Source organism: Coturnix japonica, chromosome 17 (assembly GCF_054131305.1).
Source record: "Coturnix japonica strain WE chromosome 17, WE-NBRP24, whole genome shotgun sequence".
Classification (NCBI taxonomy): Eukaryota; Metazoa; Chordata; class Aves; order Galliformes; family Phasianidae; genus Coturnix; species Coturnix japonica.
In genome coordinates this window covers 15,257,661-15,397,041 of record NC_140679.1, presented here as the reverse complement: position 1 = coordinate 15,397,041, position 139,381 = coordinate 15,257,661, and the positions used below count along the sequence as shown (strand labels likewise).

General features: G+C 51.0%; 8 protein-coding genes and 1 long non-coding RNA gene across 18 annotated transcripts; 4 read left to right on the top strand and 5 right to left on the bottom strand.

Annotated features, from left to right (window-relative positions):
• Window positions 1-39,188: 39,188 nt before the first annotated feature.
• On the top strand, window positions 39,189-52,767 carry LOC146758137 (uncharacterized). The gene is made up of 3 exons (XR_014935158.1): window positions 39,189-39,507; window positions 49,123-49,247; window positions 52,595-52,767. It is a non-coding gene; the product is annotated as an uncharacterized LOC146758137 (long non-coding RNA).
• Window positions 52,768-69,243: 16,476 nt separating this feature from the next.
• On the top strand, window positions 69,244-72,024 carry LOC107323840 (gap junction beta-5 protein-like). Its single transcript, XM_015883270.3, has 2 exons — window positions 69,244-69,697; window positions 70,829-72,024. Exon 2 carries the CDS (start codon window positions 70,853-70,855, stop codon window positions 71,726-71,728), a length of 876 nt encoding a protein of 291 aa, XP_015738756.2. The 5' UTR covers window positions 69,244-69,697; window positions 70,829-70,852; the 3' UTR covers window positions 71,729-72,024.
• Window positions 72,025-76,172: 4,148 nt separating this feature from the next.
• GJB3 (gap junction protein beta 3) lies at window positions 76,173-79,516 on the top strand. The gene is made up of 4 exons (XM_015883271.3): window positions 76,173-76,209; window positions 76,543-76,702; window positions 77,601-78,393; window positions 78,891-79,516. The coding sequence occupies exons 3-4, from the start codon at window positions 77,636-77,638 to the stop codon at window positions 78,904-78,906; spliced, it is 774 nt and encodes a 257-aa protein (XP_015738757.1). The 5' UTR covers window positions 76,173-76,209; window positions 76,543-76,702; window positions 77,601-77,635; the 3' UTR covers window positions 78,907-79,516.
• Window positions 79,517-81,273: 1,757 nt separating this feature from the next.
• Window positions 81,274-84,180, top strand: GJA4 (gap junction protein alpha 4). Of its 3 annotated transcripts, none has more exons than XM_015883257.2 (2): window positions 81,274-81,413; window positions 82,123-84,180. In XM_015883257.2, the coding sequence occupies exon 2, from the start codon at window positions 82,143-82,145 to the stop codon at window positions 83,172-83,174; it is 1,032 nt and encodes a 343-aa protein (XP_015738743.2). In that variant the 5' UTR covers window positions 81,274-81,413; window positions 82,123-82,142; the 3' UTR covers window positions 83,175-84,180. The 3 variants fall into 3 exon arrangements, with proteins under 3 accessions (XP_015738743.2, XP_015738746.2, XP_015738744.2); XM_015883260.3 differs by lacking the exon at window positions 81,274-81,413 and adding an exon at window positions 81,469-81,719; XM_015883258.3 differs by lacking the exon at window positions 81,274-81,413 and adding an exon at window positions 81,469-81,730.
• A 4,997-nt stretch (window positions 84,181-89,177) lies between these two features.
• Window positions 89,178-90,337, bottom strand: SMIM12 (small integral membrane protein 12). The gene has a single exon (XM_015883281.2). It carries the CDS (start codon window positions 90,128-90,130, stop codon window positions 89,849-89,851), a length of 282 nt encoding a protein of 93 aa, XP_015738767.2. The 5' UTR covers window positions 90,131-90,337; the 3' UTR covers window positions 89,178-89,848.
• A 313-nt stretch (window positions 90,338-90,650) lies between these two features.
• DLGAP3 (DLG associated protein 3) lies at window positions 90,651-114,592 on the bottom strand. 3 transcript variants are annotated; one of them, XM_015883230.3, is made up of 12 exons: window positions 114,101-114,592; window positions 101,344-101,432; window positions 97,639-98,734; window positions 96,705-96,910; window positions 95,941-96,055; window positions 95,585-95,819; window positions 94,857-95,197; window positions 94,488-94,573; window positions 93,549-93,973; window positions 93,262-93,353; window positions 93,021-93,164; window positions 90,651-92,665 (listed from the first exon to the last, which is right to left on the bottom strand). In XM_015883230.3, the coding sequence occupies exons 3-12, from the start codon at window positions 98,674-98,676 to the stop codon at window positions 92,447-92,449; spliced, it is 2,901 nt and encodes a 966-aa protein (XP_015738716.2). In that variant the 5' UTR covers window positions 98,677-98,734; window positions 101,344-101,432; window positions 114,101-114,592; the 3' UTR covers window positions 90,651-92,446. The 3 variants fall into 3 exon arrangements, with proteins under 3 accessions (XP_015738716.2, XP_015738718.2, XP_015738717.2); XM_015883232.3 differs by having other exon boundaries at window positions 95,941-96,007; XM_015883231.3 differs by lacking the exon at window positions 114,101-114,592 and adding an exon at window positions 110,332-110,558.
• A 715-nt stretch (window positions 114,593-115,307) lies between these two features.
• LOC107323837 (platelet-activating factor receptor-like) lies at window positions 115,308-117,366 on the bottom strand. Its single transcript, XM_085518149.1, has 2 exons — window positions 117,335-117,366; window positions 115,308-116,631 (listed from the first exon to the last, which is right to left on the bottom strand). Exon 2 carries the CDS (start codon window positions 116,620-116,622, stop codon window positions 115,651-115,653), a length of 972 nt encoding a protein of 323 aa, XP_085374275.1. The 5' UTR covers window positions 116,623-116,631; window positions 117,335-117,366; the 3' UTR covers window positions 115,308-115,650.
• Window positions 117,367-118,166: 800 nt separating this feature from the next.
• On the bottom strand, window positions 118,167-119,009 carry TMEM35B (transmembrane protein 35B). 2 transcript variants are annotated; one of them, XM_015883278.3, is made up of 3 exons: window positions 118,877-119,009; window positions 118,609-118,789; window positions 118,167-118,536 (listed from the first exon to the last, which is right to left on the bottom strand). In XM_015883278.3, exons 1-3 carry the CDS (start codon window positions 118,982-118,984, stop codon window positions 118,406-118,408), a joined length of 420 nt encoding a protein of 139 aa, XP_015738764.2. In that variant the 5' UTR covers window positions 118,985-119,009; the 3' UTR covers window positions 118,167-118,405. The 2 variants fall into 2 exon arrangements, with proteins under 2 accessions (XP_015738764.2, XP_015738765.2); XM_015883279.3 differs by having other exon boundaries at window positions 118,609-118,786.
• A 1,450-nt stretch (window positions 119,010-120,459) lies between these two features.
• SFPQ (splicing factor proline and glutamine rich) lies at window positions 120,460-134,553 on the bottom strand. 5 transcript variants are annotated; one of them, XM_015883243.3, is made up of 12 exons: window positions 133,819-134,553; window positions 133,392-133,580; window positions 132,993-133,294; window positions 132,777-132,872; window positions 131,452-131,648; window positions 131,134-131,218; window positions 130,756-130,873; window positions 130,489-130,537; window positions 130,288-130,409; window positions 121,281-127,700; window positions 120,972-121,046; window positions 120,460-120,562 (listed from the first exon to the last, which is right to left on the bottom strand). In XM_015883243.3, exons 1-10 carry the CDS (start codon window positions 134,455-134,457, stop codon window positions 127,563-127,565), a joined length of 1,935 nt encoding a protein of 644 aa, XP_015738729.2. In that variant the 5' UTR covers window positions 134,458-134,553; the 3' UTR covers window positions 120,460-120,562; window positions 120,972-121,046; window positions 121,281-127,562. The 5 variants fall into 5 exon arrangements, with proteins under 5 accessions (XP_015738729.2, XP_015738730.2, XP_085374272.1 ...); XM_015883244.3 differs by having other exon boundaries at window positions 121,281-121,325; XM_085518146.1 differs by lacking the exon at window positions 132,777-132,872.
• Between the last annotated feature and the right edge of the window lie 4,828 nt (window positions 134,554-139,381).

The following is a 139,381-nucleotide window of genomic DNA, read 5'->3' as shown; positions in this document are numbered from 1 at the left end:
TCCAAGGGAAACAAGTTAAAAGCAAATAGGGAGATAATACCTCTTACTCTGCCTTACTTGCAGGCAGTATGGATCTGTTACCCTCTCAAGACGTCCACACAAACTAATATAATTTGAACAGATACATTCGGTGCCTCTGATGCTTTCACTGGGCTTAAATGCAGGTTTTGATGGTAAATCCATGTGACAATGCATATGTTAAAAACTATGAAGAAGTTAGTAAAGATTTACTGCCAGCCAGCACATGAAATGAAGAAGGAAAGGCATGGATGTAATTGTACCACGTGGCCTTGTAGAGTGACTGTGATTCATAGAAATGTTCATAGCTCTGTGCTGGAAAATGGCAGAGTTGGACCTCTTGGGTTTCCTCTCCCTTGTGGCCAAAATGGCCTCTTAGTACTAGAAGTATTCACTGAGCTGTGAGGATCCACTCAAAACCTGGAGGAGAAATGGATAAGTTCTGTTTGAGACCCCAGGTATTAAGAGGACAAGGCATCCTCAGCTCCTGGAAAGCAGAGCAGAAGGGCTGTGAGATGCAAATGTTCAGACCTGATTCGTTTTCATTTCTTTACTCAAGGTAACTTCTAGTCTGACCTTGGCAGCTGTAAATCTCAGAGCTGATTCTAAAGAGATGGGAACAATGAGGATAATTGCTCTGTAACTCCGAGAGCCTTGGTGGGGATGGAGGTATCAGCACGTGTGAGAGAGGAACAGCTCTCTTTATTGCACTGGGAAGCAGAAAGTCTATTTGCTATTAAGCTGAGTGACAGCCCTGTTTGAATCCTGACATAGCTTTGCCAAATAAGTGATCCTGCAATTAACAACCATTTGGAAGTATTAGCAAAGTGAGAAAATTCGGATGGTTCTGTTCTGGCAGAATGACCTTTATTTCTTACAGTTTGGCATTAAAATAGCCCTATTTTTTTCCTTTTGCTGAAGCATAACCCGGCTCAGGCCCACAGCACACAGCACAACAGCAGTGGGGCAGATGGGACAGACCACCTCGTTGTCAAGAAACCGATTCTTTCCTCATTATATAACAATGCAAATGTGGCAATTTCCTCTCTGCTCCAGTTGTTACTCAGTCTCCAATTAATTCAGAAATGGGCCAGCAGTAAATATGCAAGCGCTAGCACAGTTTAATATGAAGTCTGGTTTATTGTCAGGTTGCTATTTGAGATGTCTCTGATTATACACTGGCTTTCCCCTCAGCTGTTTAAACGTCACTGCTGGAATCACAGGGGTGAAAAGGATCTAATCTCTTTTCCCCAACCCTCAACCTCTGCATCACAGGAACTTTGAAATGTGCATTTCTCCCTATTGTTCATCAGCCTATTGTGGAAGTGCTGCAGTGACTAATTCTTGCATAAATCATTGCCATGACAACACCTGTAATATCTGCTGCCAAACAGCACCGAGGAGCTGAGGTTCCTCGGCTCAGCCAGAAGGATGAAGGGAGGCAGATGTGGCTGAAGCAGCCCCACCAGAGCATTGCTTGTAAGGATGTGAGCATCAAGCTTCTTCAAGCTGCCTTCTCTGCCAGTGCCCACTGCTTTCCTGCACCCCATGGGTGAGCAGGACTGTGCTCTGTGCCTGGATCTTGGTGCTATGTGGGCTGAATGATAACATATTGATTCTCATTGGTTGGGAAGCAGGTAAAGTCGAGTGTTGTGTTTAATTAGAGACCTTCCAAAATGAGCTTGTAAAGCAATCAGTAATTAATAGGGTGGTGTAATCTTATTTTGGGTTTGCTGCACACCATCAGCAGGGCCATCATTGTGTGGTGGTGAGATGTACACGGGGCAGCATCTCTTATGACAACCTGAAGCCAGCTCCAGTTTAATGGCAAAACACATCAACCCGTTTTTCTCCTGTTCTTGCTATCTCCTCTTTATTCATTCTAGAAAGAAGGAGCTCTGTGAAGGAGAAATGTAGCATGGAGGTTACTGATTGCTATCTCCAGTCTTGTTGCAAAGGAGAATTTACCATCACAGTGCAACAACTTGCATTAAATGAGTGTTGTCAGCAGTTGTTGCAGGGAGGGCTGGGTGAAAAACGAGGTGTGGCCTTTCCCACCGATGCAGAATCCATTTGTCTGTGTGCATCCATCCGCTGTTTTTCTTACAACTTATTCATCCCCGTTGTAGGTGAAATGTCCTGTGATGTGTGAAGATCTCAGTTACACCTCAGATCAAAGGCAAGGGAAGAGGGAATGCATAGAATAAGCGATCCCTGCAGTGACAGCACACCAGCTTTCTTTTGGAAGCTTCCTCCTATGGAGTGACCTTTCCTTTTCATCCACAGTCCTGGCTCCCGACCTGATTCTGTACTCCACGGTACCTCCTGTGGGCTCTGACATCTAAGCATGGCAAAGTGCTGCTGTTCCACTTTCTCTGCCTGTGTATAACAAACTGTGTGGGGAGCAATGGGGGATGCTCCACGTTGTACCTCAAAGCTTTGCTCCAGGGCCCCAATGGGAGCTGCCAAGCATTGCTGCCCCACTCCCAGCTCAGGGTGCTGCAAAGCAAAAAGCAACAGCAACAACACAGCCTTTATACAGTCAGAGTATTTCATTTTGTACTTCTCAAGCAAAGTAAGAATTAACATTTTCTTTTCAGTTCAGAATATCCCCCACTGCAAAGTACAGCTGAGCAATGACATTTGCCCACTGCAAATTGTCTTCTTATCAAAACCCATTGCGTTGCACAGGAAAATATCTGCACAACTGTGGGGCAGATGTGCACTCATTCACCTTCCCTTGGAGCAGGCTGGCAGGTGAGGGGTGCTCTGTCTGTACCGTTTGCTTGTTAATAAGAAAAAAAGCCAGCAGATGGTGCTCAAGAATTCACACCCTGTCTGCAGGAGGTGGTGTCTGCTGGAGCTCAGGTGTACACCTGAGTGGGGATGGAGCTCAGGATGTTTCCTAACCCAGGGGCTGAGGGCAGAAAACTTTCCTCTGTGGGGCTTGGTGCTGGCACTGCCCATCACACCAGGTCTGCTGTGCCCTGTATTGCTCTGAAGAATCACTCCAGGCTTGCGTGAGCAGCTCACAGCTCCCTCCTCCCTGTGCTGCAGCTCGGCAAGTCAGGCCAGCACCTGGTGGCATTTCCCATTCTGACAGCTCGTCTCCTTATGATCTGTTGCCAGGCTGAGAAGTCTCTTTCTCTCATTTCCAGCACAAGGAGGGAGACGTGAGCCTCCTCCATCCGCTCCCTTAACGTGTGAATTAAGCTCAGTGGGGAAGGAAAGCCATGCAAACATCTGTCCTGTTCCTTGTGCTGTAAGCTGCGCACGGATGCTGCAGCACTTTGAGCCCATGTGGGACACTGTGCCTGCACAGAAAGCTTCTCACATTGTGTTTAGGATGAAGCCGCTGCTCATGTGTGTTATCTTTTTCCCATGCTTGCTCACTTCTGGGACTGCCATTTCTGCAGGCTGAATGAAATCTCCCATTGCATGCCCTGTGCTGGTGCTGTGATGTGTTGTGGGACATTCAGTGCGTGCCATCAGCTCGTGCTGGTGCATGGGGTGAGCTGCTGTGTGCTGCTGGGCACGTGCAGGTGTAAATGCACTGCAGGGTCTGGGCACAAAGCTGTGCTCATTGAGGGTGTGAGGGATTGTGAGCCTTTGCATGGACGTGTGATGGTGTGTGCAAAAGAAATGGTGGTGTTAATGATCTCTGTGAGCTCTTACCTTGTAGAGGAAGGGGGAAGTCTCGTCCCTTCTGAGCCAGTGCCTCTTTAGTTATGCCATCTGTGTCTCCCTCCTCAAACAAAGAGCATGGTGTGGTCTCCCAACACGGATACAGCAACTTCCCATCAGTGAAGAGCCAGGGCTCCTCAGCTCAGCAAAGAGCAGGGCTGAGCTTGGCTAGGCTCCTGCCATACCCACTGAGTGCATTGGGGCACTCAGCCATGGAGCTCACAGCCCTCCAGTCTCTGCTGGTGCATTCTGCTGCAGCAAAGTCTCTTGTCATTACTTTTATGGGAAGCTTTCGGCGGCCTCATTTGCTATTCATATACATCTGTTCTAGTGGAGTCTGCCATTAATCTCCTGGTAGGTTTAAGGTTTCCCTTTTCTATTCACTGCCAGGCCGGTCATCAGATAACTAAATGAATACCAATAGAAAACAAAATAGTGGGTTCTAGGGTTGCCTGATAATTGTTTTCTCAATGAAATATAGATGATGCATCCTTCTCTCTGTTAAAAGAATAGTCCAACCATGTGGGCAGGTCATTGCAGCTGCAGTAGAGCACAGAATGTGCAGACGAGTGCATCTCTTCCAGTCTGACCAGTTAAGGCAGGAGAACCTGCTGCCCAGTTTAAAGCTGGGGGGTTGCCGACCTCCTGCCCCACCACTGGGCAGAGATAACTGAGCCAGAAGCAGAGCTGAGGAAGGGCTGAAACAAAGAAGGATGAGGTGGGCGATGCTTCTGGAAAACAGACTGGCTATGGTTTGCCCTGAGCAGCCCCAGCTCTTCCAGTTATTGTTTCATCTTGAAGTACTATACTCATCTTCTAGAAATGTGATGGCTATTAGCCAGGGCTGCAAGCAAAGCTGTAAATGTTCTGCTGGGACTGCAGCATATGGTTAGAAAGGGGCATTTTTAAGGCTCTTCCTGAAGTAAGATGGAAATTAAAACGATATTTTTGTCACAGGGCCAGACCCTGAGTAAGCTTAATTTGGCTCTGATGACTTCAGAGGAATTGTGCCAGTTTATACAGCTGAAGATCCATGGATGATATTACAAAAAAACAACATTTACTCTGTGTCCTTCTTATCATCACAAATCCAACCAGTAACAAAAACAAATCAGACCGGCGCTGCAGTTACAAACCCAGCACACATGTAGACATTTAAAATGAACAAAAGTGATCCTTTTGGCCATTTTTTTTCCCCCTCCAGCCTTGAGGAGCTGTATTCCCATCTTCCCTTTGTAAACACAAGGGTGAGAAAGCCTTCAAACTGCTTATTGGCCACAGTGCTCTGCTTGCTCATGTGCTTGCAGGTAAAGGTGGGCTCAGCCAGGCAGGCATCAGCCAAACATGGACAGAAAAAGCCATACACCCACACAGCAACCTCCTGCCCCTCTCTGCTCAGTTACATTTAATTTACAGCTCACCCCTAAACGGTGAATTTTAATACCATTTTCTTTCGAAAGTGTTACATATAAATTCATCATCCCCAGTGTAGAAGTGTCAGCCGGCACAGAAATCGTTATTGCTGGGCTGACGGCTGAAGACTGATACGTTTAAAGAGAAAATATATATTCACTCCAAAGTGGAAACTCATATTGTAAATTCAATTTGTCAATAAATATGGAAATGGTTTCCATTTCCCTCTCCTCCTACTCTACGCTGCTGAGATTGGTCATTGTGGTACCATGTCAGTAGTGCAGGAGGAATTACTGGAGCCCAGAGCAAAGAGAGATCTATTGTCACAGCCTCGGGTCAGAGAGTTAATTGTACATTCATCAGCGATAGCAACAATAGGAACAGGGTCTGGAAGAAGGTAATTAGATTTAAGAAGCTCAGAAAGGCTTTATGAATGACTTGTTTTCATAGAAATATGCAATGGGGTAAGTAAGCAACATGTGGAATATCAGGCTTTGGTTCACAAATGTGCTTACACCAATAGTGAGCTTCAGATGAAGGCATCAAGGAAGAACAGGAAGCCTATTTAAGTCCAAATGGTCTCTGATCTCCGCTCCTGTGCTTCTGTCCCAAGGTGGAGCGAATGTACATTAATGGTGTTGCAAAGCTGCAATCTGAACTGGGTGTAATGCAAGAAGGATTGTCATGCTTTGGGATTTTCCTGCCTGCAGGTGGACACTGAAGTGCTCACCTAACCCCTGGTATAGCAGAAATGCTTTAAGTGATGACTGGTGGGAAGGCAGGTCTAACACAGGGGAGCTCAGTTGCATGCAATGCAATGCTCCTGAGGGACTGGGAGGGATGGAGCCAGGATCCCCCCCTTCCCAGCCCAGAACCTTGCTGTTCTGTTGTCATTGCTGTGCTTTCTGTCATGTTACACCTAGAGAAGTGGTTCTTTGCTGTGCCTAAACCAGCACAGCCCTGCTGGTCTCCTGCACCTACTCTGCTTTCTTTCAGCTTTTGGTTTGGGGCTGAAACTTCCCTTGGATTAAAGATGCGAGTGTCAATATTGCTTGTATTGGAAGTTGAATTTAAAAGGGAAAGCAACCGAGGAGTGCAGGAAAAAGGCATGCTCCCAAGATATAAAGCTGAGTAATAAGATATGCCTTAGACCCGCAGGTCCTCCCACAGGGACCAAACCAACTCAAAACTATCAAAGACGTAATGAAAGCCCATCGCTTTGATAAATGGAAAAAATCACCCCTGCATCAGAATAGAAATATCATTTCATTTTGTCACCCAGCCATCTTTAGCCTGGAGAGCAGGGATGTGAGCCTGGGATGCTTTTTGCCCTGCTTGGGAACTCACTGCAATCCCATCTCTCCCGACAGGGGTGGTTTAATTTTTTGCTTTTAGTGGAGTTCAAAGGATTTTAATTTCTTGGTTCATTAAAGCCCCTGTGTCTACCTGGCATAGTTGTCCTCCCACTTAATACAAGCCTGCATTTATTAAGGTAAGTGGTGGAACATTTTATGGGATTCCATCACGTTTGGGTGGTCTTTTTGTGATTGGAATGGCTCGAGGAGGAGGCACCCCAGGCACCTCACAGCTCCCTGTATGTTCTGGCTTGTGCTGCACAGGGCTGGAGCTAAACCCACTTTGAATCTCACACAGGTAACCTCACATCAGTGAGGCACCATCCAATCTGATGCAGTGTCACAGGGCATGAATGGATCTCTGACCCATTCCCTGCTCAGACTGGCAGATGCTCAGAGCTGGAAGGAAGCAAGAGGGAGGAACAGAGTGGAATCCATGTCTCTTCCAGCCAGAATCCCAGGGTGTAGCCGAGTTCCCTTTGCCTGCTTGAAAAGTTTAGGCTTTTTTTCTTCCTGGGCTTCTAAGTGCACAGTTAAGTGTACAGAGCCACGTGCTGAAGTCCAGGCTTTGGCAGTGAGTTATTCACCCAGACTTAAACCCAGGCTGCTGAGTTATGGACAGCTCTGCTTTATCAGAGAAGTGTCAGGCTTCCCCTTGCTGTGACTGCTATCAGTAATTAGCACACCCTACAGAGCCTGCTGCTGAACAGTCCACATGCTAAATGCTGCTTTGTCATCAAAGTACAGTAGCTTGTAACTAATTACATCCCAGCTTTATCTGGACCAGTTCTTCCTTTTAAATACACTTAATAACTCTGCCTTTGAAGGTTCTAGGCACAAAAATAAGCACTTCAAATAATCTCCTAAAGACACATGCCACATTAGGTTTGGAGTTGAAGTAGGCACCTTGGATTATCTGTGCAAAACAAGAGCACGGGGCCCCTGCTGGGATAGGGATGGAGAGCCGTGGGTCTGTTGTAGGAGGGGAAGGCTGCAGAGCCAAGGTTTGTGTTTGACAGGAGTCTGTGTGTGCACAGTCATCAAAGACATGAGGAAGGAAAAGTGCACCGTGCCAAAAAGAGCTGTGGATTGACTCAGCAGTGACTGACCTGAATGGGACGGCCAGCAATGCAAGGGCCGACATGCAGTGTTAGTCCTGAGTCCTCATCCACAACCCAGGCACCATCCGTTTCTCTTCCTCAGTCACGTTTAAACAACAGCATCACTTGTGCTGGGTTCACAGTGCTGTTCTCTGCCATCATCTCCCTGACCCTGTCAGTAGAAAGACCAAAGAAAACATTTTGCTTTCCTCCTTTTGGAGGTTCCTATGGGATGGGAAACACCTTTATACTGAAGGAGGGGCTGCTTAGCATGGCTTGGAAATCAGTGACAAGCACATGATTCACAGTGTCTGTTAAAGCAAGTCTTTGCTGGCTCACTTAGAGATCACTCACCACTCACTGAAGCCAATGCTGTGAGATCTACCATAATTGGGTACTAAAATTTCCTGTAAAGCAGCACTGATATATAAATTTATTTATTTATTTAGTGGTTGCTGAGTATTTTTGGTGTGTGTTTATTATTATTACTTTGTTTCCTGCTGCACAGTGGGAACATAAACTAGCGATGCTTGGGATGGGTGGGGATGTGCCATTCCCTATCAGCAGTTTGCATCCCTGGGAGTTAGGGAAGAGAAAGGAAATCCAAAAGCACTCCTGGTGAGCACCGTGGGAGGGGTGGGAGCTGCAGCTCCTCATCCCAAAGCAAGCTGAACAAAAGGAGCAGCTGGAGCAGTAACATGTGGTGACTGCAAAGCACTAAGGATGAAATCGACTTTAAGAGACAGCAGAAGGGGAATAGCTGGTGGTGCTTTTAAATTAAAGGCGTTAGGGGGATTCCTAGAGGGAAGAGGCTGGGAGTTAGGAAGGAATGCATCATGGTGAGGGTGACAGCACTTGTGAATCACCTGCGTTGTCTTGGCCCGTTAAAGCCATGTCTTACAACGCCCTCCAAATGCTGATGGGATCACCCGGTCTTGTCTCAACTCAAACAGCCTTCAGCAGAGGAGGCACTGGAGGCAAGATGAATATTTACAGCTCCAGCACATCCCCTGTCTCCCCTCTAATTACAGCTGAAGGTGTTTGTGTGGTCCTGTCGGGCACTCAGGCTGGTTCTTGTGATCAAGAAGCAGGTGAGCTTAATGCTGGTTTTGGTTGTTAAACTGACTGGAGTGCTTTCTTTCATTTGAAACAAAAACACAAAGAATGGGACAGTTATGTGCATGATGTAGAAGGAGAGTATCCACAAGTCCAGAAGTCTTTGACCTCGAGGGACTGGAATCTGTTTTCTGTTCAGGTTGCATAAATTCAAGATCAGCCCCAGAACTGAAGCAAATCTTCTGTTCTGTGAAGTGGGAGCACCCTTAATAGAGCTGCTGTGGATTTATGCCTGGCCTAGCCCCCGGAGAGTCAATCTGGATTTGCATTTTAACTCAGCTCTGCCAGTCTGGAGTATCTCCAAGAGACTTCCTTGGCTTGCTGTGCAGTATTTTTTTCAGCCATTTCAAGTGCAGTTGTTAATGGATGTCAATATGGAAAATACTATGAGTAAATACAGCACTTGTGAAAAAAATCAGCAAGGCAACACAAGGAAGCACTAAGCACACTTTCCCCTCTGCAGCTGTGCTGATGTCTTTGTCCTTGCAGCAGCTCCTGCTCTGTACCATCCCTACCATTCCAGTCCTGAGGTTACTCTGCTCGATCCCATCCATCTGTGGCCATTTGCTCCCTCCTGTCTTTTATTCTTGGCTATAAATGTGATAAAGCCTTTGCTACAGCCCTGTGCTAAAAGCTGACTACATCTCATGGGCTTCCCACAGCAGCTTCCTCCCAAATACTCCTCCACTCCTGAAGATCCATCCTTTCCATCACAAGAGAAGGCAGCAAGCAACGTCTGCTTTCATCTTCAGTCACAGAGCTGATGATTTCTGCAGCTTGCCACCAGAACAGATCCTTTTGTCAGTGCTTGCATATGGTCACTTATTCGGCAGTGCTGGGACACTGTTAATTATTTCAGCCCCCTGTCTATCTGTCAGAGCACTGCAGTGTCTGCTTGTTTAATCTATGGCAGCTTTTGTTTGCTTCAGAACGGTCGATATTTTTTCCTACGCTTTTTCTTATCACTCTCATTGCTGAAGCCTTAACTCCTACACCGACTCCCCCCTCCCAGGTCCCCTCCTGCTATCTCAGAAGGACCATCATCACACCCTGGAGCTACGAGGCTTCTGCGGTGTTTGCAGAGCACTTTAAGAGCAGCCTGAACGCTGAGGATCCTTATGGCTGCTATTAGAAACGGGGCCGTTTCCGCAGACAGGCAGCATTCGGGTCAGGGAAGCTTTGGCTTTGGCTGTATTCTCCAGGTGGCAGCTGCTATAAAGGAAACAGATGTTTTGTTACAGTTTCTAAGGAACTCTAATAGTTTTGTTAGATCTAGGAGAGCAGGGGGCTAAGGTCAGCAGCAAGCTGCAATAGCCGGTGCTGCAGGACTGGTTTTAACGTGAGAAAGATGATTGTTTATTAGTGCCAGGGAGAGCAGAGGAAAAGACTTCAGGGGGAGAAACAAAGCATTTGTGAGTATTGGCTTGCTGTAAAAGGCACGTGTGGACGCGGCTGGGTCTGTAGCTCTCTTTTATCAGCTGCTCGTGAAGCCTGAGCCCAACAGATGTTTGCTTCTTGGAAAGAGAAGCACCCACACCTGGCTGAGCAGGGATGGAGGATGTCACAGTGCCAGGGCATTTGGTGCTGCCCATGGTGGGCACTGTGGGGGTTTCCATCTCCTCTACCAAGAGCAGCTCCTGCTGATGTTGCCTTTGGGGCTGTCAAGCTGAGGGTCATCCCTCAATTTCAACATCCTGCAGTAAACTGATGCTTTAAAATGATAACAGAGCAATGACACTCAAGGTTTATAATCCAAACATTCATCTGTTGGCAGTCAGGCTCTCTACATGATTTCCTCATGTTTTCCTTCTGAAGCACTTATGTCAAATCTGGGAAGTTTAACTTATTATTAGCATACAGGTTTTGCTTAGCACAGGTCTTTATTTGCTCCTTTGATTCAGAGTTTGCAGTACAGCCTTCTGTACAGGGCATTAAGTTTGTTTTTAACCAGCTTCTTTTATCCTTCAGTCTTGAATGCCAGGGACTGAGTTCCAAACTGGGTGGCCACAGGCTGGGAATAGTCAGCAAGTGAGTTCAAAGGGAGTAAAAACCATTTCATCTGTTCAAAGGCAGCTCAAGTCCCGACTCCTCACATAAAGACTAATAATATTTCATAGTAAAACTTAGGGAAAAATAAATCTCATACAAACAGCATTTGAAAGCTTTGAGTTCAGCTTGCTGAGGAGGAAGACTGGGGATTGATGGGGAAACGTGGATGTGGTATTTCTTGCACAGTGATGGCGGTGTTTTCTGTCTCTGTAGGTGTCATTGTTTCAGAGGTAAAAGGTGGGACCTCAGTCCATCTTTTCAGTCTGGGTGGGACTGAACAGGGGAAGAAAAGCTCTGACTGCTCTCTTCATGATTCCAGGCTGCACAAAGCAGGGAGCAGCCCATGGCCTCTCAGGGTTTCCTTGCTGGAGGCACCTGAGCTGTATGAGCATCACTGCAGCCCCAAGCTGGGGCAGGTGCAACAGGGGATGTGTGCCCCCCTGATGGGCAGAGCAGTGCTGAGCAGCTGCAGTCACAGCCGGGCTGATCTGGGAGATAAATGTTATTTAAATTGCTGTATCTCGGCTGCTGTGGGAGCTGCACACCTCAGCTTAGCATGCTAAATATACTTTATTAATTGCCTTGCTCTTTGCGTACACCAGGGGCTGGTTCATCATTAAATATACCAGGAACATTTATTCCTTGAGGTTTTGTTTCTTATTGAAGTATTCCAGTTCTTAATGGCTCCCTTGGATGGGATCATGTTGGACCTGGAATATTGCTGCTTGTGCTGCTCTTCCCCTTCCTCACAGCAGTACAGTAGTGGCTCACTGTCAGTATTTAAGCACACCATGCCTGTACAGAGCAACACTGTTAGACTGAAGGGGTAAATACCCTCTGATAGCATTTAGTTCTATTTGTCTGTACTTCTGTTATCAAAAGGCTACAGCTGAGATTGCTCTTCGCATCATGCACAAGGACAGGCAGCCTCCCAAAACACAGCTTGCAATTGCCAAGCAGGCAATTAGACAAGTGTTGGGGTGTAGCCCCTGTGCAGGTCAGCAACTGAGGCCCTTCTGCTCTCAGCATGACTCAGTTTAGGAAGTGGAAGGAACAGAGCCAGCATCCAATTCTTTGCTAATTGCTTCCGTTGTGAAGTCTGAAGTAGCCATGCTGAAGTTGGAGCTTTCAGGCCAGCTGGTAATTGGCCCAAGAAGAGCATTTGGGAGTGGTAATCAGTCGTATTGGAGACAGCATTGGGTTCTGAATGGAGAGTGTCTTTGAATACTTTATGCAGTCATCCTGGGCCATGCATCCATAGGAGAGGACCAGCTGTTGTTTCCAAAGGGAAGAAAGGTGCTTCTTTTGCCTTCTTTTAGAATTGCTACCTGTGTTCTTATTGCTACAGAGAGGCAAAAGCTGGAAGAGCTTTGTTTTCTGCCGGGAGCAAACCTAAACTGGAAGACAACCTGGCTCTGCTCCATATCATCAGCTAGAAGCATTCTGGGGGCTGAGCTTGCTCCTCTTAAAGGGTTGGAAGAAAAACCTTCCCAGCTCCAATAGTGTGATTTTTATGAGAGCCTTTTCCTTTTTTACAGCCCTATTTGTTGTTGTAGTAAAAGCTGGTGGAGCACCTTGCACAGCAGCATTAGTTACACGCTCCGGGTTAAGCCGGTGCCTCTGTTCCCTCCCAGTGCTGCAGTGCCGGGGAGGCTGTGGGAGGGTTGTTTTAGTGTAAGGAGTGCTCTGTGAAGGCATCTCTTGGCAGTCCTGGGCCAGGCTGCCATCAGCCTCCAGAGCATCTTCGTTTGCAGAACCTCAGCCCCTTGGTAGCCTTTACACAACCGATTTCCTTCAGGCAGTTTCTACTCTGCCTCCATCCCTGAAAGCATTTGTAAAGGAAAACACAACAACAATCACCAGGCAACGCGTTATTGTGTTGTTCATGCCCGATAGTTGAGAGTGATGGAGGTGAGGAAAAGGAGGGGAAGAACCCTGCAAAATTCATTACAGCTTCAGCACTGCAGAACCTCACAGGACCTGGGATACTGCAGCCATAATTGGAGCTAATGGACCCCCACTGCACAGGAGATGTCTTTGAGTCAATGCTCTGTGGGGCAGAGGTTTCCCCACCTGCTGCTTCGTGCAATGCATGACACGTTTCACTCCTTGCATCAGTTGGTTGCTGCACTCCTTCTGCTCCTGCAATTCCTTTGCATTTAAACCTGTTTTAGTCTAGATGCATTGTAAGCACAAGCGTAACTTCTCAATTGAAGGCAATGATTTAATTGTTTGATGCTATTTAGGTACATTACTTTGCTTTCCAAGCAGACAACATTCATATTTCCCTAGTCTTTAGATAGGGAAGGAGATTTCTATCTATCCAAGGTATTTATAGAGCCCATTATCTTAGTGTCTGCTATCTGATGTGTTTATCCTTGCAATGCCTATTAGTTATTAGGCATGGTTGTTTTTCTGCTTTATAGGGTGTGAGGAGAGGGGAAAGTAAATGTACGCTGCTTAATGACTTCTTCAGCTGAGTGCTTAAGGTAGAACAAGACTCTACCCTGAAGTGTGTGGGATTTCTAGAACTCTCCATCCTCTATACAGAAGATACTAAAGGCTCAGCCCTGTCACTGTGTCTTCAAGAGCCAAGTGCCATGGCAGCAATGAGCAGATGTAATCTATCTGGGGGCTCCAGTCCAGGAAGTCTGGCCTTGCACAAAGGGACGGTTTCATGGCTGCTTCCACTCCATTGCACCCTTGCTGTGCTCCCTGGTTGTGTCCAGTTCTGGCACACGCATTGCTGGCCAAGGCTGATGGGTTTCTGAGTGTGGATTTGAGTTTTTCCCCTCATTCCTGGGTTGGGCAGGAACTGGAGCATGGGCCAGGCTGAGCTGCCACAGCCTAATTAACTTCCACTGCGGGCTGCATTGTTATCTGTGTGCAAGCACGGTTTCATCCAGGTTTAAATTGATTACGAGTATCAGGGCAATGACAAAACACTGCTTTTGGGATCAGACTTCTCACAGCAAACGGTTATTTGTTTTTCAGCATGAAAATATTGGCTTATCCGGGGTGATACAATTCTTCCTCTCTCTCCTTCCACCTTCGTTACAGCCTGATTTGTGCCTGTAGTTTAATTAAAACCGTACAGTATTTCCACAACTTGGTACGTCTCCGCTGTTGGGCGGGTATTTGATTTATATACAGCATTCCAGTGAAACTGCCTGGAAAAATTAAATAGACATGAATCGACTTGCTGCAGGCTTTTGAAATCAAACATTTCACAGCTAACTCCCTGCGGGCATCTCCTTTCAGCCCCATGCAGGATAAATGGGACTGTAAGCTACTATGCGCCGAGCTACGTTCAAATGTAGTCATTAGGATGGGGCTTTATAATTGTAGCTGTTTGCCAAATGATAGCTTAGGAGCCAGGGAGCACTTTGATTCATTACTTGTGATTATATGATTATTAAAAAAAAGAGGAAACTTGTTGGGCTGTTAGACTTCTAGCTCTTTTTTTGTCTTGGCCTTTGGAATGAATCTACACCTGTGGGTAAAGCCAGATGTTGGTAGGAACAGTTGTGGTATAACCATGTTTGATGAAGCTGTTGTAAATGCTGCCTCTGCCTTGCTTTCATTGGAGGTGTAAGCTGTTTGCTCATGGATGGATGCTTATTCTTAGCTGAGCTGCAGCTCTTTTCAGAAGCTGAGTACATCATAAACAAAGTCAACTCTTTATCTGAATCTCAGCTTTAGTTTTTGTGAGCGTGGCTTAAAATAGACCTCGACAAGATGTTGTGCAACAGAAGCCTCAAACCTGTTGTGGTGTTCTGCATTCATATATACGCCCTGCTCAAGGCCAAGAATGAACATCCAGAAGAGATGCCTTCCAGCAATGGGACTGAGGGCTGTGAGCCCCAACCCCTGCAGGCAGAGCCTGGGCTGCTCTGGAATGCCTCTGAATTTCCATTGGTACAAGTAAGAAGAAAAGAAACCTCTTTGTGCTTCCAGCTGCCGCGCATTGAGCTGTGGGTTCATTCTGAGCTGTTCTGTTTGTCATGCTGGAACTTCCACAATGCCTCATCCTTCCTGCCCTGTGCTGGGTGGGACTCAATCCAAAATTGCTGGCTTTGGGAAAGGCAAAATAAACCCAGTGGGGGAAGTGGGCTCAGCTGTTTCCTTTCAATAGTTTATAGCAAGTTTTGGGCTCTAATAACCTAATAGTGAGGATTTAGCTGAAGGAGAGAATGAATTTGTTTGTTTCCACGTAGCCACAGGTGATAGCGAAGTGAAGACAGAACAAATTAATCCTGTTTTCTGACTTGTTTTCCAAAAGATATGCAAATAGTATCAGGAGGAAGGATCAGAATGCCAGCGATTAATGGATTGCTGAGGGTGAATGCAATACAGACCTGGGAAGCACCATTGGTTGGGTTCAGAAGTGGCACCGACTGCAGAGTGCAGCGGGTCTGAATGTTCTTTATGGTCACCTATGGAAATACATTGGTCCCATAGGAACTCATGCACAGGAAGTTGGTAAAACACCAAAGCTGGTTGGTGGATGAGACGTCCGGAAATCCTGCTGCCGTGGAGAGAAGCTGTCATCTCGTGTTTGCGAGAGCTTTTCAATTTAATACATTTTAATCAGAAAATTAATCAGGAAACACCAGTTCAGCAAGATAATTGAACAATGAAGAGACATGATAATTACTGTTTAGTCTAATTAACTTTGTTAAGTCTTTATTGGGAACAGAGACTTCCTGAGTGAAACTTATTAAATGGTTCTCCCTAGAAAACAGAAGCTGCAGCAAGAATCCTTTGTTAGTCGTCAGGAATTGAATGTGTGGCTTTAAATCACCATTAGGAATCCTGCAGGTGGGTTGAATTCCCTCTCGGGCTGATTTCAATCCATCCCCACCTCCAGCTCACTGCCAGGCCAGTCCTGCCCTCTGCACACAGCCCATGGTTTTTGCTTTCCCATCAGAGAACACGGCATTAAATATTTATCATTTCAGAAATGAGGATTACAAATAAATATTGAAATGAACTTTATTGGCTTTTGATCTGCTGGGAAAGCTCCTTGGCTGCCATCCAGCGAGCGGTGACCCACAGATACCTGTGTTATCTGTATTGCGTGAGGTCAGGAGGATGAGAGATGCAGAATATCGACCCTTTAGGAGAAGCGTGGAGGAATGTGATTGAATAGCCTGTGGCTCGAGGGGTTATCAGCTCGAATCAGGAAGCTGTGAGCTGGGGGGATCTCAGCAGCTCTGCTCTTGCTCTATGGAGGCACATCCCCTAATGGGGTTGTAGGCATGCATGTGGGTCAGCCCTTCCAAGGCAGTGCCTCAGCATCCCTTCAGACCACCATGTTTTCAGTTAAACGAGGGTGCGTGATGGCTCCCTCAAATCCCGTTATCTCCTACAATTAATTTGGGCAACTAACAGCTCCAGCGTTTCGAATTCCTTGTTGGCGAATGGCGTTATAATTGCATTTCTAATTTATTTGGTCCGGTTTGTAATTAAAATGAGCGCTCTGACTTATCGCCGTTGGATGTTGCTCTTGGGTTTTCCTGCCCACGTCGTGCTTTTAAGGCTGCAGAACACAGGCTGTGTTGTGCTCAGCCCCGAAGCACGAGGAAGACAACTTCATTACCCGTCTGTTTTTCTGGGTCACCCAGTGGCGGTCGCTGTTGTGTTCAGCCATGCTCTGAAGCACCACGTATTTCCACAACTTGAAACGTGGGTCTATTGGGAACAAGCATTCATGGAGAGTGCAGCCTAACAGCCTCGTGTGCTTGTTTATTCCCTTCTTCCCTTCCTCTTGCAGTTAATTATTTGGTAAACGCTAGCGGTGAGCGTAGGATCAGCCCACCATCCTGGCAGCAGTTTGCCTTCCACCAGGGAGAGGCAGCTAATGGTGTTGCAAGGGAGCGACTCTCGAGAACCCTCCTGATTGAATTTTTTTTTTCCCCTCTCATCGTTTCCTGTGGTGTCATTTAGAAAATGAAATTGCCAGAACTTTAAAACACTTCTCTGGCTGATGGGGAGAGTTAATGATTGTTGAAGAGGGACAGCTGGGCAGGGCAAAAAGCTGGGAAATAATACAAGGAAAAGCAGAGAAGAAGTTGAGGTCTCAGAGATGGAAGAAACAGAAGAAAGTGACACTTTCCATCAGTTAGGTACCTATAAGGAGCGATGCTTGCAGTGCCAGGGTGGAAGGAAGAATGCAATTCTGTTATCATTCATGTTATCCACTGCCCTGCACAACAGCTTTCCCACAGCTCCTTGTGTTTTGTCATAAAGCTCCTAGTGCTGTGCCTGCAGCACTCACCTATGTGTCTAATTCAGGCCACAGAATCCTAAATAAATGCTCGCTGGTCATTAAAGCCATATTTACAGCGACTTAACAGCTCTGTAATAGACAGAGAACTTGCTCTGCAGAAATGTTACTGCATAAATACACCAGAATAAGCAGCTGGTGCTTAAAGGCTTTGTAATGCATGGGAAGCTGTAATTTCCTGATTAACAGTGGTTGGTTGTGATTGTATTGCAATATCTATTTCCTAGAGTCATCAAAAACCTGACCCATCTCCAAAAATGCCAGGTGAAGTGGAAGTGCTGTTGGAGGTGAGAGTGACGGAGGGCTGGAGGGGTGCTGACCCCTGGTTTTGAATTGTTCTCAGTGAGTTTGGGGTCTCTGGGCTGTGTGGGACCAGCTGTGATAGGGCTGCCTGCTCAGGTCAGTGTGCAGCTCCCAACTGAAGCTTTGCTCCTTATCACTGAGAGCCCCATTTATGGGAAGCCATCAAATCCACTCTTCCTTGTGGATATTTACTAGTGGTACATACTGGTGGTTAACACACTAATGGTACAGAACTGTTTCTAATTGCCAGAATTAGGATGTAGGTTTGCCTTTTGCATGAGCATCCCCTCACCTAAAGAGTCTCTTAGCCCTTATTTTATATAATGATGTATCTCTGGGGGAAAGAAAAAAAAGGAAAGAAAAAAAGAAGGGGAAAAAAAAAAAAAGGAGTCAAGAATATAAATTAAGTCTTCAAATGTATGTGCAGTTCTCTGTGACACAAACTTTGCTCTTGGGGTTTATGATGCTAATAAAATCCTACTCACTGCTAACAGCTCTTTCCTTCGTAGCCTCACAAACTGAGACAAATAAGTGCATGTATTGAAGGAGTTCACATTTTATGTCTCTTTGCATCAATATGGTTCTGCTTTATTGACATTTTTAGGTAGAAACTGGCTAGTCATGCTTGGACTACATTAACTATTATTTATTGTTGGGGCTGAGGATGCAAGCCCTCCTTGTTCTGGGTGGCTGTACATACAAATCAGAACTGTTTGTATCCCAAAGAGCCTCTAAATATGATGAGAGGAAGAACTAAGTGAGATGGAAAGGCCAAAAGGCAGCGAGCCAGGCTGGGTAAGCTGCAGGAATGTGCAGAGTGGACACAGAGGTTCCTACCTTAGAGCCTTCCCAACATCATCAGTAATGGCCCCACGTCCCAGCTTCATCGAGGGTTTGTGCCTCTCCTGAGGATCTGAACTCTCCTTTGCATACTTTTAGACTGAAAGTGTCAGGTGCTAAGAAAGATAGTTATTTTATGTGATCAGCAATGATCCATTTTTTGTCATCCTTAGAATAAATCACATTAGGAGCTGCCTGAGCAGGGCAGTGTAAGTGCTTGGAGCCAGGATGCTGGACACGTGCCATGCTGGCTCTGGCATCAACACAGATTAGAGAGCTGCCATTCCTGGTGCAACGTTTGTACTTGTGGTGCAAAATCTGGAGCAGATTTATGGGAGAGCACTGACAGTGAGCTGCTGCTGGCACCTGGGTACCAGATCAGGCAGCTGGGTCAGCAGAAGGAGCAGGGAGTCAAGCCCCACAGCTTAGAGGATGGTTTAAGGATATTAGAGGATGGTTTAAGGATATTAGATCAGTTCTTGCAGTAGGAGCTGTGATTTCTGTCATCCAAGTTCTCCAAACTCCTCAGACACCTCAGACTTCCTGTCATGTAGTGATGTTTTCCTCTTGTTTTCCACCCAGCTTGGAGTAAAGACAAATGGCTCCATGTCATCTGGATGTTCATGTATGAAGCCACAGGGATAATGTGCAGTGGAAGCACAATGCAGAAATCAACCCTCAGAATGGAATCAGTGTTCAGGAAGATCTCATAGGGAAGCGGCTCATGTATTCAAGGTATTCTGTGAATCAATTCTGTGTTAGTGTGTTTGTCACAAAGATAAGGCAGAGTCAAACTCATCCCTCCATCAGACATGTGTAGGGTATGGGGCAGGTAACCCTGCTCTCTGGCAGCTGGTCCCACTCTGGCTTTGCTCTGCTTATCCTGGGGAGATGGCTCCTGCCAGCAGAGCTGGGGCTGACCTGCAATGTGCCAATTCCTTCTGCCTAGAAAATCTCTGCGCTTAATTTGCTCTCTTTTTAGGACCTGGGCTTGTTTCTAAAAATAGAGCTTTATTCTTCACTTTCACGTTCTAAAGGACAATGACAAAAGAGAGAGTGAGGGAGAAAATGCCATAAACTGGGACATTTTGTTAACCACATTCACTGCACATCTGGGAGCTCTTTTGGTACATAATTGCTGTGTAATGCCATTCACAAGCCATAGCCTCATACGTGCCCTCTCAGAAGCTGGCATTACAATGATGTAGCCCATGTTTTGGAAATGGAATGTGACCTGCTGGTTGGTTCCTTCTCTTGCCCTTTGGGATCCTGGTGATGCTATTGCTGTGCTAGTTCTTCCAGCTCTACAAGCCTCATTGCTCCCAAGTTTACTGCTGAGCAGAGGGAATTGCACCATTTAAGTCCTAATGATGCTTCCCTGCCTTTCCTTGTGACTGTGTAGATCTTAGTCATCTAGTTAACTAATCCCAAAATATTGGGGTCCTCATCCCAAATGCATTACAGTCGTGCCAGTTCTGGGTATAACTGCATGCAGCGTTGTGTCTCCTCACCAGCAGCTGGGTGTGTTTTGGACAAAGAGTGTCTGACGATGCATGAATTTGAGTTTGAAACAAAGATAATTGGGTCTACCTCTACCACTATCCTAACTCGAAAGCGGTGTCTGTCCGTGCCACGTGGAGAAGATGATAAATTGCACTGAATCTGGAGCCATCAAATTTCCTGCCTGTCTTTCTTAACCTTGGGACAAATTAAATCAAATTCTACTGTGAAGCCTAAAGACATAAAATTTGTTAGCTGTAACAGTATATTCTGCCAAGCAGTCAGAACTCCCTAGTATTAATTACTTTATTCAGTAAGTTAAGCAAATGATGTGATATCTGGACTCAGGGGGAAGCCACCCAGGAGTATATATAAGATGCACAGATACTCCTGCCAGTGAACATCCAAACTCCAGTTGCTAATTTGATGTGGAGAGCAATAATCTGTTCTAAAGCTGCCTCCGTTCCTGAGCAATAACAAACCACGTGTGAGCATCGTTAATGGAACTGCTTCAACAGTGCCTGAAAGTAATGACTGCTATGTGCTGGCTGCAGTGGCAGCTGGAGGGCCACGTATCTATTAGCTCTACTCTTCTCCAGTAAGTAGCACCAGCAGAACGTGGTGCTCCTTCATCCCAGCCTGGGACTTTGCTTTCCCCTGCAGAGAGAGCAGGGTCTGAAATGGCCACAGCTGTTGCTGAGGTCACTGCTTTGCTCTGGCTGCACCAGCAGAGGTAACAGGGTGAAAATGGACCCAGGACATACATGGTTTTAAGCCTAGAAAGGGCTGTGAGATTATATACTCTAACTGACCAAATGCCGTTTGCTTACATTACTTTTGGTCACAGTAACTTCTGTGTGTGATGTGTATTTTTCTAAGAGATCCGGGTCTGTTTGGGAGGCACTGAGTGATGAAGAGTCTCCTGCTTCCAGATTGTTTGAATAATTAATCACCGTTACTTAAAAGATGCTAGTCTCATTTTGCATTCCTATTTGTCTGGCTTTAATTCACATCAAGAGAGTCTCTCTGTGCTTGTCTCTGCTGGATTACAGCCCTCAGTATCTGATCTTTTCTTTCTGTGAAAGTGCTTTACACTGTAATCAAATTATCTTTCAGATTTCTTCCTGATAAATTACAGAGATTGACAATGCAGAATATGGGATTCCTCCGTTCTTCATTGGGAGGCATTTGTTTCCCAGCTCCCATCTGCAGGTCTGTGCCTGTAACAGTGCATAGACACTGCAAATAGTTGGGGACGTTTCCATTCTCTGAGTGCCCTCCATCCTTCTTGCTGGGATTACCCTGTTGTCCAACCCAAAGCAAAGCTTTCAAAGGTTTACTATCATTACCTTTTAATGAGAGCCATATTGATATGTTTAAGCATTTTGGCTAATCTTGGAAAAAGATAAAGCATTAAAAAGGAAAAGAAAAGGGAAGTTGGATGTGCAGGATGCTCACTCTTGCATTGCAGCACTCTGTTAAGCTTGCTCTGCCCTGAAAAACTTCGCACACGTGCTGTGTTATTAAACTTAATTTATACCACAAAAAAAAAGAGGTGGGAGAGCTTAAAAGAAAGCAGCAGCTCAATCCTGGCAGACGCTGAGCGCTTTCTTGTGAAGTGCTGAGTTGGCAGAAGTTGCTGCTGAGCATCTTTGAGCATCGCTTTATTGTCAGTCTGGTCTGCAGAGCTGGCCCTAAAGCAGCACGGGGGATTTCCAATAAAACAAAACTCATGTCCAAGTGTTAAGATACATGCATTTCGCTCTACAGAGTCATTCCAGAGGGCAAAATGCTAATTCGTCATCAGTCCTATGGGGAAAGAGAGAAAGGATGTTCTGTGTAGCAATACAGAGCCTCCTGCAGCCAGAGATGGGGCTTCTGGAGGAGTGCATACACCTTAAAGTCATCACTCAAAATTGCTGCCATGCATTCTGGCCTGGCAGCACCCGGCCTTGTTTATGATATGGGGCAGCTGGTGGTGTCTGCTCAGAGGTTTTGGAGGTTATGAAGCTGCAGAACTGTTGTGAAGGAACCTAGGCTCAGAGTCATCCCAGCAAGTGATAGGAAGGGGATGTTGGGGTGTGCATAAGGCAGTGTGAAAGTGAGAGGGGGTCCCTGCCTGGGTATCAGTGTGATGAGAGACAGGAATCCTCCAGGGTCTCTGCTCATGGTGGGAGCTCCCAGCTGTCAGAGGGGCAGCAGCATCACTGAATGCAATCACAGCTGAGATGGGGGCTGATTCAGGAGGATAGTTTGCTTTTTAAACCAGAAGCTTAGAGGTAAGTTGAGCCTTACGGAGTCCCACAGTCCTTCAGAAGGCACCACACGCCTGTAAACAAGCACCCCCATCTCTCTAGCACACCATAAAATCTCTCCGTAACGACCATCATGACAACAATAAACTTGTTATTACCGTTCCCCATGATTTATCAAGCTGGTGGAAAAGGTGGGGCTGCTATTTTATTGGCATGATGAAATGTTTGCAGAGGGAAAATACAATCTGCATTCCTCCAAGGCTACTCTTATATATGGAACAATGAATATATTTCTTTTCCCATTCCCTGTTTAACACTGTAGGACACAGAAACACCTCTTCAAAGGGAATTGTTTTGGAGCAGCATAAAGTTCTGTCTCCATAGGAGTGAATGAAAGAGGCTGTGGAGCTCTGGGAATGCAAACACTCGAGCCTTGCCCACATGGGGAACACCTGGGTTTTACTTTTCTTGGATAATTTTGATCATTTACGTTGTCCTTCCTATTTGGGATGGAGCCATGTGATGGGGTGCCTTCCCCAGGCACCTCTGCCCTGCTGGCCATGTGAAATAGCAATGCTCAACTGGGTGAGCACAGCAGCCCTGGTGCACGCAGGGCAAGTGAGGGAAGGAGACTTTGGCCCAGAGAGAACAGAGCTCGAAGGCAGACAAGTCCTTTGTGCCTCACATGCACTGCTCAGCCAGGCACACGCAGAGCAGATAGATGATGGATGGGGCAGCGTGAATCCCAGCCTTGCCTTATCTGGCCATTTCTCAGTGTTAAACACTTTTCATTGTTTTCTGCTGAGTTGAAGGTCCATGCAGGCACTCTGGAGATACCATGCTTAATAGTTCCAAATGTGCAATCAAAGAAAATTAATAATAATAATTGGAGTAACCAGTACGCTGTTGTAATTGACCTAAATGTTCCTTACTAATTAGGACTGCTACAGTTCAGAAATCATTCACAAGCCACGAGTGTTTTATACTAGGAAAAAGCAAACTGGCCTCAATCTGTGACACATATTGTTGTGTTAACACAGTGATGCACAAGAGAAGACTTTAGCACATCTGTCAGCATTTTGGGGGAATATCAGAGCAGGACAGAAGGAAAATATTTCAGTGATCACAGCAAAGGGGTCAGAAATTGATCCTGTGAGCCAAACCTGTAGCTGGCATGGATCAGGTCTGTAAAGAATGGAGGTAGAATTGCTGGGATGTGCAATGTTGGCCATGAAGGTCGCTCAGCCCTCTCCCCACTGCACTGTCACCCCACACCCAGCAGTCAGCTCCCCCAAAAGCACATCAGTCCCTTTCTTGCAAAGGAGAGAGACCAGCTATGATGAGAGCAGCCCACATTCACACCCAGGCCTCTGGGAGGTGAAGCTCTGTGGGTAGCAGGGCTCAGACTGCCAGCAAGGCACAGAGGCTGACATTATAGGGATTTCAAAGGAGAGCAGCTGAAGGCCTTGGCAGTTGGTTGCCCAAAGCGACTGCAGCCATGTGTCCTGCCCTGAAAGGTCTCATCAGCTCAGCTCAAATGTCATCTGATCCTGACAAGTGAGGGAGAGAAAAAGAAGTGTCCTTGCTGGGAGATAATGAGAGGGCTGCAAGGAGGAAGGGAGCAGAGAAGGGTCCTCATGGTCGTGATCCTCCTCTCCCACTTTCCATCCAATTATACTGATTTGGGGGGATTATAAACCTGCTAGCTTTGCAGCAGCACTGGCACTCCTCTGTGCCAGGCACTGTATAACTGCATGGGAGTAGAAAGTCTCAGCCCCCAAAGTAGCTGCTGAGCAACCAGCAAAGGCTTGACACAAGCCTCCAAGCACTGATCCCGAATTAAGTTAAGTTCCCATCTTTAGCACACAATCCCCCATGTGGTTTCTGGGCAGTTCTTTTAATCCCTTTGTGCCTTAGTTCTCCAGGCTTAAAGCATATTAGAGGCCGTTCAGGTGCAGCTGATGCTACGTTAGGGGGATGGGGGTATGTATACCACTGTAGGGGAACAAACATAGCAAAGGTGGTGCCTGGAGAAATGCCCAGCTGAAATGCCAGTAGAATGCCCCAGATTGCTGTGCTCCCATGCAGCACTGAGCATGGCCCTGCCCCATGGCACAGACCTGATTAAAGGCTGAGCCCCAATACCATCTCCTTGCACGTGTTGAACCAACCAGGTCTGCAAACAGGCATGCTGAGCTCCCCGGATCTCCTTTCACCTCACAACTGTGCTTTTGTTTTTCATTTCCAATGCCTTTTATAGGAGTTACATTGGGCTGAAGTGGAGATTTAAAGGGATGTGCACACAGGACGGCAGGTCGAGGTGTGGGGCACCCTCTCCCTTCCAGCCCAGGGCTTTGTTAAATCCCCTTCACATCTCTGCACACAGCTGAATAATGGGTATCTCTGCCACAGAAATATGTACTGCTCTCTCACTGCATTAAGCATTGGCTTCAAGTGAATTTCTCTCACAAGCAGAACTAATAAAAGGACTAAAAAGTGCCAGATTCCACTTGACAAATGGCTCAAAGGAGAACATCTCCTAAATGCTTTTAGCATTTGCAGTGATTGATCAGGGCGGGCTTAGAAGCAGCTGACCTGTTGAGTTTTTTTTTCAGAGGGGAAATGATGGAAGGATGATAATGCTTTTTTCCTTCTTGATCACTATAATTTTTGCTCTGCTGTAGATAATGTATCCAGTGTCCAGAAATCACCACCTGTGTTTTGGAACCAGCCCAGGAATACCATTTAAATCCATGCATAACAACTATGCATCTATCTGTCAATTCAAATATTAATGATTGTAACGTGCTGGGAAATGAGATGACACAAGCTGTGGCAGTCGCTGTAGACAAACAGAGAGAGACAGTCCTGCCCCAAAGTGCTCCATGGGTCTGGAGTGAAGGTCACGCTGCAGCTCGGATCAGTCTGGCAAACAGCCTGTCCTAGCAAGGGTCTGCCTGCAGCCAGGCACTTACTCTTCATTTGCAGGGTGTCAGTCTGTGCTGCAGAAGCTCTGAAAGCCTTTGCTCAGGGATGAATGGATTTGAGCGTAGCTGGAGCAGATAGGAGGGGAAGCTGTGGGGCAATGAGCCCTTCTTGCCTGGTACCCCCTATGCCCATTTGGGGGCTGTAAATTGGGGGGGATCTGGCAAGAGTGGCTTCAGCTCTGCTCTACAAACAGCATGCAGTCATTTTTCTCACCAAACACGTCTTCAAGCTGCGGTCGCAGTTGTTTTCTCTTTCTCTAAATAAAGGAAAATAAACCCAATTAATTAATTACAGGGAGATGTACTGATGGGACAACTGTCCTTTTTGTGCTGAGGATTTCTGACACTTTTTCTCCCCGGGGATCACAGTAAACCAGGCATGTTTTCTAACTGAGGCCATTCTGCCATGTGGGAGAATGGATGGCTCTTCCTTGTGCTGTTCGTGCAGGTGAGGGCTGTCTTAATTAATTGATGTCCTATTTATTGTCAAAACGTTGCCTCCTTCTGTTTTCCCTCTTCTCCATTTCTTGCTTCCGTGTCCAGGAAGCAAGATTTGATTCAAGGATCAGTCACAAGAGATTAGCAAACAAGCTGAGAACATGGATGCTTGAAACCAGGCAGCTCTTCTGACCCCCACCTCATCTCCCTCCATCCCCAGCAGCACTCACTGAATGCATCAGGACACTTAGTGGGGACTTTCTAGAGGTGGATATTCCCAGAGAGCCAGCAGAGCAGCCGCCTGATTTATCACTGCATGGAGCAGATAAGAGCAATTTCATGTCACACTCCTCTACCCCTTGTCCAATTTGTGTGTAACTCCAGCAAGAAGCACTTCAGAAGCAAATCTGGTAAAGGGGAAGGGACACACAGGGGATGTCCAGAAGAAAAGGGAGAAGAAATCTGGTGTGTAGTTGATTGCCTGTGGAAATCTGTAGGAGCTCACCCATCTGGATTGGTGCAAAGGGGCAGGAGAGGGCAGAAGGGTCGTGCCATGCACAAAGCTACACGTGCAGCTCCTCCCATATCTCTGTAACAGTCCAGAGCACAAAGAAGTGCAATAAGGGCAGCAGCGGGATGTTTTCTATTTCCAGCTGTTCTGCATCCTCGCAAAGCTCTGCAGGAGCTGTTAAGGTGAGATGGAGCTGCAGTTCATTTATCTTTGCGCAGGCTTAGAGCAGCTGATGCACAATCTGCCTCCTTTAAGCTCTGCAAGGAGCTGGCCCTGAGATTCAGAAGTTTGGAATCCATGCAGAGTGCCTGGAAGAGGGGTGAGTTGTTCCCCTGAGCCATCATGGGCCGAGCAATGGAACTGCTCCTGTTTACAGACCCCAAAAGGAAAACCCCTTACTGAGCTGTGAGCAAACAGGGACTTTCTGGAGGGCTGGAATGCACAGGAATGAAAGGGAGGACAGGAGTGTTGTGGTTCTGCAATACTGTCCACCATCCAAAAAGACAAATTCCCTTCCTATCCTCCTACTGCAGGAAGAGGAGTGGAGGAGAACATTAAGCGCTGACAAGCTTTTAAAGTAACCCGAGTCAAAGGGTCAGAGGGAGGCAAGTGCTTCAACTGCTTTCCTAAGGTGGAATGGATGGATGCTCAGCAGGTTGTGCTGGACACAAAGCCTCCATCTCACACTGTTTGTCACAGAGGCTGCATTTTGCAAGCTGAGCTCTTCAATGCCCTCTCCGTGGTGTGAGCAGCATTGAGGGGCCGGGTGGGCAGCACAGCTCACACCGGCACTGCTTCAAGATGCTGCAGACTTTAATAAGCAAGGGATTAATTACGCTTCCCATGACTGCTTGGCAGCTTCACCTCAGTGCTTGAGCGTGTTAGCACATCATTAGTCAGAGGGCAGTAAAATAATGTCACTGTCCTCCCTCTCTCCCCCGGCTGCTGGCCTGTGCTCATTATATCGGTGCGAGATGGCAGTGGGGTGATGGGTACAGAGTCCTCCCGGGGAAATGGGGGCTGTGCTCTGCGGTCAGCAGTCCCCTGCTCTAACAAGTGTAATTGAAGGGATTTACTCCATTATCCAATTTGATTACAGCCGAGCTGCTGGGTAAACAGGAAAAGGGGAGGCCTGGGTGAAGCCGTGCGGCTCGAGTGGCTCTTTGGAGCTGATCTTCATAACCTTGTCGGTGTCTGTGCACTTGGCAGAGCCTCTCAGGCACGTCCTTTGAAGGTCTTTGCTCATTGCAAGTGGTTCCTGTGGGCAGCTCTGACACAGGTGAGCTGGGCTGGTATGGCTGTTCCTGTTGTGGGCAAAGCAATGGGTGCTGAGTTTTCAGTCACCTCTTCCACTGAGGAAAAGTGTGATGCTGTGACTCCTCCTGGGGAGCAATGCAAAGCTCCAACCACAAACAGCTCATGGATGTGTTTGAGTGAGTGTGAGATGGATCCTGCCACCTCCCAGCTGATAGGAACTAATTTTGTCTGAGCTGAAACGGGAGCAGGCTGAGGACTGGCTGGCTTCACACCACTGATTGAGGCTTAAGTCTTGGAAACGTACAATTGAATGGCATTTTTCAATGCAGTTTAAGCCAGGAATGATTTATTGGTGTAGAGGAACTTTTCCCCTTTGGGCAGCAGTTAATGCTGAGCTGCTTCACCTGGAGCCCTGGTACCGCAGTGCCTGCACTGATGGGAAGCTGAGGGCACACACATGGGCCTGCAGGGGTTACCTGCATTCATCCCTTCCCTCTCAGGATGCTGTGCTGAGAAGCCCATTGCTTCTCTTTAAACTCATTGTCCACCGAAAAGAGCAGCTGTTCCTCAAAACGTGCAAATCCAATTTAAGTACATTAAATTGAAACAATTTGCTTTTCCCCTTCCTTGCACTGCGGTTCCAAAAGCTGGAGCTAAGGGGGGAGGGATTCGTGCTTCTTGAAGGCATGACATGAGTGAAAGGAGCCTTAGGCATCTTGCTGATAAAACAAACATCCTGGAGGAGAGTTAATACAAAGTGCAGTGATTCTAAACCTTCTTGCTTTTAGTCCATTGTCCTTTGGTAACTGTGTAAAATGCAGTTGAAGGATGTTCCTATTTCCCTTTGATATAAAACATGGGGCTATTTTAGAAACTTAAAACCCATTCCAGGCTCTTTTCAGCAGTTCTTTTTAAGGCAGCACAGTTCAGCTGTCAGTCCCTAGCTCCTCTTTTAATTAAAATAGGCTTGTAGCCTTCACTGACAAGCAAACATCTACAGTAAGTTGCAAACTATAGAGCAATCCTTCTCAGCTTAAGAAGAGTGCCAAACAAAATGTCAGTTGCCACCTCTCTAGGAGGGCTCTGTCTATTTAAGAATAAATATACAAATAAAGCTGTCGCTTGGGAAGCTGTTGATAACCCTTTGCTGGGACAGGGAGCTTAGATTAAACACGACAGCAGCAGTGCATAGTTTGTGCAGCCCCAGCAGTGCTGCTGTAGGCTTTGCAGCCCCAACTTACTCCTCTGTTGTGGTCACACACTAAGGGTGCTGTTATGATGTGGGGCAGCCATGGGGTTCTGAGGCTGACAGTGACCAGGATCTGCTGGGCTGTTTCAGTATCCCAACCCATCTCAGCCCCATGGAGGGGAAAGCTGCAGCCCCACTCACACCTCCCATTAGGGACTGAGATGGAGAGCCCTGTGTGGAGCACATAGAGAGCAGGGAGTAACCTGTGCCCATTCTTGCAGTGAGGAGCATTGATAGACCAGGGTTTCCCTGCTCCTAAGAGGCACACGGTGAACCTGTCACTGCTTTCATGTTCCGTTTATTGAGTACCTGAAAAACCCTCCGAAAGCAAATAAGATTAAGTCAAATCAAATGCGTGGCGCCGAGCAACAAATTCATGCTGCAGTTTTATAACTGTCACCATTATTAACAATTTTTTGCTGCCTGGCCCTGCTGCTGCTTGCTTTATTTTTCAGTGTTTAAAGTGCCCTGAAGGCCTCGGGGTTAAGGAATCCAGATCTCTTCTCACCCTGTTTGGGGGTCAAGCTGGATTTGAGCTGGATTTGTTAAAGCTGTGTTGACTTCCAAATAAGCAGTGTGATCATTGAACCCTTGCTGCTGGGAGCCTGGTTTGCAGCAGGAAGCTGGGTTTGGGAGGTGTGGTACGGGAGATGCTCTGCTTCAGCGCTGCCTTTGAGTGGGCTGTTATCTAAACATGGTCCAACATGGAGCAGGAAAGCTTCCCCAAGGTGCTGTGCATCAGCTCATTTCCCTTCCCAACTGGAAATTGTCCCCAGTTTCCAGATGGAAAGCTGGAGCCCAATGGGTAACACAGTGTCTGATGCTCAGGGCAGCTCCAGATGAACCTGTGTAGTGTGAGCTTCAGACAAGTGCCCACAGGAGATGATTCTACACCCCTTTATTGAGCAGAACATCCTCTGCCTCCTCTCCTTAGCTAAGCAATATTGAGAATCCATCCACGTGGGAAGCGTAAAGAGAGGACAGCACTTATATCTTCCCATTCTTCTGTTTGCATACTGTTGTAATTAGGAGGAAGCTTGGGTTGGTGGCTTTTTTTCTTCATTAGCTTACAGAGCACAAATCACTATCAAGCAAAATTTGTCTCTCTTTGAGAATTGGCTTTTGTGACAAGTTTTGTTGGTTTGTTCTGATCTGGAATGTGGGCAGCAGAGGGAGAGAAATCAATTTTTCTTACCAGGACTAATCATGACCAGTGTGAAATTAAGTTGTCACGCAGTACCCCTAATGTGCACATCTAAGTGCATGTTTGATTGTTTGCAGAGGCAAATTGCAGAAACCTGGTTCTTCTCCATCCCTTTCACTTCAATTAGGCCCTGCTGTAAAACACTGAAGGGCAAAATGCAGTGTGACATGTTGGCACCGGGGCTGTGCAAAAGTTTCAGTGGAGAGAAGTAGGGCATATAACAGTAATATAAGCTGTTGTGAATCAAGAAGCTATTTATGAGCCATTTACTTAGCCCTAAAAATAGCTAGAGCTGTATGAAAATAGGTCCGTGATTGAAATCAAGCCTTTGACATGGTGTGATGGAGAAGGGGGTGCTGAAATGCAATCAATTACTCTGTAAGCAGCCGTGGTGTCCATGCCATGAGTGGGGCAGAGGGCTGTGCTGGGTTCAGCTCATGGGGTGATACCATCAGCACCCCAAGCCTGGCAGCAGTGTAGTGCTCTGTGCCCCTCCTCTGAGCCCTGTGGCTCACATCCCAAATGCATCTGTGTGCCATGATGGCATGAAAGGAGGTGAAGTGGGAGGCTCAGGATGCCAGGAGGAGCAAGGCAGTGATGCTTTCCTCATGATCCTGGGTAGTAGGGCAGGTGCAGACCCTGCCTGAGTGGTCATGAGCAAGCTGTGCCCTTCTCCTTCACCCAACCTGCAGCAGTACTCAGAGGAGATGCAGGGATTTAAGTTCATACTTGGAGCTTGTAGGCAGTTAATAAAGCAGAGCACTCTGCCTGCAGACTGGGGAATTGCCCAGTGGCACCTGAGCGGTTTGTTAGCCCCTTCCTAGAGCGGATTCAGAAACACCACTACGATGCAATTAAATAAATCCACTACTACCAATAAAGCTTAAACCCCATAAAATACAGCTGTTCGGTATTGTGTTTCTGGCTTAAAAAGAAATAGTTTCACAGAAATGGGCCCAGGTGTGTGCATTTGTACCAGAATGGCTCATGAATGCTTGTTGTAAGGGCTGCTGAAATAGTCTGGCAGATATTCCTCTTGGTCTGGGGGATGCTGCTGCAGGGAATGGATGTCTTTGAATGGGGTAATGAGGAGAGGTGTGGGCTGAGGGCTGCTTTGGGCAGTGGAGAGGAATTCTGTTAGCAGTGATGTGGTAGTGACTCAGCTGTGCTCAGTGTGCCCTATGGTGATGTGATGCTGTGCCCCATGGTGATGTATCGCTGTACCCCAGATTGATGTGCTGCTGGCTGCAGTACAGCTGCTACTAAGGGGGGACCCAAAGAAGGGAGATGGTCCTGACCCGTCTCTTCTTCCTAATCTTAGATGCCTATTTTGCTCTGTTTTTAACTTCAATGCAATTGAAATTGGAGGAGCCCAGCACCCATGCAACCAGGGAGAGAATGGCAGCTCTGAGCCCAACTTCTGTGACACAAGATGGGATTTATGACTTGTGGATACTTGAAATTCTTTGCATGTGGAGGAATGGGGGCTATTCCTACCCACTGCACAAAGAGATAAGAAGTGTGCAGTGTTGAAACGCAATGATTGCACATCTCATTCTCCCACAGTTACTCAGGTCTGTTAGGATTTTTCCAACTCTTTTAGCTCCTACAAGGAAAATGCTGTTTATCACCTCCAATTTCCCCAACGAGGTCTGAAAACTCATTAGTAAAATAGACGATGCCATATGCTTCCTTGCTATGTTCTCATGCTGTAACTATTTATGTTTGGGGTTTTTTTTTCCTTCTAAAATTGCACCTCAAATGGCTTGGCTCTACCCATTGTTGCAGAGCCACGTTTACTCCTTCTGTATCTGTGCCTCTTCTTGGTGTAAAAAAGGAAGGAAACATACAGCAGGACTTCATCCCTGTCATTCTTTCTGCACAAATGTCTTTGTTTCATGTCCCTGGAGCAACTATTCCCTGGGTTGGAAAGCAGCCCCTCAGTCAGTCTTGATGCTGCAGTCAGAGGCTGCTTGAGCTCAGTGCAGTTCCATGGTAGATATTCACCACGAGTCTGCTTACATTTTCCATTCTTTATTTTAATATTACTATTCCTGCTGTACTCTAAACAACTCTTCTTCCCTGCTGTTTCATGTCCTCATTGCGTCTGCTTGCTGGAAGAGCAATTCCAGGGCAAAATATTTGCTTTCAAATCAACTCAAAGGTAGAAACTGTATCCTTGGTTTGTGTCTGCAGGATGGGTTGATGGCTCCCTGGGTCGTGCCTCGTGGCTGCCTGGAGTTTTAGTGTCTGATCCATTGTATTAGTTGGATGTTAGGAAATGAAGCGTTTGGGTTGTAGTTTGGATTTTGGGAAAGGTTTATTCTCTGTATGAGCAGTGATGCATTGGCACAGGCTGCTCAGGGAGTGGTATTCCAGAACAGTGGGGTCTGGGGGATGTGGTCAGTGGGTTGGGTTGGGATGGGGGGATCTAAGAGCTCTTCTCCAACCTCGGTGATTGTCTGGCTCTATGAGAAGGAATCGTGACGCAGTGCGTGAGGCAGTGCTGACAGCAGCTGTGTGAGAGCACTGCTTCCCTTCTGAAGTGGGTGATGGCAGCAAAGCTGCCACTTCTTCCCACAGAGGATAAGGTGATCGTAACTAATAACCCAGACTGGCCGTGTCAGAACTGACAGCCTGCAGCACTGCCAGGCATTCTGATGAGCACCGTGCTGCTTTCTCTTTGTCTGTAGAGGGTATCAGTGGTTAACAGGAGTGAAAACTGAAATGATGGTGGTGGGTTAGCTGAAAATCCGTACACATGATGGATGCTGTTCCCACTTCTAGAGAAGCCAAAGATCCTTAGACCCCAGCTTTCTTTCAAGCTCATGAGATTCCCATCAAGCTAGAAAGGGTTGCTTTCCAAGTGACACTTTTGAGATGAGAGGAGCAAGATTCTCTCTGCCTGTGAGCTGAGCTGGTTGGATCATGCCCTTCTTTCATCCTTCTCTTTGAGATCTCCCAAGCTGGTGGCAGGGCAGCAGTTCTCAAGTAGCTCTTCCTTTGCCTTGGCTTTGTGGATATAAATACCGACTCCTTGTTCCATTTCTTGCGCATCACTTCTTTTCCTACGCCACTCAAAAGGACAAAAGGAGTTTTGAGCTTTCTGAGCTCGGAATTTAGAGGTTTTGCTTGGTGTGGCATTGCTGGGTGGGTTTTTTTCTTCTCCCTTTGTGTTGAAAATAGCTTTCCATTACCAAACGGTGGGGGTAGGGAGGAAGGACTGTCAGTGAAAGCTGGAGAGGGTTTAACCTGCATGTGTGACACTGTAGCTGATGTGTCTGGGATTTCAGATGGGCATCCACATGGTGGGTAGGCTCTTGCTGTCTTTGCTCAGCCTTCCTCATTAGCTGGAGGCTCAGTGGAGCTCTGCCTTCCTGCTGACTGCGACATGGCTGTGCTTGTTGCTGCCCCTCTCCCCCCATCCCTCCCTCTGGCTTCCGTTTCCATTTGGAATATATATGGGATGAGAGGCATGCATGACTCGAGGGAGCAGGGAGGATTTATGGCCAGCAGACAGTGTTTAGTACAGATGTGCAGAGCAGCAGCTATCAGCTGCCAACAAAACCTCTGGAGATATACATCACAGGAGAAAGTTGTCAGCAATTTATTTTCAGAGGGCTAAACTTCACCCATTTTTTAATAGAAGAGGAGTCTGAGGGACCACAGAGGGAATAAATCATTTGGACTCATGGGAGACTTTTAGCTTCTTTCCAGAGCAAGTGTTACTACTTTTTTTTTTCCCCTTTTGCAACAGGTAGAACATTCATTTTTTTAACTACTGGAACAAATATTCTTATCTGGGAAAGACTTAGAGAATAAAATAATAGGGTTTTCTTTCCAAGAAAGTTTCCAAACATTTCCCAGAGAAAGAAACCAAATGCTCAGTTAAAGGTTTGGTTGATTTCATAGGTATATGGTTGATTCCCTATGGTTCCCCCAGCGCTTCTTTGGTCTGTTGGCCACAGTAGGGAAACCCAGCTCATGGGAGGGATGGAGCACAGCAACATCTTGGGCTGGATATCCTGGTCATTCACAGCTGCAGCTGAGTCGATAGTATTTTAATGAGTGTCCATCACGTAAGGATAGATTAAATTCATGTTGCTTACAACAAGGCACATGCTTGAGTCTGGTGCTGCTGTGCATTGTCTGAATGGCACATGAGTGCCCAGCAGTGGTCTGTGCTGCTCAGCAAAGTCCAGTGCAGTCTCTTTCATCTCCAATTGCTCTGTGTCATTCTGCTGCTCCAATGCAAAGTGCAGCATGTGGATGGAGCTGCTGTGAGGTGTGCCATGGCAGCAGCATTGCTCCGGGTGGGAGCAGTTTGGGTGCTGGGGAAATAAAGCACCAGAGCAATCAGTGCAGAAAAATTCCACTCCGTCATCTGTGTCTTTATTGCTCTTTCCTCTGTGGCCATGATGGGATTAGTGATATTTCCATTTGTCTGCTTTATGTATTTTGTTTTCCCTTCCTCTGAAAAAAAAAAAATGATTACGGAATGAAAAGTTTGTCAGGCCTCGGAGTTCAGCAAAACTCTCTCTGGAATTAATTTCAGGCTGCAGAGTGTGAGGCGGCACCTGGAGAAAGAGAAAAGCTATTTGATTAAACTTTTGTTTTCATATAAGAAAACAGTGATTTCAGTTTGGTGGGTGTAGGACGCAGAGCTCTGTGGGGAAAGCAGTATTTCTGTTTGTTGGATGCCTGAAGACTTAAAGCAGCAGTAAGTGGGAAGCTGAGGAAATAAGTTTTGCTGCTGCTGATTGTTCTCTAAACATGAGAAGCTCTGTGGCGAGATGTGAAGCACCAGGAGGAGAGCATCATCCCTGGCTGGATGTGGAGCAGGTTGCATCCAGCATGAAATGGCTCTCCTGATTTCATCATCCTCTCTGCAGAGTCTCTCCAAGCCTTGATCTGATTGAAGGGGTTTGTTCTGACACCCGCTGCAATCAGAGCAAAGGCTGCCATGTAAAATCAATGCCAATCATGGAGGCTGTGCTGCGTGTCCCTGCCTCAGCACCACGTCTCTCATCCTGAGTTCCACTCCTTTCTGGCTGTGACTTCTGCTCTCTGCACCTGGAGATGCTCCCATAATGTCATTTGCTCTCCCACTCTTATTCTCTGCTCTCCTACCCTGTGACTTCTGTAGCTGGATCGGTGCAGTGATGCCCAGGTCCTTAGGGATATCCCATCATGTTCATCAGCTGAGCTATCTGGAGGTCTCTGCTGCTGATTAGCAGATCCAATAGTCTGACCTTAATGTACCACTGAGTCTTTCATTACATTCTTGGGGCTGCTGAGCCCCCACCATAACATGAAGTTACTGGGATGCTGTATGTGGATAGGTCTGCATGCACGCTGCCAGCCTCTTGTCCAAAAGCATTGTGAACATCTGCTTCTTTCAATAGTCAGAGCAGAGGATCAGCAGTCCTGCAGCACTGGGACCTGCTGGAAGCAAAGAGTTGGAGGAGAGGCATGGGATCCTCCAGATTGGGTTGCAACAAAGGGGATTAATGTCTTGTAGTGTCTGCAATATGCTTCCAGATCCTCCTGCTGAGGTTCCATGTAGCATTTACAGACATCAGTCAGTCCTGCTTACCATACACCTCCTTGAGCTCCAGGTGGAGGAACTGCATTCAGCTGCCCTATCTATGCTCAGCCTACATCGGATCAAGCTGGAAGGAGCTCACACGAGAGCTGCGAGGTTTGCGTGTGGGATTATAGGGCTTTTACTTTGTAGGGTTGTGGCTGTGGTTCTATGGAGCTTAATGGAGCCAATGCTTGTAAAATAGGATATTTTTAATTTCTGGAGGTAAGGATCCCCTGGGAAAGCGCGTTTGCTGTTGTGAGGCTTAGAGGTAATTATAATCTCCTTTTTGACACTGCACTGTTGGGAATGAATGCCAGCATTTCCATTCCAGAGTTTATTTGATTATTTTTCTCATTTTGCAGAACATTATTGCATTAACCCGCCACTCCTCAATCCTTATCCTACCATGGTATTTATGCATGAGAGGAACTGTGCTCTGAAAGGAACATCAAACTGAAGAATGCTCCATGATGATAGAAAGGCTTCTGTTTATCCTGTGGCTTTGGAATAAGAGCTTATTTTTGGCTTTAGTAGCAAATGCAGCCTCATTTGGATCCAAAATGCAATCTGATCCTTCATCTACAAATAGCAGATCTTTACTGAGGGCTGACAGTACCCAGACAGGGTCTTGGGGGTTATTTTGTTTGCCTCTGTAGGGTTTGTTTTTACAGTATATCATAGATGGAAGGATAAAATGTGCTTCCAGTGCAAAAAATGATAATAATAATAATAATGAAGTCATTACAGAATTAGGCAACTTGGTTTCTTCCCTTGGTGGTCCAGTCATGCCATCCCTTCCAGTTAGGGCTGTGTAAGCAGGGAACCCCCAACCCATCCCTCCCACAGGGCGCTGTGCTGCTGTCTGCTGTGGGATTCCAGCCATCCACCCTTCTGTAGATGTCAGCTATCAGTGCCCTCTGAGTGGCTGGAACAACAAAAGGTGCTTTTCTCCCAGCTTGGAAGACATCCAAACAATGCCATTTCCACTTCTTTTTCTTTACTTTTTCTTCCAGTCTCTTAAACATCGACCTGACTGCAGTTCAGTTTCTGGCTCATTCTTTTAGTCCATACAATATGTGATTTTGTTTGCTTGCTTGCTTTTAATTAAATCTCATCACTTGAAAAATCCCAAGGAAGAGCTTGCAGATCTTTTAATTTGATTTTTATTTTCATTAAGCTGAAGCTGACATGACAAGTTTCCCAAAGCTTCTGCTAAACACACCTTGCCTCCATGCAATGTTCTTCTGCATGGGGGTCCCATTCCAGCCCTGGGGATGGGATGGGATGGGATGGGATGGGATGGGATGGGATGGGATGGGATGGGATGGGATGGGATGGGATGGGATGGGATGGGATGGGATGGGGATGTCCAGCTGGCTTCATTGGCTGCAGATCTGCCTGTTCTTTGTTATTGGGGTTGCTTTCCCACCCTTGTCACAATGAAATACTCTATTTTATGGAGTCTGCACAGCCTTCTTTTGAGTTCTGATCTTTAGACATGGTTTTGGCATACAAAGCCAAAGGAAGAAGATTCTTCATAGAGAGCAAGCAGTTCTTCTTGGACCTTCTGACATTAATTATTTTCTATCCCATAACTGAAACTTATAACTCAGTGTAATTGGCAGGGAAGTCCCACAGCAACAATCACACCGCCTGTTATTGTTTCTGCTACTACTCCACTGTGGGAATGCTGGAAAAACAGCCTCCTGTTCTGGTGTTTACTGGCAAATGCTCAAATAAATCACGCCAGCTTGTACAATAAGCTCAGCAATAAGTAATTTCTTCTTCTTTCAGAGTGTTTAAACTGTTGCAGGAGTGAGAAGGACACGGATGGGCAGGTTTTGTGCTGCCTGTTCAGCAGGGATTGCGATGTGCAGCTTAGGAGAGCTGGATGGATTGGGAAGAGTTGGTTCTTTGGCTCCTGAGCCCTGAGGTCAGTGCTGTGCTCATGGCTCACCCGGCTCCTGGAGCACCGTGTCAGAGCCCCAGCTGTCGAGGTGCCCTTCCAGCTGAGCCCCACAGAGCTGTTTTGCTGTGAAATAGCTGAATTCAGAGCTCACCCTGGGGCTGCAGCTGACGTTTGGTCTCACAAGCCCTATGGAGCTGCCTCCCTCCAGCAGCGTGATGTATTAAGATATCTTTTTCCTATCTGCCTCTAATTTCGGCCTATGCATCTCCCAGGTGGAGTCTACAGTGACAAGCTCAGCAGAGAAATGCATCTGTAAACACTAACAGCCTTGCCATCATGCTATGTTCCTGCTCAGCGCTGTCTCTAGCTGAGGCTGCAGCACAGTCATAGAAGGGGAGGGATAGGAGAGCATTGCTTAATTTCAGCTCTGTGTGCTCTGTGGGGGAACAATCATGGGAAACAGCGAAGCAAGAGATCAGTGATGGATGTAGAATCTCCACGTGGTTCGTGGGTGGCTGAGGAAACCACTCCAGTGTAAAGCTTCAGCAGTACATCTCAGGATGCATCACCAGCTGGAGCAAGCTGGGCTCATGTGCAGTGGAAATACAGACAGCTTATGAATCATAGAATCACTGAGGGTGGAGAAGACCTTGGAGAAGGATTTCTTCCTAATATCCAACCTGAGAAGGTGGATACGGGGATCTGACCCATTGATAATAATGATCCAGAGGATGCTGTAGAATGGCATTCGTCTGACTCTGTGGAGGGGAAGGCACTTCAGATATAGCACACTTGTGCAGCATTGGATCAGAAGTGTTGATCTTCACATGAAGCACATGCCTGCATTACCCTCCTATCACTCTCATGTCTGCTGGTATTGAACAAAGCTTGGGTTTGAACCAGAACACTCTGTTTTGGGATTTATTTGTACTTTGTTAAAGCCAGCACATGGGGATTCTCCCTCCCTTTGCTTGCAGAGACCTGGTTTCACCTTCCCCTTGACTCCAGGATGCCAATTAGGTAGCCCGAAGCAGGGAGGGCTGTGGATGTTATTGATTAGGGCTCTAATTGCTTGTCTCTCCCTGCTGTCCAAGTGAAATGGGCTGTATGGAGATGGACTGAGTGAAATAGAGATGTGGCTGCCTGCCACTCGCATTGCAGCACGCATTGTTCCTCACCACGAGGGCCACGGGGTTATTTTTGAGCTGTTGTTTTCCATTGGTGTCAGCTTTGTCTCAGTGCCTCCCCAACCTCACTGCTGCCAGTGATGCTCTGTGCTGTGCTCAGCCAAGGGAGGGCAGCCAGCTGCTGGTGCACGCATTCACTGCAATGAACATCTCTTCAACAGGGCTGCAATAGGAGGTAAATTATTTGCTCATCAGTTCCCTTTCCAGCTTAGAAGCAACGCTTGGCAATGCCAAGTGTAAGTGGATGACACGAGAGCCAAGGCGTTGAGAAGACACTGTTCCTTATAATTCTGGGCTGGGGAAGCTTTGGGCTGGATTTCATTAAGACAGGATGATCATTGCGTTGTAAAGATGGAGTCAAACAGGGTCAGTTTAATGTCGAGGCCTGTGAAGCAGAAGATCAAGCCAACCTCAGGACTGTATCAGACTTTTCTCTAGCCTAAATACCAATGTCTTGAGCTCAAGGCTTCAGTCCTGCAGATGTTCAAGGCCAACAACAGCCCCTTGTGCACAACAGGTTGGTGCAGCAGAGGGGATTCATGTTCATCACAGCAATGTCAGGAGTACAGCTGGGCCTGGGGCTCCTGTTGTGCTTCTCTTTTCCAATGGAAAACTGGCTGCAAACACCAGACCATGTTTTTTGTGGGTGGGGATTGTGGTTGAGCATTAGCGTGGCCCATTACTTCAAGCTCTGGCCCTTGAAATTTCCATTTCTCAATGCAGCTTGGTCTTTTGTTTCTATTCCAGTCAAATCATGCCAGGTTGTTGGGTTTTTTTCTCCTGAGGTCACTGTTACTGCCTCAGAATCCCCCAAACTCAGTGCTCACAAAGCTTGTGTATATAGAGCTCTCTCTAAGGAGCTGCTGAGCCAAGTGGCCACAGCCAAGTGAGCATGGACCTGAAGGGGCATTTCCATCCCATGATTAACTGCCTGTGCTGGAACTGCTCTGAGCACAACATGCTTGGCTTCAGAGACACACAGAGGCACAGCCCAACCTTATTTATCTCCTTTGCACATCTAAATAGTCCCAGAAAACCCACTGAGGGTTATGAGAAAATAAGCACGTTTTAAGCATATGTAGAGAATAAAAAACAGGGTATTCTTTTGCAGCAGACAAAAGTTGGAAATTCTTAGTAATAAGAGGCACATTTTTGAGACTTTTTTTCTTGTATCACTTATTCTTATGTTTTTTCAAGGGAGAAAGAAGAAATTGGTTTTGGAAGCCTCTGTCAGTAGAAAGGCCACATCGATCTCTGTAAGTATTTTTAACTTTTTCCTTTCTGGTCATCCATCATGCAGTGGGACATCGGCTCGGTGCTGTTCTGATGTGCCTGAGCTGCAGAGGGATGGAGCTGAGCAGAGGGCAGCCTGAAGGTGTGGAGGAGTGGAGTTGTTCCTTGCTGGGTGCTGGTAGCATACACATGTGGGAGATGTCATTAACAGCTGGGAATGGGGAGTGTGGTACATAGACAGACAAACAAGCAAACAGGGGAGCTTTTTTGCATGCTCCAACAGGCAATAAATACCTTTCTGAGCCAAAGGGAGCACTGAGCATCTCCTCAATGACACCATCAGTGGGGACACACATCAGCCAGCAGTGGGATGCTGGACTTATGCAGGGCTCAGGGAGACAGAGAGCAAATGGATGCTTCACATGGATCCTGGTGGAATATTGCTGTGAGTGAAGTCCAACACTGTGAGGCACATTTTGTCTTGAGGGAGCATGTGAACTAAATCAACCTGAGACTGAAGAAGCTGCAGGAACTGAGAATCAAATCAGCAAGAAGCTGAAGAGAGCACTGCAAAAAGAAAAACACCCCCGTTCATCAGCTTGGAATTGGAGCAAATGGGCTGGATGGCAGCAGCAGCAAAGAATCCTCCCTTTTCTTATAAGCAGCAAAATGTGGAGTGGCAGAGGTGCTTCATTTCCTCTCTTGACAATAAACACAGTGGAGAGTCAGTGTGGGGAGCAACGCATTGTGTGCTTGAATCCCTCTGATTCAATGCATCACGCTTCGTGTACGGTCGAAAGAAAAAATGTTCTTCTGAAGATCCCAGCTCTTGGCAAAGTCTCCTTCCAGTTCTTCTGAGTCACAAAGTGAAGGGGGAGGTCAGGCTGCCACACTGGTGCTGTGCTGAGCAATGGAAGGAATCAGGATGCTGGAAGCTGCTGGCTCTCTGTGCCTGTCCTGAGCTGTGCTCTGAGCGCCCTGAGCTGCCAGCAGTTTATTCCAAAGGTTCATTTTATGCCATGCAGGCTGCTGGCATTTGCACACGCATGCATCAGGTGTTCGTTGGAGCTGGCAAGATGGAAAAATAATGGTGTCCTCAGGGAAAACAGATACTCCCTCGTTGGTACCTTCCTTCCCTCTGCTGGCAGCTTCTCTGCACACATCACAGCTCTCAGCCTGCTGCCCCCGAGAGCCAGAGAGAAAGATAAAACATTCCCATCACAGTGATGTTATTTTCCTTTCAAAGTTTTCTCTCGCTTTCATATATGGTTGTTGATATAGAAAGCTATGGATGTCACGGATCAGGATATATAGATAGAGATGTGCAGCTGAGTGTGGCAGCGGGGTGTCTCTTTTCCATCTCAAAGTCTGATCCCTCTCCTCTGCCATCGGTTTGATTTCCTGACACCTTCTCAGGGTTGGAGGTTGTGTAGGATCCGAACCTTCATTTCCAATGAGCTTATGGGATCTCAGCCCACAGCAGAGAACTCATTAGCAAAATCAGCACTGGTAAACATCTGTTGATTACAGATGTGTCCAGGGGACCGAGCTGCCTTCATGCAAAGGATTTTCTCCCTGGTGATGCAATGTGCATTGAGTTTGTCATGCTGACCCACAGCCCACTGCCAACCCCACAGGGAGAGACTATGGTACCCAGCTCTGCTCATGTGCAGCCCCATCCATCAGTTTGACCATCCTCTCTTGTACATTCTTGCTGTATTCTTACACTGGGTGCAAGCAGAACTAACAGCACCAGGCTCAGCAGGGTTCTTAGCTCAGCATGGTAAGAGGATGCCCCATCCATGGAGGCATTCAGATTCAAGCTGGATGGGGCTCAGACTGAGCTGTGGGTGGCCTTGCTCACTGCAGGGGAGTTGAACCAAACGACCATTAAAGGTCCCTTTCAACTCAAACAATTGAATGATTCCATGTTTCTGTGAGGGTGTGAGGTGGGGTTGGGTGGCACTGCCCCATTGGAGCAGCTCAGTGCCAGGTCCCTCCGGGTTCCTCCTGCAGCACCAGTGGCACTGATGCATTCCTGCTGCAAGGCTGTAGCACGTACAGCTGGGAGCCAGCAAGGCTCAGCAGCTCTCTCCTTGTTTCATGTTTAATTAGCTGGTGTGGGAAGGATGGATTGGATAGAACAAGGAAGCAGGAGGGAGAAGGAAGGTTAATCTATCCTCTAGCCTTGCTATTCCTTCTTCCTTGTGATCTTGTGAAGCAAGGAGATGATGTGTCCTTTGAAGTGCAAAGCACTCCCCATCTTTCTCCCCAGAGTGGCTGCCTCCTCCTCCTCTTTCTCCTCTTCCTCCTCCTCCCTCTGCCCTGTCCAGCTGTGGCTGCAAAGTGCTGCTGATGGCCGGAGCTGTGCTGGCAGGGAGGATGGCAAACTGGGATCGGGACTGTATCCTCTGAGCACCAACATCCTGAGGATATTAGGAGCAGAAGGAGGGCAGCTGTGGCACGATGTAACAAGCAGCCCTTTGGCCAGGACCCGTGTTCTCCCCTAGTCCTGTAATTGAATTGTTTTAATATTAATATCTTCTCTGGAGCTCTGCTGATGGGAGGAAGGGAGAGATGCTTCTTCCAAAATAGTCTTAAGCTAATGCAGAGAGTATGAATAAATCTCTCAGAGATTATAGCCCCTGGAAAGCTCCTGTGAATATCAGAAAGACATCCTCACTGCTACGGGAGGTTTGATTGAATTACAAATTTGAGGCAACTCCAAAGCAAAACTGATTAAGTCTTTTCTTTTCCACTCTCTCTTGTTGTGGCTTTTTAAAGTACCGAAGCTCTTTTTAATAGTTTGAACCCTTCCGGTTCTATTTGTAAGTAATTATAATTGGCACTGTGTCCACATAGATGGTTGGGCATCAAGTAGAAAGCTTGCAAGGACTGAGGCCATTGTGAGAAGTGTTATTGCTTGTTATCTCCAAGTCAGTGTTAGAGGGAATCCTGCATCTCAGAGCTCTTCTATCACTCTTTGCCATGAGGTTTTTCCCAGCAAAAGCCACAAACCAGAGCATGGAGGAGGAGAGGAGGGTCTCATCCAGACTCTGCCCAGCAATGAGCATAATGAATGGACACTGGCACCACTGCCGGACCCTAACGCCTTGCTTTGTGAAATACTGTTGGTGTGTGGATGCAATAAGAATCACCTCATTAGGTTGTCTCCTATTATAGCAGAGATTTAAAAAAAAATAGAAAGAAACAACAACAAAGAGAAAGAAGAACATTGTAAGACAGAAGCTTTACGTCTCTTGCAGTGCTGTCTATAGGAAGCAGACAGCTGTGGTCTTTGCCAGCCCATGACAAGTGATTTTTCCTACAATCAAATGGAAGAACATGCTCTGTTAGGCTTATAATTGATAATATACCACTGTTGAAATATGCCTGTCAGTTCTGCAGGTAGATAAAATTATATCATTGATATTTCATAACAATTTTCCCAGGCAGCATCTGAAGCCACGTCCTCCCCCTGACAGATAAAGGTTGGGCAGGAAGATGTGCCAGCAGGATCCAGGCTCTGTGCAGGAGGGAGGGAACCAGCTGCAAACCCCTGGCTGCTGGGGCTCGGCTCTGCACATCACACGCTTGTTTGAAGCCTCTCCCAGGGCCTGGCAGACACGCTGCAGCTCGGTGTGGAGATGTCTGTATCACAGAGGGGTTAAAATAATGAATAGGGAAATTGGGATGATCTAACCCAAGCTGTAACGCTGGCTTTTTAAACAGGGAAGGCAATTAGCTCTTGGACGTTTCAAAAAGTGCTATGATTGATCCTTTCCTCCCTGGGAGGGCAGTGAAGGCGAGTGCAAGTGTTGGGGAAGACACTGTTGGGAGCAGTGGGGCTGTGGGAGTGGAGAAGGAGCACCTGTGTGATACACCTGGAGACAGGTCATAGAACCATTGAATATCCCAAGTTAGGAAGTATTTTTCATCATCAACATTGATGGGTGCTCAACACCACCGCCCCTCTCTGCACCCAATCCATGGGTAATGGGGACAGGAATGCACTGTCTGCTGCTCAACCATTAACCCCAATTAGCGCCTGCATGAAGGCCAGGGCATCCTGGCATTGGCACTTGGTGTGTTGCATCTCCTTCCCATTCGTTAGCACTATTGACTAACATTTGGAGTCAAATTAAAGGCATGTAGCTAATAGCAGAATTCTGAATTCCCTTCAGGGTTGGCTGCACTGAGTGAAATTAAAGTTCCAGACATCCTTGCTCCCCTTCCCCCTTACTAATTATCCCTTCCCAACTCTTAGAGGTTGACATTTAGAATGAACTCAGCTAAAATGAGTATTTTTGTAACCATGGTATTCAGTGCCATAACAGGACAAAAGAAAGGGACAACCTCTGACATAGGGGGCAGCAGCAGGGGGCACGGTGACACATCCTGGGCTGTATGGGGCCATCTGTCCCCTCTGTCATAGGAACACAGCTTTGCTGGCATCACTGCCTGGGTGTGAGTGCTGCAACCTGGGAGGGGGCCGCAAAAGGTCCCTAAAATCGATGCATTAAGAGGATTTGTGGCTTTCCTGAGTCCCTTCATGAGAGATTTCTCCCTGCAAGATACAAGAAGCAGCAAATTGTGGGCTAAGTCTGCAAATCCACTGCTGACACTTGTGACTTGGCTGACTCTGCTGAGCAAAACGTGGAGTGGAAAGACATGAGCCTTAGCAGCAGATTCCTAAACCCCCAGTCTGGGGACTTCGGGGTGGGTTTAAGTAAGGATGGATCTAATACTAATACCTGGTACTCATATATGCTTCATCTTCAACACACTGTACAAACATTAATTACAGACACAGAGTGCCTGCAGATGCATCGGTGCAGATGCCAAGGCTTTGCTTTAGGGCCACGCATGCTTTTTGCTGACAGCTTCAGCTGTGCTTCCTCCTCCTGGAGAGATGCTCAGCTGTGGGGTTAGCTCCTGGGTTTGGACAATTTGCTCTGAGCAAGGCAGGAAATGTGTCATCGAGTCCTGTATGGATGGTTATATTCCACACATTTGTCTTTGTTCCTCTTTTGGGGAACACTACAATTCGCAGACGATGCAGAGATGAAAACTGCCCCTCTGCTTCTCCAGATGGAACCATGCACCTCGTGCTGCATGGTGATGCTGCCTGCAGGATGCTGAGTGCTGGGGTTGTTCCATGCCGACCTGCACGGGGTGGGTAGGAGGCAGCAGCCACACAGATGGGCTGGCTCTGCCTTCACAAGCCTTTCCCCATCTCTGACCACATGCTGGACATGCAAAAAGTCCCTGTTTCCTTGGAAACAGGTTCTTTCTGCATGTGCTGCAGTGAGTCAGGAAAGTTTGCCTTCATCAAACCCCCATGGCGAAGAGAATAAGCTGCAGACTTGCTGTCCTAGGGACGGCAGCCTGATTGCTGCTGCTTCCCTTATTTACATCCTTTTAGAAAGGGAAAAGGGGAAAGAGAACGCCTTCTGCTCCTGCAAAGTGCCCACCGGTCTAAACCCCTTCAGTTCCTTTTCTGACAAATTCTCCCATCAATCTCTTGTTGAGAGAGGGAAAATCAAGAAAAATGGCCAGACGTTTCTAAGGTTGGGTTTTAACTCCTATTATTCAGCCAGGATTTACCAAACTAAAACAATGATGAAAAGCTTGAGTTAGATCCAAAACGAGTAGACAACCCTCATGAACAGCTCCTGCCATTCTCCTATGCTTGTTTTGACTGCCTCAGCCTCTGAAACCGTTTGAATTTGAGAGTGAAGTTTAATTTGATTATTTTTACAGCCAGAAAGCAATGAAGAATGAATGAATATTCTTTGCTGAACATTTCATTTGAAAAATACTGTAAAAACCACGGAATCAATGATTCAGTGATTGCGGCTGTGAATTCTGGTTAATCATCGCTTTAAGGGCTCTGCTGGTATGATTTTGCCAGCTGAGGAATGCCATTACGTGCTTTAATGGTCTTTAATGGACTGATACAGTGCTGTAAGCGTGGTGCTGGTTGTGCTGTTGTTGGAGAAGTGGTAGCATCGACCAGGGATGTGGCTTCCATGTCAGCCCTCATTCACACTGTGTGTTAATGACCTGGGTCTGGTTGGAGCCCACTCCCTGCAGCTCTGAATTCAACATCCATTAGAAGTCTGGTGATTCCCAGCTTTGGTATAAGCAATGCAAACCTTCTTTGCAGGGGCCTGGGATGGGATTGCTGACCACTGACCCACTCAGCTTGCTGGGCTTGCTGCTCATGGGTTTATAGCAAACTGAATCTGCTCCAGTTTTGAGCAAATATGGGTGCAGTTTATGGAACTGATTCTCAGCTGATTCCTTTGGTTTCAGCATAAATCCCCAGGAGACATCAGCAGTTTGCTTTAAAATCTTCAAGCCGCTCAAACAGAGAGACGGATAAAGAGAAATGTTTGCACAGTCTCTTTGCAAATCAAATCTGTAAGTCATGCATTGCTCTGAAGAGACACAAAGGAGATATAAGCCCACGTTTTGACTTTGGGCTTGCAAGGCGAAACTGTCCTGTATTGTAACATCAGTTCGATTTTGTCCTGCAATGGAAATGGAGCCCTGAGGCACCCGAATGTTGCAGTCCTTCCAACAGACTGGCTCCAGCAGCTTCACCCCATGCCAGCCACACGCAGTGTGAGCATTCTGACACATTCTCCTAATCATGGGATGTATTAAGCACTTGGTGACATATACATCAGGGCAGAGGAGCCCTGTGCATGGAACAGTGCGATTCACCAGCCCCAGACCCCACACCTGCATCAGAGCCATTGCATGGTGGTGGGATGAGAGAGTATCTGGGGACACTGATACCTCCAGGTTGAGCCCATCACTCTCCTACCATATGGAATGCAGAACAGCATGCCCAGGATGAGCCCCACATCCCAACCTAACCTTAGCACATGGATCCTATGGCACCACAAGCCCTGCTCGATAGCAAGGGCGGTGTTTTGCATTTTCCTCTTTGCAAAATTACCAATTTCTTACCATACTGAAATTTCCCCAGTGTCTGTAAAGTACAGCCCCCCTTCCCACTGCCCTGAGCTGCAGGCTGACTGCAGAGGTAGTGAATAACTTCAAGGTTTTTATGAGTTTGGACTGATGTTGGAAGGTACTGAGCCACTGCTCTGTGTCTGTAGGACCTTAAATGCCTTCACAAATCTGCACTTGGTACCCAGCCAGTGAACTTCACCCAGCAGGTGGCTGGTAGCCAGCCCATGGCATAGGGATCCAACACAACGCACGCTCATTATCTCTGCCTTGCTCAGAAAGGATATTGTGGTTTTAATAACTTCTTGGATCCATTTTTTCCCTGGTAGCTCTTGTTACCTTGGATACAGGCTCTGGAGAGGCTCAGCCCTGCTAAAGATGGTAGATCATTTAAATGGAATAGAGGATGAGGTGTGGATTTGCAAACGGCTTTTGCTCTCATTGAGAGCTGGCTGGGAGTTGTCCAACAAAAGTGACTTTCCTTGGGAAACACCAGTTTGGTAGAAAGGGAATTGTTCATGGGAACGCAGAATCAGATCATCCCTTGGGATGATTACATGAGCTTGAATGTAACATCTCATGTATTGCATGACAGTGCCAGTCTGGAAGGAGCAGAGCACTGTGGCTTTGGCATGTGGCAATGCAGCCATTCCCAGGATGAGCAGCAGAGCTGCACCACCTCCTTCCCTTTCTCCCAGCCCACGTACACACACACACAGCTTATCCACAGCTAAGTCATGCAAGTCTGAGAAATTCTCATTTCATGCCAAGAGGTTACCCATCCCTAAAGGTCACCAAAGCTATTAAAGGAAAACCCCAAGGCTCAGAGCTTTGGACACTTAATTTGGCTTGCTTTGGTCAAATTTCACGCTGCTGTACGTTTTGAGTTATGCACTTCGAAAGTCTTTCAGTGTGTTGGAAAAAGCCAAGGTGTCTGTTGTAATCAAATAGCTCTGGCTTTTTCTGAGATGCCTCTACTTCTTTTAATGACTCTGGGGTGTGCAGGCCCATCTTGATGGTAAACAAACAAAATAAATTGCTTTTGCTTCCTGCTCCTCATCATAAACAGATTTGGATATGACGGCTGCCTGACAAATCATTAAGATCATTTGATCACTGTCAGAGCAAATCAGCTCGAACTTGAGACAACACGTTGAGGCTGTCTTTGCTGCTGGGGTTATTCAAGTATAGATGCTAATGGCACCGTGCTCGTGCAAATGATTCTTAATTGCTTTATTGGAGCCGATCAGGGCCATCGCCTTTTGATTCTGGGTGACATGGGCAGAGAAGCAGCTGTCTCAAGATTGACCAGAGAGCTTCATTCCTTCTGCCATGAGCCTGGCAGCTCCTACCAATCCATCACAGCCGACTCCCCAGCTCCTGCCTGCATAGAACTGAGATGCTTAGCACCCAGGGCCCTGCAGTGCTTGTCCTGTCCTGGGGAGAGGGTGGCAGAGACCCAGGAGAGGAAGGAGGAATCATTTAAGATGTAACAGCAGAACGAAGAAGAAAGAAATCTTTTTTCTTTGCTTAAAAAGAAATCTCAGCCTTCCTGGAGTGTAAAAAAGAAGGGGAGGGAGGTAAAGGCACCGCACAAAGAGAGGAAAATGTGCTGAGAAACCACAAGGCATTTAAAAGCTAATGCAGGAAACCGAACCGACTTTGATATCCCCTCTCATTGGAAGCGTTTGAGGACAGAATAATGCTGCCATGATTTATTGCATAAAGGGATGAGAAAGTGAGTGGGTCTGTGAGCTACCTTCTGGTTCCTGGGACAAAAAAAAAATTGCTTTGTATTAAATTACAATGTATAAGCAAAAAGCCCTTAATAAAGTGCCTATTTGCAGGCATGTATTTATTGAGGAGCAACATGTGCCCGTTCATGAAGAGGTAGTTGGGGAAGCAAAGGCCATTGTGCAGGAGAGGGGCCTTGGTGAGCCTGTAGGAACTTTTTTACACTGCTCATGTTTTGCTGTGTGCATTTAACCCAACACTCCAGTGCTTCTGGAGCAGAGCTTCCCAACTCAGCCTAATACACAGGAGTTGTGTGATGGGATCCTAAGGATGCCCCAGGTTTGCCTAAGAGCAGCTCAGCCAAGGAGCTGCAATCATCTCAAAGGGCCGGATCCAACAGCTCAGCTTGCTAGCTTTTATTTTATGCTTGTTTGAGTTAATTTTATAATCAGTGGACAGAAGAGGCATTTTGGCTTCACGGCCATTTGCAGCTGGATGCAATCACAGCAGCAGTAAATTGTGCCCAGTTACTGAGCAGTGAGCAGATGAGGCAGGGCCGGCACTGAGCTGTTGGTGGCTGTTTGGAGAACGCTCTGTGCCAAAGGGGAAATCTGCATGGAGGCAAATACACCCTGCCTCCTTCCTATATACTGAGTGGATGTAGTCTGAGTCCTTCAAGATAGGAGAAAAAAAAACCTCTGCAAACTCTTTTATCTCCTTAAATATTCATCCAGAAGTATTGTGGAACATTATTGAATGAATGAAATATGGAGCCGCATCAAAAGCAGCTTTTTTAACAGGGATATGTCTATTATATACTGTGCATCAAAATGAACATTTTTTAAACTGATGAAAAATCGATCTCACAGAAGCAAATGCTTAATTCTTCATTTGACACATCCCCATTTTTTAACTTGCAGATTTTCAGTCATTTTACTTTCCTGCCTGTCATAAACAAGCTGTGTCAGCCTGTCCGTTCTGCTGCCTCTGCTTTCCATGTGCTGGCTGGGACACAGCAGAGCCCTCCAACCTGCGGCAGGAGAAGGTGAGCAAGAAAACCTCCACCCATGGCTATGGGAGCCCCATAAGGGAGAGAGCAGCATATGAAGCACCCCAGAACTCCCATCAAGGATTCCTTTTGTGTCTGTTCCACTTGAATTTGGGAAAGGGAAGGAAGTCCTCAAAGGATGTCGGGTTTTAGGATGTTCCAAATCTGGCTGAAACCGAGGAAAACTAAATTAAACTTCAAAGGAGAGGAGGGATATCTCTTAGACATGAGCATAGAAGGTGAGGCCAGGTTTGCCATGAGCCTTTTAACCCAGGGGCAGCAAGTGGGCACAGAGGGACCCCAGCCCACCCATGCGTCCATTGCCATCCAGCTGGTCCCATGAAACCCTCTCCAAAGTAATCACAGGGGAAGTCATGGAAGCAGAGGGCAGTTTGCATTGCTAACGGCACCTGGCTTTGAAGTATCCCCGCAGGAGCTGAAGGTTAGTGTGCTCCCAGCAGGAGCTGCAGCCCTGAGCCATGCCAGGCAGCTGCAGCCCCTTTGGTACAGAAGGATTCCAGCTGATAGGGCTGCTTTGCTGTGAGGCTGAGCTGTGCTTCAGCCCAGTTGCATCTCCACCCCCAGCACAGCCATGCAGTGCGTTCAGGGCTTGTCAGGTCCCATTCAAGCACTGCTTTGCTCCCAGATCCAACGTGCCTCCAAAGCCAACCTCCTCCCAGCAAGAAGCCTCTCCGCCATCCCACCCCTCCAGCACGCCACTGTCTGAGCGCACACGCTGTGATCTCTTTTAAATAGATGTATTAATCCTGCTTTGGCAGCTCCAGCCCGGGCTGCGTTCCTTGTAACCAGAGCCTAATTCTGCTCCCAGCTTGTGTGATTTACGTCTATTCCTTGCATATGCAATGAGGTGTAAAGCAACCCCTGCCACCATCAGCATCACCTGGGCTTGATTTGTTTCAGCAAGAGAGCGCTGTTTTTTTCTTTTATCCTAAGCAAAATGCACATTTGAATGGGATTAAATCTAAAGCCCTTCAAACACTTAATTCTGACTGGAATGCAAACAGTCCCAGCAGACCTGCAGAGCATTTCCAGGCTGTGGTGAGAGCAGCAGTGGTGTTGTGCATCCACATTATTTTCAATTGCAAAACAAAAGTGGGAAGAGAAGCCTTAAATGATGCGAAAATAACACTGTTTGAATTAATGTGTCAGCCCTGATGGATGCTTGTACTTCCCAGTGTTTTCAAAAAGGCTCTGAAGGGTGAGATATTACCAGGTGAGATTTACCTACTGTCCATGGCTTCCAGTCAGCAAAATCTTGGAGGAAAACCTATCCCTCACTCCACAGTGACTTCCCAGGGAATACTGAATCAAGATAAAGACCTGGAGGGCCAGATACACAATGGCATTCTGGCTCCTAACTCCTATTAGTTTTGATGCAAGTTCAGGCATTTTCAGCTATTATTACTTTTAATTTATCCAAGTAGGGGAGTATCGCTGCTTATCCCCACTTGGCTCTATGGCATGACCCCAAACAGCACACAATCCTGGATGGGGCTGATCAGAGCTTGCATCCAGCTTTGCCCTGCAGCATCTTTCTGCTGCTTTGAGCCCCTCAGGAGGACAGGAAGGTGAGAGACCTTCTCTTGGTCCCACACATCTGTGCTCCTCCAGCTGGTGTTGGCACTGCAGCCTCATGTGACACATCTCTGTACCTTAGAAAACATCACTTCAATGTGTGCCAAGCGAGTCCTGTGTTGCTGGTTTGGAGCCTGTAAGAATGCTAAAAATGCATTAAAAAAAGGCCAAAAACTAAAGGAAAAAAGAAAAGAAAAAAGCTTAAGCACCTTCTCTTTCTAGCCACTGGGCAATTACCAAGTGAATCCAGGAATAAATAAAACATCCCCATAAATAGAGACAAGCAAAGGAAATTAAGCACCTTCTGTTCACAGCTGCTGCACTGCCCACAGAGCTGCTGGATGGGAGCCCACGGAGCCTCAGAGCCTCCAGAGGCAACAGGAGGGCTGTGCAAGAGGTGTTTGCTTTGGGAAAACCATTGCTTATGGTGATTGTGGACTGACTGTTTGGATGGCATTGTTCTTTTACCTTTTCTGTATGACTTGGTGGTTGATGTGGGATGGCCAACTGGATCCCATCCCACAGCAACTGGTTCCAGCACCACTGGTGCCCAAGGTTAAGGGAATTAAGGGAATCCTAAAAGAATATTGATAGCAGATGCTTGTATTACAAGAGCGAAAAACACCCTAAAAATATGAGGTTGTTTTCTATAGGATGCTCTGCAGAGGCTCTGAAGGGTATTTTCTCTTTGAACAAGCAGCACTTAAAAGTCAGTGCTTTCTCCCCAACAAGACATGAAGTTTATTGGAAATCTGCAGTACATGAGCTGGGCTGGGAGGAGCAGGGGAGGCTCAGCTGTCCCAGAAGCCGCTCTGCTTTTCCTCTGCAAAATAAATGTGGAATCAAAGGAGCACTTTCAGTCCTGGGCTTGTTTGAGACCAAAATGGATTTCAAAGTAACTCCCACGGTGTTTGCTTTTGCTTGGGCGTTCATGAGAGGTGGAAGGCCGCGGGGTCGCGATCTCTATCTCTTATGTTGGCTTTCTATCCTGCTGCCCATTGCAGTGCGTCAGAGCGTTCTCCTCCTAAATCAATAGCAACAAAGCTCTCTTGTGGTCGTTACGGCATCAAGGTTAAATCCCAGCTGTGTACTCTTAGGTTTTCCTTTAATTTTTTAGGGCTTTTTTCGGAGTTTTAGAATCATTTATATTTAAGACCTGTGGATTAGGTCTACTATTGGCTGAAGTCGACCATCTCATATCTTCAAAGCATTCCCTAAGTAGGTGCAATGCAGGAGAGGGGAACAGGCATGAGGAAGAGCTGAGGCTGGAGGTGCAAACTCTCTGCTCCATATCTAAGAAAACCAGCCACAATTACTGATGAGACTTAATTACCTGCGGAAATATTGAGCAAACATGAACAAAAACTTAAAGCATCGAAGGTATTTCAGGAATGTACAAGCTACAAAACAAACCACTAATAATGCATTATTGATGTATTTATGTCAGCATTAATAGTAATGCAGTGTTTTGCAGCCGGTTTAGTAATCACGCTATAGTTTTTTTTTCCATTAATGAGTGTAGTTATATTCACGCTTTTTTTCTGCAATAAATAACACTGAAAATAGCATTGCTTTTCTGGGGGTCTTTACAACTTCTGCTCGCACATTTTGCCTGGCTAGCATCCCTGCCCTGCTCTTCCCTCACTGAGTGCACTCAGGTGCAGCACAGCACTGCTTACTGCATTTCTGCTGCCCTGGGCCTCTGCATTTTTCAGAGCTTTCCTTCTTTATCCCATATTGCCCTGCAGGAACCTCCTATTCCACTTCCAACAGAGGCTCAAGGACTCAGAGCGGATGTAACCCATTGCTGTCCATCCTGATGGAAGACCTGCCACGCTCCAGGATGCTTCCAGGTACCGTGTCATTAGCTACAAATTAAGCTTTGCAATGCTGCTGGCAGCATGGATCCCATCCTTTCAGGCTCTCAATGCTGGGCACTTGCCATCAGAAGTCTCTTGGCTCGACTGTGGTGGTGCAGCAAGGGGTAGGTCAGCTCGGAGCTGCTTTCTGCAAAGAGCTCGCAAGCCTGCAGGCTCCTTGTTGTTGTTTTTCTTTCTTAATTGGCTTGCAGTGTGGATGTGTGGATGTGCATGTGCCTGCCTCCCTCATCAGCAGCACCCCTGGTATTCAGCGGAGTAATTAGAACATCTAAATCTTCCCTATATGTCATCCAGACTTTGTGAAATTAACTGTGATTACTGGCACCAGCCTGCAGACGTGCCGGATTCCACCCCAGCGCTCTCGATAAGCGTAATTGCTGCTCATTGTTGCTCTGGAAAGCCTTGTGCTCGCTGCCACACGCGCTCTCCTTCCTGCTCACTTTTATATTAGCACTGAGTTAAATGGCTTTGGCTTTTGTTGACTCTGAGGCTTTACGAGGAGATGCACACAACCGAAATCAGAAGTGCTTCTTGATTGCTGAGCAAACAAAAGCGATGGGTTTGGTGGAAGTGAATCCTCCCCCAGCCCCTCACTGGGCTCAGCAGGAAGAGCTCCCCAATATAAGTGCATTAATGTGTCTATATGGAGGACCTGCTTTATGTCTTTCCCCACAGGACTGCATTATTTCTACAGTCTGAGGTTGCAGCTTTGAATACATATGCCATGCAAAGGTGCCATTGAGCAATGGGGGTGACGGCAAAGCTAAGGAGCAGCAATAGATCTTCATTAGTTTCTTGTTAAATGAGATGTGCATTGACCACTTGGCTGGTAACAACGTGGGCAGATGGAGTGAAGAAGAACAGATTTTGCTCTCGTTTTTCCTTCTTTTCTTTCTCCCATGGGAAAGAGAGAGAGCACGGCACACAGCAACAGGGATGGGATTGGTTTCCATTGGGATTCCTGTGGTCACAGGGGCAGGAGGGCACATCACCAAGCACCATGGAAGCTTGGAAATGCTGCTAACTGGGGGCAAACTTCAGACTGCAACCCAGAGGAGGCAGAGTGACATTTCCAGCCAGGAAATCTGATGCTCAGTATGTCTCTCTACTCTCATTATATATTTTGCTATTGCTGTTATGTATGCTTCAAAGGTTAATATATGTTTATGATGAGTGCACTTCTTATAAATGTTAATTAGCCCTGGTTCAATCTGGGGGATTAGTTCCTCAGTAATAAATGCTTTTCCAGTATTTTAGCTATTGGTAGCAGTGTCACAGCTGGATTTGGGGTGTTTCCTGCCCCAGGCTTGTCCCTAAGAGCTGAGACCTGGGCTTCTCCATTCCCAGTGTGTGTCCAGAGCCCTCCAGCTCTGTTTCTGCATGGCCCACAGTGCACAGAGCGCTCAGAGATGGGGCCTGGAGCCTTTGTCTCTGATTTTCCAGGGTTAACGAGTGAATGCCCTTCCACTGACAGTGTGTGTAGACAAAATGGGATTTCAATCAGTGAAAAGGGAGAGGTAATTTCCCAGCTCCCATTAGCTGATAGTAATTGCGTTGGGAGCAGAGGTCTGAGCTCGGGATTTCAGTATGGAGCTTGACTACGTGGTGCAGGCAGATCTTGCTGCTGCTTTGCTTCCCATCACCTCTTTCCTGCTCCTCTGTGGGCTTCCCGCATGACTGGCATGGTGCATTCTGCACAGCCCCATAGAGAAGCCCTACAGGAACAGGAGTGATGCTGGGACACATTGGGTTTGGCCAACTCCTGCCGCATTGAACCTTTCTGAGGTGCCCTACATGCAGCCCCATGGACATGGCCACAGCCCCAGCCCTGGTGCACAGCTCAGGGGCCACAATGAGAATGCAGGCATGGAGCTCTCCCCACCATATCTCTGCAACACAAAGGTCAATGGAATTCATTACAGTGTAAAAATGAAGTTCTCGGATTGATTGAAGGCTCCTCTTTAACACTTCAAATAAATGTGTTGGTTTTACTTGATGGAATGCTTTAAAGGTCCATTATGAAATGCCCTTTTATAAGAGAAGTAATTTTTTTACATCGTTTTTCTTTTCCTTAATTTCTGTGGACTGTAATTACCCATCCCCCCATCATTCCCTTTTTAATCTTTTCTTTTCCTTATTAATTATTTCTCCCTCCCCATTGGAAAGTAAGCAGCATTATTTAAAGAGATACTGTGGTTTAAATGCAGTTATATGACAATGGATGGAAGGGAAGATGGATCCATCTGAGCTTTTCAATGGCTCCCATTACATTAATACTGGTAATATCCAAATGCTGTGGTCTTTGATCCTAGGGGTGCTGGGCTTCCCATCTGGACTGGGAAGTGGAGCAGTGCCCAGGAGATGCTGTCCCAACCTCCCCATCCCCTTTGGGGGGATCCTATGAGCACACCCTGTTAGGTGACCCCAACATGGGCACAGCACACCAGGGCTGCACTCATTGCTTAGCAGCACTACAGGAACCCAAGCAGGCAGCATGTTTAATTTCTATATTAATAAATTAAAAATGGTGTCTGTTGGTGCCCCGGGGGATGGTCAGAGCAGAGCTGGTGTCTGCCAAGGTGCTGGGTCTGGTGCCATGCAAGCAGTGCTCCTTGTCAGCTCCAATAAAACATAGAATCTATCACTGGCCCTTTCCTCCAAAGGTTTTCTTATTGAAGAAAGCAATTACGAATTGCCCTTAATTCCAGGAGTGCCAATGGGGAAGGGGTGGTGGAAGGCAGGGCTGGGGCAGTGCCTGCATCCTTGGGGCTGTGCAGTCATCCCATGGGCATTGGGTGCTGCAGGGCTGGGTGTGAGCCATGGCTGTTCCAGAACAAGGGTAAACCCCCCCTCGTGTGGGTCTGATGTGAGGAGACACCAGACATGGAAGATGAATGAAGAGCTTCATCCGAAGTGCCAGATACATAATACATCCTAAATAGGCTTCATTAGTGGTAACAATTAAAGTTACCATTGTGGATTGGATACGTTTTCTATTAACTTTGCCCTTGTCTCCAACTCAGGCTCACCTGGCAATAATGAGCTGTGTCACTTCTGATCTATTTCTCATAATAGTTCCTTTCTCCTCTAAATCCAGGCAGAATATGATCCACGGCCACAGCCGTTCTGGGTTCCAACAGGGATGGGTGCATGCTCAGCAGACTCCAGCTTTGCTCATCCCTTGCATTGGGGCACTGACCCGCAGCTGTCAATGAGGCAGCATCACTGCTGGCACGTGGTTGCCATGGCAGTGCATTGCTGCAGAACCCCGAGCTGATGATTATTGTTATTTATTGTTTTAATCTGGCCCTCATCCTGCTGTGGGGTGTGGGATGGTGCTCAGTTGGTGCAGAGCCTGATAAGAACCTCTTTGCTGTGTGGGGGATCAGAGACCCCGGTGACAGCCCAGGGCCGCAGGGAAGGTCACAGCAGACCTCGGAATTGAGATCTCATCTTCAGGAGCTGCTCAGTGCTTTGCTTTCAAAGCCATTCTTCATCCTTCCTCGGGGAAAGGGCCGCCTCGCCCAGAGGCACGCGGAGCTTTTCATATACGCGGTATCAATCTCAGTAAGGGAAGCACTTTTATATTGAAGATCTGATGGAGGAATAAATTCCCACAGAAGTAGAAAGCAGAAGCTAATAGGCTCTTTCACAATAAAAGAACAGATCTGCTGACAAAAGGCATTTCCAGGGCACCCAAACAAACTGGAACATTGGCAGAGGCCGGGGCTCCTGCAGGGCCCCTCCAGCTCAGCACACACTGTCCCAGGGGCTGCCCCCACTGTCACCTACATCCCATGTGTGGTGCATCTCAGCTCAGTTATCTTTGCTCTGATCTTACTTTGCTTTTTGCATTCCCCTTTCCCCATGGCAGATTCCCATGGCAGACCCCACCATGGGTTTGGGTTGTGCTCTGTGCTTTGTGCAGGGAATGCTCCTTCCTGGCACTGTCAGTTCTTCCCATGTCACTTTTGGAGGCAGCTGTAGGATGAGGATCATGCTGCCCAGATAATCCTTCTGTTTAAGCTTCTTATCTGAAAGTGGCTCTTTGGAAATGATAGGGCCCTCCACCTCACCCTTCTGTGCTGCGTTCCAGCAGGGATCACCCCACACATCCCTGCTGTTCTCTAACACCACCAGACCTTTCCCCTCCATCTGCCCCATTGCAGCACAGCTGCAGGAAGCCAAAAGGGACCCATCTGCCCCTGGGCTGCCTTCTGCATTCCCCCTTTTTGAAGAAATATGCGTTAATTTGTCTTCCCAATCAATTGATTTTCCAGTTAAAACTGCTCTCTGCCTGCCCTTGATTCAAACCCTGCAGGAAAATAAGCCCTATAAAAGAAATGGATCCCCCCATTGCTTAAGAGACTAAAATTTACTGAAGACTTATGCGTGCCAGTCCCCAAAGGGGGAAGAGAGGAAATGATTTGTTCAATTAATTATAAATGTTTTAATTTAAATGGCTAATGTAGAAGATAGTCAGATATAAAACAGCAAACTACTGAAGTGTTTTATGGGTCCTTAAAGACCACTAAGTGCTTGTTCTGATTCTGCTCCGATCACTCCAATGACTTTTCTCCTTGCATTCCGGGCAGGGTGCGATGGGAGGCGGCAGGGAGAGATTTCCTCTTGTATTTCACATTCCTCCAGGCGAGCTGTGCTGAATGCTCAGCGATTCCTTTCTTTAGAGCTGGAATTTGCCTTTGGAAGAAAAGAAACAAAAGCAAACGGAATTCGTTTCCCCCGAGACGGGGAAAGGTGACAAAATAGAGCAAAGCCCAATAGATGTTGCCAGGTGAGCGTTGCTTTCCTGCACCCCACGGATGCTCTGACATGGGGCAGTGCTGCCTTTAATTGCAAAGGGACGGGTGATGGCCCTCCCCGTGTGGCTGTGAAGCCCTGTGAGTCTCAGCCATGCGCTGATTGATGACACGAAGCACCCTGTGTGCTGTCACAACCGTTGCCTGCGGAAGCGCAGAATGATGAGGCTTATTGTAGGAAGAAATACTGCATGGAAAGAAGGAATCCCTCGGTGGGGACTGAGAGGAACGAGGAGCTCGTGTGTCTGCATGTCCGTGTGCCGGAGTGCAACCAGCCGTCGGAAGCCGGACCTCAGCGCTGTCGGGCTTTGCTTCCTCCTGCATTCTACTCCCTCTCCTCCTTATATCTCCTTATAGCTCCTTATAGCTCCTTATAGCTCCTTATAGCTCCTTATAGCAGGCAGCTCCTTGCAGTCCGTCGGAGATCTCTGTCCTCATTGCCATTCCCCTTTATTTTTCTTCCCCGATGACGGCTGCGCTGCTGCTTCTAATTCTCCTCCCGGGTTCCTATTTTGATGCTGAAAAGGAGCAAGCTGGTTAGGGGATTAAGAGGCCACTTAACAATGCTTTGTTTCGATATCTTTCTTCTTTTTCTTTGTCTTCAGGCTGTCCTGCCCTGAAAAGCTTTTTTCCTGGAGTTCTCAGTCTGCTGACCCCTGAAGCTTCGGAGCTATTACCTAACTAAATGGCTTTGCTTTTCACGCTTCAGCAAAATCTCTTCTTTCCTCTCAGCACAACCCATCTCCTCCCAGGCCACGCAGAAACAATTACAGCAGCAAAAGTCTTCTACAGCCATAATTACGCTCCTGGCCACGCAGCAGCGCCTTGAAGAGGTTCGTGCGTTGGGTGCTGCAGAGCCTGCCCTGCTCCCTGCAGAAGGGATTCAATGTGAGCGAGCACTGAGCCCTTCCTGTTGTGCACCTCCTGCAATGCTGTGTGTGTCCTTAAGGGGTTTTGCCCACAAATTTCTAGGGATGAATCCAGAAAACACAGGGAAAAGTAACCTGACCTTGAGCTGAGAATGCGGCACTGGGGGACCAAGGGGTGGGAGAGGAGAGAAGCAGCAGGAAAGCAATGGGAAATTGAGTAGTTACATTTTATGGAGCAAACTGCAAAAAGAAAGTAGGAACAGGCATTAAGAAGCAAATGGGATTTGAGAAATTATTACTTTGGAGATTATTAAAATGGAAATATTTGTGACAGAGAGCAGAAATTGGCCTCTAAAAGTGCTGCTCCCCTGAACCTGGATGTCCTTGTGTGTAGGGGACCGATCTCAGTGTTTGTGTGAGGATTTATGCAGTGTTTGGTCCTTTAAAAGCACCTTGAAATGATACCAAGGTGAAAGAGGTTTTTATTTTCCTTATTGTCTGTTATTGCTTCATGGAGCAGAAACATTTGGGCTTAGCTTGCAGGAAGCTGCTTGGGGCTGCTGCAAAGAACCATGGAGAAGTTTGCTCTTGGGCTGCGAGCTCAGGATGTGATGAACTCCAAGTGAGTCCTTGGGAAGCACAGCGTGGAGGTGCCAGGGGCAGAGCACCAGGCTGCAGGGAGAGCATGAGCTGTGACCTGTCTTGTTAGAAAGCAGAACGCCTCTCACAAATGGATTTCCAATTTCCCGTCCACCTGCTTAGCTGAGACAGATTTCTTGCTTTATAATTACTTTTTGGGTACTTACAGGATCTGGTATCCAAGCAACTTGATGCCTCTTAAATCCTCTTGCAAATCTGTTGTGTTGTTTTGGTGGGGTTTTTTTTTCCCCTCTTGATTTTTTAGGTGTCACAAAAACACCAACCACATCCCCAAAGCTTTCTTCCCTGCTGCTTTTCTTCCTGAAGTCTCCTGGCTGGGAGTGATGCTGTGCTGTCACCCAGGAGCAATAGGGCTCTGCTCTGTGGCTTTGCACAGTGTTAGCAGGAGGTGTCAGCAGCATCCTCCATGCATGAGCAGCAGTGAAGGTCACTCTGGCACTCTTACAAGTGATCAGCCATCCCCTCCTTCCATTTACTTCATGGGCAAACAAAGGAGGAAGGCAGAGGGAAGCAGCAACAAGAGTATTTGCTGTTTACAGGCCCCTGCAGTCTCTCCATTATCATGCAAAGATCAGGGGCAAGTCAGTGCACCCCACTGAAGGTTACGCATCAATATGCATTCAAAGGCTTTGACCTCTGTTGGATGAAGTGTAAGTTAATTAACTTTTACTTGACCGTTCGAGAGCTGGAATCATTTGGAAACCTGCTGATGCTGTTGCTCCATGGCCCATCCCACCCAGCCCTCACCTCTATGGCTTTTCTCTTCCCCCCACCAGGACTGACAGCTATTGCTTGTGATCCTGGTGGCAACAATTAGGCCATCAATCAATAAACTAATTCTCCCATTTACAGTCATTAGGGACTGTGGATCTAAGCATCTGCTTTTTGCTAATGAGTTTAAAAGTTGGCTAAATATGGCAGACCTGCTCTCGCGGAGAAGGAACAACAGGAGTTCGTAGCAGAATTGGACTCTAGTAAAGACGGCATCAATTTTAATTAGTGACTTCCAGCTAAAGCAGAACACAGAGGGGAGGGGGACAGCCCAGGGCTGACTGCAGACAGCTTGGAGGGAAGGGCTGTCCTGGTTTTGGTCCTGCACTCAAGGACCTGTCCCATGGGTACCAATGCTGCAGTGGTGCAGGTGGCTCCGTGTCCTGCCCTGTGCTGCACCTATGCCAGCTCTGCAGGGCCTGGAGCTGAGCCCCAGCACTGCTATTTCCTGATAGATCTGTTCCTGCAGTGCACCAGACATCACGTTTTCAGGAACCTCATGTTTCTAAGCACAGATTAAAACAGCAGATAAAAGGAACCGTTTGAAAAGTCCTTTCTTCTTTCCTTCTGCTCTCTTCAGTGAGTCAGATTGAGGCATCAGCAGCTGTCAGAGACGTTTTAAGGCACGGCCTTCTCCAATAAAAGCAAAGTCCAGACAGAGGTTTGGCTCTCAGGGAAGATCTCTTCCTGAGCCTTTACCCCACACATTCCTGTGTCCATATATGTGAGAGAGTGGTCTGTGAGGATGGGGGAAGGAATGGCCGTCCCAATGCTGGGGGCACTATTTCATCTCCTTGGAGGAAGTTTTGGTTGTTGGCAGTTCCTACAGTAATTTGCTGAACCTGAAAGGTCCTTGTATGGCTGAGGATGGAGCATGATGTACATCTTTGGTGGCTGCTCCATCACAGATGTGTGCAGCTGTTGGGCAAAGCAGGATGAAGTCATTTGGATCTGATAGGGATTGGGACCCCCAGCCAACACCCTCAGATAGGTGAGCACAGCCCAAGTGCTGGGGGGAGCAGCAGAGGCCTCCGCAGCCAAAGCTCCTGGTGCTCTTTGTAATACATGTATTAAAAGGGTGATAATAAGCAAATCCGTCAGTTATGCAAATGAGCAGCAATTGCATCTTGAAGAGCATCCTACAGTTTAATTACATCATAATTGCAATGTAACACTTTAATTACCATATGCATCACGAAATCATGAGCGCTGTTTCTCATCTCTTCACTAATATTGCAAATCAAACAGATTGCACGGGGGGCTTTGCAAGCAAAGGAACCCAATGTGTCTCCATGCAGTGGTGGTGTGAGGTCCAGGCAGATTTTCTTCAGTCAATGGCCACAGCACCTGCTTCCCTGCACTGTGCCTCAAGGCTGCCTTGGGTTTTGGTGTCTAAACTGTTGAATTGGTTGGATATCAGGAAATGGGGTGTTTGGATCAGTTGGGTATTAGCTTTGATATTGGGAAGAACTTCTCTCAAAGAGCAGTGATGCACTTACACATTGGGTTGTGTCACTTGGGCACTTGGGGACGTGGTCAGTGGGTTTGATGGGATGGACTGGGGTTGGACTTGGAGATCTGAGAGGTCTTCACCAGGGGAGAAGGACTCAGGGAGGACTGCCCAGCAGCAAAACCTCATCCCCTTGTTCCATAGAAGCTGCAGTGCAGGTGGGCTCTGCCCTTGGTTGCAGTGTTCCTAATCTTCCCTTGCACCAGAGCTGCCTCCAACCCATTGCATCGCTGCTGCTCATGCTGCAGACTGCTGGTGTGCTTTGCCGTGAGCTGGCAGTGATTTAAAGTCATCTTGTGCTAATCCATATAAATTCTTTTAATCGTGGATTTAATCTGTTAAGCACGCAGTAATTAAATTACACGGCAGTCAGAGCTGCACCAACGTAGTGTGCGAGGTGCGCAGCCCTGCAGGCAGCAGGGAGAGCTCTGGACACAGCCCTGTGACCAACGTGGCCACATGCATCCTTCCTGAGGCCTCAGCCACTGCTTCCTTGCTTATATTTCCCCCTTTCCCTTTCCCAGCCTATTGAGATCCTCAGGAAGGCCAGCACCTCCCTGCATCCCACTGCTGCAGCATCACCCTGGGCAGCAGCATTGGCACAGCTCTCCTTTCACATATCTGTAGGTGAGAAGATGCAGGAAGAGGAGAAAAAGCCCCAACAGGAGCTGGGACACAGCCTGGAGCACCTCCATGTGCTGGAGGAGACCTGGAGTTCCCACAGCATTTGGGCTCTTTGTTCATCCCCTCTGCTCCCCTGCCCTCTTCCCCCCAGCTGGATGGTGCCTTGCATTCCTGCATGCTGGCAGCGATAGAGGAGAACACTGCAGCACGAGGAACACATTAAGAGATTAAACTTTGTGGTGGGAAGGGGGAAGTGAAGATGAACTGCGAGTTGGAGAGATGGCTGGCTTTGGGATTGTGACAATTACCGCACTTAATATTTTTTAACGTTAAGAGCCAAACAGGGGCATATATTTAATTCATTAAAACGGTGTGAAGTAGCTCCCTCCATCCCAATGCAGTTAATCGGTGCTCTATGGAGAAGTATCAGGGAATAAGTGTCTCCTAATGAAAGGGTCCCTGTAAGGTCAGCCTGCCGCTTGTTAACTAATCTGAGACTTATTTGTTTTGCAAATTGCTCTCCCATTTTGAACCGCTGCGCAGTAATTTCCATGGCGGGGGAAGCAGGAGGGAGTTCATGGGGATGGTTTTGAAGCTGTCAGTCTGTCACTGGGAGGAGGATAAAAAATGCAATGGGGGAGGGAATGGAGCTGGTCCAGGTTTGCACTACACAGCTGAGGACAGAGCTGGCACCATCCTGCACCTCACTGGGAGCCACCCTGGCCATGTTACTCTCCCTGCTTGGCAGTTCCTTGCACACACAGCAGCGCAGTGATTGGGTGATAGAAATGACCTTTATTTCCAAATATCATCAGGACAAAGAAAATACATCCTTTGTTTTAATTTCCCCCTGCAGTAATGGAGGGTGGGGAAACCTTTCGACAAGGCAGATTTTCTTTTTCCCTTTTCTTTCTCAAATGTCATGGGAATGGACGACTTTTAACAACTGTATCTGTGTGCAGAAGAGATGGAAGAGGGTTAATCCCATTGTTTGCAGCCAGGGGTGAGCCAGGCACCAGGTCCTGTGCCTCTGTCTCTAGACATGCAGGTTTGGTTCCAGGAGGAGTTTGTCAGAACTGAAGACATCCAGGTCCACATTTGCTCTTCCTGCAACAGATGGGAGCTGGGAGCATCTCCAGGTGAGTCTGCCGTCTTCTTGCTCACTCCTCAAGCTTTCATAGGACCCAGTTCAGCTCTGTTCATGTGGCTCCATCAGCACGGACAGACCCAGCCATCTTCTTCCCCCTGTTGAGCACACAGCACACTGCCTGACCCACACACCAACCTCTCCCAAGGGGCTGAGCAGGACCTGGCCTCCTGGGGACTCCTTTTCTTCTTACCACCAAGGCAGCCTCACTTTCAGCTCACAGAAGGTTCCAGCACCCATGGCTATGGAGCTGCACCTCCTTGCAGGACATGAACCTGCAGCCCTGGGGACATGTGGCTTTGTAACACCTTGCGTCTCATTTCTATACTGGGGTTTGGGATAAAGATACCCAACAACAAAACAGTGCCATCCTTTCCCATGAGAACAGGAGGGGAATTTTAAACCCTAATGACCACAGTTTCCTACTGGCCCAACTCCGGAACAAACAGCAGCAGCACAGCCCCAACCATCTGAGCTCTGGCACTTCCTACACTGAGCATGCACCGACGCTGACTTCCCTTTGCAATTGAGCACCGCGCACTCCACGCGCCGGCCCCATCTCCATGCAATGCCCCCAAACTTCAGAGCTGCCTCTGTAGGGTCATGCCCCGGCCCTCGGCACCGCGGTGCCCCATGTGCCCACCTTCAATGGCAGGCAGAGGAATCGCTTCGCCTTGATCAGGAGGTAGAAGAATAACGAGCGGCAGGCGGTGGCCGGTGGGGTGCGGATGAAAGGAGGACGGCTCAATTCTTCCTACACCCAGGGCGATCTGCCCCCGCTTTCTTCCTGCCATAATTGCCTGCCACGCCGCAGACAACTGTCTACTCCACCAAAGCCCAGAGCACGGAGAGGCCAGGACTCGGGGCTCTCTGTCAATGAGCAGGGAGGCAGGGAGGATGCTTTGATCCTGCTCTTCTTCCTCTGCCGCGCTCAAGAATTACTACCAGGCTGCTGTTAGCGTTGCTTCGGCTCCAGCTTCGGCTTGTTCTGCACGGTATCAACTGAGGCTCTGCCATTCTGAGAGGGCCCAGGGCAGGGACCATTGAATCACAGAACCATGCAACATCCTGAGTTGGATGGGACCCATAAGGATCATTGAGTCCAACTCCTGGCTCCACATGGGGCCACCCAAAAATCAGACTATATGTTTGAGAGTGTTGTCCAGACACTTCTTGAACTGCTGCCCTGAGAAGCCTGTTCCATGCCCATGCTCCCTGTTGAAGAATCTTTTCTTGATATCCAGCCTGACATGGAAGATGCTCACTGAGCTCCAGGCCAAATCTGGACCCAAAACCAACACCCCTGAGCCTTCAGCAGCACACAGGGTGGCGGTGGTGACCCTTTAATGTGGGCAGTCACCACAAGAGCCATGTTGAACTACTCCATATCTGGATGGTAACTCAGTACCTAGGGATGGCTCAGAGCCATAGGCAGTGCTTTTGGTGGTGTGTGTCTCGGATCACTGTGGCATCAGAGCCCCTGGAGGCTTTGTGCTGCCTCAGCATCACTAGTTCCAAAGCCAACAGCTACTATGGGGCTCTGACTTCCATGTGGTTTTTCAGGTGCTTCTTCTGGCTTTGACTTCATTGATTTGCCACATGTGAAAGTGCAAGGAGGCTCAAAGCTCCAGCAGTGGAAATCCAATACAGAACCCACCTGGAGAGCATGCGCTACTGGTCAGCAAATTGTGAAGGAATTCAGTATCCTTCAGAGCAAGAAATTATCCTGGAGTGGAAGTAATGACTCTGGCAGCCTTACAGGTACAAAAAAAAAACCCCAACATATAAAGGGTGGGTGAGGCTGGAGATTTATCTGGAGCACTAAAAGCCTGCAAGGAGGTAACACCTCCATCTGGATAACTTTAACTGTGGCTTTTCCTTTTACGTGAAGGTGACCTGGTAGGAGCATCCAAAAGAGCTGAAAGGAAATAGAAACCCTTTTGTCTGGTGGTATTTTGGGGGGCTGTTTTCTCCTTATTTTAGGAAATGCCAATAGGAAATTGGGATCTGGGGGATCCAGCAGGCAGAAGGTCAGCTTGAGCAAATTTCTCAGCCCGGACTAAAACCAGAAAGGGGCAAAACAGTTTGTTAGCTATTTTCCAGGCAAACCCACGCCAGCTTCAGATGGCGGCTAATTAAAGTGCTGACATTTTAAGACACGGTGGTGCACAATCTCTTGCTTCGAGCCAAGTCTGGGCCCTTTTCAGAGTTCAGTTCATGAATTTTGCTGCCCAGGGGGCTTGGTGAGCCAAGTGGGGGTGAAGGGGATTTTGGTCTGCTATTTTCTTTAGAGGGTGAGCAAGCTTTCAGCCTTTGGAAGAATGCTATGATGTCAACCCAGCATCTCTCACCTGGAGCCTGGCCATGCTGCTTTGAAGCAGCCCCTTTCCAGAAGGCTGGGGACCTTTGGAACACCTATGGGAGGGGATCTAAAGGCAGCTGCTGGGCTGTGAGTGAGGCTGGACCACCTGCCTGCTGCCAATGTGCAGGGGAGATGGGCTGCAAGTACTGGGTTGGCTGGAAGAGAGCAGGCTGCAATCAAGAGGCATATTGTGGCTGTTCGACTTCCTGTGCGATGCATAATTTAGGAGACAAAATGCAAAAGTCAGCTCAGCTCAGCAGGGATTCGGGAGTTGATTTGGGGGAGTATAGGAGAGGAGATGTTGTCCCTTTGATTGCTCAGTGCGGGAGGAGGCTGACAGGTGATGGGAAGCAGTTGGAAGAGGAAACAGCCTGACTGCTCCCAGCTGTTGGAAGCAGCTACGCCAGCACACAGGGCTCATGCACAGGGCTGTACCTGCTGCCCTTGCCCCACACACACGGAGGTTTGTGCAGGCACTGCTGCAAAATGGTGGCCCCCAACCACCCCCAGACTCTGGACTGGAAGCAAGGCTGCAAGCAGATGTGTGAGCATCGAGCCCATGGATGAGATCTGCAGTGGCCCCTCCAGTGCAGGAGCTGCAGTACACTTGGAGAAGAGAGATCCAGGGTAACATTCCCAATGAAGAGCCTTTGGAAACTAACAGAGCCCCCAGACAGCAGCATTTACACAGGTGGGGGGCAGCAATCCTGCAGGGTATAACATGCAGCTCTTTGGAGAATGAATAATGCCAGGAACAGGTCCTGTGTTAGCTCAGCATCAAAGCATGCGGCACAGCTCCCCAGACAGCTGCATCGTCACAAGGTTGGTGCAAGGGCTGGAGGTGAGCTGCCATCCCTGCCCAGGCACAGACATTTTCTGCTCCGTCATCCTGAGTTTTCTGCTCTGCTTTGCCAGATTGTTCCAGGGAAGCTGTCAGCACAGCACGGCGCGTTCTTCCAATGCCATCTAGTGTCTGCACAGGCAGTCCCTGAGCTCTGCACTATGGCACCAGCTCTGATTTATTGCAGAATGCTCTCTGAGGGCCAACAGGCTGCTCCGGCTGGTTATTAATGGCAGTACCTGCAGCCTGGGTAACTAACTGGTCAGTACACGGGTTAGGCTTGATTATTTTTTCTATCACTTCCATTTTGCCATACAAGCCCACCCTGGCAGGATGGATTGTGAGGATGCAATGACACGTCCGGGGTGATTAAAATCTTTCAGCTTTTCAGCCACTTGTCTGGGAGCCCCAACATCACCTGAGGCTTAATCACTCAGAAAACTGCTGTCATGTCCTATTGTCACTGTATTGGGAGCACGACCTCTTTCCCATTTAGCTGCCATTTCAAAATAATATGACTTGCCAGGGGACAGGCATGACTCAGGAGGCTGGTAATAGGATATAAAGACTTTGACCCGCAGGTCATCCATCTGAATGCTGCCAAGGTCAGCAGCAAGGGCAGAGATGTTACTGGCATGATGATTATTTTGCCAGAGGACCCAACACAGAAATAACTCGGCGCCGTTGTGGAAAGCAACAGGGTCTGAAGGCTGGGTTAGAATTATAGCATCATTAAGGTTAAAGAAGATCACTAAGATCATCGTGTCCAACCGCTGACCCAACCTCACCATGCCCGCTGCACTATGTCCCTCAGTGCTACGTATTGATCCCATTTGGAGAGCATCCCGGGCCCAGAGTTCTTCTCCATTTGGGATTTGGGATCTGATGGCTGTTCATGGTCCTATTCTTCCCTCACCATCATTGTGCCCTCCTCTCCACTCATTGCTATCAGCTGCTGTGATTCAGGTCAGCACTGACCTCTCTTGCATCCTTGGTCACCAGCAACCATGCAGATTTATCACCTCAGCAGCACACCATCCCATCCAGTCGGTTTGATTCCACGATTAATTAAGCTCTCTCTAGAAATGAGGTTACTCCCTCCAGCCACACTTATAAATATTAGCAGATGAATGGGAACTGGCCACGTTGGATGGCCTCTACCAGGCTGTGCCCTGGCGTTTGCCATTGCAGAAACAGGGCTGCAGTACAGCTTCAAAATGCTGCTCATTGAACCCCTGCACCTTCATGCTGCATCCCCTCCTCATTAGTGCAGTGCCCTCACCCCACTGCTGCTCCAGGAGGTGCTTTAATTGCTGTTGGCCTCATTAGCAGTGCCCCCTTCTCACCATCCTTCCTTTAGTTGCAGACTCCCTCCTTCCCCAGCTCTAAGCAGAACAGAACCTGTTACATGGGGTGAAGAGCCTGGGTGCCCCCATCCCTTCCTGCAGAGCTGGGGTTGCTTTGGTGCTTCCCATGCACTGAGAGGGGTGGGAGCATCCCAGCACAGGGCTGGGCACAGGACACACTGCTGCTCACGTTACCTGCAACAGCTCTGGATGCTGGTGTGACTTTCCCAGGAGTTCAGCCAACAGTCGGCCTGCTCGGTGTGTTTGGTTTGCTCTAATCTGTTTGGTTTTCTAATTGTCTGCAAACAAAGTGCCTTCTTCTTTGCATAGCAAACATGTTGGGTAGAGGCAGCACTGCTGCATGGGGTCATGCCTGATCTCTGCTCCCAGGACCTGGGTTTCCAAAGCAGAACACAGCCCCTGTTCCCCATCACTGCTCCCCTCCTGCTGGCTGCTGGGGAGCAGGGAACACCACGAGCCCTGAGCCTGATGCCATGTACAGCAGCTCCATCATTGCTCCCAGAGCTCTTTTGCTGTATTTATCCAGCATCAATAATGGGATTCTGCCCTACTAAACAGCATCTGCATGCAACATCACTGAAAGCAGGAGTGATTCCTGCTGCGTTAGTGCATAAAAGCCTTTGCAATCATCTTGTGCTATGGACCTGAAGAAGGGTTTTAAATATAAGGCTCTTTAATAAGATGAAAATATCCTCTCCTTCCCAGCATTCTGCCACGGTTTGAGCAGGAGGAACACTCTGGTTTTGTTGGGGATGCTCCTTTGCTGTGGGTTCCCCAGCAGCCCCAATGCAGCAGCCCCTCCTCACCACTCCAGCTTGACTTTACTAAATACAAAGTAGAATAAAAAAGAATCAAGCTTTCCAGGCAGAAAACCCAGGCAGCAAAAGGACGACACCGAGGAGCCCCACAAAGCTGCATAGGGCTGGAGAAGAGCTGTGTGTGCAGCAGGGAAATGGGCACAGCCCCATTCACTCACCTCCCTGCAGAGCTCACTCTGCAGTGTGATTCATGTCAGGAGCTTGGCGAGTGACTCCGAGATGAATGACGCTATATAAATGCAAAGCATTATTAATATTTCACGTTGTAGTGAAAGTGGACTAATGGGGCTTTTTCCTGCAAGACGGAGTGCTGCCATTAACACACCTCTGTGTGCTGACCCGCCTGGGTGAGCTGCTCCCCATGGGCAGGATGCAGCCTCTGGCACCTCTGTGCCTCTGCAAGTCTGAACTGCTTGGTCAATGGAAGTGGGAAGAGGCAGCAGGGAGCACACATAGCCCCAATGTACCCATAAAAGGATGACTTGGGCCCCACAGTGCCAAGCTGTGAGAGCCCATTTGGAGTGCCTCCATCACTAAAGGGGAACCTGGAAACCACCCCCCTCCCATCCCAGCTGTCACTCTGATGATTTAAAACAGAAAAGGGCTTGTTTGATTTCAAACTGCAGAACTCTTCCCTGGAGCCATCAGCAAACAGTGGTAATTTACTTTACAGCTGTTTAGATTTGTTTCTCTACATTTCTTTTTCTTTTTTTTTTTTTTACCCCCAGTGGAATTGCAAATGAAACATCTATTTGCTCTTCAAATGGTGTCAGACCTACCTGTGCTTTGGCACTGCATGCAGCACCCAGGCAGCCCTTGCACTGCTGTGGGATGGGGTTCCCATCTAGGGAGGACTTTGGGGCAGTCCCTGAGAGTCCAAGCAAGAGAAGGTGTGGGACAGCAGTAGGGACCACATGGTGGAACAGCAGCACTCACTCTACTGGGACACCCCATTGTACCCAAGACAGCCAGGCACCCTGAGCACATCCCTGCAGTGGTACAACCCTTCCTGCAGTGCAGGCAGAGTGTGACCCAATACAAGGATCTGCCCCAAAGCCAACCCCTGCCCCCTGGGAATCTCCTCCTCGCTCCCAGGAGCCTTGTGATGACTCACACCACGCACACCCTGTGATGAGCTCCAACCCAGCGAGCACCGACCCGGCCTCTGCGGGACGTCCCCAGGTAAGGGGCAGCCCCGGGTGTTGGGAGCTTTGGTGGTGTGGAATGGGGGATTCTCTCATTGTGGGTGCACGCAGCTGAGCCCCGCACTGCAGTGTGAATGTGCACCCTGGGCTGCTGCTGTCAGCTTGCTTGGGAAAGGGAAAAAATAATGGGTGTTGTTGCATGTCCCCAGTCCTGCAGCCAACCCTATGGGAGATGCAGGGAGCTCTGGGTCCCAAGGGAGGTATGGGGCACTGGGAGGGCAGCATAGACTGCACGGAGCAGTGGAGCCTATGATGCATTGCTAGCAAAGGGAAATGTTGTTTTGTTGATAAATGAAGGAGATTTATAAGGAGAGTTGGTCCCAAAAGCAGCATTGGGAATTATGCCTTTCCATGTGGGACATGTTTATCGGGCTCAGTGCAAACCAGGGTCAAACAGAACTGCTCCGGGTCCTGGGGATGGAACAGGCTGAGCTGATGCCAACTAGTGATGGTGGGCACACAGCCTTAGAGCAGCAACTCTGCATTGCCTGGGGCTGAGCAGCCCCTCCAAACCCACTGCATGGTGCCCACTCGCCATGGCAGAATGTGCCATATCATGCCATGCTGTGCCATGCCATGATATTCTGTGCCAAACCAGCTCACAGGAGCTGCCTGCCCTGGTGTGTGGGCAGCGCTGCAGTTGATGTCAGGCTCCTCCTGTGCTTTGAGGTGGGGGGAGTGGAGGAGATGTTGGATTCCAGCAATGGGAGAGGACACAGTGGTGGAGCCACGGAGCTGCCGGATGAGTCACACCCCGGCCTGCTCCTATTTGTTGTGCCAGGCCTGGTAGTGTAAGAAAAATAATAACAAATACCTGGGTGATGAGGTGAGAAATGGGGAGGGCGGTGTGGGATGGGGACAGGCTGAGCCGGGCTCAGATTGCGGTGAGCAGTGGCTGGAGGATGCTGCTCCTGAAGCTTTGCTGGGTCCCCAGACCCCACAGGTGGGGACGGTGTTTAGCAGAGGGTTCTTCAGTGTGAGCAAAGGGCAGTGGATGTCCCTGAGGGCACCCAGGTGGGATTATAGCTCAGTGCCATGGGGCATACAGGTTGGGACCTCCCGATGCTGCCAGAGACAGCCCCTCACTGTGTTTCCTCTCTCTTTCCAGAGCAGCTAACAGGACCAGGAGACCATGAACTGGTCGGTGTTCGAGGGGCTGCTCAGTGGGGTCAACAAGTATTCCACAGCCTTCGGCCGCATTTGGCTCTCCCTCGTCTTCATCTTCCGCCTTCTGGTCTACGTGGTGGCAGCTGAACGCGTCTGGAGCGATGACCACAAAGACTTTGATTGCAACACTCGGCAGCCGGGTTGTACCAACGTCTGCTACGACCACTTCTTCCCCGTCTCCCACATCCGCCTGTGGGCTCTGCAGCTCATCCTGGTCACCTGTCCCTCTCTGCTGGTCATCATGCACGTGGCTTACCGGGAGGCCAAGGCACAGCAGCACCGCGCTGCAAGGGGGGAAAGCTACCGCTCCCGCTTCCCCCACCCCGGCAAGAAGAGAGGTGGGCTGTGGTGGACATACCTGTTCAGCCTCATCGTCAAGGCTGGCGTGGACATGGTTTTCCTCTACATCTTCTACCGCTTCTACAGGAACTACACCCTACCCCGCTTGGTGAAATGCCAGCTGCCCCCCTGCCCCAATGTCGTGGACTGCTTCATCTCCCGGCCCACTGAGAAGACTATATTCACCCTCTTCATGGTGGTCACCACCTGCATCTGCATCGTGCTCAGCGTGGTGGAGGCTGCCTACCTGATCGGCAAGCGGTGTCGGGAGCGCCTGCAGGCCAGCACTGGGGAGAGCCACCAGGACAGCCATGACTGTGCCGAGCCTGCAAGCACAGCGGGACAGGTGTTCCATGGGGTGGGATTCAAAGACCCCACAGCCTCCATCCCCAGTGCTTCCATCCCTACAACCTCTATCCCTGTAGCCTCCGTCCCTGCAGCCTCCATCCCTACAACCTCCATCCCCACCACACTGCCTGAGCAGGAGAAGACTCCTTCCTAGGGCTGCCGGAGCGCTGTGGCTACCAAGATCCTACTCCAGATGGGACCATCCCAAGTCCTCATCTTGTGAGCACTGGGGTGGCTCAACTATGGAGATGGGGCTCAGCCTCTCCCCTCCTCATGGCAAGGCAGTTTGCATCGTTCTGATGGATTTAGGGTAAGAGCAGGTGCTGCAAGATGAGCCTGTGGGTAGCACAAGGCGAGGGGCAAACAGCTCTGTGCCATGCATTGAGCCTGCCTCAGCTCAGTGCCTCAGTGGGTTCCGAGTGTATCTTTGCAGTGAATAAATACTTCTGTCTCTAAGTGATGTTCTCCTGCTTTTGGGGCACAAAACTGCAGGGGAGATCTCATGCCAAGAGGGGCACGAGGGCTCTGCTGACCCTGGAAAGGCACCGAGCAGCTCTGGAGCTGGTTGTGAGTGATGCTACTCTTAATACAGCCACAAAGCACGAGGGTGAGGAGCCTGCTGTGGGCTGGAGAAAAACACCCGAGCAAAGCAGCCAAATAAAGGAGAGGAAAAACACCCCAGCCATTGATTAAACAATAACATTAAATGGCAGAGTATGATCTCGTTTATTGCTGTAATATGTCGCGTTCTGCCGTGACTCAGGCTGCTCTGCAATTTCTAAGGCCATCAACAGTAACTGAACATTAGCTGGAATGAATAATTAACAATAATTTCATGGCAAATGCACTCATAAGTAACATTAACATTGAACAAGCGGCTCGATCTGTTACTGGTTTCGCTGTATTTAGAGGGTGCAATTATTATTTCCGTGTGCACAGAAAGCCCCAGCACTTGCTGTGTTTGCTTCAGAGAAAAGGCACATGGGGCCCCCCCTGCCCAGCCCTGCAGTGCATGGCTCTGCTTGGCCACCTCTCTGCACAGCTGCTTCCACTTTGCAGCAGGTCTGAGCTCATTAACCTGAGCCCATTAACCTGAGCCCACAGCTCTGCAGAGCTGAGCTCTGATGTGCTGGGGGCTGTAGATGCTGGGTTCCCCCATGGGGGTGATGTGTGGGGCTGCCCCATAAGGATGGGGGTGATGAAAGAGCACAGGGGGGTCTCTGCCTCTCAGGATTCTGTTGGCACCTGGCACAAACAGCGGTGAGTTTGGACACCCTTGGGTGATGGTGGCAGGTGGTACATAGGTGTGGATTCCCTCTATCTCTTTTAAGTGAAGCTGGTTTGATCTCTGTCCTCTCTTTGCTGTATAGTGTTCCTTGCTGAGATCTTCAGCAGCAGAGGATTCAAGCTGCTCCTTGTGCTAAGCCCTCACCTCTCCTTTGGAGTGCAGGGCTGGGCTGTTTGATTTGCAGCACGGTTGCCTGCTGCTGATTAAAGCTGTCCTCTAAGAGCAAAACCCAGAGGCGTCCCCCAGCTGAAAGCCATAATCTCTGCAGGGATGGGACACATTCAGCTCAGCCCACATCCAAACATCCCTGCCCCACTTCCATCCATCAAAGCAGCAGTGCAGGACCTGACTGTCCAGGTGCTGCTGTTGTTGTGCTGCGTTATCTCGCCTGGAGCAAGCATTGCAGCAGCTCTGCAAAACCTTGCACCATCCACGCTGGGGTTTGGCTGTGGCTGGTGGGGCATCAGCATGGTTATGTTGTTCCTTCAGCTGTGTGTCTGTGATCTACACCAAAGGGAGCTGAGATTGATGCAGAAATTGGGAATGGGGGGACAGTGGTGCCTCTGTGGGGCACAGAGCACGAGGGGATGTTATCATAAAGGCTGAGTGTTTTCTATACTTTGCATCATCATCATCATCTGGAGGCTGCTCTACTGTGAGGGATGCCCAGAAGCCCCATGAATTTATGGAAGGCAGCATTTAAAACTAAAGCATTGCCAATGCCAGCCCAGCTGGGGGTGCTGAGGGACTTGAGTGCCATTTGGGGCAGCCCATCCTTCCCAGCAGGGTCACTGTCAGAAACGCCCCTGGTTGCTGGGAATTGAGGACAAAACCTCTGATTTATGGCCAATTCTCTGCTCCCACGCCCCCGGCAATTCCCACACTGCAGTGAGGTCGGGGCTGGGATGGATCAAAGGCAATGCCAAGACCCGGCCCCACTGTGACCCGGCACCTCTGCCTTGCAAACCTCATTGAAGACTCTTTTAAGGAGACTTTGAGATCTGTTTTTTTCCGCTGCTGTTTAAAGGATGCGTGCTCCGCAGCTCGATTGCTTCCTAATGGAGGCCCCGGGGTCAGCACGCTGGAAGTCACTGAGTGCTTTTTGAGGTCATGTTGTGCTGATTGCAGGATGGGGCATTCCCAGAGATGCTGATGGATCTGGGGGGGCTCCAAGCGTCTTGCTCCCACGTGGACATGCATTCATAGGTTGAAGCTGCTTCCTGCTAAGGAAAAAGCACAATCCAAAGGCCAAGCACAGCCGCAGATGGGAGGTATGCTCTTGGCGTGGCTGCCCAAATACCCAGCGGAGCGCGGCACAACACGGGGCTGTGTTCCTTCCCCACCCAACTGCTGCAGGCAAAAACTCCTGCCCATGTCAAAAGGCACTGAACTTTCTCCCTGTGATAGTGTCAGAGCTGCAGGGCACTCAGCCCCTGCTGAAAAGCCCCAGCTGCAGTGGAGGGGCTGCTGGGACCACAGGTTTTCTTGCTGCCTGGGGAACAAACCAGACCAGCTGGGTGGCTTTTGGTCTCCTCCCTTTGCTTTTTCTATCTCTTAGGCCACAGCCCCCAGATTCCTGCTACATCTCATGGCTTGCTACAAAATAGCTCAAATTCCTGATCCTGCTGATAGGTGCCCAGGGCCAGGGAAGGGCTCCAGGGGCCCTGGCTTTGCTTATAGCAGGGAGGTCAGTGCCTGGCATATCATCACCCCAGGTCCCACTTCCTCCTCTTTCCATTTGAGAGAACGGGAGGGGGGAAGAAACAGGGATGGCCTGGATTTGGCACTGGGAACTGCTGTGTTTGCTTTGAGCAGAGCATGAGAGATGCCTGGGAACCATGTAAGGTTTCACTTGGGCTCTCCTGCTCACCACTGTGCCCCCAGCTTGGAACAGCACCAACCCTTCTTGACCTGGAGTGAAAAAATGCAGCAAGGCTCCATTGCCTCAGGGAGCGGCTCCTTGTGTGTGCTCTGAGCACAGCATGGTGAGCACCAGCCATGCCCTGCACTGGGAGGGGTCCCAGCACCGTGCCCTGGGGGCCCCAAAGCTGTGCAGTGACGGAGTGATGCCAGCAGGAACCACAGGGCCAGCAAACCACAGGCAAGAGGAAATGCAACCCTACCCACAGCCATGTTAGCAGAGGCGTGAAATGGGGTTGAGGTGGAGCAGGGACGCTTGGTGACACTTGGCTGCCCACACAGGGAGGGTCTGACCCAGCATCCCAGGGGTGTTGCCCACTTAGGGATGCGTTCTGGGTCCCATAAGGATGGGGCAGGATGCGGTCAGCAGGGCACGGTCACGCTGCCTGGTTGGTGCTGTGTGTTGGGAAAGGTCTCACCCAGCAGCACCCGGAGTGGGGCGGTGTCTGTGGGGTGCTGTGGGTTGGAGATACTTATGTTCTGTTGCCAAAGTATTAGTAAGGCAAATTGTATTAGAAATGGGTCATAATGGTGTAACTTGTGACTCTTAACAACTGTTGCTGGGATCACTCTGGGTGTGGATGGGGCTGACAGTGAGAGCCCCATCAGTGCTGGGCTGGGTTTGATGCTGGATTTGATGCTTAAAGCCCCCAGGGCACAGAGCATCACCTGGAGGAGCTGCTGTTGTTTCTGGTGGAGGAATCTGGCTCTATTGCTCCTGCTGCAGGATTTAACCTGCCTTTGTTGTTCAACCCAAGCATGTATGTGCATGTGCACAGACAATAACCACGCCGAGCTGTTTGCCAGACTCACCCAGTTACTCGGAACAGAACAAACCTTCCCATCATGTCACACTGCAACTGGGACCCAAGCACACAGGGGTACTGCAGAACATGCAGCCAACAATGGGCTTTCCTGTTCCCAGAGCTGCCCAGACCCAGAGCAGGGTTGGGGTGGGAGTTTTTAGAGCTGCTGTGGGCTGTGCTGGATGAGGTGGGATGGATCCTGCAGTGCTAAGGGGCTATGGGTGTCACAGCTCTGTGCTATACTGCAGTGGCTGAAGTTGGGAACCCTGATGCTGTGTCAAGACCCCATGGACTTGATCCACATACACCCACAGCACAGGGCAATGAGGGGACACAACCACCCCATCCCTGCTCCTAGCTCTGCTACATTTGCACCCCAGATGGAAACCACCCTGCACCCACACAGGGCAGGACCTGGGGGTGACGCAGCAGGTTGGCACGCAGTGTCTCTGGGTGCTTTGCAGGAGGCAGAGCCCAGCACACCTGGAGCTGCCCCTGGACATCAGCCAGCATCACTGAGCCGCGGGGCTTGCACAACATGGGGCGTGGTGCTCGGCTCCCAGCTCAGCTTCCCTTCCTGCCCCATTGCAGACACATGGACAGGAGCGGCACCAGGCTGAGGCGAGTGCTGGGTGTGTGTGTTGGGGAGGGGGGGGCTGCACAGCATTGCACATAGAGCCCCAGGGGTGGGGATATGGGGGATTTGCAGGTGGCTGTCAGGGGAGATGGTGAAAGGTCAGTGTTCCTGGTGGGGTGTGTTCTGGGCTCCAGGCTTCACTCAGCTGGAGTGAAGAGAGGATGGGTACGTGGCAGCTCCCTGCTCCTGATCTCACATCAGATGTGTAGGAAGGGCTGAGAGGGAATGCTGGGCTTGCTCATACCCCAGCAGGGCTGGGCTCTCCAGCAGCTCTTTGGGCTCTGGGCAGAACTTGAGGATCTTTTCCTTCCACACAGCCCCAGGACACGTAGAACCAAGGTGCCACCTCACATAGAACCAAGCAGTGAGGGGATCCCGAGCACTGTGCTGTGATCGTGCTGCCAGCCATGCCCCAAACTGGGATCTTCCCACCCTGCAGCCCTCGGTGAGCAGGGACAGAACTGGAGCCTCTTGCAGGTATGTCTCAGGTGCTGGGTTTGTACAGGCAGAGCTTGTTCAGCATGAGAATGTGGGGTGTGGGAATGCTGGGGATGGTGATACTGGGGAGCATCTGCACTGGAACCTGGCAGAGGAGTGATAGCCAGGGTGACACACATGGGCTCTCATTATTAGTGTTTCTCCCCCCCCATGGATGTGCACAGGGGCTGCCCAGCACTCCCACAGCCCCAGGGCTGTGCAGAGCATGCAGGGGAGTGCAGCTGATGGATGTGAATTCCTGGAGAGGTAAACCCGGGGCTGGAGGAGTGGAGACCACACACAGCTGGTGCTGTATCCTATGGGGAGCCCTGCCAGCCTGGTCCTGCTGGGGAGATTCACCCGCTAGGTGATTAACGGTGGCCACGGGCTCCCCAAAGCCTCCCTTCCATCATACCACAGCTCTGATGTGTCTCAGCACATGAAGTGACGTGCCCTGAGTAGTCACCCATTTGGGTTGATGTGTGAGCACCCAGCAGCCCAAACAGGGCCTGGCAATGCACTGCGGTGGCCAGGAGCATGTGTTCCTTTGGGCACTGAAGGGGGGGGATGGAAATGTGCAGCAAGGTTCCCTCCTGCCCCCATCCCAGGGGTGCTTTTCACTTTAGGGTTTGCTTTGCTGCAATACCCAGCATGTCACACAGCCCCAACATCCTCCCAGGGCACAGCCTGTCTGTTTATCCAGGGGATTTTGTTGCCAATTTATACCAATGTGTGCAGTCGAGGACTGTGGTAGGCAGGAGTACTCCAGGTAGCTCTTATGGCAGTTCAGGAGGTCAGCTGGGTTAGGAGGGTCCGTACAGCACTGCAGTGCTGCAGGAGATGAGCTGCCCTGCTGCTGTGTCCTATTGAATCTCCCCACCCATCCATGTTTCTCCAGGTGTCTGATTCTGGCTGCAGCCATCACCACTCACCATGGATTGGAAAACACTGCAGGGGCTGCTCAGTGGGGTCAACAAATATTCCACTGCCTTTGGTCGCATCTGGCTCTCTGTGGTCTTTGTCTTCCGTGTCCTGGTCTATGTGGTGGCAGCTGAACGTGTCTGGGGGGACGAGCAGAAGGACTTTGACTGCAATACACGCCAGCCAGGCTGCACCAACGTCTGCTATGACCACTTCTTCCCCATCTCCCACATCCGCCTGTGGGCTCTGCAGCTCATCTTTGTCACTTGTCCCTCCCTGCTGGTCATCATGCACGTGGCTTACAGGGAGGACCGTGAGAAAAAGAACAGGGAGAAGAATGGGGAGAATTGCCCCAAGCTGTACAGCAACACAGGCAAAAAGCACGGGGGGCTGTGGTGGACCTACCTGCTCAGCCTCTTCTTCAAGCTCATCATAGAGATCCTGTTCCTCTACCTCCTCCACAAGATGTGGGACAGCTTCGACTTGCCACGGCTGGTCAAGTGCACCAATGTGGAGCCCTGTCCCAACACTGTAGACTGCTACATCGCTCGGCCAACCGAGAAGAGAGTCTTCACTTATTTCATGGTCGGAGCCTCTTCCATCTGCATTGTCCTCACTGTCTGTGAGATCTTCTACCTCATCTTCAAGCGGGTTGTTCGGAGCACGCTCAAGTGGAAGAAGTCCATCAAGCGTTCTATGAGCTACAGCAAAGCCTCCACCTGCCAGTGCCACCTCAAGGCGGAGGAGAGGGAGAACAAGGCCCTGAATAGGTGTGTGGCAGCTTAAAGGCCTTGGTTCCCATCCTGACCTCCATGTGATGGGGTCATGGAAGGGGAAGAGGGAGGGAGAAGGGTCCTGGTATGTGCAAGGGATGGCTGCACTGGAGGTGACCACCAGCAATGCCACCATCAGAGCCTTCAGCTGGGACTTCACTGGCCCTGTAAGGGGTGGGAAAAACATACATGGGAAATCTTGGTGTCTCCATGGGCAATTGTATGTCATGGGAATGTGAGTGATGTAGTGATGACAGGCTGGGGTGGTTGTGACCTCTGCAGCACAGGGCAGGTACAGGGTGGGCACAGACCAAGCTGGGACACAGAGGGACCCCATCCCACCACCAGACAAGATCTCCTTAGGGACCCACAGCATGAGGTATGGGGACTCTGTGCACTAACTGCCAGGACTAATGACCACAGGCACATCCCCAGGGTGTCCCAGCAGTAAGAGCGTGCTTGGCTGTAACTAAGAGTGTCTGTTCTTTCCACAGAGGAGAGGAGCCGTGACCTCCCTTGTCCCAGCCATCTCACCTTCCCCTCGGACCATGAGCTTCTCAAGCCTATGAAGTTCCCAAGCTCTGGAGATTTGACCCCTTTGAAAAATGACTAAACCTAATGAAATCCCCTGAAAGAGGACTGTGGGGTGCTTGAGAAGATGCGGGTAAGGGAAAAGCAGCCCCTGAGCTCTGCTGGATGCACCCAGCAGTGCTTGGACATTGTGCTCTGCTAAGCAGCCACCAAGCTGCTCCTAGTGGGTACAAAGCCATTATGCTTGGAGGGCACATGGGACTGGGAGCAGCAGGAGGGAGCAGCCAGAGGCTCCAGCAGCTCCTCTTGGTTTTCCTGTGCTGCTGCTCCTATGCTGGGTACAATTGCATTGAGCAGTGCCCAGCACAGGCTGCTGGTGCCCATTATACGGTGCTGCCACATTGGCCCAGGACAGGGGCAGGAACAACTTGTCTCTCTCTGCTCATGCAAGCAGCTCGTTGACGTCCTGCACAAGTGGCTTTTCTGGCTCTGCTGCTTCCCTCTGCACCCACCCCTTGCCTCAGACGGATGTGTCATTCACGGCATTAGCAATGAATCCAAGGGGTCAATAAACGTTTCATTGTAGACATTGGGATCTGCTCTGCTTGCTGGAAATGGCAGGGGGAGGTGAGGGCTGAAGGAATGGATTTGTGTTGGTTCCTCAGGAGCCCCCGGTGGGTTCAGCCCCCTGCCCCCTTCCCTCCCACTTGTCACACTTGGTTAAACTTTAATTCACCAGAACTGCACGCTGGCCCCCAAGGAAATCAAGGCGAGATCAACATCAATCATTTACTAAACCTTGATAAATATTACAATAAATAGAAATGATTTCTACTTAATCTCTCCCTAAGCAGCTCTTTGCAGAGGGTCTGCTCAACCCATGCTTTTCCCAATCCACACACGTAGTGCAGCGTGTGATGCCACGGCTGGGGTTTGTGCTGCACTGGAGAGACAATGATGCCCATGTGGCATGGTGACGTATCTCTGCTGCTCAGCACCTTGTCACTTGTGCCATCTGTGCTGCCAGACTTGGGTACCCTGCACCAGAGGACAGATATCACAAGTATCTGATAGGGATGTGCCTCTGCAACCAGTGTGGGGTCTGCATTGAGGTGCCCTGGTAGCTCAATGTGGCTGGTGTGGGAGCTGGTGCATCCACAAGTGGGGACAGCTCTAATTCCTTTGTGGCTTTGGGGTTGTTCCCCAGAGGTGATCATTTCCACCCATGAAGGACTGGCAGGATGCAGAGCATCACTGGAGACAGATGGAAATAACTCACAGAAGCAGCTCAGTTTCGGGCTGGTGGGAAGGGGGAAGCGGTGACCCTGGTGAGCTGGATGGGAGATGGTTGCTGGACAGATGGTGCCACAACACGTGGATGTTACCCAATGCAATTAATTTATATTAAACGTAATAAGGCTGTTCTGGCTCCACCTCTGCTCAGACCTGTCTGTGAGGAAAAAATGCCACATCCTGGTGGGGAGAGGCAGCAGCTCCTTGGCCCAGTTTCTGCTTGGATTGCCCAAGTCCTGCCGCTCCCATGCAGCCTGTGCTGTGTGCCATCCCACTGCAGCTGGGGGAACACAAATGGGGTTCTGTCCCCCTGAGCAGCAGGACTTAACCCTGTGCATAAAATATCAGCATTAATTACACTGCTTTCCTGCATCAGCCGCATCTCCGGTCCCCTCACTAAGAGCAAAGCTACTCAGAGCATCCGCACCGCGGCCTCCCGGTGCCACCCCACAACCTCCCGCTGTCCCCAAACCCTCCCTTATCTCAGCCGGGCTCTGTTCGAACCCGACGGCTGCCGCAGCTCCGTGCCTTTTGCCCAAGCTCATCCTGCGGTGTGGCTCCAGCACCACCCAGCGCCCACGCCGCGCACGGCCCCGCTCCACGAGCGCCTGGAGGAGCGGAATATCCCAAATCCCGCAGGAACGGAGCGGTGCCGAGGGCAGCATCCTCCGGGTACGGCCGTACGGGACCGGAGCGTCTCCCGTCTGATGTCCTCACGGCTGTCCCCGCCGCCTCGCGATGCCCCCGGCTGCAGAGGGGCTTTGAACGGGTGCCGGGCGCTCAGCCGCCGGACTCTCCCCGCATGACTGCAGGGAACAACAGGACACAGCCATTCCCACCGCTCTCTGTCCCCGTCTCCCCCATGGAGCTGCCGACCCCCCGCCGGCTCCTCTCCCCCCGCCCGTCCCGTACTGTATTGACTCCGACGTTCGGCCCCGGCAACGATTCGCGTTTGGGTCGTGTACAACTTCTCTCTCCCCGCCTCCCACCGTCACCGGGAGCCCTCCCGGGCGGTGCTGGCGGCCCCACCGCCCCCGGCCCGCCCCGACGGGGTGGGAGCGGGCGGCCCCGGCCCGGCCCGGCCTCCGGCTCCCCCGGGTCCCGCACGGCCCCCGCAGCCCGGCCCGGCCCTGCCGTTCACAACCTGCACGGCCCGAGGCAGAAGGGACGTGCCCAGCGCTGCCAGGAGGGCGGTGAGTGAGTGGGACCCCTCGGGACCCCCGGCACTGTATCACTTTTTGCTTCGCAATAGGGTCACTGCTCTCTGCATGCACCCGCTTTTCTGCTTCGGGGCATTTCTCCATCCCACCGGGAGACGTGTTCCTTTAACGGTCCAGCTGTGCTTAATTGGCAGAGGTTAATTAGGAGTCAGGGCTGTGGCTGCTTCCTCTTTCCCAGCTGGGCTGCAGGGCTGTGGTATGAGGGGGAATGTGGGGCAGGCTGGCTGGTCGGCAGAGCTTCCATTTGGGACAACCAGGGTCCCCCCCAAGGAGTTCCTGGTTTGTGTGTAGTAAGTTGCTTTGGGACCCCCAGGCTGGGGGCTATGGGGGAACAATTTGGGGCTGAGGTGGAATTGTCCTACAGCGAGGTTGGGCTGAGCTTAGTGGTCTTTTCCATCTTTAATGACTCTGATTGTGCACTCGATGTGGGGACAGCACTGCCTGGGTGTCGGGGTGGCAGCTGTACTCAGTGCTTTGTGCCGCTGTCTCTGTAGTCACGCTGCTTGCTGCCCTTTGTTGGAGCTGGGTTGAAGGAGGGGTGAGTTTAGGCTGCTCCTGTGAGCTGCCAGTCATGCCCTCACAATGGGTTTGCTGGGACCTTCTGAAGGTCCTGAGAAAGCTTAAGGATGCAGCATGTGAATACAGGATTGACTCAATCCCCCTCTCCTCCCTCTGCTGCCAGAGGCACAAGGCTCCTAGAAGATGGGAGACTGGGGATTCCTGGAGAAACTGCTGGACCAAGTCCAGGAGCACTCAACTGTGATCGGGAAGATCTGGCTCACCGTCCTCTTCATCTTCCGTATCCTCATCCTGGGTTTGGCTGGTGAGTCCGTGTGGGGGGACGAGCAGTCGGACTTCGTGTGCAACACCAAACAGCCCGGCTGTACCAACGTCTGCTATGACAAAGCCTTCCCCATCTCCCACATCCGTTACTGGGTGCTGCAGTTCCTCTTTGTCAGCACCCCGACCCTCATTTACCTGGGCCACGTTGTCTATCTCTCGCGGAAGGAGGAGAAGCTGAAACAGCAGGAGAATGAGCTCCGGGCTATCCACAGCAAGGACCCAAAGATTGAACAAGCATTGGCAGCTGTAGAGAAGAAGATGTCCAAGATCTACATGACAGAGGATGGGCGACTCAAGATCCAAGGGGCACTGATGTGGACGTACATCATCAGTGTGATCTGCAAGAGCATCTTTGAGGCAGGCTTCCTTGTTGGCCAGTGGTACCTGTATGGCTTCTCTATGGTGCCACGCTATGTGTGCAAGAGGGACCCCTGCCCACACCAGGTGGACTGCTTCATCTCCCGCCCCACCGAGAAGACCATCTTCATCATCTTCATGCTGGTGATGGGCCTCATCTCTTTAATCCTCAACCTCCTGGAGCTCTTCCACCTCTGCTGCAAGAGCCTGCTTAACAACATCAAGAAGGTGCCGGTGCCGGCTGGCCCGAGCCAGGGTGCCTTTGCTGATGACATGGGCTCGGGTCCCTACCCAGCCAAGCATTACCCCTTCCTGCCTATGTCCGAGAGCCACACGCCGCCCTACCAGGCCTACAACAAGCTCTCCAGTGAGCAGAACTGGGCCAACTTCCGCAATGAGGAGAACCTGGCATTGGGCAGCAGCACCAGGCCCCTCTCGGACCCCTACGCCCCCAGGGCTCCAGATGCCCCAGTCCTTGAGGAGAAGCTGTGCAGCCGGCCCAGCAGCTCGGCATCCAAGAAGCAGTATGTCTAGGGCCAGGCTGGGGCCATCCCTGGTCCCTTTGTGCTTGGACTGGGGGACTGTTCCTTGTGCTCACCCCAAGGATGTGGTGCCTGCTATTGGGACCTGATGCTTACAAACTCACCAGCCCCCAAGCACAACCTCTGCTCTCTGCTGTTTTCCCCATGGGCCCTGCAAGGAAGAAAACTACATGGAAACTTCCCTGGGTTGTGCTGGGACGGCGTGTGAAGGGCAGAGAGACTTGGCATCAATGTGGGAAAGGGAGAAAATCCCCAGGGCTGGGAACAGGCTGGCAGGGGGTCTTATCCATGCAGCTGGTCCCTGGGACAAGATGAAGCCCCACTGTTGGTTTGGGAGCACTGTGAAACCATGGGAAGCTTCTTGTCCTGGCTGTGGGCTGTGTCCCCTTCCTGTGACCCAGCAGACAGCTGGCACTGCTCCGTGCTGGGGCTTTGCTGCCAGAGCTTCTCCTGTCCCTGTGGACCACAGTGGGGTTAACCCTGCACTGGGATATTTGTCACACCGCACGTCCCCATCGCCCTGAGTGCTCCGGGACCCCCCCTGTGTCCTGTCCCTGGACCTTTTCCCATGTGATGTCTCTTAAGTTATTTTTAACGTGCCGACCCAAGTACGGAGCTTTCTGCCTTAAAGGTGCCGTGGTGCAGGGGACCAGAGAGCCACGTCCATCCCAGGCCTCCAAGCCCTTGAGCCCAGTGGTTTTGGGGAGGGATTAGCATAGCAGTAACTAGTTGGAGGGGGTCGTTGTTTTTAATACTTTGCACTAGTCATCTCCTGCTGTGGGTTGTAGTGCTGGTGATGGGGCAGAGGAATGGACCACTGCCCACCAAAGCTGTGAGATGGAAGGGGCTGCAGGAACCTGCTCCATCTGCTGCTCATGGACCACGTGCAGCTACAGAGCATGAGCGCAGGGTGTGGGCTTTGCTCCTCTGTTCTGTTTCCCTTTCCTCCCTGTCAGACTGAACGCTGTATTTCATTGAATAAAGATGGATGAATTAAAGGTGCAGTGTGGAGAGTGTGTTTGTTCCACTGGATGCCAGAGGAGCAGTGCAGAGGGTTTGAACCAGTGGGGTTTGCTGCTGTCCTATAGGTGGTGAGGCTGAGGTGTGCATGGACATAGTGTGAGTTCTAGTGATGCTGTTCATCACTACAAGTGCAAACCCACCTGCTGCCTCTGCAGGATCCATTATGGGGTCACTGCAGTGCAAAGCAGAATTTTGGGTGCCCCCATCAGCAGGGCCTCTCATCTGCCTGCCCCAGCTCTGCTGCAGTGTAAAAGCCACAGAGCTGCTGCATAATAGGTGGAAGTGAGCTTCAGATAAAGGCACACAATGTGCCTCGGGGCCCTATTTGGTTTCCCTGGCGGCCGTGAGCCTGGGGCAGAGCCTGCTGCTCTCTGCTGAGGGCCTCTTCAGCGAGGGTGGGACAGGCTAAAAATACCCCACAGGCAATGAAATATGGGTGATACGGGGCTGTATCTCTGCCAGAGGAAGCAGGGAGGGAGGCACTGTGCAGAGCCACAGCTGTGCCCAGGCCACTCCCTGGCTTCCCTCCCTCCATGGGGATGGGAGCACATCCCTAGAGCATCCCCAAACCCCCATGCTGGGGTGCTGTAGGGCAGCAGGACACACAGACCTTCTGCAGGGACCTTCCCAGGGGGTGCCCCTTGGCTGGCTCCCACCAGGCACCAGCAGAACCCAGCAGCCCCATACTCTGCAGGGAGCAACTGCCAGTGGGAATGTTTACCACCAGGCAGCCGCAGTTTGCTCTCCTCGCTGTCCCAGGCTGATATTTTTGTTGGCACCAGGAGAACGTCACGCTTTTCCCTGCAAGGTGGAAAACAAGACGGCCACAAGCCCCCTTGATGGAGCCAGCAGCCAGCGGGGCCACGCGTGCCCCCATGTGCTGCAACAACACGACCCCGCACGCTGCTATTGTTCCCCTGTTGTGACAATGGTGGCTGCTGTGACCCTGTGCCGCTGGGACCTTCATTGGCACGTGCCAACAACAACAGCCACAGCTCACCTGCACTGCAGCAACAGGGATGGGGCAGGCGTGGGACCCCCTGAAGGTGGGTGGGCGGCCCTAAGACAAATAAAAGTTTGCAGCTGATAAGCGTGCTGGCTGGCCTGGAGGAGCCCTTTTGGACTGATAGCGGCGGGACAGACATGCACGGCCTTTCTCACACCTCTGTGTTGCCTCCTGAATAAACAGCCCCCTCCGGTTCCCTTCTGGGAATGGTGCTTGCTGAACCCAAAGCCCGGCCCTGTGTCATGGTGCTGAGCCCTGCAGCTCCCTATGGGTAACAGCAGAATGGGCACTTTCCTGGGGTGCTGCCCCTCACCACTTCCCCTGGGATGGGGGAGCCCCACCTCAGACCTTGTGGGGTTTCTCTCCATCCAAGGTTTTTCCAAGGGTGCAGCCCCTAAAACAATCTGATTATGAGCCTGCCTATGCCATGCACACTTTCTTTAATGGAGTGCAAGCAGCAGCTTGCTGCTGTTCCTACACCCATAGCTCCTGGGAGAAAATGAGTGCCAAGAGAGTGATGTGATGTCTTCAGGGTGTGAAAGAATTGGAGAGGGAGGAGCAATGTCTGAGGGTTGTGCACCCAAACAATATGGAGCTCAGGGATCCCAGGCTGGATCCTTGGGCACAGCTTTTGGGTGTCCACTCGTGATCTAGGAAGGGTTTGGGGGTGCTCAGCTGGTCCTACAGGGGCCACATGTTGCCCAGGACCCCAGACCCTGCTGGGGTTATTGCCCAAACACTAACCACTGTCCCAGGGCCACCAGTTAGCACCAGCCTGCACTGAGTTCCTATGCACAGTGCAGCCCAGGCTGGAGAGAGGAGCAGCACACAGGCTGCTGCAGCCCATCCCATCCCAAGGCTCTGCTCAAGGAGCTGGCTGAGCACCAAGGAGTTTATTTTTAAGCACAGAGAAAAGAGCAAGCTGCTAAATCCGACTTGCAGGAAGAGCGGCGGCGGCTGCAGGAGCAAAACTACAGCTGAGAAAGGAGGAAGGGTAGAGGCTGGGCAGGACGATGCCAGCTGGGACCATAGCAATGATGCACCTCTGAGCCCCAGCACTGCCATGATGGCAACACCAAACCGTGGCACAACCCTGCCCCTATCAGCCCAGTGCCTAAGGGGGAAAAGCCAACCCCACGCAGCTCCCTGCAGGGTTATATTTAGGCCTCCACGCGTGGGCACAGCAGACAATGTGGCCCCCGAGCCCCGCGTGAGAACCACAGGCAGGAGGAAATGCACTCAATAGTCCCGATGACTTCCCGCATCCTGACATTGTCGCTCCCATCCAGCCGCTTCCTCGTGCTCAGGCAATGGGGCTGCAGCAGCACCTGCACCCCCATGCCCACCCCAGGATGGGGTCTGGGAGCTGTGGCTGCATGAAGTGGTGACACTGAGCGGGACGTGTCCCCTGTTGCAGTCCCACACCTTGGATCTTGTTTAAAGTGGAGCTGCAGGGCTTTTGCTGGAGCCGGCAGCAGCAATGTGGCTGTGCTGTGGGACTGTGGGTCCTGCAGAGGGACTGAGACACTGGGAAAGGACAAGAAGGGAGCCTGGGAAAACAGGCTGGGTTCAGCAGGGCAGGGAGCAGAGGTCCCCAAGGAATGCAGGGACACACTGGGGGACACAAATCCTTCGTTAGCCAGCGCCTCTGGGCTGAGCACACCTCTGCATCTCGGGGCTGCCGGCACGTCCTGAGTGCCCTGGGGTGACAGTGCTGCCCCAGGACAGGAAATGTGAGTGGGAATCCCTATGGATCCCTCACTGCTCTGCACAGCCACGTCACTCACTCATGGCCCTGCTGCTCCAAGCAGCCCTGGTGCCACCACATGGTCACAGAGTCCCAGACCCACAGCTGATGTGTCCTCACACTGAGCTCATCGGATGTCCTCTGCAGCTGCCCAGGTGAGCTAAGCTGTGCTGAGCAGCTGGGGGGGGGGATCTGGGGTCTCCATTCAACCCCAGCAATGTGAGCTGGGAAGCAATGTGGGGAAGGCAGCAGAGCAGCCTGGCTCCATCCCTGCATCCTGCCTCCGGAAACCAAAATCTGTTCCTGATGGTGAGGGACCCCCAGGAGCAAGGAGTCACAGTCAGGGCATGGCTCTGCATGGAGGTGATGGGGAGGAAACCATGAGTCTGGTAGGGCCAGAGTTCCAGCACAGCCAGTGGCCCTGGTGCCATTCTGCCCTCTGATCTGGGCACCAGCCCATGGATGGTAGCAGCTGCAGACCCTGGATTTAATCCCTGCTCAGAGCATGGCCCATTGCCACAGGGGCTCCCACAAAGGGTCCTGTGCTGATGAAGGAGAGCATCCTCCCACAAAGCAGCAGCTCCTGTGCTGGACCACAGCGATGTCTTACCCACGAGGGGTGGTGCAGAAAAGCTGGAAGCCAACTTTGACCATAATGGTGCATTCAGCAATGCTTCCTCTCGCTCTTAGTGAGACATCATGGCTGTTTGTCCTGGCCCTGTGTGCACACCAGCTCCTATTCTTGTTCAGAGAGTGCTTCCCAGGCAGCACATTGTTGAGATTCAATGGGAGGAAGGGTGGGTTTGCAGCACCAAGGGGTTAGGAGGATTGTGGCACTTTCCCCCTGTTTGTGGCTGGTCTGCAGAAAGCCCCAATGCCTTGGGGAGCCCATGGCTCACCCCCAGTGCTCTGCTGGTACAGAAATGTGGAAGCACTGGTTAGGGAGCAGGCACAGATGGTTGCAGAGCTTGGGGATGTGCCGTGGGGTTCGTGGTACCCACACAGATGCTGGTGGCGGACAGTCCTTCCCCATACATTGTTTCAGCAAGCAGAGAGGCTTGTGTGGGCTTGGGGGCAGGAAATGGGCCAGCAAAGCCCCAACAAAGCGCAATTGTGCCCTGCCTGAGAACGAGCAGATCAATGGGCTATAAACAGCCACGGGAGACACTCCGTCGCGGGGTGAACAAAGGAATTTCGGAAGAGGTTTCCAAGCTGGGTCCAGCTGGTCCCAGGTGGGGGAAGTGAAGGGTTTGTTCCCACCCCAGAGCACAACAGTGAGCCCAGCATCACTCCCAGCTGGGCTGGGAAAGGCAGAGATCGAGTACAAGGGCTTCTCAGCAAGGGGGACAGGGAGGCATTTGAACTCCAGAACATGGGGTGACAGCAGGACTGGGCTTGGTGCATTGCCCCACGAGTCCTCCTGCACCTTCTGGCCCATGCAGTGCTGAGCACAGTTATCATACAGCACACGCAGCTCCTCCTGGCCCTGCCTGCCTCAGTTCCCTCACAAACAGCCTCAGACAGAGAGTTCCTGGTGGGGAGCTCAGCCAGCAGGCAGCAAGCCAGCCCCGAGGAGAGCAGGTCTGGAGGTAAACATGGCCTGGGCAGTAAAGCTGTCAGCGGGGCAGAAGGAAGCAGGACAGAGCAATGCAAAACGCTGAACTGGCTGCTGACATCAGGGCTTTGCAGGAGACACAACAGATTTATCGGCCCCGGGAGGGGAAGGCCAGGCTGGGGCAGGGTGAGAAGGCTCACTGCGTGACCAGGGAAAAACAAGCTGGGAGAGAGTGATAACCCTGTGCTGCAGGCAGAGTAACAGCGCAGAGTGGGGCTGATCCTGCACAGAGTTTCATCCCACTGTGCTGGTAACACTCCTTTGACTCGATGGGACACCAATGGCCCTGGCCTGGTTTCAGGTCCCCCAGCACTCGCCTCCTGGCACAGAACATTCCTGCCTCTGTCCCTTGGGCCCCCACCTAGTGCTGTCACCACCCTTCTGGTTTAGATAAGGCAGCTGAGGGGAAGTGATGATGTGGCAAGGGGGGCTGGGAGGGACGCACACTGTATAATACAGGCTGGCATTTCAGTGCCTCCTCCACCCTTCTGACCATCACCCCTTTCCCAGCCATGCCAAGTGGGGTTTCTTGGAAACACCAGCAGCAGAAACATGCTCTGAGTCAGGGTTTAGGACAGATGACATGCAGAAGACAACACTGAGGCCCAGGACACACAGAAGTTTAATCTGGCTGTGCCTGTACAAAGCAAGAGTGCTCATTCTCTACACCTCTAAGCTCCACTATAGATGCAGGGCCAGGATGGCTGCCTCCCCTGGTCCACCTCCATGCTGCAGAGCCCCAGGATGGTGCAGAAGGAGCTTCCAAGTCCCCACTGCACTCGGGCTCTCCTGGTGATAAAATATTGGTGCTGAGGTCTTTAGCAAATCAGTCTGGGTTCACAAAGAGCAAGAAGAGATGGAAGCAGGAGGGCAGGTCCCCATATCACTCAGGTCCAAGTGTACAGCAGAGCCCACATCTCTTTTGTTTCCATGTCCACAAAGAAATCAAACCTAAAGTGACACGTGTGGCAGATAAAGCCATGAAGGTTTTGTGCTGCTGGGGATGAGTTGAGAGCTGATGAGTTTCACACATCCCATCTCCAAACCATTCCCCATTCACCAGCTATGGAGGACAGTCTGACTTCAGTCCTGGAGACATTCATAGGGTGGGTAAACCCCGATAGCTCTGCTGTGTGCAGAGTGAGGGTGACGTGCAGCAGCAGAGGCAGAGAACAGCCTGAGCACAGATGGGGTCTGAGTGGAGGTGTGCAGTGACAGAGGATCCTCCAGCCCAGGCCCAGCTGTGAGTCCTCAGCTTCAGAACCAACAGCTCCATTAACTCTTCTCTGGCCTGTTCCTGTTCAGCACAGCCCGAGGTGCAAACTCCATCTTCTCCTTCAAGCTCACCACCTTGGTCAGGTCCTTGCCCGCAATCTCCTGCAGCTTTCTATCCTCCCTCCTTTCCGAGATGCTTTTCTCGTCCTCCTCAGCCGGCGGCGGGTTGGGGCCTCGGATGAACCATTCCAGGTGATATCCCACGGCACCCACCACGAAGGCAACGGGGAAGGTGACATAGGGAGCGTGGGTTCGCACTGCGGTCCATAGCACGGACCACATGGCAGCGGCACCGAGAGGGGCAGGCCTTGCTATGACAGCCGGGCCCCGCTTGGGCCTACACCGCGGTGCCCGGGGCCTGCAGGCCTCCAGCACCCCGTGGGCAGCACTACCGGCCCACACTGCCGGTCTATAGGGGCAGGGAGCGCTCACCGGTGCCCCGGAGCTCCGGGCAGGCCGCACTCACCGGGCCCAGCCGCAGTCACAGCCGCTATTTCCGCTACCGGTACCGGAGCTGCTCGGGGCGGTGTGTGCTGCCACCTAGCGGACAGAGCGGGGAATGCAGGGGACAGCGGGAGTGGGGGATCCACGGGAGACACAGGGAGAGACCCCACGCTGCGGGTACCCCACTGCTGCACACTCCTACACCACCTTGCTGTGGGCAGCCTGCTTTACAGCTCCCTTTTAACCCCTATAGTTCTGCAAGTGTGATTTCTCATCATGACCCCCCCCCCTTTTCCCATCTCACACCCCCCTCCCACCCGTGACCGCCCCACGCACATGAAGGTCACACATAGAGCAGTTAAAGGCGAGCCGGGTGCCAGCCGTGCCCCCATAGGGAGGTGGCTGATGTCCCGGAATAACCAAAATGGTCTTTTTTTTATTAATTCCTGGAGGTTTGTTACAATAAAAACGGAGCCACGTGTCACGGTCACTGTACAGTGCTGGAGGGCTCGGGGGAGCTCAGGGTGTCCCTGTGCAGGCACAGCTCTAAAGCTACGGTGTGGGGGTGGCAGGACTGGGCTGTGGGGTGAATGGGGCTGGGAGCTGCATCCCTGCACCCCCCCTCCATCATCCTTCACAATGCCTGATTCCTACTGGCCCCACAAGAAGTGACACCTGGACCTTTAGCACCGCTTCTCGCCGGGGCTCAAAGCCCCCCCCAGAATCATTGCCCTGTTCTTGAGACCCTCCCAAGTCCCCACTGTGAGGAGACATAAGCTGATGCCCCCCAAATCCTGCAGAGCTGGTTGTGGGTTTGAGGAGGTGCCTGGCACCTATAGGAACTTGAGGCATCGGCATCCACTCCATCTGCCACCCACCCATGGGGAGAAAGGGAGTTGGGGAGGGCAGCCCTTGGAGGGGTCACAGTGCAGGCAGATGTTCCCCGGGTATGGGGGGGCGGTGGGAGCAGGCAGCTGAGGCTGCTCCCCGTGGCAGCCCCTCACCAAGGGCCAGCAGCATGGATGCGCTGTGTACCTGCCCTGTATGGGCTGTGCTCGGGATGGGGATGGGATGGATGCAGCCTCATCTCCAGATCCCCTATGGAAGCTGCCATCAAGGAATTCATGGCTTCAAAGAATTCCTGTAGCATAAACGCTGCATCCTAGGCTGTTCCCTGTCCCCATGGGGCACTGAGGGCTCGACAACCCCATCCGTGGTATCCCATCCTTGCAGGGCACTGTCAGCTCAGGGAGAAGGGAGGCTCCTTCCCCACACCTACAGCCCTGTCCCCATGTGCAGGGGGACAGCACCATACCTGCTCTGTCATTGCACCAAGGTCCTGCATAAGCATAGGAAGGTCTCCCCAGCACTGCTGCCTTGCTCGCACACCTGTGTCCAAACTGCAAGATACAAGGGATCTGACTGCCCTGTCCCCATGGTGTTCCCATGCAACTGACTGGGAAAAGGGGCAGGAAGGGCTTGGAGAGCACAGTGCTGCTGCTCAGTGTGAGAGATGCGGGTTCAGCTCACTGGGGCCAGAGGACCTGCTGCTCTGGTCCAACCCGCCCTCCAGAACACAGCTCTGGTCGTGTGCAGTTTCTGTTTTATTCCTTAGGTAATATTTATATATGGATATAGGTCGAGGACTCCTGGGTTCCCCACAGCACCGGGGCAGGAGGCAGGGAGCGGAGCGGGGCTCCAGCTGGGCATGGGGCTGGGGGCTCAGGGGTCCGTCCCCACAGCCATGGGATTGCACTGAGTTACAGAGAGGTGGGGGGGGCCTGCCTGCGGCCCCATCCCCTCCCACCCGGCAGGGCCGGGGGCTGGGGTCACCTCTCCTTTGGATGGGATGGGGACCAAGGAGGGGGGGGGTCAAGGAATAGAAGAGCTGAGACACGGCCCCAAAGAGGGCAGGGGGAAGGAAGAGCCCTGGACCCTGGGAGAGACGGGCAGGGGCATGCGAGCAGGGGGGCAACGGGATGGGGCAGAACCGGGTTGGTGCTCATTCACCGTCGGATCCATGAAACGTCTATGATAGAAAAGAGAGAAGCTGTGAGTGGGCCAAGCGCTGCCCCCCAGGGTGTCCCCACGGCCCCTGATCACAGTGAGCGATGGACGCGCCGTCCAGTCCGGGTAGAAAAGCCGAGGCCGCGGTCACAGCCGGGTCTGAGCCTCGGGGATGTAGATCTCGATGCTGTCTGCGCTCTCAGTGGCCGAGTTCTGACGGAAGGAGGCGGCTCGTTTGGCTGCCAGGAGCCGTTTTCGTGCCTCCTGCCGCTGCCGGTCCACCGAGTCCAGGGAGCGCTCCTTCACCGGGTGCACCTTGGAGCGAGGCGGCTTCTTTGGTATCGGGGGAGGCACCTTCTTCTCCTCCTGCACAGACAGCGGGAGAGCCTCGGGGTGAGCTTGGGACCGACCCCGAGTCTCCTTTCCACCCGCCCCCCCCCGCCAACGTCAGAGCAATGAGATGAGGCTGTGCCGTGCATCCCTCCGTGCAGCTGCACGTGTGCAGGATCGTGCCTGGCCCTTGGCACACGGCTCTGCCCAGAATCCAGCTGCAATATCACAGCAGAGGAATGGCCTCATTTCTTTCCTGTTCTTTGTTTTTTGAGTGTTTGCTAAAAGCACCCTCTGGCTCCGCTGGCGGTAACTCTACAGCAGTGGTTTGGCCACAGATGTGCTTGGGGATGAAGAGGAAAGGAGGGACGTGCACAGCACCAGCCCTTACCTTGGGCTCAATGATCTTCCACCCATTGGCCTTGAGCTGCTGGAGCTCTGCAAACTTCATGCTGACATCCTCAATGGAGAGCTGCAGCAGGTCCCAGAAGCCGGCCAGGTCTTGGAAGGTGGGCACTGGAAATGCATTGGGATCCTGTGGGGACAGTGAGGGACCACGTTGGTCACATTACATGCCCAGGACACCCGCTGTGCTGGCAGTGGGTCACCACCCCAGGGTGATGTTCACTCACCATGTTCTGCTGGCAGAGTCGGTAAAACTGCTGCACCTTCTGGGACATGAGGAGCTGAGCACTGCCCACAGCGCTGCGGATCTTCTCCAGGACTGGCAGTGTTGGGCAGAAAGCAGACAGTCATATCTCCAACAGGGACACAGGCATCCCGTCCCCACCATTTGGGATCCCCAAAGATGCCTACATCGATCCCAACCTCTTGACCCTCCCTGACCCAGGTGGCACCACTGGGATGCTCCAAGGGTGAGAGCAGCGTGGTGCAGCCCTGGGTACCCAGCCCCACTCACTCTCCTCCGGCAGGTCGTAGTCCTCAGCCTCCCTCTCCATCTGCTGGCACCAGCCCTCCATCTTCTCCACCTCGGCCTGCAGCAGTTTGATGAACCATTCCCCATCACGGTGGCAAGGGGAGGCACGGCCGGAGTCAGGCAGGCTGCGGGAGCCCCTCTCCACCCAGGCATCACGACGCGGCACCTCCACCGCATCGTACTGCATCTGGTAGTCCTCCCTGTAAGCCCACTGGCCCTGTGTGTGCACTGTTTTGTACACGGCGTATTGCCGGCCGGATTCGGGCTCCGAGGAGTGTCGCTGGAAGGGACGGCCAAACTGCAGAGCTTTGTCCTCAGTGGCCACGGCCAGCCCTGCGAAGCCCTCCAGCTCCAGGTCTGCCTGCACACCCGCCGTCACACTGTTGGAGCGCTTGAAACGGGCACGCCTGGGACAGAGAGAGTGTGCGAGGATGTCCCTACCCATCCCTGTCCCCCTGGGGGCACCATCCTGGGGCTGAGGACACCCAGGGACAGCCCTGAGAAGCTGCATCTTTCCTGTCCCTCATTTCCTGCACTCTTAACCCGTTTCCATGGCTACCTGTACTGGATGATGCTGAAGGATGCAGAGCAGTGTGCATCAGGGTGGGTAAGCACACTCCCAGCCCTCGTCTCCCCTGGTTCCAAGCTGAGCCCCAGCAAGCAAGACCCCAACACAGCATGGGAGCAGGGGATCCCCTTCCCCAGGCTGCCCCTTACAAGCAATCAAGCATGAGAGGCAAGGCCAGATTCTGCCCCTTATGGGGACAGAAGGCTCAGGATAGGGATTGTGCTGAGCTCTGGGAGCATCAGATGAGAGAAAGTGATGCATGCAGGAACTGGGTCAGCTTAAGAGGCCCAGGGGGATCCAACTGGGGAAAGCCACTGGCCAAGGAGCTTGGCAGTGCTCAGCTTGGGGCGTACCTTTTGTCTTCCTCCACCTGCACTCCGATGGAGTGGAACTCCCTCTGGCTCCGACTTTCCGTGTCCGAATCAGAGACAGCCTCAACCTGCCAGGGACAGAGGGAGAGCATGCTGGAGGGTGGCCCCATACCATGGGCATCCAGTGCCTAGAGAAGGCTGCACTGTTGGGAGAGTGGGTGTGCACAGGGGTGGTATTATGGCCACTGTGGTGGTACAGGGGGCGGCATTAAGGCCACACAGTGGAAATGGAGGTGGCATTAGGGCCACCACGGAGGCACAATGGAAGCAAAGGGACAAATGGAGGACTCTGAGCATGGCTTGGGCAGACTGATACCCACATCTCAGCCCACCTGGAGGAGCGAAGCCCACCTGCACACCAATGGATGGTCGCCACTTCCTCTGTCGAGCCAAGCTCCGCAGCTCCTCCCGCCCAGGGATGGCCTTGATGATGAGCGTGGAGGGTTTGGGGGCAGTGCGGGGCTGCACGGGTGGCAGTTCAAGGGACACGGTCGTCACCTTGGAGCTCTCCAGGCTCTCTGCCGAATTGCAGCGGGCCGCAGCATCTTTGGACCAGGCGGGGCCACGGGTGACCTCGCTGGGCAGGTAGCTCTCGTGAGCAGATTCGGTGCTGCTCTGTGCGGTGACGGAGATGAGGGGCTTGGCTTTGGTTCCTGGAGGGATGGGAGGTGGAGCTTTTCTGTAACTGAAGGCTGTTGTGGGAGAGGCGTAGGATGAAAAGGTGCGTGAAAACAGAGAACATTTGCTTGTTTCTTACCGCGAACGGGCACCCTGGGGAGCAGCACCCACCCCCTCCCACAGCAAGGGGGCCAGGCATGGATTTGGGGCAGCCCTGCAGGATCTTGAGCAGCCATTTGGCCAGTTTATCTCTAGAAAGGGACTGGAAAGCGGCCCAGACCCATTCATGCAGCAAGGTGCAGCAAAGGAAAGCAAAGAACAGGGAAAGAAGTGTGGGAAGGACAGCAGAAGGATGCTGGGGGCATGGTGGGGGGCATCCCATGGGGCGGCTGAGCCATGAGCAAGGTGGGGCTGCATGGGGACCCTCATGCTGCCAATCCCTCACCACCCCCAGGACTCACAGGTGCCAGGCTTCAGGATGCTGCTGGTGATGGGTGGCCCGGCAGGGGCTGACATGGAGAAGAGCGAGAGGCAGTCGTCGTCCTGGGAGCAACCCGCCTGGATGGCCCGCAGGTAACTGTGGCTCCGCATGCGGAAGCAGCCGGGCAGGTCCAGAGCTTCCACAGCTTGCGACTCCACCTCACCAAAAACAGACTCACAAACAGCTTCAAATTGGTGGTTGAGCTCGTCATTGATCTGTGGAGAGCAGTGGGTGATGCTTGGGGTGGCATCCACAGCATCCACCCTCCATCCCGGTGTGAAGACAGACCCATGGCCCCAGCACAGTGCCAGGTGACAGCTGGGACAAGGACCCTACCTGGCCAGTGGTGAAGGAGCGCCCGTAGCCCTGCCCCCGAGGGAGCATTCGAGGTGGCACACCGCAGCTGGGACAGTTACAGATATATGAATCAGAATAGTGCCTACTTGCAAACCTAATGAGAGACAGTGGGAATAGAAGGGATGGAACCAAAAGCAACACAGTCAAGCCAAGCATTTGGAAACGCAGCCACAGCAATGGACCCACAAGCCCCATTTGCCCACTGCAGCTCTTGCAGCGAGCCCTCACCACTGCCCCTACCCTCCTGGCAGGGCTGGAGGCTGAACATAGCTCTCTAAAATAGTCGTGCTCCATGTGCCTGCCTGGCTCTTTGCCCTCTGCTTGGGTTTGGCATGGAGATGCTCAGAGCAGGCTCCCTGTGCCAGCCCCAAGGTGGAGCAGCCCCTGGCAGGGTGCTACCGTGCAGGGCTCCGTGCACAAGCAGTGGCAATGAGGCGCATGCAAGCTCCCCACTGGGGTTCTGCACCCATGCAGGCAGCGTGCAGCTGCAGCAAGAGCTCCTGGCAACCAGCACATTGCAGAGACATCAAGTGCCCAGCACAGGGTCATCACCAACCCAAAAATCCATCCTGGGTGCCACTGGTACAGAGCCATCAGGAGAAGGGAAATTCCATGCTGTGTGCAGTGGGGATGGGGACACTCCCAGTATTTGGGAATGCTGGCTGTAACCTCCCTGCACATGTGCCCTCTCTCTGTACGTGCCTGCAGCCCAGCTCCCTCCCGCAGCCCAGCAGCACCCTTACTTGCTCCTGGCCTGGTCGGCGCTGGAGGAGCGGCGGTAGCTGTCTCTCCTTGTGGCCGCCCGGGGTGACACTTTGGCGCTGGCATCCGAATCGGCGCTGTCCTCATCCCCCATGGCCTTGATGTAGCTGCCACTGCGCATCCTCCGGCAGGGGATCTCCCCATCCTTGCCCACTGCTGGGTACCCACTCCATTCGTCCTGCGGCACCTGGAGTGGGGGGTGAGTGTGGGTGTGCACAGGGGCACACAACAGCCCAATCCCAGCACCATTTTTCCACCCTCCCTGCCCCAAACCCTCCTGGCAGTCCCAGCTGCATCCCCTGCTTGTCATTTCCCACCTTGTGGCCCCCCCGGCAGTCACGACCAGGCCAAATCCCACCCATGCCAGAATGGCTGTGCCACTGCTACACACACTTACCAGGCTGCAGTGGCACAATGTTGTCCCCAGGCCAGGCAGGATGGTGGTGGGGCCAGTGCTCTGCCCTGATACCCCCCGCTGCCACCCACCCCAACATTGCTTCTCCCTGTCTCCTTCCCCCGGGAAAGGGAGCGAAGAGTTAATTAGCTTTTAATTGGAAGGGAGGTGACCTAGAAGGGAGCCTGATGATGTGATGGGACTGGTGGTGGCACTGGGCCAGGCACACACCAGGATAAAAGCCCAAAAGAGGGAGAGAACAGAGGGTTGTGAGGAGCCTGCGCAGCTAGAGCTGCCTTGACCCCAAACCACGGACCAGAAGATGGCAGAGGAACTTGGTACCACCTTCAAGGAACCCTGCAAGAAACCCTGCAAGGACTGAGGACACCACCAAGGCCCCCACACCACCCCAAGCCACCGGGATGCAGAGACACAGCCCCAGCTCACCCCATGGCATCACCATGACATCACCAACCACAGTCCTGAGGGACAGCAGCACCTGCCCTGCCTGTCCCCCTTACCTGCAGGTACTGGTAGGCTCTGTCTTTGGCCTTTGTCTCCTGAAGCATCAAGGTTTTCTCCGTGCCGCTGGCGCTGGGGTAGGCTTCGCGGGCTTGGCTGACGGTCATGGTGTGCCAGGCACTCCTCTTGACCGTCTGTCCATCCAGAGACATGGACATCCCGGCACATGCCAGGCATTTCCCTTCCCCGCCGCTCTTTAGACTCTTCAAAGTCAAGTCTCTGAAGGCACTTTCGGGAGCGTCCACGCAGTACTGGGTGCCCTGGTCCACGGCGTGCCGGCCGGACACCATATAGCTGCTGTCGCTGTCCAGGTTGTCATCGGAGCTCCACCAGCCCATCACCTTGGTCCGGTGCCGGGAATCCACCTTGCGATCCTTGCTCTTGCTGCGCTTGCCGTGACGGGACTGGTGGTGGTGGTGGTGGTGATGGTGGTGGTGGTGGTGGTGGTAGCCGTCCCCGCGGCCGTCCATCTTGGTGCCGTTATAATCCCGCTTGGCGGGCGCCTCCAGGGAGTGCGACTTGGCAAAGAGCTTCTGCACGGAGTGGACGAGGTGGCGGATGCGGCTGGGGCTCTCACTGCGCGGCTCAGCGCCGCCGGCCCGCGGGTACTGCAGCGTATGGAAGCCGTCGTGGTGCAGCGGCAGCTGCTTCTCGAACTGGTCCAGCAGCGTTGGGGGCAGGCGGTTGATCTTGCTGGAGGGGTGGGCGGTCGCCATGCATTCGTCGCAGGAGTCGTAGGGCTGCTGCTGCTGCTGCTGCTGCTGTTGTCCGTGGTGCATCCTCGGGAAGGTGCTGCTGGTGCTGCCGGAGGGTGGATCGCTCAGGGGACCGCACTCGCCGGCCGCACTGGGGCTCCGCACTGGGCAGAAGGGATGCTCCAGGGAACACGGCTCGCTGGGGCTGAGGAGGTAAGGCGGGCGGCCGTCGGGGCCGTGGGGGATGTAGTCGGCGGGATGCTCGCAGTCCTCTGGGATGCAGCGGCAGCGGTGGCCGGAGGAGTGCTGTGCCTGGCTACGCTCCCCATGGTAGCCCTTCATGGTGTCAGCACCTGCCCCGTAGCCTCGGCATCCTGCAGGGCTTTCCCTGCGGGCTCACCTGCGGGGACAGGCATGGGCACATTGTCATGTTCCCATCCAGCTGCTCAAACCCCCATTCCTACTCAGGCAAAATGTTCTGGCTTCACAGGGTCAGGAAGCACCCATCAAGCCTTGCTGAGCCCCCCAGCCCTACACAGTGCACTGGGGACTGCAGGGCTGCCCAAGGAGATGCGAAACCATGGGGATTTCTAAGGGAAAGCAGCAGCCTGCCTCAACGCATTCAAAGCAGATCCTTAGTAGACAGTGCAGGGGGACATTTCGACATCATGAGAAACTTGTTTTCTTCCCTGGCACCAAATATTATGACGTGTTTTTCCATTAGAAAAACTGTTCTGGCTGCGTTTTCCAGCCGTAGCGATTCACCGAGCCACTAATGAGCTGAAGCGGGGGGTTGGGGGGGCTGCTCTGTGCTGACATCTCCATCCCACCCATCCTCCCACCATTCCACTATGTATTGACACCTCGCATTCCTCCAGTGCCATCCTCCACCACCGTGTGCCCACTGGCAGCAAGGACATGGAGCAAGGAAAGGCATCGCCACACAATGCCATCCCCATGCATTGCCACCACACACACATAGCTGTCATTTAACCATTTCTGAAGCAAAATACAGAGCATCACATCAGACCCCTGTGACGGCAGCCCCGGGGCTGGCTCTGTCCTTGCTGTGTCCCCAGATGCAGTGCAGGGCTAAAGAGAACTCCAGAGACATGTGTGCCCTACAGGGATTTGTCTTCCTTACAGCCCCTCAAAGGCTCTGCCTTGGGTATGACTATAAACGAGGAAATTACTTACTCTCCAGTGTAGCTCAGCTAATTAACAGGCGTCAATTAACACCCTTGTTATCATATTTAGGGAGGGTGCTGTGGGCACCTCAGCTCTGCAGTCAGGCTCAGGAAAGGTGGAGCAGCCATGGTGACCTGTATGGGGACAACCCCTGGGGACAGCAGGGATGAGCAGCCATGGGGTGCCACATTGAGCCCAGGTGGAGCAATGGGATGGAGCAATTGGATGGGGAGCAGGAGGGAGAAAAAGGGGAACCCCTGGGGTGTACTGAGACACAGAAGCTGTGCCCACTGAGCACCAGGAAGGGATGGGAACTCAACACCTCTGAGTACAGCACGGTCTGATGGCAGCAGGGAGCATCCCCCAGCTGCCCCCCCAAGCCTCTCCCCTTGCCTTTCTTCCCAACATCAAGGCTGCATCGCTTGGCCCTGCTCATCTCCCTCCCGCCCTCACAATCTCACTCCAGATCTAACAAGGCTCCCTAATTGCTGCATCTTAAATGAAGGAAGCAGCAGCCTGCTGGAAGAAGAAATGCCTCTGTCCTCCTGGGAAAGCTGGAATGAGGCATGGGCAAGAGGCTGGGGGGGGTACGGGAACAAGTGGGCAGTCAGCAGCAGGACAGAGGGATGGATGGATGGATGGATGGATGGATGGATGGATGGATGGATGGATGGATGGATGGATGGATGGATGGATGGACGGATAGATGGGTAGTGGCTGCAGGATCCCTCCCAGCCCCGCCTTTGCCTCAGGCTGAGCTATCATCTCATGTTCATCGAGGGAAGTGTTCAGATGAAGCAAATATTGCCACGGTGTTGGGAAGAAGGAGTCAAAACAGCTGAGCAGCCCATTATTAGGAGCAAGGCAGGCTTTTGTGCTCAGGAATGGGAGGAATTAAACAAAGCAGCGTGCTGGTGAAGCAGTGCTGCAGCTTTCCTGCAGCCAGCAGCAGTGGGATGGGGATGGGGACAGGGATGGAGACTGGGATGGGGACAGGGATGGGGATGGAGCTCTCCCATGGGTCTCAGCATGGACCATGTGCCTGGATCACTGCTGTGCTGCCATGCACAGTGCATGGGACCCGAGGGAAATCTCCCATCCCCATGTCCCATCACAGATTCAGAAAAGGCAAAAAACACCAGACCAGTCTGAATTTTGTGCCATTTAACACCAGGGTAATTACCACCATTGGGAACCTACCGCCCACACAATTATGTGCTAGGATAAACTGGAAGAGCGTAATTACCATTACAAATAACTCACTTCTTGCCTTTATTGCATCCAAAGCCTGGAGAAACTCCCATCAGCAATTCCCCTGCCACCAACTTCCCTCTGACTTTTGCTTTTCTGGCATTTCTCCCCACCCCAGGGTCAGCATTGGGCAGACTGGGACCCATCACCCTGGGCACTGCGGGGCTCACCCAAATTCCACCTCCCTGTTTGATTTCCCACAGGGGCCCTTAGCAGAGGCAGTTCTGCTCCCCAGAACAGCACAGTGAGATCTAAGCCTTGGCAATGCCATGATAATGCTGAGGACTGTGGGGATGTGATGCAGCCCCCACAGAGCCCAGACCCCCTGCATCCCTGGTGGAAAGGTGACAGGATTGCAAACACCACTGCAACACTCAGGTCTGACAGTGTTAGAATCATAGAATTACTAAGGTTGGTAAAGACCTCTAAGACCAAGTCCAACCACTGACCCATGCCCACTAAGCCCGTACCCACTACACCCACTGAACCACATCCCTCAGTGCCACAAAATGAGGTTTTTTTTCCCCATATTTTCAAGTCCAACCCCAAAAGCAGCATCCCGGCACTCACCGCCCAGCGCTCAGAGGGATGCTGTCCTCACGTCCTCATGTCCTTACAGCCCAGTGTCCCCTCCAGCAGCACGTCCTGGGGCGAAAGTTCTGCAGGAGATGAAGCACAAAGAGGAAGAGTGATTGTCCCCAAAAAGAGCCTGACCCAAATAAATCCCTGTGGGTTTTTAGCAGCGCATCCTTCCCTCCTCCAGCCGAGGAGCACCACGGCCAGCACAGCCTTGCACATGTTTGGCGCAGCAACGCCCCAAACCCATCCCCAGCCACATCCTCTTATGCAATTCCCTGCCAGCGGGCGCCGGAGCTGCCCAGCATCCTCCTCAGCACTGACTTTGATTTGCACTGGAGCCGTCCATATGCTCCACAAAGGCTCCTCCTGCCACCAGTGAGAGCAGAGTGGTTTTGTGCGGCCGCTTGCCCAGCAGAGATGCGCAGCGAGCCCGGTCCATTCTGCTTTGCAAATTAGCGACAAGTTTGCCAGCGCGGTTCCTGCTGGGGATTTTTATGGCTTGTGATGAAAGTAAGAGAGAACAAACACGCAGCTTGAGCTCCCAGCGCCGCGTGCGAGCTGGAGCCTGAAAAAAAAAAATAACGCTCTTCCCACTTTTGGAGCTGAGCAAATTTGATCTACAGTCGTTGGATGAAAATAAATACGGAATAGCGCCAGGTCGCTTCCACCTCGCCTTTCATCTATTTACTTTCCCCCCCCCCGACCAGTTGTAAGAGAGAAGGATTGCAGAAAGCAAATATTTTATTTTATGACTAATTAGCCCGTTATTTTATTAGGCCGTATTAGTAAAATTTACTCAGCCTGACAAAAAAAAGGTGAGGGGGTAGGGGGGGGGGCTGGGAAAGGAATCACCTAATATAGTGCGTAATTCTGCATTGAGTAATTATTTTCTTAAAAGTGGAATTAGCTGAAAGCAGCTCACAGATATTTCATTAGTTGCGTCAGGCCAGAGAGAGAGAGTGTAATTAGTCAGAAGTTTGTCATTCCTGGAAGTAATTACTTCACAAGGAAAGGGGAGAGCAGCACTGCTTGGCTGCATGGAGCTGCCAGACCATCTCCCATCCCCAGAGCCCACCCTGGCCCTGCTGGTGGGGGAGGGCTGAGCAGGACAGGAGCAGTGCTGGCTCCTGATGGCGGTGCAACATCCATCATGCTGCGATGAGAAGATTAAGGTTGGTTGGGAGACTGGAGCAGAGAGATGGCACCAAGCACAGCTGAGAGCATGGGGTTTGGGGCTGCCTGAGGGGGCTTTGCTCAGTGCAGAGCTCAGGCCATGCAGGCCCTGCTGGGTGCTCAGATGGACAACCAGAGGAGCCCCAAGAGAAGCCAACCTGGGGCAGAGAGTGAGCAGGATGTAAAGATCACAGCCAATGTAATGCAATCAAGAAACGAAATTACCGGTAATGAAACAAAAAGCAGAGAGCGGAGACTGCCGGGGAGGGGATGGCGAGGGGTGGGAACCACGTGGCTATAAATAAGGGATGCTTTTTAAAAAAGTCATGAAGGACAAATATCAGCTGAAGAACTGTAAGTGTGAGCAGTGCTAGTGAAAGCTATTGGGGCTGGACATGCAGAGCCAGAGCTCAGCCCAGCCCAGCACTGACAGTGCTGCCCACATCCACGTGGTGCCTTGAAGCACAGGAGCTGCTCCAGCCCTGAGCACTGCTCAGCATCCCTGGGCTGACCACAACCCTGGGCTGACCAAGGAGCGGCACTGAGCACTGTGCTTCCCATCCGACCCACTCCTGATGCTAAGGGCAGGTCGTTTGATGGGAGCCGTTGATTAAGCACATGATTAGTTTTGGCACTGGCACCGGTTGCCTGACAGCTCCTTCTCCCAGTGCTGGGGAGAGTGAGCGCGAGGTACTGCCTCTGCTGATGCAGCGGTTGGTGGGATGAAAAATCCTGCAATGCAGCACTGCTTCTTAATGAGCCATTTGTCTTTGAGGCTTCTTGACTCATTACCATGCCGGGAGAGGGATGGGAGTTGCCCCCAAGTCCCCATCTGAGCAATTACTCCTTGAGTAGAACGAGGAAATACTGCCATGCCGTGCTCCAGCTGCCGGGGATCCCGCGCGGCCGCCAGCACCGGGATCCCCACCATCACTGCTGGCTGCTGCTGCTGGAGCTAGGGGGAGGGGACTGCCAGGTATCCAACAGCACTGTATGCCATCGCTGGAGCCCTGGGGGCAGCTGAGGCCAGAGCATCCCAGTGTGGAGGAGGGAGACCAGCAGACCCCCAGTTTGTGAGCAAGCTGCTTCACAGGCAGCAAAACCCATATAAATAGGAGCAGATGGGGCTGGCAGGGAGAAGACAGCTGTGGTGAACACCCCATGGGGACACTGGGAGCCACCATGTATACAACAAAGAGGGCCAGGGGATAGACCCACTCCCCAGCGGGGACATCTTGAAGCCACACAGTTCCTCTCAATGGATCAACCAACGGTACCAGCACAGGGGCCTCAGGGTGTTGGGAGGAGGGAGTAATTAAGGATGAGTGAGTAATTAGGACAGAATTAGGCTGGGAAGAAAATGTACCTGGGCAGCAAAGCGGTGCATGGTGGTGGTCCCACAGCTCAGCCCTCCTTCACCATACAGTAGGAGGATGCACTGCCAATGCCCTTCAGTGCCACCAACAAACCAATTGCATGGGGCTCCCACACAGTGACCATCACTACTAATGCCCACAGAGAGCTTTGCTCCCACAGCCCGGCAGGACAGAGAGCCAACGTGCCCAATATTTACCCACAGCAAAGGGGAGGACACAGTGGATATGTCCCCAACAGCATGCTGCCCCAGCCCAGCGCCCTCAGAAGGATGTGTCCTGTGGTCCTCCTCTCTTTCCAGGGTCATGGATGTGGGGAACCACATGATGTGCAGAAGAATGAGTTGAACTCCAGCAGCTCCATTCCAACTGCACCGCAGCTCACCCCATTTCCAGCACAGGGAAATGCTGCTCCTGCTTCAAAGCCACTTATCTCCCCGACCACGCGGTGTAATGACTTAAGCTGGGGATCACTTCAAAGCAGCTTTCACGAGCTCAGGGCACACATCCGTGCCAAGGGGCTGCTCTCTGCTCTGCTTCCCCCATCATATGCCACCCCATGCCCCAAACTGCCCCCATCCAAAAAACCCTGGTAACACTGACCCTGTTCTGCAGCTCACGATGCCATTTCCAGCAAGCAGGACCAGCAAGTGTGCAACAACGATCCCACTGTCACCATCAAAGGGCACTCTGTGCCACTGCACCCCACCTTCAGCTGCAGCCCCACGATGGGATGAGACCTAGATGGGCACAGAGCGCCCCGAGCAGAGCACAGCACCGCTCACCAACGAGGGCCTGAACTGCCGCTTTAATCGATGGGCTTAATTTACAAAGCTGATGAAAACCTAAATATTTAAATACATAATTCTGCACAATGCTCTTAGTGTGGGGGCAGAGCTCATGGCTGGGGGAGCACTGGGTGCGCCAAGAGGATGGGATCACTCCACTGGGACCAGTGTCCCCATTGCAAGCATTACAGGGGTGGCACAGGGCCAGGCTGGGCTGTGCATGGGGTGCTCAGCTCACCCTGCATCCTGCTCTGCTGCAGCACCTGAGCGTCCCACCATAGCAGAGGGAAGGGGAGTACAGTGTGAGATAGTGAGCTGCAAAGGGCAGCACGAGGGGCCCGCAGAGATTACACCCCTGAGAGTCCTGCGACAAGAGCTTAGAGATAAAAGAGATTTACAGGATTTACCAGCAATACAAATTGCATATTTAATTTTAGCTGCAGGGGGCTGAGCTCGAGCAGCACATGGAGGTGTGCGGGTGCTGCAGGGCACAGCCTGGACAGCCACAAGGCCGCTCCCCAAGGGTTGCACCCATGACATCCACACACAGCTCTGGTTTTGGGGTTGCTCACGGGTACCTCCTGACCCCCAGCACAATGCCTGTGTGCCAGCTCAGAGGTGACACTTGGCTGCCTCCTGCTTTGCCATGCTCCCTTTCATCCCTGATGAAGCTGTCCCTGGAGGAGGCTGTTTGCCATCCAGGGCACAGTGACTGGAGCTGGGGACAGGAGAAAGAGACAACCAGAGCTGAGCACCCTCTGGGGTGGGATGGAAAAGCTCTAAAGAGGATCAGGACCCCTCTGCAAAGCAGGATCAAGGTCAGGGGCCAGGCACACAGCCCCTGAGGCCTTGGGGACAGCTGGTGGCCCCAGCACAGGGTCCCCATGGTGCCACCCAGTGCGCACATCCTTCTTCCCCACTCAGTGGGTGCGCAGAGCAGTGCAGGGACAAGAGAAAGGGAAGGACGGTGGAAGATGAATGGGGGAGTCGAGAGGCTAATGGCATTGTCTGGAAAGTAGGTCGTGTGCTGAGCAAAAAGATATTTATATCAAAGCTCGTTCCCCTGCAGAAGCTCCAAGCTGGGCACAGGCAGCACTATGAGCCCACAGCCCTGTGTACCCCAAGGCATCCCCTGCTCCAGCCCTGGGCCCACGAGGTTGGCACCCACAGGGGCCCCAGATGGGATCCTGCAGGCTGTGCTGCAGCACAGGATGGAAATTAGGGATGTAAAATGATCCCAAGTGGGATCTGCTCCTTTTGCTGAGCTGGCTGATGGCTGCTGGAGTCGCATGGGGTTATTTTTCATGTCTCCTTTGTGAATGTGTAACAGCTCCCCAATGATCCCCAACACCACAGAATCCCCACAGACTGTGTTACCCCTGTCCCAAGCCGCATCCAGGTCTCAGCCTGGTACCCAACCCCGGCCACATTCCCTTTTATAGGGGGAGATGCCCCATGAACCGCACACAGCCCCAGGTCCCTCCTTCCCATAAAAGCAGGGACTGTCTCAATGCACACACTGCATCTGAGGTCCTGCTGCTGCCAAAGGTCCTGCTGCTGGGCACAGGGATGTGGTCCCCACTCATCCATCCCCATCCCACACCCGGGCACCTTTGGTCTGTATAGCTGGTGCGGTTCCGTTTCCCATAATAGCTGCGTCGGCTGAATTTACAGCCTTGCTCCAAGTTATTAATAATAATGGCCTCTCTCTTAAGTAGGGCTTTTCATCTGTCTCAAAGCCCTTTCCAGAGGACGTCTGAGGCATTATCACCATTTTATTAGCGTTTCAGTGGGCAGCAGATGAGATGGAGAGGAGGAATGCCCAAGGAGCCCTGGGGATGGGGACCCTGGAACAGCTCCATAGGGCAGCAGGGGCAAAACATCCCTTGGCCACCACGTGCAGAGCTGCTGCTGTGATTTACATGGGTGGTGAGCCCAGGTCCCACCATGTGGATAAATCCACATCAGGCAGCAATAAAACAGTGTCACCTCCTCGGTAATCCACAGCATGGTGACAAATAGAGGGCCACAGCACTGGCAGGAGACTCTGGTGTTGGCATGAATAAATCCCAACCCTGTGGCAGCAGGTCTGGGGTGTAAATCCTGTGCTCTGAGCAGAGGGCACCCATGGGTGACACAGGGCACGGGTGGCAAAGGGTATGGCCATGTCCCCATCCCTGTGAGCACAGAGAACTTGGCACATGGGACCCATAGCAACCACATGGGAGTGGGGACATTCCCATTGTGTGTCCCCATGGACCTGCATATCCTCACCATCACCCTGCATGTCTCCATGGCCTCATGTATCCTCATTTCCCAGCGTGTCCCCATGGCCCCACACAGGGCAGCACCACTCCTACACACTTCTCCCCACAAATCACACCGGGGCCCTATGGGCAGATTTATTTCCTTCTAAAAGTGCTTTGATCTGAAGTTATTTTTTGTTTACTAGCAACAAGGTATTGTAAATACATCTTTGCTGATAATTATAGAGTCTGGGCGCACACCTTAATCTCCATAAAATATCAGATGCTACAATTTGCCTGATTTAATGAGATTGGAGGCTGATAAGCCGCTGAGGTAAGCTGTAAACTTGGAGGGGAGGAGGAAAATGACTGCAAACGCTCTATAACGCCCTCCTCCTCCCCCCAGGTGCCATACCCAGACCCACAGCCCCAGCACTGCCCACCCCACAGCAGCTCCCAGGCAGCGCCCGGACCGCACGCAGCAGCTTCACGCAGCGATGGGCATTTAGGGCAAACGGTGCTTTTATACCATTTACCTCATTAAAACTCCAAAAGCTCAGAGCAGAGCTGAGGCCGTGCGCCACGTGCTGATGGAGGTGTGAGGACAGGGCGGTGGGGAGGGGGCAGCCACTGCTGTCCCCACGTGCCCCAGTTTACCCAAAGGAAGGTGTGTGCAGGAACAGGGCACAAACACGTATGCCAGGGCTTGGGGTCACATATGGGCATGCACACGTGTGTGGGCACATGCAGGGGTGTAGGGCACAGTTGTGGTGCCCAGAAGGTGAGAATGATGGCACCCCATGCTGCACAAGCACATATGTGCATGCAGGTGTGACCATGTGCATGCATGTGCAATGGGGTGCGTGCATTCCTGGTACCTCTGCTCACACCAAGCACAAGGTGGGGGCTTGTCAGAGTCCATACCAGAACATCAGGGGAGGGGTCCTGGCCCCAAAAGGGGACCCTCAAGCACAGAGCACTGTGTGTCCAGGCTGGGGTCCCCCTCCTGCAGCACGGGGGGGGGCTGCCTGGCATGCAGCAGGCTCTGCTCCATAACGAGCACCACCGTTTCCACAGCAACCTTAAAGGCCTACAGCTGCCGCCTCGCTAACGAACCTGCGCCGGTGCCGTTCCCAGGGGATGCTGAGCCCCAGCCCATTGCCCACCACAGCAGCCTCAGGCTGGAGCATCCCCCCATCCACCCAGCTGCCCCCCACCCACCGTCCCCCCAGCCTTATACCCCTCTGCACACAGCCCCAGGGTGCAGTGGGACCCCCTCCTCCCCATTGGGATGGGCACCTGAAATGCCCCCGCTGCCATCCGTAGGGCACCACAACCCACAGATGTCAGCCTGATGGGTTAATTAATTTCCTTCTTCTTCAGGCTGTTATCAGATGGGATACAAACGTCACCTGAGACTGTTAATTGGGCTAATTATTCCAGGTTCAGGTTTGGAATAATTAGTTACTGTTGTCTCCATCCTTACTTCCACTATTCTTCACAAAGGTCAGGTGGTTGCCAGCTCCCAACGTGCCAGGGGGGGTTGGGGGGCTGTGGTGGGGACATATTGAGCCCCCCTAGGCTGCCTGGGGACAGCAGGCACAAGGACAGCACCTGAAGCTGCCCCCATGCTCCAGCACTCGCTGGGGGTGACATCCCAGTTGGGTTGGAGACAGAAGGACCCACCCAAGGAACGCTGCACTGCCTCATCCCCCGCTATTATTAGCCCTCGCTAGCCTCCCTGGGAGCCATTTGCATATTTGATTGCAACTCCGAGGCGGGGCAGGGCCCTTCAATCAGCCGCTCCCGCAGCCTCATTTGCATGGTGTGACATTTTGTGCCCGGAGTGCTGACACTGTCACAGTGAGTTGGGACCAGGCTTGGACGTGGCACAGCATCCCCCAGCCCCAGGCACACCATGTCAGGCAGAGCACACACCTAAGGACCAAAGCACCTCTCCAGGCCCCCAAAACAGATGGAGCTTTGAGTGTCTCGTGTCCCCAGGTGGCCCTGCTACACTTTCCAGCCCAACCCATGCCCCATCCCCATCCAACCTGCCCAGCAGGTAATTAGCAGTGGGTGCACAGGGTGTGGGTGTCTGCACAGTGGAGCTGGCTGCCCATCCTGCCAGCCCGGCTGGAGCTGCTGTACATCAAAGGGCAGCAGGGAGCTGACATCCTCATGGTGGTGGGGGGCTCCTGATCCTCAGCACACCCCAGGGAGGGACACACAGACATGATGTGGGTTGTCCCTTTTGGCCACGCAGTGTTGGGTCTGATGACCGTGCAGCTCGGCCACAATGGGCACAGCATCACGGACTGCTCCTGGCCACCATAGAGCCACCTCTATGACCACTATCAAACCACAGCCATATCTCCATCACAGCCACCACCATGGCCAACACAACACCCCATTGCAACCCTCAGACCCCGACAGCCCCTCTTGTACCCCTGGCCATGGAGGCTCCAGGTGGCTGCGGGTGGATCCAGGAGGCCCCCAGGGCCCTGAGCACTCAGGTAGGACCGGCATGGGCGCTGCCACAGGCCATGTCCCAGAACGCCCTCATCTCAGCATGACAGGGTACACGCTCAACAAGAGCAAACAACCCGAGGTGAGGGATGGGAATGAGCCTGAGGATGGTGGGGATCAAGAGAGCTCTGCTGCATCCTTCCCTCCTGCCTCGGTTTCCTGGAGCACACACCGGAGGTGCAGGCATGGTGGCAGGGGAAAGCTGCACAGAGAGATCCGGCTGCCATCAAGAGGAGTGGAGACAGGCAAAGCTCAAGGAGCAGCTGTTGGCACCGGCTGTGCTGCTCACGACAGCGGGGCCGTCTGGCAGGCAGGCACACAGGGCTCCCGGCCCCATGCATGGAACCAGAGCACATGGCAGAGTGCAGAGCTATCACCCAGACACAGGAATATACTGCTGGAGCAGGAAAGTCCTTCCAGGATGCAATGGGTGGGCAAACACACCGCTTCCCAACACACATTGGGCTGCCCACTCCAAACGTGCAGCACAGCATCTCACACGCACAGCCCGCTCCCTCCTGCCCTGCACCACCGACAGGACACCCAGCACAATGTGGCACAGAGAGGGCTCACCTGAACATCCTCATGGAGAGCACTGTGTCTGCATGGGGGAGCACACCATGAGCTCAGAGCCCAGCCTCAACACACACAGCCCCAGCAGAGCACAGGGCTGCAGGGGAAGGGAGGGAGGAGAACCTGGCTCGTCTGGGTGAGGGCTGGCTGGGAGCCACACGCTGCACACCAAGGTGAGCTGGCTGCCAGCAAAGGGGATTCAGCCAGGAAAGGGTTAGGAGCAGCGCTGCAGTGGTGCGAGCTCCGGCTCAGCACCCAGACCCAGCACCCCATCCTCCCTCCCCGCACCCCACTCACCAATCCCAGCTGCTAAGCCACGGAGTTGCCCATCCCCTCTCTATCGGAACCGGCAGATGGGAGCACGGCTGCGGTCCGGTTCGCTCTCCTCCTGCAGAACCCCTTTGGGCCGCCCATGCCGGGGTGAGGCCGGAGGTGTCCGCAGGGTCACAGCCACCCGGAGCCGAGCGGTGGCCACGCTCCCAACCAGCACCGGCACCTCCGAGCGCTGTCGGCGTCTCCGCTCTGGGGACACACCTCCACCACCCCCGCACCCGGCCACGTGCCCGGCAAGGGCTGCCCTCCCCCGCACACCCCCGCTCTGAGCATCGCTGTGCAGCGACAGACGGACACACGGCCCCGTGTACATGGATGGATGGATGGATGGATGGATGGATGGATGGATGGATGGATGGATGGATGGATGGATGGAGGCACGGCCACGCGTGCAGGTGGATGTACATGCAGCACTGTGCACCCCCTGCATCCCACTGCCCCCACAGCGCTGCTGTGCACCCCCCCACCCACACACACTGCAGCAGTACCCCACACACTGCACATGCAGCCTTACCCCTGCTTTACCCTGCACACCCCACACTTCCCACACACAGCCCTCACCCCCACAGCTCCCCCCGCACACCCACATCCCCAGCCCACCTGCACCACCCCCATGGAGCTCTGAGCAGAGCTGTGACTGCTGCCATCCCTCCATCTCACCCTGACCACGGCCACATCTCAGACCCACCACCCCATACCAAGGACCGGCTCAGCATCCCCCAGCAGAGGGTCCCAGCCCCAACACAGCACCAGGGATGGCACCTCCAGCTTCCCAACGCAGCACCCCCACACTCCTACAGCCCGGCTGTTCTCCAGCTCTGCTCTGCCCACCACAAACTCCAACTGCTTCCAGCCCCAGTGGCTCCAGCCCACCGAACTGTGGGGTTAAGGCCGAGCTGCCCCCCTGGTGAGCACCGAGAGCTGGCAGCTGCGCCACAAACATCTGCTCTTCTAGTGGCCCCATGATTCACTGGTTATTAATTGGGGTTTGGCAGTGCTGGGATCTGTTTGCATCCCCTGGCTCTGCTGAGAGCAACAACTCGCTGCTGACAGGCGGTAGGTGCCAGAGAAGGAGCCAAGAGCAGCAATGCACCGGGCGCAGCGGAGCCGGGCCAAGATGGGCACACGGTGCTGGGCACGGGAGCAGTGCAGCACTATGATGGGTGCCAGCAGCAATGCCAGGAGCCCAGCACAGCTCCTGGGGCTGCAGGTGGTGGTGGGGAGGCAATGCCTCGGCTCCCACTCTTGGCAGCATCACTGGGTGCTGTTGGTGCATCCTTGTGAGTTCCCTGCTGCAAACAGCACTTTGTTTGTGTAGGGTCTCCTGGATGCTCCCATGAGCAGCTCTAAGCTGTTCAGGCACTGAGAACTGCAGAGCTCGGGCGGCATCAGACAAAGGCTTTGAAAAGCCTCCTCCAAAGAGAGCCAAGAGAAATATGAATTCAGAAGCTGATTAGAAACCATGTCATGGCTCGTTCCAACTCCAGCATTTGGGGAGGAGTGAGCTGGAAGGGGGTGGGGGGAAACGTGCAAAATCTAACTGGGATTTAGGGAAGGCTTTATGCACGGGGAGGTGCTGAAGCACATCTGCTTGCAGGGTGGGGGACACCAGAGCACCCCCGGTCCTGCAGAAAGCACAAATTAATTCTCTTTAATCTGACGGGCACCAGCTCTGCTGCCACGTGCGGCTGCCACAGCTGGCAACAAGCAGCCCAACCCCACTGCGCTGTGCCCCCATCGTCAGCACTGAGTCTGCAGAGCCCCAGGGATGCTCCGATGGGCACAGAGCTGGTCCATAACCCCAAGGACCGCTCCACGTTTCCCCATCCCATCATGTTCCCCACACTGCAGGCTGTGTGAGGGATGCACCATCCGCCTCCATCCACCCATTGCTGGGACCCATCCACCTGTGCATCCCGGCCCCCCCTCCTGCAGCACGTCTGCTGCTATTCTTAGCTCCCAGCCCCGCTCTCTCCCAGGCAATGGCATTGTATATTACTATTATTACTCGCTGCCAAAGGCTCGGAGCAGGCAGCCAGGATCGTGGTGGGGCTTCCACACCCCTGTTGACCTGTCATTCGGTCCCTGCCGGGGTTTGGGGTTCTAAATGCTATTTCAGGAAATCCAATTTTATGGTCAGAAGATGCACATGCCACCCGTTCTGCTCCCAAGCTGAATCCAGGCCCTTCGCATCGCTCTCCTCCAGATTTTAGCTTCGCCCATGATAGAAACAAGGGCCAAGAGTCACCTTTGGCTCCAGATCCCAATTTCTACCTCGGTGGGATCCAGGGTTTCAGCTCAGCAGATCAAAGAGAAGCGAGCGCCTGCAAAACCTGGAGCTGGAGCCCCACGGCAGCACATGGGCACCAAACCCACAGGGCTGGATCCTGTCCATGCAGGAGGGCACAGCCATGGGGACCCCACAAATGGGCTCTGCCTTAAGCTGCCAATGGGGAGGCAGAGGAGGAGCCCCTGTGCACCACAGCATCTCTCACCCTCCCCTCCAAAATCTGCCACCAGTGGGGTCCTACAGCCGGGAATGATGCTGCCCCACAGCTGGGCAGCTCTGCACTTTGATGGCAATTCTTTTCCTTCCAGCCCTGCCAGCACTTGACAAAACACTTTGGAGAAGGGATGTTATGCCTCGTGTGCTCAGCTCCCAGCAGCAGCGCCCGCGGCCGCGTGTCCTCAAAGGCCGCGTGTGGAGGATGCTCAGAGCTGGGAGGCGAGGGACTGAGATAGACAGGAAATGACATCCATTTCCTAAAGGGGAATCTGCACTGCCGGCCGAATCCTGCCCCCATTTACAGTGAGGGCAGCCTTCAGCTCTTGGCCTGGGCTCTGGTGGGGCTGCTGTTGCCCATGCATGACTCCAGCCCCTCCTGCATGTTTGGGACTTTGTGCTCAGCCCCATGAGGGGGGTGACATGTGGGGCTGAGTGTCACGGGGTGGGAAAGCTGAACAATCCCAGGTTTGGCACAAGGTAGAGGAACAAAATCTGATTATCCAGGGGAAGGAAGGCTAGGAGAGAAGAGAGGGACCCAGATCCCCTGGGATGGACCACAAAGCCTGGAAACACACTGAGAACCACAGCCCCACAGCAGCCCCTGGCCTGCACCCACCTGGTGGGATACATCTGTCATACAGCCCCAGAGCCCTCATGCTGCCAGCTCCACGACTGCCGAGGAGTGAGACCCCCGAGCTGGGGGGACTGGGCCTGTCCAAACCCCATTTGAGCCCTCAGAACCAGGTGAGAACCGGGACCACGTCCAAGGGATGGCTGCATCGATGGCACAGCCTCCCGTGCCCAGGGGGTGGGTGATGCTGGATGCTCCATCCTTGCCCTTCCCATCGCTGCCCCCACGCAGCAGCACCGAGCGGCCCTCGGGTGGGCACCGAGCATCCCACTGCGGTGCCTGTGAACACCCCGACCCACCCGGCAGCCCCCGGCTCCGCTCCAGCCCCAGCTCATCCCCAACGCATTAGGGGATGCAACACCGACCCCGCAGATGCACTGACACCGTCCCCCGCGGGATACCGCGCAGGGAGCGGCTGCGGGAACCGAACGGGAGGAGAAGCAAAGGGGCGGCCGGGAGCACCGCGAGCATCCCCCGGCCGCGTCCCACCCCGGGCACCAACCCCGGACAACCCCCCCCCGATGCCCACCGCGATGCCCCTCCGCAACCACCGGCTCCCACCCGGTACCCCGGAGCCCCGCGCCCACCGCCCTTACCCCTCTCCTCCGCCTACATCCCGCGACCGGTGCCGGGCGGCCCCCCGACGGCCCGGAGCTGCGGGGCTGGGCACGGCTCGGCCCGGTTCGGTTCGTCCCGGTTCGGTTGGGCTCGGCTCGGCGAGGGCCGGCGCCCCGCGCGTGGGTGCGCGGCGGGAGGCAGCATGCGAGTGGCGGCGGCCCCGCAGTGCAGAGCGGAGCGGAGCGCGGCCGCCGAGGCGCAGCCAAGACGCGGCGGTGGATTTTCCACGGGAATCAGAGCGGGAGGCGGCGGCGGCGGCGGCGCAAAGATGGCTCCGGTGCGGATCTGCCGCCGCCTCCCGGCGCCCCGAGACCCCCCGCTCCGGTTCGGCTCAGCGGGGCCGGGAGGGGGGAACCCCCCGCGCGCCCCGGGGGTCCCTCCCACCACCCGGGAGCCCCCCTTTGCCCTCCCTGGAAGCCCCGAAGGGCTCAACCCCCCCCAAACAATGCCGGCAGCAGCCGCCCTCTCGCAGAGCCCTGGTGCCTGGAGCTGTAATTTGCTAATAATAATAATTACAGCAGGCGCAGGGGACAAGTGCAGCGGAACAATGGGGCGGGGAACGCCTCGCTGTGCGCCGTGGCGGCGGTGGCACAAAGTGGCAGCTCCTTGTCCTGACCCCAAAACCACCCACCGGTCTGGGCACGGGGCGATGGCACGGCCAGGGTGAGCTGCTGGGGCTGTTATTGAGGGGTTTTGGTTTTGCCCTTTAAATTGTTGGGTTTTTAAAGCAGCTACATCCCAGAGCTCTGTGCCCACATCCCAGCACTGCGGTCCTTGGGCCGCTGTCACCCACATGGCTTGTCACAGCATCCCAGGTTACAGCAGCCCACTACGTCCTCCCAAAGCACCTACCATGCCCAGAGCCCTGAGAGGGGGCTGAGACCCCCAGGTATGGGGCAGCCCCATGTACCCCCATCCCCTCCATCATCCCCTCCCCGCTCCCCCCGGAGCCCACCCGGCCGCAGAGCAGCGCCCACCGCTCACGTTCACACGGTGCCGGGGACGCGAGGCAGCAGCAGAACGAAACGGGGCTGGAAAACACCATCTGCCGCCCCCGCAACGCCCACGGCCCCGCACCGCATCTGCCGCCCCCGCCGAGCGAGGGGGCTCCCCGGGGAGAGACGAAGCGGGGAGGGGGGGATCGAGGCCAACGAGTGGGAACCGGGGGTGGAACCGGGGCTGTTTGGTAAAGAGATGCGGGCAGCTGTTGGCTCGTTCAATTTTAATCCCGGCAGAGGAGTGAGTGGTGCTGGGGGCACGGAGCGGGACGGCCCCACTCAAACTAGTGCTGTATATTCAGTGGTGCGCAGCCCCGCAGGAGAGGGACCCCCAGGAGGGGATGGAACCCCCATATGTCGTTCCCCACCGTGGCTTGTGGCTGCTGGGGATGGCACCTCTGTGCTGTGCAGATGAGAAGTGAAACGCACCCACACTGCATGGGGATGTGCTGAGAGCACAACGGGGGTGGATGGAGATAGGGGTGCGAGGTGGGAGCCCCCCCCTGGCTGCTCCCAAGGACCCCCCAGCCCTACGTGGAGGTGAAGGAGATGGCGCGGCCGCTGGGAGCTGATCCATGGGGGGTAGATGGGGACAGGGGGAGGCAATGAGTGGCTGCACGCAGCGTCTGTCTCAGGTCGGCGCGGAAGCGTCGGATGCAGAAGCAGTAGACGAGAGGGTCAAGGCAACTGTTGAGGCTGAGCAGGGCCACGCTCAGCACGTGCAGCACATCCAGGGTGGCCGGGGGGCCACAGGGCGGCGTGGGGGGCCGACTGCCCACCCAGGGGGCCAACATCAGGTGGTAGGGGGCCACGCACACCGCAAACACCAGCAGCATCCCCAGCACCATGGCACGAGCCTGCTGCCTGTGCGAGCCTGGGGAGGGGATGGTGGCACTGGACAGCGAGCAGGCGATGGAGGTGTAAGAGCCCAGCACCACCATGAAGGCAACAGCAAAGAAAGCCACCATGGCGTAGGCATAGACCCGCTGCCGTGTGTGCTGCTCGAAGCAGGCGGTGGCACCAGCACGTGCCGGTGAGGTTTGTGGGGAGATGAGAGCTGGGGCAGCACAGCCCAGACCCAGCAGCCACGCTGCACCGCACGCCAACAACGCCCCATGGTGCCCCACCAACGGCAGCGCCCGCTGCACCGCGCTGAGCCGGTCCAGGCTGATAAGAGCCATGAAGGTGACGGAGCTGTAGGTCGCCAGGTAATAAGCAGCACCAGCCAGGCGGCACGCGGCCTCCGGCAGCAGCCAGTCCCCCCCAGCCAGGTAATAGGGGATCCAGAGGGGCAGCGTGAGGTTGAAGAGGATGTCGGCCATGGTCAGGTTGATGAGGTAGATGCGGACGGCTTTGCGTACTTTGCCGTGTTGCAGGAAGACCAGCAGAGCAGCCAGGTTGCCCGGCAGCCCCACGCACAGCACCAGGCAATACACGACGGGCAGCAGCACAAACTGCACCGGGTCGCTGGGCACGCAATCAGCCGGCGCCGAGATGTTCATCCCAGGGTCCTGCAGAGACAGCACACAGCACAAAGCTTGGCTTGGCTCCGCAGGGACAATCTTCCCTCCAACCCCCCCTCCCAGGCCTCCATCCATGCAGCCAGCATGGCGTGCTCTGAGAGCGGCAGGCACAGCTGCACTGTGGCCATGGGGCTGAGCTGCAGACAGCAGCACCCGGAGGTGCTGTACTGGCTCCAGCTCAGTGCTGTGGGGTGTAATGCTGATCCCCCTGCTCTGTTGTGCCCCCATCACCCCACATCCCACCCAGAATTCAGCACATGATGGGAAGGGGTCACAGCACGGGGCAGGTTTGTAAGCCCCAGCCTTGCAGGGCACAGTGCACCCATGGATTCATCGCTGTTCTCCAGTTCTGAGCATGGAAAACCTCTCCGTGTTGTGATGCCCGTAGCACAGAACTGCAGAAGTTTCACCTCTCATCACAGCTGCCCACACCACAGCGACGGCTCTGAGTCACACAGCGGGTGGTTCCCAGTACAGCATCCAACACTGTACCAATGCAGGCCTCATCCAGGAGACCTGAGCTGCCTTGCAGACCCCCAGATCCCTTAACACTCCCCATTTCCTTTCCCTTTTACTGCCAAATAGGGGATGCGCCCACCCAGTCCTGCACCCCATACTCAGGGCATCATCCCAAGCTCCATCCCATCCCTGCTCAGCAGGATGCTGCAGTCACACTGAGCTGATTGCTTACCACGCGTCCCCTCCAGCTGCTCCTTGTTGTCTGGCAGAGCCGGGCTGCATGGAGCTTTAAATGCTCTGTGGTGGGCTGGGGGTGCTTAATTTCCAACCCCCAGCCCCTATAAGGGTGAGCGCAGTCGGAGAGGGGAGGCACCTGTGTGTGTTTGTAATGGGGGTGGCCACACTGGAGCCATGCTAAGACCCCCGCGCCAGCGTGGGCTGAGGAGGATGGGGGCACCGGGGACCCTCCGGGCCCATTTCCCAGGCCCCACATGAAAGCAGTGGAGGTCAAGTTTCTGCACTCAACAGCTGGGGGGAAGGAGGGGGAGGAGGAGGACACCCGAATGGGATCAAAGCCGGAATCTGCCTCTTTGTGCCTTTGTTTGCTTCAAAGGGGGATTCAGTGGGAGTAGTGCCCAGAGCCCCCTCCCCACTGCCTCACATGGCAATGCTGGGGTGCTGTTTGGGGTCAGGGTGCCTGTCCCTGTGGGGGCACTGGATGTGCAGTGTTCACCCCATAGGTGTCCCAGCTCCTTTGCTGGCAGATGCTCAGGGTTCCAACATGACCTCAGCTGTCACCACGGGGCTCTGGATGCAGCGTCCCAGCAGAGCAGGGTCCTCAAGCAGCACTGCAGAATAGGGCCGGGGTGGGGACACAGCTGCTGTCCCACCTGGAGCATTGCAGGGTGACTGCAGGGCTCCATCCCATGCAGACACTGCCCCTGCATGACACCCCCATTGCCATCATCCCCAAGCACTGCTCCAGCAGCCCGCTACCCCCCACCACACCTCAGGGACCCCCCGGTCCTGAGGGGGGCAGAAAAGGGGAAGGCAAAAAAAAAGCATAAAAAACAACAGCAGGGGCTTTATTCCAAGGACCCACAACCCCCCCAGGAGCCACCCCAGCCCAGCACGGCGCTGATGATGGCAGTGCCACGACCACCATCCATCCCACAGCCGGGACGTCACACAGCAGCCTCATATCGCCTCCCAGCAGAGCAGTGCCGCTGTTATAACCACCCCGACGGCACCCAAGGGCCGCAGCCTCCCCCCTCCAGCACTGCCGTCCTCTCCCCATCCCATCTCACTCCTCCTTGGTCTTGGTGGGGGCTGCGTGTCCGCGGACGTTGAGCAGCAGCAGCAGCCCGAGGCTCAGCGTGGCGGGGGCGCACATGACCAGCGGCTCCCGCAGCACCAGCAGCGTGTAGATGGCACCTGGGGGGGGGCACGGGGCGCAGGGTTAGGACCCAAACCCTGCCAACACCCCCCGGCAGCCCCTTCACGCACCGATCATGACGACGCTGAGCACGAAGTTGCTGATCTCCTGCAGCAGCTGCGGCCCGAAGGCGAGGAACAGCCCGGCCAACGCCTCCACCGCCCCGACGGCAGCCAGGTACGAGCCGGGAGAGGGGGAGAAACCGAAGTCCTTAAGGGGGAAAACCTCTGCGAAGCGCACGAACTGCTCCTGCTGGAGAGCACAGAGCGGGGCACGGCTCCGGTAACGCCGCCCAGCCGGAGCTCCGGGCGGAGCGGAGCCCCCCGGGACCCCCCTCACCATATGGCGGTGAGCGTCGGCCGAGAGTCGATCCGAGAGCTTCACGGAGCCCGCGAGGAGGAAGAAAAGCCCCAGGAGGATCCGCAGAGCACGGAACGGAGCCGCCATGGCCGGGATGGGGCGGGGACGGGGCGGGTCGGGATGGATCGGGACGGCCCTTCCGTCTGGTGCCGCCTCCCGGTTCGGTGCGAACCGGAGCGCTGCGCTGCCCCGTAGGCCGCTAATTACACAGGGACCAGAGCTGGCTGCAGTTGTTGTGCAGAGGTCAGAACCATCGCATCACCTGCAGGTCTGAGCCCCCCAGGCCCAGCAGTTCGGGCTGTGCTGGAAGCGGAGCAGCGGGGTCCCCCAGGAACCATCGGCTGCGCGTCAGCACCGCGCTGACTCAGAGCTCAGCCATAAAGAACAACGTCGGAGCGAACGGCAGCGGCTGCAGACGAAACGCGGATCCCTCTTCCACCACAGCCTCCATCCAGCCCCTCCTGGGATCACGATATCTTTGCATTCACGAGCCCGAGCTCCTTCTATGAGTCATTCATCGTTTGTCGGGGCTTAAATGAAACGTCCCCATGTAGCACGAGGACAGACAGCATCACCCGGCTTCCACCCAGCCAGGAGACACCACGCATCCATCCCATCTCAATCCCAAACCCCAGCCCATTCTGCCCCCAATAAACAGCCCCTGCCCAGGACAGACCCCAACACCTCTCCAAGGGCACTCAACCCTCTGCTTTATACAAGAATTAATCAGACTAAGCAAAGAGCAGCACCAGCCCCTCAGCTTCACCAGCCAGAAGCTGAAACACAGCGAGAGTCACAGCTCAGGTGATGGGGAGAAAGAAACGAGGGCTTTCTGCAGCTCTCTGAAGCACATCTATACATTTTCAATATATAAAAACTCCATGGTTTGCTTATTAAAGGTGTGGGAGGTGAGGATCGTTTGGAATGCTGATGTCACATGCTGGTGGGAGCAGACTGAGCTGCAATGGGGGAGATGGAATTAGGGCAGGTTAATGAGAATTACCAGGATTTGAGGGGGGAAATGGGGCTGTGTTAGAGCACAGCAGCCATGGAGATGAGGCAGTAGAAGCAATGTTTAGTCATTGCAGAGCAGCAATGAGGGGTGAGGGTCCCACACCGTATGTGTACAGTGGCTTTAATGTATGATACCTGTCCTCTCCATTGAAAGCCACGTGAGCCATGGAAACTTGTGCTTTAGGAGCTGAAAAAAGCACTGCTCTGGTTTTTCAAGGCACTTCAATGCTGGCATCCAGGCTTAACTACTGCAATCACTGAGTAAATGATGACAAACCCATCAGGCATGTGCAAATATTGGGAAATCCAGCAGGTCCAATGGTGCACAGAGCCCTGCAGATGGGGATGGGATGGGTGGAGCTTCCACAATCACCTCAAGGGAAAGAATATAAGGAAAATTAAGCTGGTCATTGTAAATTCCCCCCTCACTCAGTGCTCAAAGCACATCCTGCAATCCCCTTCTACAACCTCACTTGAGGCAGCACAACATGGTATGGATATAATAGCTTACCGACTGAGCATGCTCCACAATTAAACACAAGTCACCATTAAGAAAATCTAAATACTTTATTGTTAAAAACTGTTAAAAACTGTAAAAAAATGCTAGAAGGATCCTGGCTCCTCTTCACTGCATTTCAGCTCCATCTTCTTCTGCAAGTACAAAGCGTGATGTTAGCCAGAACATGGAAAAATGCCACCAGGAATCACAAGCAACAACATAGAAAGGGAATCAGTGAGTCACAAAAGAAAGGTCGTGCACCTGACACACTCTCTAGAACCCCACGGTCTCTTTAGGCTTGAGATGCAACAAACAACATCCACGTCGTCCTCCACATCAAACTTAAAAGATCTCGAGTGGTTTTTGTGCTTTACTACCCCAGAAACAAGAGCAGCGGGGACGAGTCTCATTGCATCCAATGCCAGTTCACTGTCAATCTCATCACCTTCACATTCACAGCCCTTCCATTTGAGCCTCAATCTTAGTCAGTCACAACCCAACACATCACAAGGTGATGTTCTGCCTTAATAGATCAGCACCCGAAGGACATTAGTTACTTACCTGCTCACTTGGTACCTTGGTCCATTCACACATCACAGGACATCACGCTGGATGTGCTCATGCTCAGCTCCTGAACTAGAAAAATAATCCCAAGTTTTATGGACAGTGGATTTCAAATCTGTCATACAAACCCACAGCTAGAAAGATGTTTTTAACCATTGCTACCAAGATATCAAACCCAGGTTGGGTTTTGGTGTTTAACCTCAGTCTGAGAGCAGCACACCAAGCCCCACGTTACACATACTATTAGTTACTCAAGTGTCCAGGGACTTTTATTATCTCACCCATTCAGAATAAGATTATACTTACTTCTAATGGATGAGCATGCCAGTTGTACTCAGCTTGCATCGTCACCTAAAGGATAACAAGTGAAATTATTATAATAACATACAAAAAACTTCCAACCATTTCAAAACTAACTTAAAAAGCAAAGATTTCAGATACGTGGACTGATTAGTTATGAAGGGGAATTTACAAACTATTCCAAAATATTAAGTGGAAGAATAAGGGGCAGAAATAGGCTAGCCTAAGCACTTGTAAAGAAGTGAAGGAATATGCATGTAGTTGACTGAAGAACTGCACCTTGTCAGAGCACAAACCGTAAATCACCAGTCTGAGTACAATGAAGTTTGATTGCAGCCAGAGGTATACTATCCCTTATGTGAAGGCATTCACGATTTCAATCAAGCTACTTCAATCTGTTGGACCCTAGTTTGTCTCCTGTCCAATGCCCTCTTCCTTCTGCTTCATGGAGGAGTGCAGTGCCCCTTACTCCTAGCAGCCCCCAGTTCAATAGTCCTAGAAGTGCTTCAAAAGCCAAAGGAAGACACTAGAGATTAGCACTGTAAGTCTACTGCTTTTATTCTAAGCAACAGCTTATTCCCTTCTGACAACCCACCCTTTTACTTACAGCTTAATTGAGGGCAAACTTCAATGGTTAGCAACTAGGGATGTAGCAGTACAAGGTTCTGTGCACACCTCAAGTTGGGAGGCAAATCACAATGGTCACAATGGGATTTGACCAGGTAGGGAAAAGTTCAAGTTTAGCCTCAAACCCACCACCTGGGTTTTATCATGGCCCTCAGAAGAAATATAGTATGCACGTTTTGTTTTCTATGCCATAGCAACAAACACCATGCATAAGGGATACTATATCTTTGTGCATCCTTTTAACACTCCAGATTCACTTATATAGCCACACTCCTCCCAGCCCTCCCAGTTAGCTCTTCAGTACTGGTGTTCAGAAGCAACATTTATAGAGATGGGGTATTCACAGACCACTGCGGGATTGCACAGCCAAGTCCTAACATGTCAATCATTACCTAGCAGCAATGACAGAAGTGGGAGAAGGCCAATCCTCCCTTTTTTCCTTTTCCAGTCAGTAGCTATTTAAGAGCCCCACTAGCTGGTATGGAGAGAAAAATCTGAAGCTAATTAGCCGATTCCAAACTTCCTAGTAGTGGAAGAAGCCAAGTAATTACCCCAGAGCAGCAATACTTTTTATGCATCCTTTCTAACGTGCTTAGCCTTATTTAACGTGATGGAACAGAACACTGGCCTTCCTGATCGTGTCACTGCAGCTGGCAATGATTAACAGAGACATGCAACCCCATTACTGCTGAAGTCCTAAAACTACTCACAGGCCTCGGTGTTGAGCTATGGGGAAAACTGCAAGCAAATCAACACTTTGTATGCTTAATGTTACAGTAAAGCCCCCATTACACGCTATGCTGTGCTCTCCTGACAGCACCAGAATCTGGATCTGAGGGCCTAGCAGGTCCGCATATGTATTCTGACACCACACTTCTGAGCTTCTGATAAGCTTTTTGAGAAAAAGTGTATTTCACACCAAGATATAAAACCAAGATGAAACACAATGCGAGCACTTCAATGCCATTTCTTGGTACGCGCTTGTTACAGACTGGCTTTTCAGTTCCCTATCACACCAAGTTTCATTACTGCAGGCAGTCAGAGCTGGAAGTTATCTACCACACCAAGTTTCATTACTGCAGGCAGTCAGAGCTGGTATGAGGCCTATGGTTCAGTCACAGATTGCTTGCTCCAAGAGTGTCAAAATCCTACTAAGTTTAAGTATGCAGAATAAAGCAGATGTGCCAATAACCCCTCCACGACATTCCTGCTGGTAAAGTCAAGTGTCCAGAGCACGCTGGAAATACTACTCAGATCTGAGCACTGGTTTAAAGATTAAGAGTTCAGTTTTACTACCTGACAATATGCACTGTCAGCAGTTTTGCTGCTGAATTCCAGTCACAGGTTTAGAATAAGCCATCACCAAAAAAACAAACACCCCACCAAACTGACTTTGTGAGTGTCCCTGTTTGGTTTGATAGGTTTGAGCTACACTCACTATGCTCTAAATAAAGACCTATCATTGCAGCCTTGAGATTTAAGGTGTAGCTATAGCTCCTTCCAATAGAACACTGTACACCTGACTGCAGCAGGGCAAGGCTGTCCAGCAGATCATATAATGAACAGCGAGAGTCTTTTCTTGACTGTAACACAGATGGGTCCAAAATACCAGAAACGAGTTTGCAAAGCAGAACTTTGCAGATCAAGTGGGAAAACACATCACAGCATCTCTAAAAAAGCTGATCAGACGAGCCAGGTCATGTGCTAAAATAAGGAACCTTGAAATTCAGGTTCAAGAACTAATGCAAAAGAGCTGGAGGATCAGCATGTCTGGATGTCTGGAAACGTAAGCATGTTAATCCTGAAACACTACGTTCAGCATTTGTGTTAATGAAGAGTTTAGAATCACATCCTCGAGGCAGATGAAAAATGAAGTCGAGCATTACGCTACCAAGATGACTAAGAGGCAGAAGTTAAAGAATCTCACCACTGTCAAAGGCAGAGAAATGTACTTTGTTTGCCAATCAAGGATTAATTAAAGACAACTGAGATGTTCAATAAGCTCTACTGAACTTTTTACAGGGATATTCATTCAAGCAGTCATACGTACGGTCCTGAGAAGCATTCCCAATCCACCCTAATGCTGACCACGTTAGTGAGCTTTGGCTACCAGTTTACACAAGGCTACAGCAGTGATTGCTAACACATTTCCTACCCAAGGCTCTACATCAAGGGATGCATTGCAAATGGGCCACCTTGTCACTACAGAATCCTTTTCTAGGCACTGAGAGCACTCGCTTGACTAGTTAACTGAGTGTTAAGATCACATTCCCTCTTCCCCACAGAGCTCCAAGAACATCTTCGTTACACCGTAACTGAGAAAAATTCACACAAGCCGAGTCATATGTACAAAGGAATCGGGTCTGAAAACACTTAGCTAAGAATCACAGTAAGTTGCTTATTGGCTTTGATCAAGGCAAAAGCTTAAAACCGAAAACCACGCAGCTTTGATGCAAGTTTAACATACAGGTATGAAGAGTGCTGCACTGTAATTCCACAGTCAGAAGTGTGATGTCAGAATACCCACAGTATAAGATTACATAGAAAGTCACCAAGTTATATTATATTGCTTGTTACCTACCTGTATGCAGTCGGCAATGAGAATCTTGGAGCAAGCAGGAATACTACATCCGGGTCCTAATGTCCATTGCCATTTGTGGTACTACGTTCCTCACAGTTATGAACTGCAGAAATGCTGGCTAAGTGCAGTTATGTAGCAGGCCACTAGTTTTAAGTGTAAATTGCAGTCTCAGAAACTCCAGCAAAAGCTTGCTGCCACAATAAAGGGTTGCCAAGGAGAAGCCAAGAATTTTTCTACCACAAAAATACCACAAAATCTCAAAAGCAGTTTCAGGTTCTCATCAGCTGGATACATGATTAGTGTAACGTGTCTACACCATGAAGATAGGATTATTCTATATTCATTTGAGAAAGTGGGAAGATATGAAGATACCAGTTTCTACATGCTGCGGATTTTTAGATATCAAGTGTCAAAAAGGGCTCAAATTTTGTTAAAACAAAGCTACATTGCAACAGCCAATGTCCTCCAAGTCCAGTACAAAAATAGGTTATATGCAAGCCAGACCATCCAGGAACAGGTCTGACCAACCAAGCACTTTTCTTAATTGTTTTGATGATTCAATTATATCAATCTGATTTTCTGAAAAAAGTCCAAAACCTGATAGAAACAGATCAAAGGAACGTGACCTTCTCACCTCCCACGTTTAAATAACTTGATCACATTTTAGCATTGACTTGTTCGCCAGCTTTTAAGACTCTATCTTTAAAAGGTCTTGAAATGAAGTTGGCTATTTAATTGTAATGCCTGTTGAATACGTGCAACTCAAAGCAGAACTCATTGGAGAAATTCTGCTTGTGCAGCTACAACCAAGCCAGATTTAGCCAAGCTTTCAGATGTTTTGAAAACTGCCAAATCCTCTCTATAGATTTACTATAGTCAATGTTTTTGCAACTCATCTATACTAGCAACAATAGCTTACGTACAAAACAGGGTACCAAAAGACAACCTCTGTAAGGCATACAAGGTCATCAGCATCCTTCACTCTTCAGTTACAGAACTACAAAAGAACATACTTTAGGATATGCACCAGCATCTCTTTAATAAAGAATGACATGTCATCTGAAAAATAAACTGAACAAATTAATTTCACGTTTACGTTCAGAATTCCCCATCTCAGACACCTTCCGTTTTTTTGTGGGTGTCCCACGAACACCCTGCAGAAAACACAGGCATTATTTAGTACTACTTAAAGCAAATTGCGGTGGGACTGCTGTTGTTAAGCTCAATATCCAACACAAGTACTCCCAAATACCTGGTCTGCAGTGCAGGAACTGCCCAATTCAGAGTTTCCTGAGTAACAATTCATTGTCTTAGCACGTTATCAATCTCCAAACTTTTCTGGGAAGATAAAAAGCATTCACCAAACCAGCTGAGTCACTATTTGGTGCGCTGAACGTTCCAGTCAGTGTTACCTGTTATCAGTATATTTCACAACATGCTCCTTTTGTCATTTAAGGAGTATCAGCACTTACAGTGAGTACTTCACCAGCGATCATCTGCACTCTAAGATACTGCTAATCTGACACTCAAGTTTTAACCACAGAAAAAATTTAGCACAGAATTTAGAATGAGCCAATGCTTAGCACAAGTGGAGTGGAAAAGATCACTGTTAAGGTTGAAACTACTTACAGAACGCTCAGTAGTTGGGGAATTGCATGAAGGTACAGCCAAGTAAGTCTACCTACTTTGTGCCAAGCAGGTTAATATATCCTGCGTTAACACCAAGGCATTTTATGCTGGGAAGTCACGTTCCCAGCTTATCTGGTATATTACAATGTAATAATAAGCAAAGCAACTACCTTGAGTCCAGAATGCTTTGAAATTCTCCTGGGGGGAGTTAATGAAATTAACAGCGAGCTAACGAGAATTCAGCAGATCTACAAAACAGCCTTGAAGGGAATTTATTTGTACGGTGCAGTATTAACTCCAGATTTAGATACTGCTTTTGATGCATTACCTCTACACATCAATAATAACAATAACCATCGTGCAAGAATGCTCATTTCTCTGTATTTTACATACAGGCTTTTATGATTTATCCAGCAGCTACAAGATTCAGGACTAGTTCCTGCAGCCCCCATAATACAATTGAATTCTGAGCTATGCAGATTAGTCCACTCAGTTAGCACGAGGACATAAGCAAGTTACAAGTATGAATTAGCAGGTTCTCCCCTAATCACTTGAGCAGCACTTGTGGTTTGTTTGTTTTTTTGCCAAGCAGTTTCAGGCAGATATACAATACGGAGCAAGGCCAGATCCTGTAATCTCAAACAGCTTAAGAGCATATAAATATCTCATTAATAACCCGTAAGTTAGGAAGTCAGTCAATACAAGTCTTTCTATGGATTTATTTTAAAATAACCATTGCTAGTCTTCTGCTTAAAGTCTTTAGAAGGTTATCAAGCAGTAACTGCCAAGGTGGTAAGTGCAACCGTCCCACCACCCATCATCCATAGCTAAGATAAGAAACGCTTTACATGCTGCCTTACTTGCAGCGTAGCTTTCGTTACCATTATCTGACAGCATCTGCAAGATTTTGGTTTACTTTCTTGTTGCAGCACAACGTTCAAAAATCTGCACCTACTGGGCAGTTAAGCTATTTGTCCCAGTCTTAAGCTAGAGGCATTAAATGGGAAGAGATCTCAGCTCTTCACTACAGTTCCACACCCTGGGTCTAGCTGGATCTCTATGGCAAGACTCTCAGTTTACTGCTGAAGGTGTGGTATTTAGATTTAGCCTCTTAATTTAACCATGAATGGCAAGAAAAGTTACTACATTTAGTTTTCTATTTATTTGAAGCACAGTAAAAAAAAGTTGGTACACTTTGGGAATTCAGTGGCACAATGTACACTGCCATCAAGTTAGGGACGTTATACATCAAAAAAACAGCTAAACTTGTTTTGAAACACTGCATTACATAATTAAGTTGTACTTGCCCAAACAGACCACTTACAAATATTAGGTCAGTTAAGTTTCTAACATCCATAAAAACGTAGCTTTCTTACTAAAATGCAAGAATTAAAAAGTTGGTGTCTAAACAAGACAGACAAAACAAACTGGAATGAAACTACAGGTCACATCTAAAATCGGGGCTTTTTGTTTGGGCCTTCGTATTCTTCTCTCCCTCTACCATATCCTGTTGGTGTTCCAGGCCCCATTCCTCTAGGACCCTGGCCACCCACAGGCCCCGCACCTCCCTGCCCAAAGCGTTCAGGACGCTATTGGAACAGAATTAACAGTTCATTATATGTAGTTGATGTCCATGTGTGTTAAGTATATATTTTTAGAAGGTTCCGTAGTCAAGGTTCGTCGATACAATCACCATTGAGCCGATCCACAGGTACCGGGAACATAGAAAGGAAAAAAGGGTAATTTAAAAATTAGTTTATTGTAATACATGCCTTGAGGTATGTTCCCACTTGATGCATTCTCATACATCTGTTACAAAGAACAGATCCTCCCTGCAGTGCTAGAAATGTAAGCATTAGTGCAGATGTGAATTAACAACTTTTCACATTGAGCTCTAGCAATTTTCAACCAAGTTAATGCAAATAGCTTGCAAACTTCTCACCTTTAGTGCGATAAAAGCTTAGGTTACATCACTGTCATTTCCAAACAAGCCTAGCCAGAGAGAGCTTCTTCAGTTCACTCGAGTATGAGCTGACATTCATGAAATGTCACTGTAAACAGAATGCCTACTCACCAGTTAATGGCATGTGCTGCAATAGAGACCATGTGCTTTTCAAGATGGGGTTAAGACTACGGTCTGCTGACTAAACTGTAGAGGCCTTAGGCAGTAATCAAAACTGACAGTGAGCACTACTGGATTACAAGAAGAAAAAAAATATATATGTGAAAAAGCTCATGACCAGTGATTTACCTAACCAACGCAATTGCTCCATCAAAAGACTTGCTTTTATTCCATCCCACATACTCCGAAACTGCTGCTGTATATGCAATGTGTGTTCAGAGAACCACTACTTATTCCATTTCAGGTTAGAGCTATGCACAAAGGGCTGTGTGCATCCAGTCAATGTATCCCTTCCCACCCCACCTTCATCACAAGCTCTAGAAAAATTCACAACTTCAGTGCTGAAAGGCTTCACACCAAGATGTAAAAGCTAAGTTACCCTGCAATAAAGCAGAGACTTGAGATATTTTCTGCTAGTATTTCTTACTGCATGTACTTCATTCAGTTACTGTAACAGGAGTTGTGATCAGCAATCAATGTACAGAACTGCCAAAATTTGAACAAAAAGCTCCCAACACGTTTTCTGCTACCGAGTAACAGAACAATGGTGGGCTGTTTGTTACAAAAGGTACCTGCAACTGAAAACTCAGACCCACGCTTCTGAAAGTCAGTTTCAATCCTCCCAAGTAAGGTATGTCGAATGCTACCAAATCTTTTTCCTGCCTAACTCATGGCAGCTTAAATCTACCTCCTCTTCCTCATAAAGATGGCAGCCCAATAACTGTGACAGCACTGTGTGGCAGAGATCCCCCGTTCTAAGAAACTCAAGGCCATCTTACTGTCACACGTTTTCCAGCATTACACTCGTTCAGCATCCACCTGGACCGTGAATTTCAAGAGGAGAAAAATGTTCACAGCATTTACCACAGACTGCCTGACTATTTGCTGGAAGCTTAAGAACTGCCTAAATATATCAGTAGACTATAGATACATTAAGGCCACCAGCACTGCCTACTGAATTGTTGCTGCTCAGCAGAGTTATGGTTTCGAAGGCACAGTTCCCATAAAAACAGAAGATATTTCATAAGCTATTATGGTAGCTCACAAAGCCAGAGGCCTAAACCCACCCAAAAATCATTTAGTTCAGCTTGTGCAACACAGTACACCCTTTATGAGGAGGGTGAAAGCACGCTAGTATCACCACCTAAACCAACAGCTTTCCATTATATCCAGTAAGCATTTCTTTAACCTGTATCAGCATTGCTTCAGTGTGATAACACCAAGCAGGCTCAAAGCCCATTCACACATATAGTGTGCCAAAAAAAGGACAGCTTGGAAACATACCTCGGAGCACGAGATATGCAGCAGCTTTAATAAACTCTACCTACAGTCATCCCCAACAAAGAGAAAGCAACAAGAACAGGCTATCATTTCATTCCCTTGTGGATCAGGAACCACAAAATGGCTACAGTCAGACCATTGGAACATGCCTAAGACTTGGAAAAAAAAAAACACCAAAAACAGCATTTCTGCTTTTCTCTAGCAAACATCAGCATATAGAGTAAGTGATATGCTGTTCCCCATTATTTAAGTTAATCTGCTGCTTCAAGAGACATCAGCAGATTTCTCAATTAACAGCATATCTCTGACAGCGTGCATCAATTCTAACAAGGCTTGGAAGGGCCAAAATAAATGCAATGTTCAACTGCGGAAAGGAGAACAACGATCTCACTTCCCCATACACAATGTCACGTTACTCAACAACTACTATTGTTATTTTAATTCTGAAAATCGTCATATTCTCTAGAATTTATAAAAATCCTTCCAAGCCTAAACTGTGATGCAGAATTTCTCAAGTCCAATAAGGTCGGAGTTAATTGCAAATATGCTTAACAGCACATTTGAATTCAGTTACAAACAACTTCCAACTGCGTAAACTACCATAATGGTTAACTAAACTAGTACTACATAATGCCAAACTACTCTTCCATGTTAAACACCTGACAAGAAAGTCAGCAGTTAACAGTGAAATTTTACACAACCGAACACAGAACTTCATTTCCAACTGCAACTTTTCTCTTGTGCTAAACTAAAGCCATCACAGGATACGTTACCATGTCACTTCCCATCATAGAACCACTCATAGCTGCTTGGCCAACTCCTGGATTAGCTTCATAACCTATTCCGCCTCCACCTCCAAGAGGTGGAAATTTCTGGGCTGCAGAAGCATAAGGATCTAAGAAAGAGAAATATATAATCATATTCTGACAGTTTCTAAGGTAGCCACATAAAGCAAGCATTTAAAAATTCTTTACCTCCCATGTTCATTGTGGTGGCACCACCCATTCTCATGTCTCTCTCCCTCTGCGTAGAAGAAACAACTTTTAGCACAGAAGCTATCACTGAGGCCCAACCTCTCAGGAGACAAAGCACGTGCACAGCCAACTAACTACTACCACCTCAATTACACAAAGACACCGCCTCTAACCTCAGGGAAGCAAAACACAACCTCAACGACATGCAAGAATTGCGGCAATCTCTAACGTGGTAATCAATCCAGAAAACAGAGTGGTTGCACTTACGGGATCCATGTAACCCATTCTATTATAATTCTCTTCCCTCTGCCTTCTCATCTGTTCTTCCATCTCTCGCTGACGGATCATCATTTCCTCCTCCCGTCTGCGACGCTCCTCCTCCTGCCTGATCAACCCAAGGCAGATTATTAAACCACGGGAGTAACATAGCCAGACATAATATTAAACCACGGGAGTAACATACACCAGACATAACCCCATGCATGAGCAATTTCAGTTAATGATTACGCCTCAGAAAAAGAACACAATCAAGGAAAAAAAACTGCCATTCAATTTCCCCATCCACGAACTGAAGGAGCAATAGTTTTCATCAGTCAACCATTACAAAAACGCACAACTGAAAAGTCCTTTTAAAGGCAGACCAACCTGAGCTGAATTTCCTTGCGTTTCTGCATTTCTTGATTATGGAGTTCTTCCATACGTCTCAGCTCCTCCTGACGCCTCATAAGGTCTGCAGAAACCAAGTCTGTCAGCAGGAGCTCCACAAACTCAGATTTAAATTCAGATTTGAATGAGATTAACGTCGATTATACCATTGCAGACACCACACATCACTGTTCTTAATCATACTTTTACATAAGACTGAGAAAGGGTGCTTATTCAAGCCATTAATAAGTTATGCATCGAAGCCATCATTCAGAGCAGAAACAAGCATCTGGAGACAAAGAATTCGGAGCCCATTACCTTGACGCAAGAGGTTTGCCTGATGCTCATGATAAGCATCTTCCATCTCACTTTCAAGTTTGTCCTTGGCATCTTTCATGTTTTTTGCCACTTGTTCTCTCTGTTGTTTTTCCATTTCATCTAAAGATTTCCATCTCTGCGAATACTCAAACTCAAAACTGCCAGGCTGAGCAAAACGGGGAGGAGTTTCTCTTTCCCTGCAGAAAGGAAGATGCTCAGCCAGGCTGCACAAGCCTCAGAAATGAAGGTCAACAAACAATATCACCGGCACAACAGCCAAGTACTAGGAAACAACGGAAACCAGGAAGTGCTACCTCAACAATGCGATTAAAGCTTGCTATGACAGAATGAAAACTGCACAGCATTTTACAGATTTAAACAGCAGCTTTTAAGTGAATTCAAGAACAAACCGTCTCCTGCACTGTCACATCCAAGCCAATCTTTCTGCTTCTGGTTCTACCGCATGTTTATCCTGCAGCTCCCTCATTAGAACACTCTGCTGCAGGCAAATGCCAGATGCAAAAGCCAAAATAAGACAAACCTTTTGCCTTAACACAGACAGCAGCTGAAAGCCCCTGAGCACAGAGAGTATCCAGAGCTGGCTTACCCAGAGGACTGTGTTAAAGCAGAATAATATTGACTTTAAGCTAGTCTTCAAAACATCTCAGAGCTGACAGCTTACGCTGACAAAGCAGCTGAAGTCAGAAATCCAGTAATTAATGGGAAAAATAGAAAAGTTTAAGAACTTTTCGTATTATCAATGCTAAGTACTTTTAAGATCTCATGGAAAACACTATTAAACTGCAGTCTTTGCAGAAACATGGACATTAAGATGCTTGAAGTCTCTGATCAAAACAAGTATTTTCAAATACTTTCTCATGCAACACCCACAAGGCCTTTTCCATCCGCCCCCCTTCGCAGCATGAAAAGCACAGTTCTACAACAAATAGGCTTCTACATACAGACCCCAACCTAAAACTCATCCACCACCACTTCCCTCATGCACAGTGGTCTCCTTGTAAGGCAAGTCCATAAAATAAATCACGAAGCAAGCTGAGATTTTCCTTTGTTTCTCAAAGGAATAATTCTAACGCATTGATCTGCCAATGGGAACACCAACATAAGTTTCCCAGCACCACCACAAGTTATAACAGCAGACATCTGACTTCAGAGCTGTACATTTCCACATTTAGCCCCAAAATCTGTTATCAGGCTGATATTTATGCACTATTTGTGATACTAAAAGCCAGCTTCTGAAAAGCCACTCTGAGTCATTGATCATACAGTTATCTGCATACTCGTTATACCAAAAAGAGAGTGCCTACTTTTGATACATCGGGTTCTTCTGAGCAAGCTTTTCTGGAAGACCATCTTCATCATCCAGTTGCTCCAGTGGTTCCAAAATAACTGGCCTAGGAGTTCTAAATACAAAATACACACATGCTTTACATTTCTATATCGATCCCTGTTCTGATATAATAAAAGAAACTGATAGTTTTACTCCGCTTAGAGCTACAACTCCTGAGAAACAAAATACTTACGTTGTCAACAAGAACACTCCCTCAGTACACCGTTCATACGCTTTTCTGGCAGCTGGCTTTGATGCAAATTCAACAATGCCTTTTCCTGTCGATCTACCTCGATCATCTACAATCACAACAGCTCTTTCCACGGGACCGAACTGGGAAAAAGCCTCCTCCAGTAACTCGTTGGACACATAAGGCGAAAGGTTCCGCACTGACAGCGCGGCAGCGTGAGTTGCAAACCGAACCCGGAGCTGCCTGCCCCGCATTGGGGTGTCGTCCAGTTCTGCCTTGGCGATTTCTGCCAGAGCTCTGGATTCCTGGGGGAAGTTTAAGACCCAGTTTTAGGATATCGAATTAGAAACCGCTATTTGCGAGACTTTTAAAAGGAGACGGGCAGATGGTACGAATGCCTACCAACTTAATGAATCCAAAGCCTTTTCCTTTGTTGATAAAAACCTCTCCCGGCTCCCCGTATTTGGCAAACAAGCTTTTAAACTCTTCATCCGTTATATCGGCGGGCAAATTCCCAACAAACAAACGGCACCGCTGAGTGTAAGTCTTCTCCCCCGGCCTCCTCAGCAGTGAGAGGTTCGCCTTAAAGCCCTACGAAGAAGCAGAGCACATGGAACCATCACTTTGTATGGAGCTCCACACCTCAAAGCCGCGATCAGATCCGAGCTCTGCCGCCACACAGCTGCATCCACACCGCTCCCTCGCTCATCCCGGACCCCCGCCCCACGCTCCTCCCCTTAAGATGGCGACGGGAGCTCGCGGAGCGCCTTGCCCGGCCTCAGCCGCCGCCATCTTGTGGCTGGAAAAGGGGGAGGGGGCCGTGACTCACCTCGTCCGACAGCTTGTCTCCGCCGGCCGGGCCTTGCTGCGATGAGTGGCTTTGCTGTCCCTGGTGCAGTTGCCCGCGGCCCCTCGGTTCCCCTCCCGGCCCTCCGCGGTGGCCCGGCCCGCCCTTATGAGGCCCGCCCGGTCCTTGCTGCGGCCCGCCCGGCCCTTTGGGTCCGCCGCCGGGAGACTGTCCTTGTCCTTTCTTAGGGCCGCCGGCCGGGGTGGGGCTGGGGCTCGGTTTGGACTGCGGCTGCTGCTGCCCCCCGGGGCCTGAGGGAGCGGAGGAGGCCGCGGAGCCCTGGGCCTGCTGCTGTGGAGGCTGCCCCGCGGGCAGGGTGGACGGAGGAGGCGCCCCGGGGCCGGACTGGCTGCCGGCTGGACCCGCTGTAGTGGATGAGGATGAAGAGGACGAGGACGGCGGAGCGGAGCTCGACGCTGGAGGTTTCGGCTGGTCGGATTTCGGGCCTCCTCCCGTTGGGCCGCCGGGGCCTTGCGGGCCGCCCCCCATAGGGCCGCGGTTCTGGCCCATCCCCATACCGGGCGGCGGAGAGCGGAAATCGTGGTTGGGGCCGCCGCGGCCGCCGCCGCCTCCACGGCGATGGAAGCCACCTCCACGGCTACGGATCCGATCCCGAGACATGGTGCTGCTGGGGATGGCGGACAAGGAGCGCTGAGCCGGCCGCCGTTCTGCTCCTCACAGCCCGCTGCTCAAAATGGCGGCGAGCTAAAGGGCCTCACCGCCGCCTTTGTCCGTCCCTAATATACCTTCCCCGCCCCCGGAAACCGCCCCCTCCTCCCCGCTAACCAACCACATGCCGCGGCGATGAAAACTGACAGGTGAAGCGACCAATGGGGCGCCCCTATTCCGTAAACTCTTTGATCCTATTGGTGACCAGCCTGCCCCCTGCCGATTGGCTCATTTGACCGCCAACATCGGGACAGGATGAGCCGTTAAGGTGCTGTGCGCTGATTGGACAGTTTGAGCGGCGGGAGGTCAGTTCATGTTTCTATTGGCTGCTGGGAGAGTCAGTCGGGTGAGGCCTACACAGCGGGTGTAGGCGCACCACAAGATGGGGACAGCTCGGTTCGGTTCGGTTCTAAAGCAGAACACGACACACTAAAGATAGATAATCAAATAAGCTGTAAAACTCAGTGTTATAAGGCAGAGTGTTCCGTGTTCTGAGTGAGAAAACAGCCCCATCATAGCTCCCAGCCGTTCAGTGGGGCTGGTTGCAGTGGTGGTGTGTGGAGATGCATTCAATGTTCTAACATTAAAACTAAGTGATATCTTTAATGAGGGCTTTAACCCATCAAGGCTCACATTGACGTTAATGAGGGCTCACACTAACGTTACATGTTCGGTTCCAGGTCGAATGAACCAAACTGTAAGTGAAGCCCAAGGGAAAGCCACGTGTTCACTTTATTTGGGCAGAAAATGTGAAATTGCAGTGATAAAATATCATCAGTCTCATAATATCTGTGATCTGCCAAAGGCAGACCTCGTTGCCTAACAACATGGATTTCCCTTTGGCTTTAATAGGTTCGCCATAGACCCACATTGTCCCCATGTTAGCATGTATGACTGCAGCCACCTTCACCCGCAGCACAACGAAGGCCCCGTTGTTTTAAAGAACATTTAAAGTTCTGCTTTAAAATGGATCCTCCCTGCAGCCAGCAGTGAGTGCTTCCACCACGAGGTGTCTCAGAGGTTAAAGCACTGGAACAGGAAACTTGGACTGGCTCTTACAAACAGCTGCAGTGGCCTCCTTGCAAGACTTGATTCATTCCAAACGCTTCAAAAACTATTGAGTATAAGAGCTGTTTTCAGCTTTGTTGCATCTTAAGTACAAGGGAACTATACTTTAGGGAGCCATTAATCTATCACTTTCTGAAAGGAAGAGTTTAACTGTGGTCTCAGACCTGAATAAAGCTGGACGACTTATTTGAAATACACAAAATAGCTTTGAACTTCCATGTGTCCAGTAGAATATGAGTATCTGTATTTGTAACACTGTAATTGCAATAGGAGTATTGAAATCAAAGCCACATGAATGTAGCTATGAGGATTTGATATCAACACGACCTCTGCTAGCAACCCCCTGGTTTTGTAAATATTCACACTGGGAAGCTTGCTGTTCTAATACGAAAACAAACGCTGAGGAGGAAACCTTCATACCTCCCCCACATTGTGTCTGAGACTGGAAACCCAGAACAACCAAAGTCATCCATAGCTAAAGACAGACAAACACCTGCAGAAAGCAGGCGAACATCGAGGTCTGAAGTTATTAATGCCTCAGTAGCCAACAAGCTAAGGGGAATCTTCAGCTAAGAAAGGCTGTCTGCACAAACTCTAGTGTCACAGAACTAAAGATGCTCAGCTATTAAATAACCAGGAAGCAAAAGGCAGGAGCAGATAGAGTGCTTATAGCAGCCAGGCACTCTGAAATGCAGGCTGGTGGCCTTACCCTGCTGCAGGCTCTGCTAGTCAAGCCTGTAGTGCTTTGTGATCAACCTGTCTGGAACAGCAGGGATTTCTGTACAACGGCTTCATTTATTCCAGCACTCAACAGTTTCATGAATAGCAGCGTCACCTTTAAAGAATAAAAGAGGAAGTAAAATGCCTACAGCAACATCTGGTACATAAAGCTGAGAAACGATGAAAGCAGTGGCAAATAGCTGCAGCGGCTCCTGAGCTGCACAGAACTCCCAGCAGCTTTCCTGTGGTGCTTGATGGGAGTTCTCCTCTCCCTCCCTCTTCTACTGTTTTCTCTCCCTGCTTGAGCACTGATTATATCTCCTTTCCGAAAGGTTTTTTCCTGTACGCTATGACAAATATGCCTGGAGGCCATTTTTAAAGCCAGATGACTGTAAGTAATGCAGGGCCAGATAAGAGATATGGTGATAGGAAAGCAAATGCAGAGAATGACTGCAGGGAAGGAGGAGTTGATTGTTTTTGCACAGTAACACTGTGATTTCTTTGGATATAATCGTGATTTATTGTCAAATAAATGAAAGCTGAATCAGGTTCAAGAGTCTACAGAAAAGGCAATATAGTGTCTGCAGGGAAATCTTCTGCCTGATCCAAATAAACACCTAAAGTTCACAGTTCTGATGGAGACTGTTCTCTCCACCTGAAAAGATCAGGATTTCCCCTCCTTAATTTTTTGAATTAATTTAAATTCCTGAAATATCTTAAGTAACAGAAGTTCTGAGACCTCTATCAAAATCTGAACTAGAATCAGACACATACATTTGGCCCTCTGTGAAACAGTCAGAGCACCACGAGAAAATGGAATAGGAAACTTCCCTTCCTTTCCCTTTCTTCTCATCTTTTACCTTTCACTGTTCTCTCCATCTTTCCTCCCACCATGGACAACACAGCTGGTGTGGGAGGTCATAGGAGCATCTCTTTTTGGATCTGACTTTTGGATGGCATACACTACAGAGCTGCACTGTGACGATGACTGAAAACCATTCCCTTTCTATTTACAACCAGATTCACTTAGCAGGCTTGAGAACTGAAATATTTGGTCTGCAAAAGCAAAGATCTGTATTATATAGACTTAAAAAGAAGATGCAGAACAGATTGATAATTACTGTAATTGGAATAAGAGCATGATTGCACTGAACTGGTCCAAGTTTCATTCATACACACCCACAAATCCATTCAAATAGAAGGCAACTTCATAATTAATACTGCATCATTCCCATTACCAAATAAAAGTCACTATTAATTATTGATGGTTCTTGTATTTCCGCAGAGCTGCTTACACTTTTTCACCCTCCAGTTCACTGAGTGCAGCACGGACAAATCAAATCCCTCAGAGATGTGTAAGAGAATACTCCATTCTCCTCCTGCACGCAGGAAGACTCTGCCACTGCATGTTCTTATCAATCAAAATACAGAGGGGCATTTGTTTGCACAAGCAGAGCTAGAATATTCTCTTTAGAGTTCAGCTTCCTCCTTTCATCCCACCCACCATCAGACACTTCCCGACATTTCTCCTGCAGGCAGAGTAAGGCAACTGCTTGTTTTTTTCTCCCTTTAGCAACGGCTGTTCCTCCAGTAATCTGTGGGTGGTGGGGGAAGGGGATGTTATCTCCACAGTAAACACAGCCAAGCAAAGCAAGTCTGGGATGTGAGGAGGAGTTTCAGGATGAAAATAGGCCTTTGCCACCCCTCCTGCGTTTGTGTATCTGTGACTAAGCAAGCTGAATGTGTTGCTTTTTCAAACTTGGCTTCTCTCTTACCTCGATCTTGTCGATTCCAAACCTCCTGGTGGCCTTTGTTCTCACACCTTGGGGTTCTTGACATCACCATGTGCTGCAGGACAAACCTAGAACCCTACCCCCCCACTCTGCAGTGGGCCCAACGTACCATGGTGCAACTCCAAGGCCTCCTTCCCTTCAAGTCTCATATTCCCTCAGCTCTCCAAGCTCTTCTTCCTCAGTCTTCTAGACACTGCAGTCCCTGCTCTCATATCTTCCTGTCTCACAGTCTCAGTGCTGTGCTCAAACAAACAGCTGCTACATTGGAAGTCAGGATGATACAACTTTGCCAACATCAGACTCCCATACTCTTATTGCACGTTCTACATTGGTCTTTTGAGTCTATCCATTGGCCCAAACGTGGGTACAATAGATGTAACAGCCCTTTACAAAGCCTGTCCTATTAGGATGCTCGCTGAGCTCACTGAAAAGGAATCCAGATTATTCACTTAACTTGTGCACAGCCAAAACCACGCAGCAGTGATCCCAGCACCTACAACTCACCTAATAGAACCTGTGCTCAAATGGAGGCAGGAGTGTCTGGATCTCAATATGTAGAGCTGGCTGGTTTTCTGGGAGATCTCTATTCAGCTCTACATGCCCGTGGGTACGTGCAAAGATTATTCATCCAGTTCATTGAACTGCAGCCTGCATGTGAAAGGCGTTCCGTGGTTTCTTTTTTAAATGTCACTGTTTTAAAGACAAATAGTCTCATGCAGAATCGTACAGCAGATTATAATACGGGCACTGCAGGGGTAAATTAAAGAGCAATTCAAACATAATACTCCATGGAAAAATCTTATCTTTTCCCTGCTTTATCAAGGCATTTATCTAGGTCTGTTCTATACCAACCATCACCACATCATCTGCATATTTTACAGAGTCTTTTCTAGCCATGTTAATACATACACAGTTCGTTTAGAGTCAAAATAATGTCAGGTCTGAACAAGCTGGAAAACATGCCTGACTACTTCACATGCCCTACCTATAATATCCTTTGTCATAAAGAATCCTAAATTCTTTAAGAACTTTAACCAAAAAAATACATATCAATTAGAGATACTTCATATTTCAGGATGAGAAACACATTATTATTGTATTACTAATTATTATGGTTAAACATTAAAATATTACATTCATTAACTATGTTGCTGTCATTGGAAGGCATCTGCTTCTGAGATGAATCCCAATATGATCCAGCATTTCAGGCCAGATGAAGACCAGCATTTGCTAAAGATTCATTTCAATGACTGCTGAAATGCAGCTGCTGCTCAATACCACCCCTTCATTGTGCA

Coding starts and splice junctions, on each gene's coding strand:
- LOC107323840 (XM_015883270.3), top strand. CDS start 70,853: ATGAACTGGTCGGTGTTCGAGGGGCTGCTCAGTGGGGTCAACAAGTAT.
- GJB3 (XM_015883271.3), top strand. CDS start 77,636: ATGGATTGGAAAACACTGCAGGGGCTGCTCAGTGGGGTCAACAAATAT.
- GJA4 (XM_015883257.2), top strand. CDS start 82,143: ATGGGAGACTGGGGATTCCTGGAGAAACTGCTGGACCAAGTCCAGGAG.
- SMIM12 (XM_015883281.2), bottom strand. CDS start 90,130: ATGTGGTCCGTGCTATGGACCGCAGTGCGAACCCACGCTCCCTATGTC.
- DLGAP3 (XM_015883230.3), bottom strand. CDS start 98,676: ATGAAGGGCTACCATGGGGAGCGTAGCCAGGCACAGCACTCCTCCGGC. Junction 96,911..97,638: donor GAGCCTACCAGTACCTGCAG/GTAAGGGGGACA, acceptor CCCCCACTCCAG/GTGCCGCAGGACGAATGGAG. Junction 93,165..93,261: donor GACTCTGCCAGCAGAACATG/GTGAGTGAACAT, acceptor CTGTCCCCACAG/GATCCCAATGCATTTCCAGT.
- LOC107323837 (XM_085518149.1), bottom strand. CDS start 116,622: ATGAACATCTCGGCGCCGGCTGATTGCGTGCCCAGCGACCCGGTGCAG.
- TMEM35B (XM_015883278.3), bottom strand. CDS start 118,984: ATGGCGGCTCCGTTCCGTGCTCTGCGGATCCTCCTGGGGCTTTTCTTC. Junction 118,790..118,876: donor CCGACGCTCACCGCCATATG/GTGAGGGGGGTC, acceptor TGTGCTCTCCAG/CAGGAGCAGTTCGTGCGCTT. Junction 118,537..118,608: donor GCTCAGCGTCGTCATGATCG/GTGCGTGAAGGG, acceptor GCCCCCCCCCAG/GTGCCATCTACACGCTGCTG.
- SFPQ (XM_015883243.3), bottom strand. CDS start 134,457: ATGTCTCGGGATCGGATCCGTAGCCGTGGAGGTGGCTTCCATCGCCGT. Junction 133,581..133,818: donor GAGACAAGCTGTCGGACGAG/GTGAGTCACGGC, acceptor GCTTCTTCGTAG/GGCTTTAAGGCGAACCTCTC. Junction 130,874..131,133: donor CGCAAGGAAATTCAGCTCAG/GTTGGTCTGCCT, acceptor TGGGTTGATCAG/GCAGGAGGAGGAGCGTCGCA.